Here is a 112,590-nt window from a genome sequence, read left to right on the forward strand (position 1 = left end):
CTGCTGCCACATGCCCATAAGCTTGACACCTGTAACAACGTAATGTATTCGGCACAAAAGCGCCTACAGGATAACTTATATTCTAACATCACTATGTCGGGCAAAGACTCAACATCAAAACTCAAAAGAACAAACTCTTCTGTTTCACCACTCTCGCCACCTTGTCTGCATCGCACCAAAAAAACGAGCATTACAAACACCGGGAATCTTCCCATTCCGTGGGTCAACTTTTACATTTACAGCTACCCCAGTAATCACTCCTTTCAATGGCGCACTTTTCTTGGGAAAAAAGCGAAATAATTCAAATTTCTTGCCCCCAGTGGGGCATTGTGTGTAGATGGATAAAACTTTTTTTTCTTCTCAATTTTAGAATAAGGTTGTACAGTTTAGTATTTGGTACCATATTCCTTGTACACAATGATTACATCAAGATTGTGAACATAAAACTTTGTTAGATTTATTTGCTGTTTGTTTTGGTTGTGTTTTAGATTATTTTGTGGCCAATAGAAATGAATGGTAAATAATGTGTCATTTTGGAGTCACTTTTATTGTAAATAAGAATACAATATGTTTCTAAACACTAATACATTAATGTAGATAATCCTGAAGGAATCGTGAATAACGATGTGTGAAAGTTAGACGCACATATATAGTTAGACGCACATATATCGTACCCCCCCCCAGGTGACTAGTTTTGATCTCGTCACTATTCTTTCTACAATGTAGAAAATAGTAAAAAATAAAGAAAAACGCTGGAATGAGTAGGTGTGTCCAAACTTTTGACTGGTACAGAGACGTGGTTAAGGTAAAGTGTTTGAATACTGATGTTAACCTTTCTGGTTATAACCTTTTGCGGCAAGACTGATCTTCCAAAGGTGGGGGAGTGGCAATCTTTACCAAGGATCACCTTCAAAGCTCGGTTCTCTCCACCAAGTCTGTCCCCAAACAATTTGATTTGCTGGTTTTAAGCATTCAACTTTCAAATAGCTCTTGGTTTACTGTTGCTGGGTGCTATTGTCCTCCATCAGCACTGGCCTGTACCCTACCTGTCCTAATCTCTCTCCTGGCCCCTTACACTAAGTCTGCATTTTTCTGCTAGGTGACCTAAACTGGGACATGCTTAAATCACCTGACCAAGTCCTAAAGCAATGGGACTCCCTAAATCTTTCTCAGATTATTACCAATCCCACAAGGTATGACTCCAAACACCCAGAAAAGGCTACGCTCCTCAATGTTATCCTCACAAATAATCCTGATAGGCATTAGTGTGGTGTTTTCTGTAATTAGTGATCACTGTTTTGCAGCCTGTGTTTGAAATGGCTATTCAGTGAAACGACCTGTCCTGATTCGTCATAGACACTTGCTAAAAAACTTTAATGTGCAAGCCTTCCTTCATGAACTGGCCTCTGTAAAATGGTATAGAATCAGCTTGATCCCCTCTGTTGGAGATGCATCAACCTTTTTTTTTGTATATTTTCAGTGGTATTGTTAACAAACACACCCCATAAAGAAAATTAATATTAAAAACAGGTTCAGCCCCTAGTTCGACCGTGATTTTGCAGAGTTACTCCACCTCAAGAATTGCATTTGGCGAAAGGCTTGGCACACGCATACTCAGGCTGACTGGCTATCGTTCAGGCAAATTTAAAATAAATGCACTCAGGCTTTTCGGAGGCCAAAGTTCATTACTTTAAGGAGCAGTTCTCTCTCTGTGGGTCTAATCCCAAGAAGTTCTGGAAAACGGTTAAAGACCTGGAGAATAAACCCTCCTCCTCACAGCTGCCTATGTCCCTTAATGTTGATGATGTGGTTGTTACTGACAAGAAGCACATGGCTGAGCTTTTAATCACCACATCATTAAGTCAGGATTCCTATTTGACTCGGCCATGCCTCCTTCCCGTCCAACATTTCCTCATCTCCCATCCCTTCTAATGCAAATATCCCCGATGCTTCTCCCTCTTTTTCCCATGTCCCACAGGCAATCACTGAGTCCGAGGTGCTAAAAGAGCTCCCCTTTCTTTTTTAAGGTTTCTGCCCCTATCATCGACAAGCCTCCAACCTTTTTAACCGGTCTCTCCTTTCTGGGGAGGTTCCCATTGCTTGGAAGGCAGCCACGGGTTGTCCTTTATTTAAAGGGGGAGATCAAGCTGATACTAACTGTTATAGGCCTATTTCTATTTTGCCCTGTTTATCAAAATGTTAGAAAAACTTGTCAATAATCAACTGACTGGCTTTTGTGATGTCTACAGTATTCTCTCGGGTATGCAATCAGGTTTCCGCTCAGGTTATGGATGTGTCACTGCAACCTTAACTTGTTAGGGCTAGCGGAACCCCTCAACAACATCCGCTCCTGTCGAGCAAAATTCAAAAATATTTGACTTTCATACATTCACAAGTGCAAAACACCAAATGAAAGCTTAACTTCTTGTTAATCTACCCATCGTGTCCGATTTCAAAAAAGGCTTTACAGCGAAAGCACAACATATGATTGTTAGGTCAGAGCCTAGTTACAAAAACACATACATCCATTTTCCAGCCAAAGAGAGGAGTCACAAAAAGCAGAAAGAGATTAAAATGAATCACTAACCTTTGATGATCTTCATCACATGGCACTCATAGGACTTCATGTTACACAATACATGTATGTTTTGTTCGATAAAGTTTATATTTATATCCAAAAATCTCAGTTTACATTGGCGCATTATTGTTCAGTATTGTTGTGCTTCGAAAACATCCGGGGAATTTACATAGAGCCACATCAATTTACAGAAATACTCATCATAAATGTTGATAAATACAAGTGTTATAAATGGAATTAAAGATAAACTTCTCCTTAATGCAACCGCTGTGTCAGAGTTCAAAAAAACTTTACGGAAAAAGCAAACCATGCAATAATCTGAGTACAGCGCTCGGACAACAAAAACAAGCCATACAGTTACCCGCCATGTTGTGCAGTCAGTAAAAGTCAGAAATAGCATTATAAATATTCACTAACCTTTGATGATCTTCATCTGATGACACTCATAATACTTCATGTTACACAATACATGTATGTTTTGTTCGATAAAGTTAATATTTATATCCAAAAATCTCTGTTTACATTGGTGTGTTATGTTCAATAATGTGCCTCAAACATCCAGCGAATTTGCAGAGAGCCACATCAATTTACAGAAATACCCATCATAACGTTAATATAAGATGCAAGTGTTATGCACAGAATTAGAGATATACTTCTCCTTAATGCAACCGCTGTGTCAGATTTATTTTGTCTTGGCATTTAATTTGTCTTGGCACCTAAAACCCTCACAAACTTTTACAGATGCACAATTGAGAGCATCCTGTCGAGCTGTATCACCGCCTGGTAAGGCAACTGCACCGTCCGCACCGCAGGATGGTACGGTCTGGGACCGAGACTGAAAAACAGGTTCTATCTCAAGGTCATCAGACTGTTAAACAGCCATCACTAGTACTAGTACATTAGAGGCTGCTGTCTATTTATATAGACTTGAAATCACTGGCCAGTTTAACAATGTTTGCATATTTTGCATTACTCATCTCACATAGTTGAAGTCGGAAGTTTACATACACTTAGGTTGGAGTCATTAAACTCTTTTCAACCACTCCACAAATTTCTTGTTAACAAACTATAGTTTTAGCAAGTCGGTTAGGACATCTACTTTGTGCATGACACAATTAATTTTTCCAACAATTGTTTACAGACAGATTATTTCACTTATAATTCACTGTATCACAATTCCAGTGGGTAAGAAGTTTATGTACACTAAGTTGACTGTGCCTTTAAACAGCTTGGAAAATTCCAGAAAATGATGTCATGGCTTTAGAAGTTTCTTATAGGCTAATTGACATAATTTGAGTCAATTGGAGGTGTACCTGTGGATATATTTCAAGGCCTACCTTCAAACTCAGTGCCTCTTTGCTTGACATCATGGGAAAATCAAAAGAAATCAGCCAAGACCTCAGAAAAAAATTGTAGACCTCCACACGTCTGGTTCATCCTTAGGAGCAATTTCCAAATGCCTGAAGGTCCATGTTCATCTGTACAAACAATAGTATGCAAGTATAAACACCATGGGACCAGGCAGCCGTCATACCACCCAAGAAGGAGACGTGTTCTGTCTCCTAGAGATGAACGTACTTTGGTGCGAAAAGTGCAAATCAATCCCAGAACAACAGCAAAGGACCTTGTGAAGATGCTGGAGGAAACGGATACAAAAGTATCTATATCCACAGTAAAACAAGTCCTTTATCGACATAACATGAAAGGCCGCTCAGCAAGGAAGAAGCCACTGCTCCAAAACCACCATAAAAAAGCCAGACTACGGTTTGCAACTGCAGATGGGGACAAATATTGTACTTTTTGGAGAAATGTCCTCTGGTCTGATGAAACAAAAATAGAACTGTTTGGCCATAATGACCATCGTAACAATGGAGGAAATATTGGGAGACTTTCAAGCCGAAGAATACCATCCCATCCGTGAAGCACGGGGGTGGCAGCATCACGTTGTGGGGGTGCTTTGCTGCAGGAGGGACTGGTGCACTTCACAAAATAGATGGCATCATGAGGTAGGAAAATTATGTGGATATATTGAAGCAACATCTCAAGACATCAGTCAAGAAGTTAAAGCTTGGTTCCAAATGGACAATGACCCCAAGCATACTTCCAAAGTTGTGGCAAAATGGCTGAAGGACAAAGTCAAGGTATTGGAGTGGCCATCACAAGGCCCTGACCTCAATCCTATAGACAATTTGTGGGCAGAACTGAAAAAGCGTGTACGAGCAAGGAGGCCTACAAACCTGACTCCGTTATATCAGCTCTGTCAGGAAGAATGGGCCAAAATTCACCCTACTTATTGTGGAAGGCTACTCGAAACATTTGACCCCAAGTTAAACAATTTAAAGGCAATGCTACCAAATACCAATTGAGTGTATGTAAACTTCTGACCCACTGGGAATGTGATGAAAGAAATAAAAGCTGAAATAAATCACTCTCTACTATTATTCTGACATTTCACATTCTTAAAATAAAGTGGTGATCCTAACTGACCTAAGACAGGAAATGTTTACTACGATTAAATGTCAGGAATTGTGAAAAACTGAGTTTAAATGTATTTGGCTAAGGTGTATGTAAACTTCAGACTTCAACTGTATATACTGTATTCTATTCTACTGTATCTTAGTCTATGCCCCTCTGACATTGCTCATCCATAGATGTATATATTCTTAATTCCATTCCTTTACTTAGACTTGTGTGTATTGTGTATATGTAACACTTCTCATCACTTCTTGATATACTATTTATTGATCGATGTATTACATTATTTTCAATTAGTAAATAATAGGAAATGCAGTAAATCAAGAATCTGGTTAGAAAATTATAGTGTCTTTGTGCAAGATATCTAGTTAAGTAATCTGGTGAATTATTACATACTATCCAACTGCCCAAGACCCTTATGTGGTTAACAAATCTAAAGTCACACATGCACAGAGGGGAACGGTGCGACAGGTCCCGCAGCCTCGGTCTTCTGCAAAAATGTACCTTTTGCCATTCCTCTGTATCGGTCGAGGATCTTGACAGTACTGGGACAACTGGCGGGGATGTGCCATCGTGCCACCTTCAGTTCCAGTAGCTGTAGTTTCCTCCGCAATGCCCTGTTTTTCCACATTTTGTTACATTACAGCCTTATTCTAAAATGTGTTAGATCGTTTTTTTTCCATTCATCAATCCACACACACAATACCCCATATTAACAAAGCAAAAACAGGTTTTTAGAAACTATTGCTAATTTATTAAAAATATAAAACTGAAATATCACATTTACACAAGTATTCAGAGCCTTTACTCAGTACTTTGTTAAAGCACCTTTGGAAGCGATTACAGCCTTGAGTCTTCTTGGGTATAACGCTACAAGCTTGGCACACCTGTATTTGGGGAGTTTCTCCCATTCATCTCTGCAGATCCTCTCAAGCTCTGTCAGGTTGGATGGGGAGTGTAGCTGCACAGCTATTTCCAGGTCTCTCCAGAAATGTTTGATTGGGTTCAAGTCCGGGCTCTGGCTGGATACTCAAGAACATTCAGACTTGTCCCGAAGCCACTCCTGCGTTATCTTGGCTGTGTGCTTAGGGTCCTGTTGGAAGATGAACCTTCACCCCAGTCTGGGGTCCTGAGTGCTCTGGAGCAGGTTTTCATCAAGGATCGCTCTGCACTTTGCTCTGTTCATCTTTGCCTCGATCCTGACTAGTCTCCCAGTCCCTGCCAGGTGTCCTCCAGACTTGGCATTCAGGCCAAAGAGTTCAATCTTGGTTTCAACAGACAGAGAATATTAAACTATACTTGTTCTAGCTTAGGTTTACTATCTCTCTAAAAACAGGTATTAACGCAAGCCTGTTTCAAATTAAAAGTTAAAGGGGTTAATGAGGGGTATGTGGTTAATTACCCTCTTATCCCTAGACACTTCACAAGATAACTATAATATGTCAGATAAAGACATCCCCTGTATACATCTTAAGCCACACTGCTACGATTTCTCCCCATTGTGGACACTCCTATGTCTGATAAGGCTACTCAGGAAGGAGAAGCTCTTGTGACATAATTTGCACTTGAAGCTGTCTTTGGTGTGAACAGTCTGGTGCTGCTTCACATACCTTGCCTCAGCAAAGCGCTTCCCACACGTGGGGCAGGCATATGGCTTGTCGGCGTCCATCCTAATGCTCGGCCTCCCACATTGTAACCCAATGACACCAGAGGTAGAAGCAAGAGTTTTTGAGCTCCCTCCTTGACCTCTAGCCATTGTTTGGGTGTTGTTGTGATTATGTGCTGTGTTATAGGCTAGGTACCTCTTATGGTGAACGCCCATCCTGACCCTGTCTGTATTGGTGGGGTAACCATGAGGTAGCTGAGGAAGGCTAGACCCAGGTCCAGACCTTCTATGAACCCATTCACCAGGAATTGGACGAGGCCCTGAAGGAGAAGACCGACTGGCTGATAGTCCCCCCTGGAGGTAGTCTCCCGTCACTCTCTGTGAAGGCTGAAGCCCAGGGTGACCTGATCTGTCCATCATGGATATTGTGGTGTTTGTATCATAGGAACAGGAGGGTCTATCTTTATCAGCCCCAGACTGCAGACTGGATCCCTGACTGGAGCATCTGTCTCTCTGATGACCACCAGGACTGAGGTTGTTCAGTCCACCTGTCCACTGGTTGTGTTTTGTGTGGTGGTGGAGTCTCTGTCCCTCACGGTTGGGTCCTAGTTCCGACTCGGGAAGGAAGAGTGATGGCTCCAGATCCAGGGTTTTGATCCGGGGCCAGGGTTTGTGACCACCCACCTCAGAGGTCCAGTCTCTCCTGTCAGCAACACCAGATATCAGCAGGTCCTCATGGACTGCAGACTGTGAACACAAATTTAATAGAAAAGCATACACGTTTATATAAGAAACTGCTGTACACACAGAAACATTACATGATATTATAAAATGATAACCACAGTCAAGTACCTAACAATATGGAGCCATTGGAGTTTATTGTGAAACAATGTCCATATGTGTTGATTCAAGAATGAAATATGTTTTGGTTCAACTGAGTTAAGGGAAACTCGGTCTCTGCAATAATACAAAAAGAACCAAGTCAGTCAGCACAGCTACACGTTCTCTCCCCCCCGCACACGGACACCTCCCTGTCCCTGCAGACAAAATCTACACCTCACCCTGCTGTCAGCCATTCTGCTGTCATGGAGACTAGGTTCGGTTGTTGTTTTGTGTTCGACTGTCTTTTTCTGTTGTTCCCCAGCCCAGAGTTGAGGACTCTGTTCCATCCACTGACCTCCACTATGTCACCTCTGGTCCTCGCCTGCTCAGTAATGTTGTCCCCTGGGCCCTTGGCTGCCCCCGTCTGGGTCTGGAAATCCAAGATGGCCACCCAGTCTCTTCTGTTAGCCTCCAGCCAACCACCTGCAGAAGGAGGTTAGAAAATAGACTTTACAAACGTGTCAGAGAAAACGCTACATATGGATTTTTTTGGTCAATTACCTGGTCAAGTTAAGATGTGTGTTTTTGTATGCAAACATAAGTTGCTCTATGCTGTAATTATTTCCCCCTTACCTTGCTCCCCCATCTTTAGTCCACTCAGCAGGTCAATGCTCTCTGGTCCGTCTTCTATTGTCTCCTCTTTGACCAGCAGCAGATCAGGCTTCCAATCCTCCATGTCTACTGACTGTAAGAGATACAGAGTGAGAGGATGTTGGATCAAGAAATCTGATATGAGCACCCTGCTGTGGAGTATTATCTGATTGGGCAATGAGGGATTGCTATGAATACTATGCAAACATGTTAGTTTTTGATTACTTTACACACTTTCATGGTTTAATAAGACAACAGCACTCCGACTCTGAGAGGCTTTGTGGATACGAGCTCTGACCTAATACCATTCAGACAGTAGTTCAGTGGGCTCACCTCAGTGAGACTGTGTGTGGTCCTATGCTGCTCAGCTGGTTCCTCTGTGGGTTCAGGAGGAGGTGTAGTCTGGTTGTCCTCCATGACCATGGTTCCCTCAGGGTTCCCCAGACCCTCCTCACACCCCTCCTCCTTCACCAGCAGCACCTCTGGACCCTCCTCCTCCTGGAAGAGACCAGTGATACAGATTACACAGACATACACTCCCTCAGGTACGTACACACAGATAATAAACACACTTTCAACATGGAGTGTTTACCCATCCCCACTATGTTTAAGTCCTATACTGTAGTTACAGAATGACTTCATTGTTGTTAAACCCATCATGGTGGATATAAATATGAGTCAGATAAGTCAAGTCATCATCAGACAAACTAACCTATTCTGAATTGTACAGTAAGTGTAAATACTTTAAGTATATTTATTTATATTTAAGTGTATATTGGTTATAAAGCGCTGTTGGGTGTATGCAGAATAGGGTTATATCAGATGTGATATATACTAAAGGGAGTCTCAATGAAAGTCTCAGAATAAAAAAGTCCCATTTTGTGTTTATTAAACAAATAAGTTTTAAGTACACCATATGAAAACCACATGTACACGTCTCAACAACAAAATTGATAACTTGCATACATGTTCTCATTAAATGTATTGGAAAAACATTTTGTAGTTTAATTAGAAGTAATGAAATAGACATTTGTGAACATATAGCCTACACAGTACAAACACAATATGTAACATACTTTTTAGGCCTATATATGCCACAGTACAAACACAATATGTAACATACTGTTTAGGCCTATATATATATATATATATTTATTTATATATATATATATATATCACACAATGTCTGGATGCAATATTCTACCCTGAAATCTGTTACTCTTGTTATTCCAAATGTATCTGTGGATTTCTGCTGACAATCGTGAGAATGTACATTTGTCTTTAATGCAGGGTTTGATGTAAACGTCAGAAGCTATTGAGTGGAATGTTTTTTCTGCTGGTGTATCCTGAGGTAGCTCCTCTCTGAAAACCTCTTCCCGCAGTGCGTACAGGCAAACGGCCTCTCTCGCGTATGGACCATATGGTGCCTCTTCAGCTGGTCCTGGCGGGAGAACCGCTTCTCACACTGGGGGCAGCTGTAAGGTTTTTCCCCTGAGTGGACCCTCTGGTGCCTTTTCAGGTCACCAGCCTGAGCGAAGCACACATGACACTGGGTACAGCTGTAGGGTTTCTCTCCAGTGTGGACCCTCTTGTGGATCTCCACCTTCTGGGGGCAGCTGAAGCCTTTGTTACAGAACATGCAGAGGAACCGTTTCTCTTTACTATTGCCTGATGTGGCTCCCCCTCCCTGAGCCTGGACTCTAGCCCTGTCGTTTGAGTTCAATACCTGATCGAAAAGGATGTGGCTGTGAGAATCGGAAAGGGCCATTGAAGTGGACACTGGGTCGTGATCCTTGAACGTGTGTACAAGGGAGTGGGTGGCGACATTTGGATTTGTCTCTAAGCTTTCCCTGTAATCTAAGAAATTTCTGCCCTGCGAGTGTCTGTCTCCTAGGTGACCTTTCCATGTGGGAGGAACGTCGCCCTCCAATTTCACAGTCACCTCATCTACGACTGAACCCTCACCTTTCTTATCTAGGCACCCTTCAGAGTATACACTACTACTGTACCGGTTCCATTCCCCTCTAAGCAGATCAGTCTGTGTCTCTAAACCCAAGGATAAGTTGCCAGGGTCCATCTCTGTAGTGTAAGAACAAGACCGATCATCACCACCAGTGTCTAACGTGTCACCATCACCATCTCCACAGGAATGACCCATCCTCTGGTTCTGGTGAAATACTGGTAGGTACTCTGAGCCAGGAGCAGGAGGACAGTCCAGTCTCCACAGCCCCAGTCTCTCTGGGTCTGATCTGTGGTCAGATCCTGTGTGTAAAAGCCTGTGTGTTACAGTTAAAGTCTCGGTGTCTGTCTCTGACTTGAGGACGGCGTTCGGCGTTCCACTGACCTCCATGATGCTGCGTATGGTCCTGGCCTGGGGCACAGCGGAGAGGACCTCCGTGGCCACAGGGGGCGCCACTCCAGCCACTGCCTCGGTCTGGATGTCTCTGCTGTGCTGTGGGTCCTTCTTTCCTTTAGTCATCTGCTGCTTGACCCCAGGAACTGCAGCCTCTGCATCTACAGACTGACAAGAAGAGAGAAGGTTATTATCGGTACATGAGTTGAATTGGATAACAATGTGGTACTGAAGTCTCAATGTCCCCTAAGGCAAATAAATGAATAGCTGAGGGCAGCCTTTCTGAAATTAAAATGAGCCACATTTGATTAACTGTAATTTTGATGTAATACTATTACACAAACCTCTATCACGATAACATGCTGGGTTGAGGTTCCACTCCCCTCATCAACAGTGATTGGTTGGTCATCTCTCCATGTGTTGTGTCCCGCTGGCTTCACAAAGCTCCTGTGACCTCCAGTGAGATGTCCTTCACCTGAGAGAGTGATTGGGGGATAAGAGGTGGTTAGGTTAGCTACTGTCAATGCTCAATGCTATATTGTACACATGACACTGTCTACAAGTGGCAAGGATGTCCCTTCTTATAACTTCTTGATATACTATTTATTTATTGATTGATTGATTGTGTTCCATGCATCACATAATTTTTATTGAGTATGACAATAGTAAATTCAGTAACTCAAGAATCTGGTTAGAATATGATTTTGTGTCTTTGTGTTAGAATAATGTATTCTTAATTGACCTGCCTGGTAAATAAACTTTTTTTGCAAGATAGCTAAGTAATCAGGGGAACTATTACATCAGGCCTGGCCCAGGGCATAAGTGACATAAGTAGTTGCTTAGGAGGCCATCCACTAGTGCCGCCCCCCCCCCCCAAAAAAATGTATAGAGTGCCTTGAGAAAGTATACACAACCCTGGACTTTTTCCACATTTTGTTGTGTTACAGCCTGAATTTAAAATTGACTAAATGTGGATCTTTGGGGGTCACTGGCCTACAAACAATACCCCATAATGTCAAAGTGGAATTATGTTATATATATACACACACACACAAATTCAATAAAAAGTTAAGTAATAAGTATTCAAGCATAAATAAGTTCAGGAGTAAACATTTTCTTAACAAATCACAATAAGTTGCATGGACTCACTCTGTGTGCAATAATAGTGTTTAAAATGATTTTTGAATGACTACCTCATCTCTGTACCCCACACATACAGATAAGTGTAAGGACTCAGTCGAGCAGTAAATTTAAAACAGATTCAACCACAAAGACCAGGGAGGTTTTCCAATAGCAATATACAAAAAAGGGCATTGAATATCCCTTTGAGCATGGCAAAGTTATTAATTACACTTTGAATGGTGTATCAATAGACCCAGTCACTACAAAGATACAGGTGTCCTTACTAACTCAGTTGCCAGAGAGGAAGGAAACCGCTTATGGATGTCACCATGACTCCAACTGTGACTTTAAAACAGTTAAAGTTTAATGGCTTTGATAGGAGAAAACTGAGAATGGATCAACAACATTGTAGTTACCCCACAATACTAATATAAATGACAAGAGTGAAAAGAAGGAAGATTGTACAGAAACAAAAGAAAATTCTAAAAATATGTTTTCATTTTGTCATTATGTGGTAGTGTGTAGATTGGTGAGAAACAATTACAATTAAATCCATTTTAAATTCATGCTGTAACACAACAAAATGTGGAATAAGCCAAGGGGTATGAATACATTCTGAAGGCACTCACCAGCCAGGTTATGAGGTATACCACAAAATGTGACAACGGAAAGGCAGGATTCATCAGCGCTGCACACACCACTTTGCAATCTGGAGGCATTTTGTATGTATGCAGTATGCATCTTGAAAACATTTTATATATCCCCCCCTGGCAAAATGTGTAGAATTGCAGGAAATTAACTCTAAAATGTCCTCTGCCTTAACTTTTGTGTAGGGCCCCCAAAAGGCTAGGGCCAGCCCGACCCGCCGGAAAACGTGTGGCGAGACAGCATTTGCTCCAATACTTTTCAACACCTTCCAAGCAGCAGCAACAAATGCGTTTACCAGACATATTCATTAGTTTATGTCATAGAAAAAACAATTCAACTTAAAAGCAGCCGTTTCTTATTGGACAAGCTTACATAGTACCTCCCCCAATTTCAACATATTTTCCCCCGTTTGTCTAGTGAGGAGGTAGCCCCCACACTTGCTGTGACGGGTGGATTCACTTGTCAGTCACAGTGGTCGCCTAGCTACAGCCTACAGAGCCTCATCAACCACGCCTCTCAACAACTAGTCTGGTTGCACCAGCACCTCGTCAAAGACAGTACAGTATGAAGATAGGCAGAAACTGTTTCTCCAATAGAAATCCCTGATCACGCTTGTAGGCGATGTCATTGCAACGTTGGCTAGCTTTACTCATGCACAGAAACATGTCATCGGTTCTAACGGTGGTCTCGCGCTGTCAAATCAAAGACACTACTTTGATCTAAAGTTGTTTTTGTTCTCTAATCGACTTCTCAAACCCCGGCCTGGTCTGTTTGGTCTGCTTCGCAAGGGTTCCCGGAAGTCTCGCAATGTAGCGTCTCGGTTTAGAAACTCTGTGACCTCGTTGTTTGGCTGTCCTTGCTATCATGGATCATTGGGACGGCCCTACCCCCATTAAAGTTGAAAGTTAAAATGGTTAGGACTTGAGGCTAGGGATGTCCCAATGATTTCGGATAGCACTAACCATTGTTTGACTCGCAATTTGCCCCTGTCTTCGCGCACGTTCTGTGGGACCTGACTTTGTGGCTGTGTTATCTAGTGTAAACAGTCTTCTCCTGCCTGCCTCAAGAGAGAGCGAACACATATTTTCATGGAAAACAAGAGTATGTGTTAATAAAAGCAGTTTAGTCGTTGTCCAAAACTAGGTACAACGATCCAATCTATAGCTATAGTAGACTAGCTAGATAACATTAGCTAGATATGTTTATGCAGCCAGCAGCTAACGTTAATATTGATTTTTAGAAGTGGGGGAGCCCTTTTTTAAAAATCCAGTCCGATACACTCCAAATCAAATTGCGCCGAATACAACAGGTGTAGACCTTACAGTGAAATGCTTACTTCCAAGCCCTTAACCAACAATAAAAATAAGTGTTAAGTAAAAACTTTTTAAATTTTTTTTTAAATACAGTTAAATAACAGTAGCGAGGCTATATACGGGGGTACCGGTACAGAGTCAATGTGCGGGGCACAGGTTAGTCGAGGTAACATGTACATGTAGGTAGAGTTAAAGTGACTATGCATAGTCAATAAACAGCGAGAAGCAGCAGCATAACAAAGGGGAGGAGGGGGGGGATGACGACAATGCAAATAGTCTGGGTAGCCATTTGATTAGCTGTTCAGGAGTCTTATGGCAGTTGCCATACCAGGCAGTGAAGCAACCATGCTCTCGATGGTGCAGCTGCAGAACTTTTTGAGGATCTGAGGACCCATGCCAAATCTTTTCAGTCTCCTGAGGGGGAATAGGCTTTGTTCCAGAAACATCCTACTCGACCGCTCAGAGGCATCCGCATGGTCCTAAAGTACACAGTTGCCTCGTTTTGTATCACATTCCAATGATAAAAAAATGCAATTTCAGAATGTGGAGGGGACGTGTCTCCCCCGTCCCCAGTGAAAGTTGCGTCCCCTGATTTAGACTCACCGAATAAATGTGTTTGGCACAGGTAAAGAAGATGGAACGATCTGCTGCTGCTACCCAAGGCGTAGGGATACTCAAGTTCCTGAAAGGGTTAGTCAGCCAGTTTATTAGTCCAGTAAACTTCATTGGCATATTATTTTATTTATTATGTTTCTGGAGCAAATTCCCCTGTCTTAAAAGTAAAAAACCTACAAATTCCACCACAGAGCATTCTACACAGACAATATGAACACATTTGTCCAACCATAACAGATGGATAGCTAATGCAGAAAGAGAGAATTTATGGATTCTAGCACCACAATAACTTTCTCAAATACAGAGACAGGCAGCCATCAGTCTTTTTCAACGAGCTAGTCACGTGCATCGTGACCAAGGGTTGAACCCGAAGTCATTTAGAACCATTTTTGTTGATGTTCCGTTCCACTGTTCCGACCAGCAAAATAAATTACTGAACCGGTTCGACCCTAAGAAAAGTACCCGATTATATAGTTCCTTTTTGTTCATTTTTAAACCTATGAAATATAATTTCGTTATTTTCCGGTTTTCTGTTCTGTTCCCTGAACCGGTTCCAACTTACTGATATGAATTGGTAATGCAGGTTTGGTTAGAATAGAGTGCAATAGAATGAGTGATATTCAATGAAATATACTTAATGAGGGGGGATATTATTTTCAATTAAACTTTAGCAAATAGTTGATTTAATGATTGAATATGGATTTTACAGGCAATCAATTCCTACAGTGAGCGCCAGGAAACCAACTTCTGGTGGGATGGATGGAGACCAGGACAACACAAAGTTAGTGGTTTTATGACTTATAAAAACTGTTACAAAGTCTGTGTATAGTGTTAAATGTAACCCTGCCTTACATAAAGATAACATAATTAGTCATTTCTGAAGAGCACTGTAATCAGACGAAGAAATAGGTTAAATAGGAATACATTAAATGAAGACTTTCAAACCTGTCCTGAGTGTTTCCAATTCACATGACCTGACAAAAAAATCCAAGCCCTATAGTCATAACATAGATGAAAAGGGAATCTATAAATCTTTTGTCATGGCCTACGAATAGGACACAGAGTTTTACCTAACCAGGAAAAACTCTAAAACAACCAAAGCGTATATTGGATACTATCCAAAAACTGACCAAGTCACAATTCTGGGTAACATCTGAACACATGCGCAGAGGGGAACGGGACAACTTATGCAAAATGTACCTCTTGCCATTCCTCTGTATCGGTCGAGGATCTTGACACTACTGGGACGAATGGCGAGGACCCGCTCTCTAATGGTCCTCTCTGCGCGCTCCCGTGACACCTTCAGTTCCAGTTGCTGTAGTTTCCTCCGCAATCCCCTGTTTTCTTTCTGGCTTTGAGACATTTCCAAACGAAACACTGCATAGTCGTCGTCTACGAGTTTACAGATCTCTGCCACGGCTGCATTCGCTAGCACCTCCATGACGGAGGCTATTTGAGTGTGAAAAACCATACAGTTAGCCATTAGCGGCTCCCTAGCTAGCATTACCTAGCATCAACCAGGTCCTGTTTCCAACGCGAGTTAAAGACTACCTGGGGTAAGTATGTAATGCTGTGCAGTTAACTTAGTCATATGTTGAGTTCCAGGATATTAAAACGTCTAAATAACAATAAAACCGCTAACGTGGAAATGGTTACTGGTCACTGTTTACTTCCGTTTACTACTACTTCTTCGATGACGTTTAACGGCAGTTGGCATCCAATCAATGTTGCATTACCGCCACCTACAAGATTGGAGTATAACTAACTCCCTTATACTTCGCTTGAAAAAAATGTTTAATAATAATACAACAAATACACTACCATCTAACACGACAATAAAAAAAACTCCACTATTTAAATCTATTTAGTCCTACCTTAGGCCAACAACCTGAAAGGATGGGACACCACCACTTAACACACCCTGTAACTCTTCTGATGTCAAGTCTCGCACTCACAAATACCTCTGCAGCTGCCACCACAACCTCAATTTTCTGCGACTTACGTTCCATCCCTGCAGTACTGTTGATAACCATTACTATAAATGCCAAAAATCCAATCTTACTGAATGAAACATATCACTTATTGGTTTATTCCTCTGTACTGGTACAGATCTACTACTCACACCACTCCTCAGGATCCCTTTACCCATCTTCCTCTACTTTCTTCACTGCCTCAGCATATGTGACTCACCACCTGGATTCAGTCTTATGTAGAAAATTTGAATTTTTATGTTTTACATTGGATAAAAGTAGAGACACAGAGCTAACAATGGGAAAGTATTTCTACTTTGAAAGTTGATACACTTGTAAATTCACTTTTGAGAAAACAGCCTTTGAATGTTTTGGTACCTACTAGAGCTCTCCTTTGTCTACACCCATTCAGCATTGTTCACACCCTCTTAAGCCAGCCCCACCCACCTCTTTAAGGATTCACATGAGGTCATGTGCTGAAGACTAAAAGTGGTAGGTGCCTACAATAAGGCAAAATTCCAGGTAAACAGAAAGTGTCCAGATCAAAATATGTTTGAAATATTAGATGACGCTTAACCAGACACACTTGTCTAAATTGATGGGTCATGTGAAAGAAATGCTATAACCCCCAGCCACATCCAGCGGTGGAAAAAGTACTAAATGGTCATACTTGAGTAAAAGTATAAATCATTTCAAATTCCTTATATTAAACCTGATGGCACAATTGTATAAAAAAAATGTAATTATTGCCAGATAGCCAGGGGCACAATGTACTTAAGTATGGGATATGCTTAACACCCCGGCAGTCCTACAATCTAAGCTAGATGCCCTCAATCTCACTCAAATCATCAAGGAACCCACCAGGTACAACCCTAACTCTGTAAACAAGGGCACCCTCATTGACGTCATCCTGACCAACTGGCCCTCCAAATACACCTCCGCTGTCTTCAACCAGGATCTCAGCGATCACTGCCTCATTGCCTGTATCCGCTATGGAGCCGCAGTCAAACGACCACCCCTCATCACTGTCAAACGCTCCCTAAAACACTTCTGTGAGCAGGCCTTTCTAATCGACCTGGCCCGGGTATCCTGGAAGGACATTGACCTCATCCCGTCAGTTGAGGATGCCTGGTCTTTCTTTAAAAGTAACTTCCTCACCATTTTAGATAAGCATGCTCCGTTCAAAAAATGCAGAACTAAGAACAGATATAGCCCCTGGTTCACTCCAGACCTGACTGCCCTCGACCAGCACAAAAACATCCTGTGGCGGACTGCACTAACATCGAACAGTCCCCGCGATATGCAACTGTTCAGGGAAGTCAGGAACCAATACACACAGTCAGTCAGGAAAGCTAAAGCCAACTTCTTCAGGCAGAAGTTTGCATCCTGTAGCTCCAACTCCAAAAAGTTCTGGGACACTGAAGTCCATGGAGAACAAGAGCACCTCCTCCCAGCTGCCCACTGCACTGAGGCTAGGTAACACGGTCACCACCGATAAATCCATGATTATCGAAAACTTCAACAAGCATTTCTCAACGGCTGGCCATGCCTTCCGCCTGGCTACTCCAACCTCGTCCAACAGCCCCCCCCCCCCCCGCAGCTACTCGCCCAAGCCTCTCCAGGTTCTCCTTTACCCAAATCCAGATAGCAGATGTTCTGAAAGAGCTGCAAAACCTGGACCCGTACAAATCAGCTGGGCTTGACAATCTGGACCCTCTATTCCTGAAACTATCCGCCGCCATTGTCGCAACCCCTATTACCAGCCTGTTCAACCTCTCTTTCATATCGTCTGAGATCCCCAAGGATTGGAAAGCTGCCGCAGTCATCCCCCTCTTCAAAGGGGGCGACACCCTGGACCCAAACTGTTACAGACCAATATCCATCCTGCCCTGCCTATCTAAGGTCTTCGAAAGCCAAGTCAACAAACAGATCACTGACCATCTTGAATCCCACCGTACCTTCTCCGCTGTGCAATCTGGTTTCCGAGCCGGTCACGGGTGTACCTCAGCCACGCTCAAGGTACTAAACGATATCATAACCGCCATCGATAAAAGACAGTACTGTGCAGCCGTCTTCATAGACCTTGCCAAGGCTTTCGACTCTGTCAATCACCGTATTCTTATCGGCAGACTCAGTAGCCTCGGTTTTTCGGATGACTGCCTTGCCTGGTTCACCAATTACTTTGCAGACAGAGTTCAGTGTGTCAAATCGGAGGGCATGCTGTCCGGTCCTCTGGCAGTCTCTATGGGGGTGCCACAGGGTTCAATTCTCGGGCCGACTCTTTTCTCTGTATATATCAATGATGTTTCTCATGCTGCGGGCGATTCCCTGATCCACCTCTACGCAGACGACACCATTCTATATACTTCCGGCCCGTCCTTGGACACTGTGCTATCTAACCTCCAAACGAGCTTCAATGCCATACAGCACTCCTTCCGTGGCCTCCAACTGCTCTTAAACGCTAGTAAAACCAAATGCATGCTTTTCAACCGTTCGCTGCCTGCACCCGCACGCCTGACCAGCATCACCACCCTGGATGGTTCCGACCTTGAATATGTGGACATCTATAAGTACCTAGGTGTCTGGCTAGACTCTAAACTCTCCTTCCAGACCCATATCAAACATCTCCAATCGAAAATCAAATCAAGAGTCGGCTTTCTATTCCGCAACAAAGCCTCCTTCACTCACGCCGCCAAACTTACCCTAGTAAAACTGACTATCCTACCGATCCTCGACTTCGGCGATGTCATCTACAAAATTGCTTCCAACACTCTACTCAGCAAACTGGATGCAGTTTATCACAGTGCCATCCGTTTTGTCACTAAAGCACCTTATACCACCCACCACTGCGACTTGTATGCTCTAGTCGGCTGGCCCTCGCTACATATTCGTCACCAGACCCACTGGCTCCAGGTCATCTACAAGTCCATGCTAGGTAAAGCTCCGCCTTATCTCAGTTCACTGGTTACGATGGCAACACCCATCCGTAGCACGCGCTCCAGCAGGTGTATCTCACTGATCATCCCTAAAGCCAACACCTCATTTGGCCGCCTTTCGTTCCAGTTCTCTGCTGCCTGTGATTGGAACGAATTGCAAAAATCGCTGAAGTTGGAGACTTTTATCTCCCTCACCAACTTCAAACATCTGCTATCTGAGCAGCTAACCGATCGCTGCAGCTGTACATAGTCTATTGGTAAATAGCCCACCCATTTTCACCTACCTCATCCCCATACTGTTTTTATTTATTTATTTTTCTGCTCTTTTGCACACCAATATCTCTATCTCTACCTTTACATAACCATCTGATCATTTATCACTCCAGTGTTAATCTGCATAATTGTAATTATTTGCCTACCTTCTCATGCCTTTTGCACACAATGTATATATAGACTCCCCTTTTTTCTACTGTGTTATTGACTTGTTAATTGTTTACTCCATGTGTAACTCTGTGTTGTCTGTTCACACTGCTATGCCTTATCTTGGCCAGGTCGCAGTTGCAAATGAGAACTTGTTCTCAACTAGCCTACCTGGTTAAATAAAGGTGAAATAAATAAAAAAAAAAAAAAAAAATCAAAAGTAAATGTAAAAATATAAACCATTTCAACTTCCTTATATTAAGCAAACCAGAAGGTACAATTTATATTTTTTTTATTGATGTATAGCCAGGGGCACACTCCAACACTCAGACATTATTTTCAAACAATGAAAATCAAATGTTATTGGTCACATACACATGGTTAGCAGATGTTAATGTGAGTGTAGCGAAATGCTTGTGCTTCTAGTTCTGACAATGCAGTAATATCTAACAAGTAATCTAACAAATTCACAACTACCTTATACACACAAATGTAAAGGGATGAAGTTACACATTCCTTTGTCTCATGCCCGTCTGCACACTTCTCACACCTTGGACCCTCTCGCCTACACACTGCTGCCACATGCCCATGAGCTTGACATCTGTAATAACTGAATGTATTCGTCACAAAAGCTCGTACAGGATAACTTATTTATCCTAACATCACTTTGTTGGGCAAAGACTCAAAATCAACTCAAAAGAATAGACAACGACTCTTCTATTTAACCACTCTCGCCACCCTGTCTGCGTCGCACTAAACAACGAGCATCACAAACACCGGGAATCTTCCCCTTCAGTTGGTCAACTTTCACATTTACCGCTACCCCAGTAATCACTCCTTTCAATGGTGCCCTTTTCTTGAGAGCAAAACAATTCACATCTCTTGCCCCAATTTGTTTAACACAAAGTACCTGATCCGTCTGACCAGCAGAAACACAAACAATTATCAAAATACCATTTCTGGTTATCCTCACTGATTCCACAGGAACAAACTGTTTTCACCCACCCTGAAATCACAAATGGATCAGCCAAAAGGCAAGGGTCCACTTTTTCCAAAAACTTCACTCCTACCGTCACAGACTCATCTTTATCCTGACCCTCGGTGCAAGCTTCAGGCTCCGAGAACTTCATCACACCTACCACCTCCGATACTTCGCCCTCATTCACTTCCATTTCTCCTCCTGTTTTCAGCTCCCTCTGCTTACACGTTCTACCATTCTTCTTTAATAAACCATCTCCCCTTTTGTCATCAATTCTTTAACCAACTCAAGCTCACCCTCTTCCTCCCTCTCTCTCTTAGACCACATCTGACTCTCTTTTCCCCTCCATTCCTCTTCCATATTCCAAGTATGTCTCCTTATGATACTACTGCACTTCTCCTGACATACATCTTGTTCTTACCTTCTCAAGGGACGCAATTTAACCGGCTGTCACAATCTCCGTACAATCAGCACAAACCCTTCGGGATGTAGCACTCAACAGTGCATCCTCACTTGCAAAGCAGCTGCTTGGTCTTGATATTTTTCTTTATCAAAATCTCCGCGACACTTTTCCATTTAAAAAAAAACGCGCCCCTCTGTCCCGGATTCATCGACTCGCTCAGACCCTGTGCCTTCCATGGTGACATCACCATGCTGTAAATTAATTAATAGATTGTTTAATAGAGCCGTTACTACAGACCCGCAGTTTAACACCTTAAAGTTTGTTTGTTAACTAGCCATATTGACGTGATGTTATTAGCTAGCTCTCCAATTTGATGTGACCCATCAATCAATGTAGCGTATATCATGTCTGTCAGCAGCAATCGTGATTAAACACTCCTATAAACAATGTTGAAAAGGGAATGAAATTAAATGTTAGCTAACTTCCCTAGGTAAGCCTACATTGCTTGGGTCTACTTACCACTATATGTTTAGCCAACTGTACAAAGTTTTAAATGGAATAATCAGAAATGTGTAGGTCTGACTATTCTCTTCAAGAGGTGATGGATGATATTATGACCAAATAGTTGACATTTATTTAACAATCCCTTAAAAAGGCACGTAGTTGTAAATGCTTTTAGCAGAGAGGTCTATCCTTGCCTTTTTTTTAAATTGAAAACGACCTATAGACCAAGAAAGATTTCCAAAGAAAGAGTTCCAAACCTCTGCCGATAACAGCTCATTTTCAGTTTTCCTCTACCCACTCAGACCACTGACAGTCCTAGCAAAATTATTGAGAAATTGTTCTTTGCTAAGAAGTTCTTTGCCTCTTTTTGACAGTTTTAATTTAAAAACAAGCACAGTAAGGTACCTAATTGTTACCCAGAAATGATTTGATATTTAGATAAAAATGGCAGCATTGGACCTTTAAAAGAATGTGACAAGTCATTTTGGAATATCAAGTAGAGGTGCAAATGCATTCATGTTTAATATTTTACCCCAGTTATCACAAGCCCTGAAGCCTTCATGCCATTTACTGCAAACAGCTTGAGGTCAAGGACTGTTTGTAAAGATCTCAAACCACAAATTAAAGATTTAGATAACTGAGTTCACAAGCTTTTCTTTTTTAAATAATAAAACAGTTAAGAGGGACTTGACTTGAGCATGTTTTGGTCGTTGTTCCAGGTAGCCTAGCGGTTAAGAGCGTTGGACCAGTAACCAAAAAGAATCTCAGAGCAGACTAGGAGAAAAGATCTGTCGATGTGCCCTTGAGCAAGGCACTTGACTCTAATTTATCCTGTAAGTCGCTCTTCTTCTGCTGAATCAGTGGTTCCTAAACTGTAGGGCTCAGTCAGTCTGGCTTTCAACATACTTTTGAAAGTTGTAATAGTAGAATGCACAAGGTGAAATTTCCAAATTGTGTAGTGCATCATCAGTATTCCTCTTGTCATGTTAGTCATTGCATACCTTAGACAGCTATTTAGAACTTGTCAGAAATGTCCAGATCAAGTAAGCCATGTCAGCTAACAATTTTTAGCCCATAGATTTTGTAGTAATGTTTGAGTCACTCAAATTTCACAAATACATATTAGACATGGCAAAATATATAGAATTGCAAGAAAATTAGCTTTAAAGAGGCAACATGTTCTCTCCGCCAACAAGAGGGGTGTGAACAGTCTGTCATGAACAGTGCTTGTACCCATAGAAATAGATGTGGTAGGCGCGGGATGTTCCCCAATGCTGGGAAGTGGGGGTTGGGGCGGAGTGAAAAAGTTTGGGAACCCCTGTGCTAAATTACTTAAATATAAAAATGTGATGAACACAGTGACATGGTGACATATTTCAGTATAAATACAGCCAACTTTGAGTGTGTGGCTGAGTAAGTCAATTGTTGAGTGGCAATGTTTGCTACAATTGGCATAGTTTGCCTTAGCAAAGCGCTTCCCACACGTGGGGCAGGTGTACGTCATAACGCTCAGCCTCCCACATTGTGACCCAATGACACTCGAGGAAGTAGAAGCAGGAACCACCATCTGAGTCTTTGAGCTCCCTCCTCAAGCCATTGTTTGGGTGTTGTTGGGATTGTGTTATGGGCTAGGTTCTCCTTATATGTTCTCATGGTGAATGCCAATCCTGATCCTGTCTGTATTTGTGGGGTAACCTCTCGTGGACAGAGTCATGTCTAAACGGCGAGAATTTGTCAATACTTGTGTAGAATTATGTGATTACGAGTAGCAGTAGTTCCTGGTTTGTGGTCTTCATTGATTTAAAAAATAAAATAAAAAGGAAAGGAAATTTGTGAAAATCGATGCTGCTGTAACCATTAGGGTTTGATCCTAGAAGAAGACAGAGACGGGAGTGGCAAGAAGAATGTCATGTTGTCCTGCAAAGCATGTTAAGCATCCAGATAGCTAAAATACAGACAATTGCTATCTAGCTAACTAGCTGTGTTTTACCTACAGTAGCTACAGTTGCAAGAAAAAGTATGTGAACCCTTTGGAATTACCTGGATTTCTGCATAAATTGGTAAAAAAAATGTTCTGATCATCCTCTAAGTCACAACAATAAACAGTGTGCCTAAACTAATAACACAGAAAATATTGTATTTTTCTTGACTATATTGAATACAACATTTAAACATTATTAGGTTGGAAAAAGTATGTGAACCCCTAGGTTAATGACTTCTCATAAAGATAACTGGAGTCAGGAGTCAGCTAACATGGAGTCCAATCAATGAGATGAGATTGGAGATGTTGGTTAGAGCTGCCCTGCAATATAAAACACTCACAAAATGTGAGTTTGCTATTCACATGAAGCATTGCCTGATGTGAGCCATACCTTGAACAAAAGAGATCTCAGAAGACCTAAGATAAAGAATTGTTGACTTGAATAAAGCTGGAAAGGGTTACAAAAATATCTCTAAAATCCTTGATGTTCATCAGTAAGACAAAATGTCTATAAATGGAGAAAGTTCAGCACTGTTGCTACTCTCCCTAGGAGTGGCTTTCCTGCAAAGATGACTGCAAGAGCACATCGCATATGCTCAATGAGGTTAAGAAGAATCCCAGAGTGTTAGCTAAAAGACTTACAGAAATCCCTGGAACATGCTAACATCTCTGTTGACGAGTCTACAATACGTAAAACTCTTAACAAGAATGGTGTTCATGGGAGGACACCACAGAAGAAGCCACTGCTGTCCAAAAAAACATTGCTGCACATCTGAAGTTCGCAAAAGAGCACCTGGATGTTCCACAATGCTACTGGAAAAATATTCTGTGGACAGATTAAACTACATTTGAGTTGTTTGGATGGAACACACAACACTATGTGTTGAGAAAAAAAGGCACAGCACACCAACATCAAAACCTCATCGCAACTAAAGTATGATGGAGGGAGCATCATGGTTTGGGCTGCTTTGCTGCCTCGGGGCCTGGACAGCTTGCTATCATCAACGGAAAAATGAATTGTTTATCAATACATTTTGCAGGAGAATGTAAGGCTATCTGTCCGCCAATTGAAGCTCAACAGAAGTTGGGTGATGCAACAGGACAATGACACAAAACACAGTAGTAAATCAACAACAGAATGGCTTCTGAAGTGGCCCAGTCAGAGTCCTGACCTCAACCCGATTGAGATGCGGTGGCATGATCTCGAGAGCGGTTCACACCCAACATCCCAAGAATATTGCTGAACTGAAACAGTTTTGTAAAGAGGAATGGTCCAAAATTCCTCCTAACCGTTGTGCAGGTCTGATCCGCAACTACAGAAAACGTTTGGTTGAGGTTATTGCTGCCAAAGGAGGGTCAACCAGTTATTAAATCCAAGGGTTCACATACTTTTTCCACCCTGCACTGTGAATGTTTACATGGTGTGTTCAATAAAGACATGAAAACGTATAATAGTTTGTGTGTTGTTAGACTAAGCAGACTGTTTGTCTATTGTTGTGACTTAGATAAAGATCAGGTCAAATTATGACCAATTTATGCAGAAATTCAAGTTCTGTGAGGAGCCTTGGACCAGATGACGGCAGGCCTTGACTGCTGTGTCAACTCAGATGGCCAGGTTCAAATTATAGGCAAAGCACCTAAGCCACAGATCTGGGAACTCTTCAAAAGCCTTGATCATGTTTGTTGCTTTGTCTGTGGTTATGCAGACCAGGTCTTTCTTGTTGATCCCCCACTCTTCCAGCATATTCTCAAAAAACTCCCTGATGTTGTGAGCTGAGTGATCTTCTGGGAAGAACTGTGTTTCCAGGCAGTTTGATTCCAGTTGCCAGTCTGGGGTGAGGTAATGGATAGTGAAGCTGATGTAGGGTTGAGACAACCCCTGCTTTCACTGGTCTGGGTCAGTGGTTGCAGCAAACCATGTGCCTTGAGCCAAAGTTTTTCCAACATCAGCTTTAACCTGGTTGTACAGGCTTAGGATTCAGTCTTGGAATTGATCAGTAGAAAACCCTTTTGCAATTACGTTAGCACAGCTGAAAACGGTTTTGATTAAAGAAGCAATAAAATTTGCCATCTTTAGACTAGTTGAGTATCTGGAGCATCAGCATTTGTGGGTTCGATTACAGGCTCAAAATGGCCAGAAACAAAGAAAATTCTTCTGAAACTCATCAGTCTATTCTTGTACTGGGAAATGATGGCTATTCCATGCGTGAAATTGCCAAGAAACTGAAGATCTCATACAACGCTGTGTACTACCCCCTTCACAGAACAGCGCAAACTGGCTCTAACCAGAATAGAAAGAGGAGAAGGAGGCCCCGGTGCACAACTGAGCAAGAGGACAAGCACATTAGAGTGTCTGAAACGGATTTTGTTTTGATATGTTTTTGGGGAAGACATTTTTTTGCTTCCATGAGCTAGCTAGATTTGTTTTGACCAGCACTGTAGGCGCGCGGGACAACTTTACCAGCATCATAGCATACGTATCGATGAATCGTTGTGACTTATGAAATACAAGTGATAGTGTAATCAATGTGTAATAACTACATAAATTAATTAAAGCGTTAAATTATTATGTGACATGCAGTCATGTTCAGGTCCTGATTGGTCAACAAGCTTATTTGACGTGTATCTTTTTTGACATGCCAAGACCCCAACGGCGTTCCATAGAAATCCTGGTTGAGAATGAAATGACTGAGCAAATGACAAACGAAACAGCACAGCAAGGAAGTGAAAGAAATAGGTTTTGATTATGTTTTACTGTTAATGGGGACATACGTAAATGCCAACAAAATAACTTTTTGGTCAGTGTGGTGTGTGTGTAACCTTTAACTGGGCAAGTCAGTTAAAAACAAATTCTTATTTACAATGACGGCCTACCCCGGCCAAACCCGGACGACGCTGGGCCAATTGTGCGGCGTACTATGGGACTCCCAATCACGGTCGGATGTGATACAGGCTGGATTCGAACCAAGGACTGTAGTGACACCTCTTGCACTGAGATGCAGTGCCTTGGACCGCTGCGTCCATGTGTGTGTAATTATTTAACTGTAATAGAATGCTTAAAAAGGCTGCAAATTTTTTTAAATACCGGTTATCGTGCTGTTTTTTTGGGGCAAGGAAAATATCGGTATCGCCAAAAAATGTAATATTGGTGCATCACTAGTTGTTACATTATAATTATTATTCACTCACACAGTCTATCATCTTCTGTGTTGCATGAGTATATGCAATGACCCCCATGCACAATTTACATAAATACAAATGAGTCTTAAGAAGACAGTGACAGTAATTGCAATGAGCTCAACAATTGACAAATACAGGAGCCTTGTATAGGAGTCTATAGTCTCTCTCGTTGGAACACTTTTACAACCAAGTCGACGACTGCCGGATTTTAACTTCACAAAATATGTTGGTTGGGTAACTAAACTACATAACGTGTTATCGTGTGCAATGGGCGAATAGAGTCTGCAGACACACGACACATACAGCAGCAGAACAACGTGAAGTGTTTTTAAAAGAGTAGGTAACACTGAAAGCTTCAGTTTTCATTATTGACAAGCTATTAGCAAGTTAGACAGACAAACCATGACATTTTCCCCCATTCCGAAGTCACCACATCATGCATTGAGCTAAAAGTTAACTTAGCTTGCATTTGCTATAAAGTAGCGGGTGGTGGTCACGAAGATGACTCAAGAGATTTGAAGTTGTTTTTTGCATGTTCTGCAGATTGGGTGACCATCTTCGATTAAGTTTCCCTCAGCATTCTTGTTAAACCCAAAATACGACCACACTTCAGATTGTCCTCTTAGAAGGCTGAAAAATCTCTCGAGCGCTGTCACTGACTCCCGCCATGTTTTCACACAAATCAAAACCCACGTTGCATGCTGCGCCTATGTCAGACTGTGTCTAACTTTGGTTGATGCTGGTTGATGCTGGACAGTATTTACTGATTTAATGATAATTATAATTTGAAACGGTAATACCAACCGTTGGGAATTTTACCATTTACCAGTTTTACCATGGTTTATCGTGAAACGGTAACCATTTCATCCCTAGAAGGTAGCATATTAATGAGATCAGACGTGGTACCATAATATATACTGTTAGGTTCTAAATCAGGCCTGGACAATTCCAGTCCTCGTGGGCCTGATTGGTGTCACACTTTTCCCCTATCCCTAGCAAACACACCTGATTTTAAACTAATTGCATTTTTATTAACTGAATGTCATGATTAGTTGATTATTGGAGTCAGGTGTGTTAGCTGCAGCTGGGGCAAAAGTGTGACACCAATCAGGCCCCCGAGGACTGGAGTTGCCCAGGCCTGTTCTAAATGAACCGAGTAAAAACTCACAGATGATTATTAAAGCTAAAACCAAGTTTATTCACCCAATGGGTCAGACAGCTGAACAGACAGACATGTTCCCACCAGCACAAATATATATACCCCAATTTAGGTGAAGTCTCCTCCTTTCCTCTAGACATGACATCTTTATTACTAGGCAGGAAGTTCAGTGATGTGGATAATAAACTGTTCCTTCTCCCTTAATGTGACCCGACCTGTCCCAGCCCCATTCCTCACTAAACCACATCTCTCCCCCCCCAAAAAAAATCTTTGGAGGGAGTTGAAAGTCCGTGTTGCCCAGCAACAGCCCCAAAACATCACTGCTCTAGAGGAGATCTGCATGGAGGAATGTCAAAATACCAGCAACAGTGTGTGAAAACCTTGTGAAGACTTACAGAAAACGTTTGACCTCTGTTATTGCCAACAAAGGGTATATAACAAAGTATTGAGATAAACTTTTGTCATTGACCAAATACTTATTTTCCACCATAATTTGCAAATAAATTCATTAAAAATCCTACTTTTTTTTCTCATTTTGTCTGTCATAGTTGAAGTGTACCTATGATGACAATTACAGGCCTCTCATATTTTTAAGTCAGAACTTGCATAATTGGTGGCTGACTAAATACTTTTTTGCCCCACTGTAGATTACTGGAACCATGTCCTGTGGTCTGATGAGACTAAGATAAACTTATTTGGTTCAGATGGTGTCAAGCATGTGTGGCGGCAACCAGGTGATGAGTACAACGACAAGTGCGTCTTGCCTACAGTCAAGCATGGTGGTGGGAGTGTCATGGTCTGGGGCTGCATGAGTGCTGCCGGCACTGGGGAGCTACAGTTCATTGAGGGAACCATGAATGCCAACATGTACTGTGACATTCTGAAGCAGAGCATGATCCCTTCCCTTCGGAGACTGGGCCGCTGGGCAGTATTCCAACATGATAACGACCCCAAACACACCTCCAAGACGACCACTGCCTTGCTAAAGAAGCTGAGGGTAAAGGTGATGGACTGGCCAAGCATGTCTCCAGACCTAAACCCTATTGAGCATCTGTGGGGCATCCTCAAACAGAAGGTGGAGGAGTGCGATGTCTCTAACATCCACCAGCTCCATGATGTCGTCATGGAGGAGTGGAAGAGGACTCCAGTGGCAACCTGTGAAGCTCTGGTGAACTCCATGCCCGAGAGGGTTAAGGCAGTGCTGGAAAATGATGGTGTCCACACAAAATATTGACACTTTGGGCCCACTTTTGTTGCCAGCGGTTTAGACATTAATGGCTGTGTGTTGCGTTATTTTGAGGGGACAGCAAATTTACACTACTTTACATTGTAGCAAAGTGTCATTTCTTCAGTGTTGTCACATGAAAAGATATACTCAAATATTTACAAAAATGTGAGGGGTGTACATATCATATCAAACAATGTCTGTATGCAATATTCTACCCAGGAATATTCAACACAGATCTGTTACTTTCATTATTCCAAATGCATCTGGGGATCTTTTCTGCAGACAATGAAAATGAATCTGTCTTTAATGCAAGGTTTGATCAAAAAGTCAGAAGCTATCGAGTGGAATGGGTACTTTCTATGTTATAAAGTGGAATGTTTTTTCTGCTGGTGTATCCGGAGGTAGCTCCTCTCTGAGAACCTCTTCCCGCAGTGCGTACAGGCAAACGGCCTTTCTCCCATGTGGACTTTCAGGTGCATCTTCAGCTGGTTCTGGTGGGTGAAGCTCTTCTCACACTGGGGGCAGCTGTATGATTTGTCACCTGTGTGGACCCTTTGGTGCCTTTTCAGGCTGAAAGAGTGGGAGAAGCACATATGACACTGGGTACAGCTGAAGGGTTTCTCTCCTGTGTGGACCCTCTGGTGCCTCTTCAGGCTGCCAGCCTCAGCAAAGCGCATGTGACACTGGGTACAGCTGAATGGTTTCACCCCTGTGTGGACCCTCTGGTGGATCTCTACCTTCTGGGGGCAGCTGAAGCCTTTGTTACAGAACATGCAGAGGAACCGCTTCTCTTTGATATTGCCTGATGTGGCTCCCCCTCCCTGAGTCTGGGCTATAGCCCTGTCGTTTGAGTTCAATACTTGATCGAAAAGGACCCGGCTGTGTGAATCGGAAGGCCCCATTGACGTGGACACTGGGTTGCGATCCCTGAAAGCATGTGGAGGGGAGTGGGTCGTCTCTAAGTTATCCGTGTAATCTAAGAAATCTCTGCCTTGTGAGTGTCCTTCTAAGTGAGTCTCATCTGCATTCCATGTCAGAGGAGCGTTGCCCTCCACTTTCACCTCATCTACCACTATAACCTCCCCTTTCTTATCTAGGCACCCTTCAGAGTATACACCACTACTGTACCGGTTCCAGTCCCCTCTAGACAGATCAGTCTGTCTCTCTAAACCCAAGGATATGTTGACAGGGTCCATCTCTGTAGCATAAGAACAAGATGAAGCACCACCAGTGTCTAACGTGTCACCATCATCATCTCCATGGGAATTAACCGTCCTCTCGCTCTGGTGAAATACTGGTAAATACTCTGAGCCAGGAGCAGGAGGACAGCCCAGTCGCTCAAGCCCCACTGGGTCTGATCTGTGGTCAGATCCTGTGTGTAAGAGCCTGTATGGTACAGTTAAAGTCTCTGTGTTTGTCTCTGACTTGAGGACGGCGTTCGGCATTCCACTGACCTCCGTGATGCTGCTTTGGATCCTGGGCGGCGCTGGAGCGATGGTAGGGTCTCCAGTCTGGATGTCTCTGCTGTGCCGTTGGTCCTCTTCTCCTTCAGACGTCTCCTGCTTGACCCCAGGACCTGCAGCCTCTGCATCTGCAGACTGACATAAGAAGAGAGGAGGTTATTACCGGTACATGAGTTGAATTGGATAACAATGTCATAGGGAAGTCTCACAAGCTCCCCTATGGCAGACAAATTAGTCCATGTAAGCAAGTGAATAGCTGAGGCGAGCCCTTCTGAAATAAATGTTGCACATTTGATTTACAAACTCTCCTTTTTAATGCAACACAATTACACTAACCTTTATCATGATAACATGCCTGGTTGAGGTTCCACTCCCCTCATCTATAGATATGGGTTGGTCATCTCTCCACGCGTGTCCCGCTGGCTTCACAAAGCGCCTATGGCCTCCAGTGAGATGTCCTTCACCTGAGAATGATTGGGGGAAGAGGTGGTTAGGTTAGGTACTGCTCAACAGTATATATTGTACACTATTGACACTGTATAGAATTGGAAAGGATGTTAGGTAACACTTCGTATAACTTCTTTATATACTATTTGTTTTCAATAAGTAAATAATAGAAAAGGTAGTAAATCAAAAATCTGGTTAAAATATGAAAGTGTCTGTGCTAGATCGACAGTTAGTAATCGGGGCAATTAATGTATAATGTCCAAAAACTGACCAAGACCCAATTCTGGTTAACCATATGTGTGTAACAAATCTAGTGACACATGCACAAAGTGGAACGGGGCGACACGCCCCTCAGCCTTCTGCAAAATGTACCTCTTGCCAATCCTCTGTATCGGTCGAGAATATTGACACTTCTGGGAGGACTGGCGAGGACGCGCTCTCGCCTTGTCCTCTCTGCGCGCTCCCGTGCCATCTTCAGTTCCAGTAGCTGGAGTTTCCTCCGTAATGCCCCGTTTTCCTTCTGGCTTTGAGAAATTTCCAAACGAAACACTGCATAGTCGTCGTCTACGAGTTTACATATCTCTGCCACGGCTGCATTCGCTAGAACCTCCATGACGGAGGCTATTTGAGTGTGAAAAACCATACAGTTAGCCATTGTTAGCTAACATTAACTGCTATATAGCTTAGTTACCTAGATAACATCTATCAAACAAGTCCTGTCTCCAACACGAATTAATGACTACCCGGAGCAGATATGTGATGCTGTGCAGTTAAATTAGTCATTTTGAGTTCTGTGGAGTTAATATCTAAATAAAAACGCTATCGTGGAAATTGTTCTTGGTCATGTTCACTTCCAATTACTTCTTCTTTACATTTCCATTGGCGAATCGCAACCAACTGAAATTGTGTATATACCGCCACCTACCGTAGTGGAGTGTGAGGACGGTCACGGTCTCCCTATTCCTATTCTATAACTCTGAATTTCTAATAAAATAAAATTCCCTACAAACCTCACTACCCCCCCCCCCCCCTCTAAAAAAAATACCACCCAATCCCCATCTCAGGCCTACCTCTCTAACCCTATCAAATAAACTCTCCCTTTCTACATCATAATAAATGTTCAACCCTTCTCTACCATACACCCATCACACATTCCAGTACCATGTTTCCCGATTAATTTCAAAGAAGGATTCAATCCCGTATGCCCCAATCTCATTCTGCACAACATAACTTCCTCCCTTATATTCCAATTACAAGACACTATCTTCTTGTCTCAGACCAACTCTTGTCATCGCCCTCTGAACAATCTTCTTGACCCTAACCTTCTAGACAGGTCACTCAACCGAGACTGCTCTCCTCTGTGTCACGGAGGCTCTCCGCACTGCTGTCCTCTGTTCTCATCCTCCTATATCTATCCTCTGCATTCGACACTGCGAGCCATCAGATCCTCCTCTTCACCCTCTAAGGGCTGGGCGTCTCAGTCTCTGTATACTCTTGGAATGCATCTTACCTGGCAGGCCACTCTTGCCAGGTGACATGGAGAGGATCTGTGTCTGCACCGCATACTCTCACCGCATACTCACCGCATACTCTCACTACTGGTGTACCCCCCGGTTCTAGGCCCTCTTCTCTGTATACACCAAATCACTCGCCTCCTTCATATTCTCACATGGTCTCCCCTATCATTGCTATGCAGATAACACTAAACTACTTTCCCCCCAGACACACCTGGGATAATAACTTTGAGGAACAGTTCCTTTTTAGTGCTGATTTGCCCACCATCACTACTGTCTTTACCACAATGGATATGTACCTGGGCTCTGTGGGACTGGCCTGGGATGGGTGCGTCAGTGTGACCACTGATGGGGAAGCTGCCATGAAGGGAAAGCACTCCGGAGAAGTAAAGCGGATACTGGAGAGAGCACTGAGTATGACGTGGAACTACTGTTTCCTACACAGGGAGGCATTGGCAGCGAAGGACATGGTGCATGAGCTCCACGCCACTCTCCAGGATGTGATCAAGTGTGTCAATTATATCAAAAAGAATTCCACAAAAAGCTGGTGTTTCCAGGCCTTCTGTAGGGATGAGGGGCGAGCACCAGCAGGTGCTTTATCATGCAGAGGTCCGCTGGCTTTCCAAGGGTAAAGTGTTGGGTCGCTTTTATGAGCTTCAAGCAGAGATTGCTGTTAAACTGCTAAACATCTTGTTAAGCTGCAGGGAAAGTTGAGACTACTTCCCGGAGGAGAACAGGAGACAATACGACTGGGTACAGGACCCCGAGTGGAGATGGGAAGAATCACGCTGCCAAGCAACAAAGAGGATCAGCTGGTGGAGATGTCATTTGACCGCGGACTGAGCATGCACGTCCCGGGAAATGACACTGCCAAAGTTCTGGTGCAGCGTAGTGGGAGAGCATTCTGCTCTGGCCTGTCATGCAATTAGAATCATGCTACCGTTCAGCAGTACCTATCTGTGTGAAAGTGTCTTCTCTGCTATGGCCGTGCTGAAAACTAAAAGCAGAAACAAACTGGACAAGCCAGCATGACCTCTGAATTGCCCTGTCAACCATCATCTCAGAGTTCGATAAACGTATAAAACTGAAAAAAACATCCCCAGTTTTCCCACTGATAGGCCACGCACACACACACACAATAAATAAACAGGTTAATGAGTTATTGTTCAGTAAGTTAATTATTATTGTTAATTAATTCTGACATTTTATTAAACTGGTTATAAACAGACACCTTCAAAAACATTTTTCAAGGTTGTGAAACTATTCACATGGTAATTGGTGATTATGAAATCCTAATGATTGTTATTTTTTCTATTTTAAAAACTGGTATGTGTTACTGTTCATTAACATCATTGGACTGGTTTTAATGTCATGTTCTGAGTCTGATAATGTATTACACCCCACTCCTATTACACCCCACTCCTATTACACCCCACTCCTATTACACCCCACTCCTATTACACCCCACTCCTATTACACCCCACTCCTATTACACCCCACTCCTATTACACCCCACTCCTATTACACCCCACTCCTGATGGGTCACCACTGAGTAGTTATACTTTTTTAAACATAATTTTTAACATTATACAAAGCTGCAAAAATGATTGAGGGGACAAAATGAATCTCTTTAATTGTCACTAGAGTCAAATACGTGGTCTCCTAATTAAAAGGGCGTATTCACTTTAATTTATAATAAATGTTTTCTCAGTTAATATGGCTGTGTAATGTCTTTCTTTAATATCCTAATAGTAGCCCATTGAGACAGACTCTATTTTGCAAGTGAAGCCTGCCCAAGAAGGCAGCTGCAATACAACATCACAAAATGTAATCATCAACAGTCCATAATATTAGTTGTCAATTTTGGGTCCCCAGGCAAAACCAGTTGAGAACGACTTGTCTAGAATGTCATATGGTATGCTGTAGCGTTATACAGTATATAATGAGGTGGGGCTCAAAACAGCTCTGCCTCACCTGCCATGAACAACGGGTCACCACTGTGTAGTTATACTTTTTTTAACATTATACAAAGCTGCAAAAATGATTGAGGGGACAAAATTAATCTCCTTAATTTTGTCACTAGAGTCAAATACTTTCTGTGGCCCACATCAGAGTCAAATAGTTTCTATAGAACAAACTTCCGAAATAAATATATGTGTGTTATATTAGACAGAGGGAGTAAAATGTAGGCAAGCAATAAACATTTCAGAACAACTACTAGTCGAATAAGACATGGGACAGATGACGAATTATGGCAAAGAGATGTATTTATAGACTAATACACTTGAAACAAATAGCCAAACCGAAAACTGCAGACATTACTAGTGCCTACCCCGCGATCAAACCTCCATACAAAATCAAATCAAATCAAATGCAGTCTAACGTGATCACTGACAGCTGCATTGAAGGACACAAATAAAAATGCTTTCTGCTACTAAGATAAGTGAAATGTAGGCTAAACTGACAACGGAGTGAAGTGCAGAAATGTCAAATAGCAACCAAGTCGCAGCAATGAAGAATTGAGTGTGGAGTGTGGGGTGGGGGGGTTCTGTCAGGGAAAGATTTTCGGCACAACACCGGGACGCTAATCTAAATAATGACAACAGACTTGTTAATTGTCTGATTTCATTAGGCTGTAATACACCATGCAATTGGTAGATACAGCCTGAAACGAATGTAACATTGTGCAAATGTTCCTTACAAGCAAGAATATTGAATACAATTACATTTGAACTTACTCTACACCGGTGATCTGTGCGGTTTGTCCTTCAATTGCTCGAAATTCGAGACAAATTATCCACAGGAAAGTATTGTTTACCCGAATTTTTAGAGCACCATTACTGCCGTTTTAAATTATGATCACCTGGCACGTGCACAAAACCATGTAAACACATGCAAACTTCAGTTTCATGAAAACGTCCGGTGTGCACGTACTTCCGTATTGTCCACGGGCAAAAAAAAACATCTTGATTGCCACACACAAAGATCCGTGTTTTGAAGTCGGGTTAATAACACTGCCCTGTTGATATTTTGTCTAAAATGTATACCAACAGAAGGACGAACACCACGGAGTAAGTTCAAATTAAGTTTATTAAACATTCTGACTTGCAAAGGGACGGTTTGTCATTATTGAATGTATATGTGCGCGGCGTTTACATAATTTGAAGGCCTCGCCAAGTTTTGTGACAAACGTGTTTACAAAGGGAAAGGGGGATACCGACTCAGTTGTACAACTGAATGCCTTTAACTTAAATGTGTCTGAATCCGAGAGGTGCTGGGGGCTGTCTTAATCGACATCCACATCTTTCGTGCTCAGGGAACAGTGGGTTAACGACCTTGCTCAGGGGCAGAAGAACAGATTTTTTTTTTACCTTGTCAGTTCGGGGATTCGATCCAACAAACTTTCGGTTACTGGCCCAACGCTCTAAAGAACAGTGTGTTCGCAAGAATAGAGCAGAAGAGAAAATAATGATAATCAGCTTCTTGATATTCCCCACTAGACAGGTGGATTGGATGTTCTTGGCAAAGTAGAAATGCTCACTTACAGGGATGTAAACGAATTTGTGGACAACATGTTAGAGAAATAAGCTTTTTGTGCATATGGAACATCTTTTTCAGCTCATGAAAAATGATATCAACACTTAACATGTTGCATTCATATTTTTGTTCAGTGTACATTACACAAAATCTCCTATTATTGCTATCTTTTGAGCTGAGTGCAGACTCTTTTAGAAATAACAGTGTGTTAGCAAGAATAGAGAAGAGAAAATAATTACTTTATTCCATCTACATCACCTCAGTAAGGTAAATATTCAACTATCCTTATTATAGCTTAGGTTTACTGTCTCTCTAAAAACAGATTTACTCAAGCCTATTTCAAATGACAAGTTAACAAAGGGTTAATGAGGGGTATGTGGTTAATTACCCTTTTTACCCCAAGACACTTCACATGATAACTATAATATGTCAGATAAAGAATGGTTCTCATATCCCCTGTGTACATCTAAAGCCACACTGCTACGATTTCTCCTCATTGTGGACACTCCTATGTCTGATAAGGTTACTCAGGAAGGAGAAGCTCTTGTAACATAGTTTGCACTTGAAGGGCCTCTCCTTGGTGTGAACGGTCTGGTGCTTCTTCACATAGCTCGCCTCTGCGAAGCGCTTCCCACACGTGGGGCAGGCATACGGCTTGTCGGCGTCCGTCCTAATCCGTCCCATCCTGACCCTGTCTGTATTCATGGGGTAACCATGAGGTAGCTGAGGAAGGCTGGACCCAGGCTTCCTATGAACCCATTCAACAGGCATTAGACAAGATCCTGAATGAGAAGACAGACTTGCTGATAGACTACCACCAGGGGGGTCTCCCTCCACTCTCTGTGAAGGCTGAAGCCCAGGGTGACCTGCTCTGTTCATCATGGATACTGTGGTGTTTGTATCGTAGGAACAGGAGGGTCTATCTCTATCAGCCCCAGGTCCTGCTTCATCACTGCACTGAGACTGTGAAGAGAAGGGTCTGGGCTGCAGACTGGATTCCTGACTGGAGCCTCTGTCTCTCTGATGACCACCAGGACTGAGGTTGTTCAGTCCACCTGGCCACTGGTTGTGTTCGGTGTGGTGGAGTCTCGGCCCTTCGTGGTTTGGTCCTGACTTGGGAAGGAAGAGCAACGGCTCCTGATCCAGGCTTCCGATCCGGGGCCAGGGTTTGTGACCAGGTGCTTCAGAGGTCCAGTCTCTCCCGTCAGCAACACTGGGCATCAGCAGGTCCTCATGGACCGCAGACTGTAAACACAAATTGTACAGAAGAGCATATAAAATGTTTATATAAGAAACTCTTGCTGAATACACAGAAACATAAAAAAAAATCTGTAACATGCCCCTTCATGCCTTATTGCTATTATCAACTGGTTACAACTTAATTAGAACAGTAAAAATAAGTGATGTCATCCTCGTGTTATACTGTCTGATATACCATGGTGTTCAGACAATCAGCATTCAGGGCTCGAACCACCCAGTTTTATTATAAAACCTAAACCACAGTCAAGCCTATCTCTAACACTGTGATTCAAGTATCAATATGGAGCCACTGGAGTTTTTTTTTCAGCAGATCACGTGTAACCACACCAGCCCAGGACCTACACATCTGGCTTCTTCAGCTGTGGTTTCATCTGAGACCAGCCACCCGGACAGCTGATGAAACTGTGGGTTTGCACAAACAAAGAATTTCTGCACAAACTGTCAGAAGCCGTCTGAGGGAAGCTCATCTGCGTGCTCGTCGTCCTCACCAGGGTCTCAACCTAACTTCAGTGGGCAAATGCTCACCTTCAATGCCACTGGCATGCTGGAGAAGTATGCTCTTCACGAATGAATCCCTGTTTCAATTGTACTGGGCAGATGGCACACCAGATAGTGACTGGTTTTCTGATCCACGTCCCTTCTTTTTTAAGGTATCTGTGACCAACAGATGCATATCTGTATTCTTAGCAGTGTTGTAGTACTCGAGACCGGTCTCGAGACCACATCTTGAGTGGTTTTCTTGTCTCGGTGTCGGATACATTTGTACTCAGTCTTGACTCTGTCTCAGACAGTGAAGCCTTGTAATTTCTTCGAGACCAGCAGAGTACAAAATTCATAATTATCAGCTTCCATTGTGCATAAAACAGGTTTGTTTCTGTATGATATGTTAGATTAAAGACAGACACAAATGTCAAGTTCAAGCATTGTACAAGTCCCTACATACGGGGTCCGGGGAACAGCCCAGCTAGTTGATTACCTATCAACTAGACTAACATTATTGTTTCAATAGAAAGTGCAAACATAACAGCACAACATTAAGTTCTTAACAGTCAAGTCATAACAAATGAAAATGCATTGCATTTCTTTTTACTTCAGTTGTCCTCTTCCTGTTTTTTTATTTATATATATATATATATATATATATATATATATAACAGAGCACGAGTTAACACAGTCCCTTGCCTGTTCGGTGGCTTACACAGCCGACCAACCCGGAAGTAAGTATGGGCTCTGACAGGGGTAGAGTTAGGGTCACAAGCTGGGGAGCTTGGTGGAGTAGAAGCCTCACCCTCAGTTGACTCATGTCTCAAATCTGCTCCCCTTTCCCTTAGGCCTGGACTGTGATCCAGTTCATCTAGGTGAGTGTATGGTGTGTTCTGGTTTGTTGTCTGCTTTCCTACGTGCAGATCGACCCGATTTACGACGATGGAGGGACTCACCGACATCCACCAGGTTTGAATGTGGTGCAACTCTCTGTAGACACGCAACTCTGTAGACTTGCCCAGCCTTAAAAGTCCTATGTGGTCTCCCGGCAGCGGTTTCATCCTTATCGTTTCACCCATCTCCAGCTCTGGTAGGTCTCAAGCAGCCTGGTCGTAGAAGCAGTTAGCGAGCTGCTTTCTGTGTTGCAGTTTGTCTGTGATGCCAACCATAAAACAGGGCTCAAGTAGCTTGTTAGCTACAGGGATGGTAGTCTTCAGACAACTGGACAGAAGGCGTTGCGCTGCTGTCCATGTTTTCAGTGGGCGTGTTCCTCCACTTTCAGATGTCTTTTCCTTGCTATCACGCAAGGCCTTGCGTAACAGGTTTTTTGCAATCTTGACAGCTGACCCTGCCTTGCCATTTGCCTTTGGGTGCCTTGGAGTGGTCATGTGTGGTCAAACTCCCATTCTGAGGCGAAACGCTTGAACTGTGCAGTGAATTGTAGGCCATTTTCCGTGATGCCTTTGTCAGGCTGGCCTTGCAGCGCTTTATGGCCGTCTCTGCAGACAAGTCAGGGAGCAGTTACATTTCCCAAAAGTCAGAGTAGGGATCAACGATGATAGTCTATTTGTCTGTGGCTGAATAAATCCATGCTGACGATTTGCCAGGCCCTTGAGGGCAGTTTGTGCGACATCCTGGTTTCCTTTTGCTGTTCATGAGCATACTCGTTGCATATGGTACAGCTGCAGAGTCTTTCATTTCTACTTGCATGTTTGGCCAGTATAATGTTTTGCGTGCCTGGCGGTAGCATGCGTCAACTCCAACATAACTGGAGTGTATGCGGGTCAGCATCTCTGGATGTGGTGATTTGGGGATAATGGCCTTCTGACCTCCAAACAAGATGCCATTTTGCACACTGATCTCAACTTGAAATGTGTCTCCTCTTTTCAAGTACAGCCAACCTGTGAGAACAACGGACTTCAGTGACTGTAGGTGTTCGTCCTTGTCAGTGTGTTGCCTGATCTGAGCTAGGAGGTGATCTGTGACGTTTAAGTAGTCTGCCTGATTGATCTGTTGAACATCTTGTTGTTCCTGCTGTAGAGAACAGATGGCATGCCGCTGATAGGCAGTGCCTCTGCCTGTACATTGTGCTGTTGCCCTGCTCAGGGTGTTACTGATGTACATCTCTGGTCCTGGCTTGTAGACAACCTTTAGGCTGTAGTTTTGCAGAGTCAGGAGCATGCTGTGAAGCCTATTAGGCACATTGAGAGGTTTAATGAGTGGTTTGTGGTCAGTTTCAGAGGTGACCAGCTCTTGACCATATGAGTAGTGATGGATGCGCTGGCAGGAGAAGACGATGCTGTGGCACTCTCTCAATTTGTGCATAGTTTTGTTTGTGGAGTGAGCGCTCGAGGCAAATGCAACAGGATGGCCTGCATAAGGCAGCATCCAAGTCCACTTTGGCTGGAGTCACTCTGGATTGTGACAGGCGTCGTAACGTCGTAGTAGCGCAACACTGACATGGATGAAGCCAGAAATGATATCCTGCACCGCAGCCTTGTTTTTGGGTAGCCAGTGCCATGGTGTGTCTTTGTCCAGCAGCGGGTGAAGATGCTCACAGACTGCTGATAGGTATGATATGAACTTTGCAAAACCGATGAGACGCTGCACTCCTTTTGCATCAGACGGGTTTGGCATGTCGAGGATCGCTCTGACTGTTGGCCAAAACTTCAGGGCTTTGGCCAACAGAATTTGGCCATGGAAATGGACATCTTTCACCTTGAACCGAGGCTTCTTAAGGCCAAGGCGCAGCTTGACTGATCGGCAGCACTCCATCAGTGCCAGGAACTTCACATTGTGATTGCGTTCTGCTTCTTCGTCTGTGTCACCACAGCTTACAACCAAGACATCATCAGCGATGGGTTCAATGCCCTTGAGCACAGCCAGTAACCCGTGCTGCTTGCATTGATATACCTCAGGCGCCATGGAGACACCAAACGGGAGCTTGAGTCAGCGTTTCTGACCCTAAGGGGGTCCAGAAGGTTGTCATGACGCTGCCATCTTGGTCCAGCTTGCATTGCAAGAATGCATCTCGGGTGTCCACAAAGGTGACCATTCTGGCCTTGGGAAGCTTATAGAGGCCATCCTCCAGTGTCGGCATGATGTAGTGGGGGCGTTTCAGTGCTTGGGTCGATGCAGACCCTCAGCTTCTCAGGCTTTTTCACTATGATGACCATATTGCTGATCCAGTCAGTTGGTTCAGTCACAGATGTCATGTGGCCATCGACCTCATACTTGTCCAGCTGTGCCTTCACATCCAGTTTCATTTCAATGTGCACATTGCAAGGAGCACACTGGACTAGAGTGACACTCTCATCCAATTCAAAGTGTACTTCCCCAGGTACTGATTCAACAAGCCCGTTGAATACATTGTCATATCTGCTGAGTAGTTGAGGCGTCCTTGCTGGACAAGCTCCGTGATGTGCAGGTCATTTGGTATGGTGAACTGCATCCATCCCGGGCGTTCGCATGTAGAGCATGAGAGGAGAGGATGTTGACTGGTTTTCACGATCTCAAACTACAGCTATGGGTCTCAAAGATGCCCATAGAGCTCATTAGCTCAGCTTTAGTCTAATATCGCTGGGCAAGAGATGTGTGTCAGGTGCCAGGATGATTTTTGTCTTTGTCGCTCATTACGTTGCATGTAGCACCGGAATCCAGTTGACATTGTTGCAACTTGTTGTGTAATCGTAGTGCCACAAACCATTTCTTCCCTCTTGAGTATACAGCCCCAATGGATTCATGCATGTAAATGTCACTTTCTCTGTTCTGAACACTAAGTGACATCAACACAGTGAATCTTGCCCTAACTCACCCTTCTTTTGCATTTGAGACACACTTTTGCAAAGTGATTATTAGTTCCACAAGCTCTGCATGGTTTTCCATAGGCAGGGCAGTGCTCTGTCTCTTGCGTGTGCATTTCCACAGTATTTGCATACTATGGGCTGTCTGTATTCACCGTTTGTGGTGAATTACTCTGCCTCGATTGGTTTTTGTCAATGTTTGCCTGGCAACAGTGTGAACAGTATCAACGTCAGTGCGTTGGGTTTCGATTTCCATTGCTCTCATTCTCATGTCAGTGACATCGGCGGTGCGGCACATTTCAATGGCAGTTACTAATGTTAAGCCTATCTCTCTTAGTAGACGCCGGCGCATGTCCTCATTTGCAATTCCCAGTACTATTTTTGTCACAAATCAGTTAATCTTTCAATTCCCCGTATTCACAAGTAGCGGCTCTCTCTCTCAAACGGGTTACAAAGTTGTTTACTGACTCACCCTCTTCCTGTTTTGCAGCTTCCAAAAAACGAACCGCTCCTAAATGACGTTCCTGGCGGGTTTGAAGTAGTTATCCAATGCATCCAGTATGGCCTTTCCATCACCCTGTTGTTGTGCTGTGTGGGGGAGATTGTGCAGGTAGATGTGCCTGGAATCGCTGCCCATTAAACTCCTCAGAGTTGCCGCTTGGACCTCGTTGGGTTTTTCATGTAGACCGGTCGCCATCGCATAGTCCTCGAATTCATCCCTGAAGTTGTCCCAATTAGTATTCCAGTCCCCTGTGAGAACCATGGGTTTTGGTGGCAGAATGTTCACTGCCATAGCGACGGAATAGATCTCTTTGCCTTCAGCCATCGCGGTAGGTAGTGATGCTAACTAGCCAGCTAACGACGAGTTGATCAGTGGTGTGACAGTGGTGTGACGAACATTAGTAGTAGGAAACGGCGTGTGTTCGCATATGGTGTAAAATAACAAACGTGTGGTTTTTCGTGACACTTCTGATATCATACAGAAACATGGTATGTTAGATTAAAGAATAAAGACAGACACAAATGTCAAGTTCAATAGCCATGTTCAAGCATTGTACAAGTCCCTACATACGGGGTTCGGGGAACAGCCCAGCTAGTTGATTACCTATCAACTAGACTCCGTAACACGCTTTGCCAGGCCAAATATATACCCTCCTTTCTTGAAACATTAATACCTGCAGTCTTTATATCTATTATAGACATGTTTGCGCAGTGGCGAACCTAGTGGACCTAGGCCTTCAGTGGCGAACCTATTGGACCTTCAGTGTGTGAGAGGTTCGTGATGCTGAAAGGACAGCAATGGTAATACCAGCGCACTCATGTAGGAGTGCACTTTTGGGCATTTCGTATACTCACTTCTTAATCCCCATTGATGCCTATTAAAGTAGTGGAGTGGAGGTATACGACTTATCAGTTATGTAGTACAATAGAGAGATCATGCACAAAGTAGCCTACACAATCGCAAAGCATGTGAAATATATTCACAAGTGCGCCGCACAGCCTAGTTTCAACAGGATATCGTCTGCAGGCAGCAAGAGGGTACAGCTCTCAACTGGTTTTGGCATGGAGCAGGTCGCATAAGAATGACATCGGTAGCCGGTAGGTAGGAAAGACGTCTAAACTTATGATCTACAAGTAAATGGGTATGCAAACCAGGTATTGGAAAAAGTCTTGGTTATTAGGCTATTTCTGACGCACAATTCAGTCATAATGCCCACCCAATCAGATAAAATAATACATTATTACTATTATTAAAAATACTCCTCACCTCAAATACTTTTTTCCCAGACCTACAAAATGGTCTCAGGATGTGGTTTAAGCATCGTTGTGGACTAAGAAAATAACATTTTTGTTGTTTTTCTGTTTTAAAAAAAACGGTGTGATTGAGAGTGCAAATCTGAAAAATATTAAGGAATACTAATTAAAAACCACAGGAAAACATAGTGTGCCTTGCCTCCCCTGGGCAGGCCGTTTGGTAAAATTTGAGGATACCCACTTCACCAGGCATCACTACATAGGGCCGATGGAAAGACAGCAGTCACACACAGCATGATGTTAAAGATAAGCAGTCCATTCACACTGACATAATAAGCTAGTAGTTCCCAATCATAAGAGTACAAAAACACAACCATTAGGCAAAGCATTTCCTAATCGAAATGTACAACTACTACTTCCCATTGCAAAAAACATTTCACATTTAACACACAAAGTAGTCGGTGAAGTAAAGTTTAAATGCAACAATGTTTCACACACAAGTTATTTTCAAAGAAATGGCTAAGAAAAGCAAGTGAGCTCCAATAAAAAACTGTCCCACTCACCAGTTGATGATCATTTGAAACTTAACTTTTTGTTGAAAGTTATTCTTGATAAGTGAGAAGATAACAAATTAGCAACAACATCTTCAATAACAATGCTGCAGCCACTGCAAACTAGCCTACAACAAAAGATAGCTGGCTAGACTGAGAACTACTGCTCCCTATTCCGCAGTGACCTGCTGGCCTTTGAGAAGGCAGACGTTTCCATATGTTTTTTTGTCAAAACAGTCCCACCCATTACAATTCAAAATGTGATTGGTTGATTCCACTGTCACGCCAAAATGTAGTTGAATGGCAGATCCTTTCTGTCTAGCTTCTGGTGGCCTAGCCAATGGCATACTTAGTAATAGATTAAATCAATATCATTGAAAATAATGTAATTAGAATTATTATTATCATTATAAGTATGTTGTAAATACTCTGGGGCTCCCGAGTGGCGCTGCATCTCAGTGCTTGAGATCCTTAGGCGTAGAAGATCTTCATTGTTTGGGTTAGTAATAATTTGTAGAGTGGCTCTATTTTCCCTCTGCATGCATTTTTTCACCTTTTCTGAATGTCTAAAGAATCCACATGTTCTTCTGAAATATGAACACAGAAATACTGGACATTTTAAACTCTTACAATGGTGGAGATTTGACAAAATTACAATCATGGTGTTGAATTGGACTCAATTTTTCTCCGGTCTTGGTCTTAAATCGGTCTCGCTTTAGGTGGTCTAGAACACAACACTGATTCCTAGTCATGTGTGAAATCCTTAGATTTGGGACTAACAAATGTATTTATATTAACTGATTTTAAAATCTTGTTGCGTTTATTTTTATTCAGTGTAGAATAACTTCTGTAAATCTGGTAACCTCGCTTTGATAAAATATATGTTGGAAAAGGTTCAACATTACACATTACTATTTTATTTAATGTAAACATTAATTAAGGCACTATCATTTCCTTATTATAAAACACCAGCATCAACCTGAAAGGGACAAAGTTTGTCACTCTTCATCAGTGAAGCATTTGTACAGACACCATCACCATATCATCTACTCTGCCTCATCATACTCATTCTACCTCATCCAGTTCCCTGCTACATCCTAAACCAACAGAATGAACTACTAACTAACTAGTACTACATTACATGGGCTGTGTGCATTTTCTGCTGGTGTATCCTGAGAGAGCTCCTCTCTGAGAACCTCTTCCCACAGTGCGTACAGGCGAACGGCCTTTCTCCCGTGTGGACCTTCAGGTGCCTCTTCAGCTGGGGCTGGCGGGAGAACCTCTTCTCGCACTGGGGGCAGCTGTAGGGTTTCTCCCCTGTGTGGACTCTCTGGTGCCTCTTCAGGTGGCCAGCCTGGGCAAAGCGCATGTGACACTGGCTACAGCTGAATGGTTTCTCCCCTGTGTGCATCCTCTGGTGGATCTCCATGTGTTTGGGGAAACTGAAGGCTTTCCCACAGAATGAACACGGGAAGCGCTTCTCTTTGCCACCGGATCTACTGATGGCATTACTACTACTACTACTACTGTCATTTGTCAATGGGCTTGTGTAGCTATTAAGTGTTGAGACACTGGTATCGTCTAAGGTCTGGTTTAACATTAGGAGAGTGTGAGGAGGATGAAGGCCAGGGAGTGTCTGTGTTGTCACAGGGTCCATGTTCCAGTTGATAGATCCTATATAAGGCAGGCTGAAGGTAGCACCTGTTAGAGGGTTAACCTGAGGCGCCATCAGTCTCTGTGAATCACAACTATAGGAGCAGGACGGAGCATTGCTAGTAGAGTCTGTGTCTGTTCTCTTTTGATGCATACGGACACCTCCCTGTCCCCGCAGACCAAATCTACACCTCGCCCTGGTCTCAGCCAGTCTGTTGTCATGGAGACTAAATTCAGTTGGTGTTGTGTGTTCGACTGTCTGTTTCTGGTTGTAGTTAACAGTGTTGTTCCCCAGCCCAGAGTTGAGGACGCTGTCCCATCCACTGACCTCGCCTCTGGTCCTGGCCTGCTCAGTGATGTCATCCCCTCGGCCCTTGGCTGCACCAGTCTGGGTCTGGGAATCGAAGATGGCCGCACAGTCTCCTCTTTTAGACTCCATCCAATCACCTGCAGGAAGAGGTTCGAAAATAGACTTTACAAATATGGAAGAGAACGCTACATATGGATTTGTTTGTTGTCAAGTTCATACATTATAATATGTGTTTTTGAATGTAAACAGAAGTTGTATTGATTTCATTTTTTTAATTAAGAAAAATAATAGCCGGGCGCATCACTATTCCCATTGAAGATCTATTACTGTATGTAGGCTATATGTATTTCTCCCTTACCTTGCTCCCCCATATTTAGTCCACTCAGAAGATCAATGCTCTCTGGTCCGTCCTCTATTGTCTCCTCTTTGACTAACAGCAGATCAGGCTTCCCATCCTCCATGTCTATTGACTGTAACAGATAGTGTGAGAGGATGTTGGATCAAGAAATCTGGGTAACACTTTACTTGACACCTAGCATAACACGGCCATAACCGTGTCATGTAATAACAGCTGACATGACAAGTTATGGTCATAACACATACTTAGACCTCTTGTGACATATTGCATTATTTTATGGCTGGTTAAGGCACCTACATACGAGTGTCAAAACGCACAAATCCTACCTAGAACATTTTCTGAAATTGGCCAAATTAAATTATTATTGTAATTGCGCACACATTGATGTCAGACATGCACCTTCCCCAATGTGCTGTTGCTGATGACTGGGATGAATACAGGAGCAGATTTTAGGAGCAGGACAAGACACCCTCTTTTTGACTGATGACTGACATAAGGGCATGTACGTGATAGGCCTATCTGATGGTCATAAAGCTTCTTGTCAGTGTTTTTTCTTAGTCCAAGTAAAGTGACACACGATGGTCATAATGCCTCATGACAGTGTCAGTGTATTTTCTACAAGTTACTTAAAACAAAAACATGACAAAGGATGTTTAAAAAGAAACTTGGCAAAACACAGTTGAATAAATGTGCGTTTTGACATTTATGTGCCATACAATAATGTAATATGTCAGGTGTAAATATGTGTCATAACTTGTCATATGGTCAACACTGTCATGTCAGCTGTTATGACATATTACATAGATATGACCGTGTCATAACGTTACGATGCTTGGTGTCAAGTAAAGTGTTACCAAAATATTATATATTTGCTCCCTGCTATGGAGTATCTTCTGATTTGGCAATGAGGGATTGCTGTGCAAACATGTTAGTTGATTGGTTTACTTGACACTCTTTAATGGTTTGATAATAGACAGAATTAATCAAGACCTGAGCCCGCATCTACAAAGCATCTCAAAGTGGAAGTGCTGAATGACTTGTCGACAGAATGAATAAAACTATGATCTAAAAGGCAAAACTGATCCTAGATCAGCACTCCTACTCAGAGGCTTTGTGGATACGAGCCCTGACCTAAAACCATTCAGACAGTAGTTCAGTGGGCTCACCTCAGTGAGACTGTGTGTCGTCCTGTGCTGCTCAGCTGGTTCTTCTGTGAGTTCAGGAGGAGGTGTAGTCTGGTTGTCCTCCATGACCATGGTCCCCTCAGGGTTCCCCAGACCCTCCTCACACCCCTCCTCCTTCACCAGCACCCCCTCTGGACCCTCCTCCTCCTGGAAGAGAGAGGTGATACAGATTACACTCCCTCCGGTACATACACACAGATAATAAACATGGAGTGTTTACCCATACCCACTACGTTTGAGTCCTATATGGTAGTTACAGAATTACTTTGTTGTTAAATACATCATGGTGGACATAAATGTGGGTAAAAATAAGTCCGCTGTGATAAGTCAAGTCAACATCAGACAAATTGGACAACTGTTTTGACATGTACAGTCGGTGTTTCGTGTGTAGGTATATTTAGTAAGTGTATATTGGTTATAAAGCGCTGTCTGGTGTATGCAGAATAGGGTGAGATCAGATATGATGTGGACACCAAGGAACTTGAAGCTCTCAACCTGCTCCACTACAGTCCTGTCAATGATAATGGAGGCATGCTTGGCCCTCCTTTTCCTGTAGTCCACGATCATCTCCTTTGTCTTGAACACGTTGAGGGAGATGTTGTCATCATTGTCAGTGATCAGACTGTTGTCGTCAGCAAACTTAATGATGGTGTTGGAGTGGTGCTTGACCATGCAGTCATGGGTGAACAGGGAGTACAGCACGCACCCCTGAGGGGCCCCCGTGTTGAGGATCAGTGTGGCAGAGGGATGTGTTTAGTCCCAAGGTCCTTAGCTTAGAGATGAGCTTTGAGGGCTCTAAGGTGTTGAATGCTAAGCTGTAGTCAATGAAAGCATTCTCATGTAGGTGTTCCTTTTGTCCAGGTGGGAAAGGCCAGTGTGGAGTGCAATGGAGATTGCGTCATCTGTGGATCTGTTGGTGCGGTATGCAAATTGGAGTGGGGTCTAGGGTCTCTGGGATGGTGTGACCAGAGACCAGCCTTTTAAAGCACTTCATGGCTACAGATGTGAGTGCTACAGGTCGGTAGTCATTTAGGCAGGTTACCTTGGTGTTCTTGGGCACAGGGACTATGGTGATCTGCTTGAAACATGTTGGTATTACAGAATCGGTCAGGGACAGGTTGAAAATGTCAGTGAAGACTTGCCAGTTGGTCAGCGCATGCTCGGAGTACATGTCTTGGTAATCCGTCTGGCTGTGTGGCCTTGTGACTGTTGACCCGTTTAAAGGTCTTACTCATATTGGCTACGGAGTGTGTGATCACACAGTCGTCCGGAACAGCGGGTGCTCTCATGCTTACCTCCAAGCGTGCATAGAAGTAATTTAGCTCGTCTGGTAGGCTCGTGTCACTGGGTGGCTCGTGGCTGTGCTTCCCTTTGTTGTCCGTAATAGTTTGCAAGCTCTGACGAGCATCGGAGCCGGTATAGTAGGATTCAATCTTAGTCCTTCCTGTATTGACGCTTTGCCGTTTTTGATGGTTCGTCGGAGGGCATAGCAGAATTTCTTAAGTGTCCGGGTTAGGGTCCCAATCCTTGAAAGCGGCAGATCTACCACTTAGCGGATGCGGATGTTGCCTGTAATCCATGGCTTCTGGTTGGGGTATGTACGTACGGTCACTGTAGGGATGGCGTCAGAGGTACTTATTGATGAAGCCAGTGACTGATGTGGTGTACTCCTCAATGCCGGAAGAATCCCTGAACATATTCAAGTCTGAGCTAGCAAAACAGTCCTGTAGCTTAACTTCTTATGGCTGGGGGGCAGTATTGAGTAGCATGGATGAATAAGTTGCCCAAAGTAAACGGCCTGCTCCTCAGTCTCAGTTGCTAATATATGCATATTATTATTAGTATTGGATAGAAAACTCTAAAGTTTCTAAAACTGTTTGAATGATGTCTGAGTATAACAGAACTCATATGGCAGGCAAAATCCTGAGGAGAAATCAAAACAGGAAGTGAGAAATCTGAGCTTTGTATGCATTCACCATACAAAGTCCCCAATGAAAATCCCCTTGAGATATGAATGATGTTGCACTGCCTAGGGGCTCCACTAGATGTCAACCATCAATATAAATTTGAATGAGACTTCCACGTTGTTGTGGGAGTGAATGCGAGCAGAATGTATCAGGTGTCTGAGAAGCAGCCATTTTCTGATCACGGTTATTCCTCATGGTACCCACTTGTGTTCCATTGCTCATGAAGACACGAAGGAATACTCCAGTTGGAACTTTATTGAAGCTATATGTTAACATCCTAATGATTGATTCTGTACTTAGTTTGAAATGTTTCTTCGACCTGTAATATAACTTTTTGAAGTTTTTGTCCGATGTAACGCTGACCAGAATGAGCGTTTGGATATGTATACCAAACGCGTAACAAAAGAAGGTATTTGGACATAAATAACGGATATTATCGAACAAAACAAACATTTATTGTGGACCTGGGATTCCTGGAGTGCTTTCTGATGTAGATCAAAGGTAAGGGAATATTTATGTAATTTCTTGTTTATGTTGACGCCATCGTGATTTTTACTTCTGAGCGCCGTCTCAGATTATGATGAGTATTTCTGTTTAACATCTTTGGGATAGGGGGCAGCATTTTCACTTTTGGATAAATAGCGTTCCCAATTTCAACTTCCTGCTACTCATGCCAAGAATATAAGATATGCATATTATTAGTAGATTTGGATAGAAAACACTCTGAAGTTTATAAAACTGTTTGAATCATGTCTGAGTATAACAGAACTTATGTAGCAGGCAAAACCCCGAGGACTAACCGTTCAGAATTTTCTTTTTTTTAGGTCCCTGTCTGTTCAGTGAGTTCTCGTTGGCAAACGATATTTCTTAGGAACTGGTTTTCAGTTCCTACCGCTTCCACTGGATTTCACCAGTCTTTGCATTTGGTTGAGGTTATTCATTTGTGCAATGAAGAAGTACGGCCATCTAGGAACTGGGTAACACTGTTGAGAGTGTGCAAGATGTAGCATGGTTTGTTGCCTTCCTGTATTGAACACAGATAGACCCGTCTACAATTTGATCGATTATTAACGTTTAAAAATACCTAAAGTTGTATTACAAAAGTAGTTTGAAATATTTTGGCAAAGTTTATAGGCAACTTTTGAAATATTTTGTAGTCACGTTGCGCATTTTGGAAGCTGTTTTTTTCTGGATCAAACGCGCTTTATAAATTGACATTTGGATATATATGAACGGAATTAATCAAACAAAAGGACCAATTGTGATGTTTATGGGACATATTGGAGTGCCAACAAAAGAAGCTCGCCAAAGGTAATGCATATTTTATTTCTGCGTTTTGTGTAGCGCCTGCAGGGTTGAAATATGCTACCCTCTTTGTTGACTGTTGTGCTATCATCAGATAATAGCTTCTTATGCTTTCGCCGAAAAGCCTTTTTAAAATCTGACATGTCTATTGTGTAACATAAAGTCCTATGAGTGTCATCTGAAGAAGATTATCAAAGGTAAGTGATTAATATTATCTCTATTTGTGGTTTTTGTGATTCTGTCTGGAAAATCTTTTGCTGGAAAAACTGCTGTGTTTCTGTGGTTATGTGGTGACCTAACAATCGTTTGTGGTGCTTTTGCTGTAAAGCACATTTGAAAATCAGACACTGGTGGGATTAACAACGAGATTAGCTTTAAAATGTTATGAGATACATGTATGTTTGAGGAATTTTAATTATGAGATTTTTTATGTTTTGAAATTTGCGCCCTGCACTTTGACTGGCTGTTGTCATATCGCTCCTGTTAACGGGATTGCAGCCATATGAAGTTACGCATCTGCGTCGTCTGACCACTTCCATATTGAACGAATCACTGGTACTTCCTTTTTTAGTTTTTGCTTGTAAACAGCAATCGCGAGTATAGAATTATGTTCAAATTTTAGAGTTTTTTTTTTTTTTTTTTTCCTCTCTCTGTTTGCACATGTAACACGCTGTTAGAAATGAGGTAAAACAGATTTAAGGTTCCCTGCATTAAAGTCCCCGGCCACAAGGAGTGCTCCCTCTAGATGAGCATTTTCTTGTTTACTTATGGCCATATACAACTTGTTGAGTGTGGTCTTGGTGCCAGCATCGGTTTGTGGTGGTAAGTATACGAAAAATATAGATACTCTCTTGGGAAATAGTGCTTATCATGATACTCTACCTCAGGCGAGCAAAACCTCAAGACTTCCTTAATATTATATTTTGTGCACCAGCAGTTATTGACAAATAGACCGACACCCCTTGTCTTATCGGAGGCAGCTGTTCTATCTTGCCAATGCCCGGAAAACCCAGTCGTTCAACCATGACTTGGTGAAACATAAGATATATTAGTTATTGTCCCTTGGGTAGAATAGTTTTGATCAGAGCTCATCTAGTTAATTATCCAATGATTGCACGTTGGTTAATAGGACTGATGGTAGGCGGGGGATTACTCACTCGCTGTCAGATTCTTACAAGGAACCCTGACCTATGTCCCCTATACCTCCATCTCTTCTTCATGCGAATGATGGGGATTTGGGCCATGTTCGGTGTCTTAAGTAAATCCTTTGCATCTGACATGTTAAAGAAAAAATATTTGTCCAGTACCAGGTGAGTAATCGCTGTTATGATATCCAGAAGCTCCTTTCAGTCATAAGAGACGGTGGCAGAAACATTATGTACAAAATAACTTGCAAAAAACACACACAATCGCACAATTGGTTAGGAGCCCGTAAAACTGCTGCCATCTCTTTTGGCACGATGTGTGCTGAGGTTTTTAGGATTTAAAAAAAATCTATTTTAGAATAAGGCTATAACGAAACAAAATGTGGCAAAAGTCAATTGGAGGTGTAACTGTGGATGTATTTCAAGGCCTACCTTCAAACTCAGTGTCTCTTTGCTTGACATCATGGGAAAATCAAAAGAAAATCAGCCAAGAAATTATAGACCTCCACAAGTCTGGTTCATCCTTGGGAGCTATTTCCAAACGCCTGAAGGTACCACGTTCATCTGTACAAACAATAGTACGCAAGTATAAACACCATGGGACAACGTAGCCGTCATACCGCTCAGGAAGGAGACACGTTCTGTCTCCTAGAGATTAACGTACTTTGGTGCGAAAAGTGCAAATCAATCCCAGAACAGCAAAGGACCTTGTGAAGATGCTGGAGGAAACAGGTACAAAAGTATCTATATCCACAGTAAAATGAGTCCAATATCGGCATAACCTGAAAGGCCGCTCAGCAAGGAAGAAGCCACGGCTCTAAAACCGCCATAAAGAAGCCAGACTACAGTTTGCAACTGCACAACTGGACAAAGATCATACTTTTTGGAGAAATGTCCTCTGGTCTGATGTAACAAAAATAGAACTGTTTGGCCATAATGACCATCGTTATGCTTGGAGGAAAAAGGGGGAGGCTTGCAAGCCGAAGAACCCTATCCCAACCGTGAAGCACAGGGGTTTTAGCATCATGTTGTTGGGGTGCTTTTCTGCAGGAGGGACTGGTGCACTTCACAAAATAGATGGCATCATAAGGTAGGAAAATTATGTGGATATATTGAAGCAAATTTGTCTTCCAAATGGACAATGACCCCAAGCACACTTTCAAAGTTGTGGCAAAATGGCCATCACAAGGCCCTGACCTCAATCCGATAGAAAATTTGTGGGCAGAACTGAAAAAGCATGTGCGAGCAAGGAGGCCTACCAACCTGACTCAGCTCTGTCAGGAGGAATGGGCTAAAATTCACCCAACTTATTGTGGGAAGCTTGTGGAAGGCTGGCTACCTGAAATGTTTGACCCAAGGTAAACAATTTAAAGGAAATGCTACCAAATACTAATTGAGTGTATGTAAACTTCTGACCCACTGGGAATGTGATGAAAGAAAAACACTGTGCTATTATTCTGACATTTCACATTCTTAAAATAAAGTGGTGATCCTAAGACAGACTTTTTACGAGGATTAATTGTCAGGAATTGTGAAACTGTTTAAATGTATTTGGCAAAGGTGTATGTAAACTTCCGACTTCAACTGTATGTGCATAATAGCTCAATTAACCAGCATATTGGTGTTGAGAACAATGTGGCGGAGGCAGCGGCAGAGATAGGAGATGAGAAAAAAGCCCTTGACTTAATCGTCTAAGAAATGTGAGGAGAGAGGAAACTAAATTAATTAGGTCTATAATCAACAGCCTAACTGTTAAATGTGCCTGGCTTTATGAATCATCCATATACAGTACCAGTCATAAGTTTGAACACGCCTACTCATTCAAGGGTTTTTCTTTGGTTTGACTATTTTCTACAATGTAGAATAATAGTGAATGCATCAAAACTATGAAATAACACACATGGAATCACCAAAAAAGTGTTAAACAAATCAAAATATTTTGTATTTTATATTCTTCAAAGTAGCTACCCTTCGCCTTGACAGCTTTGCACATTCTTGGCATTCTCTCAAACAGCTTAACCTGGAATGCTTCCACATATGCTGAGCACTTGTTGGCTGCTTTTCCTTCACTCTGCGGTTCCAACTCATTCCAAACCATCTCAATTGGGTTGGATGATTGTGGAGGCCAGGTCATCTGATGCAGCACTCCATCACTCTCCGTCTTGGTCAAATAGCCCTTACACAGGTTGAAGGTGTGTTGGGTCATTGTCCTGTTGAAAAAGAAATGATAGTCCCACTAAGTGCAAACCAGCTGGGATGGCGTATTGCTGCAGAATGCTGTGGTATCCATGCTGGTTAAGTGTGCCTTGAATTCTAAATAAATCACTGACAGTGTCACCAGCAAAGCACCATCACACCACCTCCATGCTTCACGGTGGGAACTCATGCGGATATCATCCATTCACCTACTCTGCGTCTCACAAAGACACGGCGTTTGGAATCAAAAATCCGATTTCCACCGGTCTAATGTCCATTGCTCGTGTTTCTTGGCCCAAGCAAGTCTCTTCTTATCGGTGTCCTTTAGTAGTGGTTTCTTTGCAGCAATTCGACCACAAAGGCCTGATTCTCTCCTCTGAACGGTTGATGTTGATCTCTGAAGAATTTATTTGGGCTGCAATTTCTGAGGCTGGTACCTCCAATGAACTTATCCTCTGCAGCAGAGGTGACTCTGTGTCTTCCTTGCCTGTGGCGGTCCTCATGAGAGCCAGTTTCTTCATAGCGCTTGATGGTTTTTGCGACTGCACTTGAAGAAACTTTCAAAGTTCTTCTAACTTTCCAGATTGACTGTTGTTTCTCTTTGCTTATTTGAGCTGTTCTTGCCATAATATGCACTTGGTCTTTTACTAAATAGGGCTATCACCCCTACCTTGTCACAACACAACTGATTGGCTCAAATGCATTAAGAAGGAAAGAAATGTACTTTTCTGCTCTTTTGCACACCAGTATCTCTACTTGCACCTCATCATCTGCTCATGTATCACTCCAGTGTTAATTTTGATAAATTGTAATCATTCGCTCCTATGACCTATTTATTGCCTTACCTCCTCATACCTTTTGCACACACTGTATATAGACTTTCTTTTTTTTCTACTGTGTCATTGACTTGTTTATTGTGTTATTGGCTTGTTTATTGTTTACTCCATGTGTAACTCTGTGTTGTTGTCTGTGTCACACTGCTTTGCTTTATCTTGGCCAGGTCGCAATTGTAAATGAGAACTTGTTCTCAACTGGCCTACCTGGTTAAATAAAGGTGAAAAAATACAAAATAAATACAAAATGTACTGACATGTATGTGTAACTGATAGATGCACACATGCTAACACAAATTAGCTTAGGAAGGCACAACTGTTAATTGAAACGCATTCCAGGTGACTACCTCATGAAGCTGGTTGAGAGACTGCCAATAGTGTGCAAAGATGTCAAGGCAAAGGGTGGCTATTTGAAGAATCTCATATGATGATTTGTTTAACACTTTTTTTGGTTACTACATGATTCCATATGTGTTATTTCATAGTTTTGATGTCTTCAGTATTATTCTACAATGTAGAAAATAGTACAAATAATGAAAAAACCTTGTAGGTGTGTCCAAACTTGACTGGTCCTGTCTTTCTACAGAAATAATACAGATCCTGCTTTGAGTGTTTGTTTAATTAATAGCCTAATCATTCCGTGAGCACCAAGTCTCAAGCAACAATTTTACAATCTTTGCCATGCTGTAATAAAAGCTTTACACTGTTTTGTTTGTTATAACAGTCTCTCTGGTATATTATAATACCAATTTTTTACACCGTTTTAAATTGTCAGAAATTATGCATAATAATAATAGCCCTCCTTTGTCCTTGATCTCTTTTGTTAGGCGGCCCAATCAAATCAATATCGGTCGGACACCCACGGGCACTGCGGGTTATGAGTCAACCCGCACATCACTAGCCTACATTATATTCACTGTGTTTATGCTCGTTCTTTGGGTAATACAATTCTATATGATGCAAACTAGTAAAAAGATCACATTTGGGATCTAGCTAATGATTGGCTCAATTGGGTAAATGCAGATAGTATTTTATTAGGATCCTCATTAGCTGTTGCTAAAGCAGCAGCTACTCTTCATGGGGACCACACAAAACACAGAACTTCAATAGATAAGAACAGCTCAAGGACTGAACTACACACATGTGAAATAAAAACAACACAACCAAAAAAATCTAGACATACAGTGCCTTTAAAAATATCTAATTTACATAAGTATTCACACCACTGAGTCAATATATGTTAGAATCTCCTTTGGCAGTGTTTACAGCTGTGAGTCTTTCTAGGTAAGTCTAAGAGCCTTGCACATCTGGAATGTACACTATTTGCACATTTATTACTTTTAAAAGCTCTGTCAAGTTGGTTATTGATCATTGCTAGACAACATTTAAGTCTTACCATAGATTTACTAGCAGATTTAAGTAAAAACTAACTCTGCCACTCAGGAACATTCAGTCTTCTTGGTAAGCAACTCCAGTGTAGATTTGTCCTTGTGTTTTAGGTTATTGTCCTGCTGAAAGGTGAATTCATCTCCCAGTGTCTGGTGGAAAGCACACTGAATCAGGTTTTCCTCTAGGACTTTGACTGTGCTTAGCTCCATTCCATTTTTTTTTTTTATCCTAAAAAATTCCCCAGTCCTTAACAATTACAAGCGTACCTATAACTGAGGATTTGTGGGCCCATACCAAACCTTTTCAACTTCCTGAGGAGAAAGAGGCAACTACTTTAAGTCTTTAGTGATTTGGCACCGAGGAACTTGATGCTCTCGGCCCCGTTGACATGTATGGGGGCGTGTTCAGGGAGTACAGGAGGGGACTAAGCACACACACCCCTATGGGGCCCCTGTGTTGAGGGTCAGCGTGGCGGAGGTGTTGCCTCGACTATGACAATTTACATTCTAAGGCAGGGCTCTCCAACCCTGTTCCTGGACAGCTACCATCCTGTATGTGTTTGTACAACAGTACTATAGCACACCTGATTCTAATAATTAGCTGGTTGATAAGCTGAATGAGGTTAATTACAATTAGGTTTGGAGCGAAAACCTACAGGAGGGTAGCTCTCCAGGAACAGGGTTGGAAAGCCCTGGTATACAGAAGGTAGCCCTAATTAGTAAAATATCAAGTCCATACGTGGAGAGGCACACAGCAGAGAACCAAAAAACAGAATTAACTACCATCGTTGCTGAGTGGGTGGGGGACAGCAGTGAGGTGAGCGCTGTCTGGTAGCCATGACTGCGGTATACTGAACTGCATTGCCCCCTAGTGGTCATTTGCAGGACCATATCTGCATTGTACATTTACAGGATTTTTTTCTTATTGTGTAAATTAGTTTTTAAAACATGGCTGTATAAACATTAACAAATGTTTTACATTTGTCACAAACCTATTACCTGTACATGAGTGGAATTGGATTACAATGTCGTTGGGAAGTCTCCAAGCTCCCCTATGGCAGATAAATAAGGATGTACGTGTAAGCAAGTGAATAGCTGCGGTGAGCCTTTCTGAAATAAACTGGCCACATTTGATATACTGTAATTTTGATGTAATACTATTACACTAACCTCTATCATAATAACGTGCTGGGTTGAGGTTCCACTCCCCTCCTCAACAGTGATTGGTTGGTCATCTCTCCATGTATTGTGTCCCGCTGGCTTCACAAAGCTCCTGTGGCCTCCAGTGAGATGTCCTTCACCTGAGAGAGTGATTGGGAATTAAAGGTGGTTGGGTTAACTACTATCAATGCTCAACGGTATATTGTACACTATTGACACTGTCTAGAAATGGCCAGGATATAAGGTAACAATTCCTATAACTTCTTGATATACTATGTATTGATCAATGTATTATGTTCCATGCATCACATTATTTTCATTGAGTAAATAATAGGAAATGCATTAAATGAAGAATCTGGTTAGAATATGATATTTGTTAGTTTAGTAATCAAGGGAATTATTGCATACTATCCCAAAACTGACCAAGACCCAATTCTGGTTAACCATATCTGTGGTAAACACATCTGAAGTCAAACATGCGCTGAGGGGAACGGGCCTACCTCTAGCCATTCCTCTGTGTCTGTCAAGGATCTTGACATTTCTGGGACGACTAGAGAGGAAGCGCTCCCGTGATACCTTCAGTTCCTGAAGCTGTAGTTTCCTCCGCAATGCCCTGTTTTCTTTCTGGCTTTGAGTTATTTCCAAACGAAACACTGCATAATCGTCGTCTACGAGTTTGCAGATATCTTCCACGGCTGCATTCGCTAGCACCTCCATGATAGAGGCTATTTGAGTGTGAAAAACCATAAATTTAACATTAGCCATTGTTCGCTAGCTAGCGTTACCTAGATAACATCTATCAACCAAGTCCTGTCTCCAACGTGAATTAAACACTACCTGGGGGTAAGTATGTGAAGTTGTGCAGCTAAATTAGTCATATTTTAAGTTACAGGGTGATAATAAACGTCTAAATAACAACAATAAAAACGCTAATGTGGAAATTGTTCTAAGTCACTGTTCACTTTTGTTTACACAGAAGAGAAAGGATATTATTGGTTGGCGTCGTTGCTGAAAGGGTGTGGTTAAATGAAAAATATATGCGGGCTGTTCTTTGAATTACGGTACTGCTAATTACATTACAAATCAAATGTACTATGATCAGTATATTTCAAGCTCACCACAGACTTCTTTAAAAATAACTGTATTGACAAGAATAGTGTAGAAAGTAATATGACTTATTCCATTTACATCACCTCAGTACGGTAAATATTAAACTATCCTAGTTCTAGCCTCGGTTTACGGTCTCTCTAAAAACAAGTATTTACACAAGCCTGTTTCAAGTAACAAGCTAATGAGGGGTGTGAATTTAATTACCCTCTCACCCCAAGACACTTCGCATGATAACTATAATATGTCAGCCAAAAATTGGTTCCCAGATATAAAACTCAACTTTGAGCTCCCTCCTTGACCTCTTGCCATTGTTTGGGTTTTGTTGGGATTATGTGCTGTGTTATAGGCTAGGTACCACTTGTGGTAAACACCCATGCTGACCCTGTCTGTATTGGTGGGGTAACCATGAGGTAACTGAGGAAGACTAGACTCTGGTCCAGACCCCTGCCTTCTATTAACCCTTCTATTAACCAGGCATTAGATGAGATCCTGAAGGACAAGACAGACTTGCTGATAGACTACCACCAGGGGGTTCTCCCACAACTCTCTGTGAAGGCTGAACCCCAGGGTGACCTGCTCTGTTCATCATGGATACTGTAGTGTTTGTATCATAGGAACAGGAGGGTCTATCTCTATCAGCCCCAAGCCCTGCTTCATCCCTGCACTGAGACTGTGAAGAGAAGGGTCTGGGCTACAGACTGGAGCCTCTGTCTCTCTGATGACCTCCAGGACTGAGGTTGTTCAGTCCACCTGTCCACTGCGTGTGTTCTGTGTGTTGGTGGAGTCTCTGTCCCTCGTGGTTGGGTCCTGGTTCCAACTCGGGAAAGAAGAGCGACGGTTCCTGTTCCAGGGTTCTGATCCGGGGCCATGTTTTGTGACCATCCGCTTCAGAGGTCCAGTCTCTCCCACCAGCAACACTGGATATCAGCAGGTCTTCATTGACTGCAGACTGTAAAGGTTTATATAAGAAAATCTTTGCTGTACACACAGAAACATGACATTATAAAATCTTAACCACAATCTAATCTCTAACACAAGCACCTAACGATAAGGAGCCATTGGAGGTCATTATAAAACATTTTAAAAAGTATATATTTGTTGATTCAAGAATTAAGTATGATGTTTTGGTTCTACTGAGATCAGAAACTCTGCAAAAACAAAATGGTCATACACTCACATAACGTGAAGTACAGTACTTTTTTCACGATACGTGACAAGTAGAATAACTTTTCTCACTATGGTAACACTTTACATTTTCTATAAATCTGGTACCATCGCTTTGATAAAATGAATTGTAGAATACTTTGGAAAAGGTTTGTCATTACATTACACACATTTTCACTATTTCATGTCAAGTAAACATGAGGTAGGCAGGTAGCCTAGCGGTTAAGAGTGTTTGGCAACTAAGCGAAAGGTCGTTAGGTAAAAAAAATATATATATTTCGATGTGCCCTTGAGCACCGAACCCTAATTGCTCCAGTGTCACCGTCAATAATGGCTGATCCCTGGCCTTGACCCCAGCCTCAGGGGGAGTTGGGAAATGCACAAAACACATTTCATACTATTACAGGTTACCTACTTGTACATGCAGTGAAACAGGACAACTATAAGACCCCCACCCAAGCATTAATTAAGGCACTATCGACTCCTCATTATATTATATAAAACACAAGCATCAAACAACAGGACAAGGTTGTCACTTTTCATTATCAACATTTTTACCGACATCATCACACCAACTATCACCATATCATCTACTCTGCCTCATCATACTCATTATTTTCCTCAGTTCACCTCATCCAGTTCTCTACTACATCCAAAACCAACTGAATTCATTACAAACTAACTAGAACTGCATTACTATACACAACTGTTGTGTGCATTTTCTGCTGGTGTATCCTGGGGTAGCTCCTCTCTGAGACCCTCTTCCCACAGTGCGTACAGGCAAACAAACTCTCTCCTGTGTGGACCTTCAGGTGCATCTTCAGCTGGTGCTGGCAGGGGAACCTCTTCTCACACTTGGGTCAGCTGAAGGGTTTCTCCCCTGTGTGGACCCTCTGGCATCTCTTTAGGTTAAACTAGTTGGAGAAACTGGCCCGGCACAGGAGGCAGCCAAACTATTTCTCCCCCGTGTGCATTCTCTGGTGGATCTCCAGCTGAAAAACGGAAGGCTTTTCCACAGAACGAACACGGGAAGCGCTTCTCTTTGGCGTTGCCACCTATACTCATTCTGTCTCTACTACTGTCATTTGTCAATAGGCTTATGTAGCCACTCAGTGTTGAGGGACTGGCATTGTCTGAGGTCTGGTTTAACATTAGGAGAGTGTGAGGAGGATGAAGGCCAGGTAGTGTCTGTGATGTCACAGGGTCCATGTTCAAGTTGATCGATCCTATAGAAGGCAGGCTGAAGGCAGCACCTGTTGGAGGGTTAACCTGAGGCACCATCAGTCTCTCTGAATCACAACTATAGGAGCAGAACGGAGCATTGCTAGCCGAGTTTGTGTCTGTTTTCTTACGGACACCTCCAACAAGTCACATAATCGGTTACATGGACTCACTCTGTGTGCAATAATAGTGTTAAACAGGATTTTTGACTAACTACCTCATCTCTGTACCCCACAAATACATTTATCTGTAAGGTCCCTCAGTCGAGCAGTGAATTTCAAACACAGATTCAACCACAAAGACCAGGGAGGTTATACAATGCCTTGCAAAAAAGGGAACCTACTGGTAGATGGGCAAAATATTCCTTTGAGCATGGTGGAGTTATTTATTACACTTCGGATGGTCTATCAATATACCCAGTCACTACAAAGATACAGTTACAGAGTTTAATGGCTGTGATAGAAGACTGACGATGGATGAATAACATTGTAGTTACTCCACATTAATAACCTAAATGACAAGAAGAAGGAAGCCTGTACAGAATAAAATGTGGCAAATAAATACATTTTATGTCCTGAATACAAACATTATGTTTGGGGCAAATCCAACACATGACTGAGTACCATTCTTCATATTTTCAAGCATTGTGGTGGCTGCATCATGTTATAGATACAGTTGAAGTCGTAAGTTTACATACACTTAGGTTGGAGTCATTAAAACTCGTTTTTCAACCACTCCACAAATTTCTTGTTAACAAACTAGAGTTTTAGCAAGTCGGTTGGGACATCTACTTTGTGCATGACACAAGTAATTTTTCCAACAATTGTTTACAGACAAATTATTTTACTTCCAAGCTTCCAGAAAATTGGAACAGAAATGGCGCCACACCAAACTGGAAGTCTTCCGACTAGCTTGGAAAGACGGTACCGTGCAGTATCGAAGAGCCTTTACTGCTGCTCAATCATCCTATTTTTCCAAATTAATTGAGGAAAATAGGAACAATCGGAAATTTATTTTTTATACTGTCGCAAAGCTAACTAAAAAACAGCATTCCCCAAGTGAGGATGGCTTTCGCTTCATCAGTAATAAATTAATGAACTTCTTTAAAGAAAAGATCATGATTATTAGAAAGCAAATTGCGGACTCCTCTTTAAATATGCGTATTCCTTCAAAGCTCAGTTGTCCTGAGTCTGCACAACTCTGCCAGGACCTAGAATCAAGAGAGACACTCAAGTGTTTTAGTACTATATCTCTTGACACAATGATGAAAATAATCATGGCCTCTAAACCTTCAAGCTGCAGACTGGACCCTATTCCAACTAAACTACTGAAAGAGCTGCTTCCTGTGCTTGGCCCTCCTATGTTGAACATAATAAACGGCTCTCTATCCACCGGATGTGTACCAAACTCACTAAAAGTGGCAGTAATAAAGCCTCTCTTGAAAAAGCCAAACATTGACCCAGAAAATATAAAAAACTATCGGCCTATATCGAATCTTCCATTCCTCTCAAAGTTTTTTGAAAAGGCTGTTGCGCAGCAACTCACAGCCTTCCTGAAGACAAACAATGTATACGAAATGCTTCAGTCTGGTATTAGACCCAAACATAGCACTGAGACTGCACTTGTGAAGGTGGTAAATTACCTTTTAATGGCATCAGACCGAGGCTCTGCATCTGTCCTCGTGCTCCTAGACCTTTGTGCTGCTTTTGATACCATCGAATCACCATAAATCATTTTGGAGAGATTGGAAACCCAAATTGGTCTACACGGACAAGTTCTGGCCTGGTTTAGATCTTATCTGTCGGAAAATATATCAGTTTGTCTCTGTGAATGGTTTGTCCTCTGACAAATCAACTGTAAATTTCGGTGTTCCTCAAGGTTCCATTTTAGGACCACTATTATTTTCACTATATACTTTACCTCTTGGGGATGTCATTCGAAAACATAATGTTAACCTTCACTGCTATGCGGATGACACACAGCTGTACATTTCAATGAAACATGGTGAAGCCCCAAAATTGCCCTCGCTAGAAGCCTGTGTTTCAGACATAAGGAAGTGGATGGCTGCAAACTTTCTACTGTTAAACCCGGACACCCGAACAGAGATGCTTGTTCTAGGTCCCAAGAAACAAAGACATCTTCTGTTGAATCTGACAATAAATCTTGATGGTTGTACAGTCGTCTCAAATAAAACTGTGAAGGGCCTCGGCGTTACTCTGGACCCTGATCTCTCTTTTGACGAACATATCAAGACTGTTTCAAGGACAGCTTTTTTCCATCTACGTAACATTGCAAAAATTAGGAGCTTTCTGTCCAAAAATGATGCAGAAAAATGTATCCATGCTTTTGTTACTTCTAGGTTAGACTACTGCAATGCTCTACTTTCCGGTTACCCGGATAAAGCACTAAATAAACTTCAGTTAGTGCTAAATACGGCTGCTATAATCCTGACGAGAACCAAAAAATGTGATTATATTACTCCAGTGCTAGCCTCCCTACACTGGCTTCCTGTCAAGGCAAGGGCTGATTTCAAGGTTTTACTGCTAACCTACAAAGCATTACATGGGCTTGCTTCTACCTATCTCTCTGATTTGGTCCTGCCTTACATACCTACACGTACGCTACGGTCACAAAACGCAGGCCTCCTAATTGTCCCTAGAATTTCTAAGCAAACAGCTGGAGGCAGTGCTTTCTTCTATAGAGCGCAATTTTTATGGAATGGTCTGCCTACCCATGTGAGAGACGCAAACTCGGTCTCAACCTTTAAGTCTTTACTGAAGACTCATCTCTTCAGTGGGTCATATGATTGAGTGTAGTCTGGCCCAGGAGTGTGAAAGTGAACGGAAAGGCTCTGGAGCAACGAACCGCCCTTGCTCTCTCTGCCTGGCCGGTTCCCCTCTTTCCACTGGGACTCTCTGCCTCTAACCCTATTACAGGGGCTGAGTCACTGGCTTACTGGTGCTCATTCATGCCGTCCCTAGGAGGGGTGCGTCACTTGAGTGGGTTGAGTCACTGATGTGATCTTCCTGTCTGGGTTGTGCCGTGGCGGAGATCTTTGTGGGTTATACTCGGCCTTGTCTCAGGATGGTAAGTTGGTGGTTGAAGATATCCCTCTAGTGGTGTGGGGGCTGTGCTTTGGCAAAGTGGGTGGAGTTACCCCCGGACAGGGCCAAACAGGAAGGATGTATCATTGAATGGGGCCACAGTGTCTCCTGACCGCGCCTGTCTCAGCCTCCAGTATTTATGCTGCAGTAGTTTGTGTAGTATATCTGGAGTACTTCTCCTGTCTTATCCGGTGTCCTGTGTGAATTTAAGTATGCTCTCTCTAATTCTCTCTTTCTCTCTTTCTTTCTCTCTCTCGGAGGACCTGAGCCCTAGAACCATGCCTCAGGACTACCTGGCATGATGACTCCTTGCTGTCCCCAGTCCACCTGGCCGTGCTGCTGCTACAGTTTCATCTGTTCTGCCTGGGGCTATGGAATCCTGACCTGTTCACCGCATGTGCTACCTGTCCCAGACCTATTATTTGACCATGCTGGTCATTTATGAACATTTGAACATCTTGGCCATGTTCTGTTATAATCTCCACCCGACACAGCCAGAAGAGGACTGGCCACCCCTCATAGCCTGGTTCCTCTCTAGGTTTCTTCCTAGGTTTTGGCCTTTCTAGGGAGTTTTTCCTAGCCAACGTGCTTCAACACCTGCATTGCTTGCTGTTTGGGGTTTTAGGCTGGGTTTCTGTACAGCACTTTGAGATATCAGCTGATGTACAAAGTGCTATATAAATACATTTGATTTGATTCACTTATAATTCACTGTATAACAATTCCAGTGGGCCAGAAGTTTACATACACTAAGTTGACTGTGCCTTTTATCAGCTTGGAAAATTCCAGAAAATGATGTCATGGCTTTAGAAGCTTCTGATAGGCTAATTGACATCATTTGAGTCAATTGGAGGTGTACCTGTGTATGTATTCAAGGCCTACCTTCAAACTCAGCGTCTCTTTGCTTGACATCATGGAAAAATAAAAAAAAATCAGCCAAGACCTCAGAAAAACAATTATAGACCTCCACACGTCTGGTTCATCCTTGGGAGCAATTTCCAAATGCCTGAAGGTACCACGTTCATCTGTATAAACAATAGTACACAATAATAAACACCATGGGACCACGCAGCCGTCATACCGCTCAGGAAGGAGACGCGTTATGTCTCCTAGAGATGAACGTACTTTTGTGCAAAAAGTGCAAATAAATCCCTGAACAACAGCAAAGGACATTGTGAAGATGCTGGAAGAAACAGGTGCAAAAGTATCTATATCCACAGTAAAACGAGTCCTATATCGACATAACCTGAAAGGCCGCTCAGCAAGGAAGAAGCCACTGCTCCAAAACCACCATAAAAAAAGCCAGACTACAGCTAGCAACTGCACTTGGGGACAAACATCGTACTTTTTGGAGAAATGTCCTCTGGTCTGATGAAACAAAAATAGAACTGTTTTGCCATAATGACTATTGTTATGTTTGGAGGAAAAAGGGGATGCTTGCAAGCCAAAGAACACCATCCCAACCGTGAAGCACGGGGATGGCAGCATCATGTTGTGGGGGTGCTTTGCTGCAGGAGGGACTGGTGCATTTCACAAAATAGATGGCATCATAAGGTAGGAAAATGATGTGGATATATTGAAGCAACATCTCAAGACATCAGTCAGGAAGTTAAAGCTTGGTCGCAAATGGGTCTTCCAAATGGACAATGACCCCAAGCATACTTCCAAAGTTGTGGCAAAATGGCTTAAGGACAACAAAGTCAAGGTATTGGAGTGGCCATCATAAAGCCCTGACCTCAATCCCATAGAACATTTGTGGGCAGAACTGAAAAAGCGTGTGTGAGCAAGGAGGCCTACAAACCTGACTCAGTTACACCAGCTCTATCAGGAGGAACTGGCCAAAATTCACCCAATTTATTGTGGGAAGCTTGTGGAAGGCTTGACCCAAGTTAAACAATTTAAAGACAATAACACTCAATTAGTATTTGGCATATGTAAACTTCTGACCCACTGGGAATGTGATGAAAGAAAGAAAAGCTGAAATAAATAATTCTCCCTACTATTATTTCTAACATTTCACATTCTTAAAATAAAGTGGTGATCCTAACTGACCTAAGACAGGGAATTTTTACTAGGATTAAATGTCAGGAATTGTGAAAAACTGAGTTTAAATGTATTTGGCTAAGGTGTATGTAAATGTCCGACTTCTACTTGTCATGCTTGTCATCGGCAAGGACTAGGGAGTATAAAAAATGTAAAAAATGAAATATCATGTTTACTCAATACTTTGTTGAAGCACCTTTGGCATCGATTACAGCCTCGAGTCTACATGGGTATGACGCTACAAACGTGGCACACCTGTATTTGGGAAGTTTCTCCCATTCTTCTCTTCAGATCCTCTCAAAGTCTGTCAGGTTGGATGGGGAGCGTTGCTGTACAGCTATTTTCAGGTCTCTCCAGCGATGTTCGATCGGGTTCAAGTCCGGGCTCTGGCTGGGCCCCTCAAGGACATTCAGAAACTTGTCCCAAAGCCACTCCTGCATTGTCTTGGCTGTGTGCTTAGGGTCGTTGTCCTGTTGGAAGGTGAACCTTCACCCCAGTCTGAGGTCCTGAGCGCTCTGGAGCACATTTTCATCAAGGATCTCTCTGTACTTTTCATCATTCCCTCGATCCTGACTAGTCTCCCAGTCCCTGCTGCTGAAAAACATACCCACAGCATGGTGCTACCACCACCATGCATCACTGTAGGGATGGTGCCAGGTTTCCTCCAGACGTGACGCTTGGCTTTTAGGCCAAAGAGTTCAATCTTGGTTTCATCAGACCAAAGAATCTTGTTTCTCTTGGTCTGTGAGTCCTTTAGGTGCCTTGTGGCAAACTCCAAGCAGGCTGTCATGTGCCTTTTACTGAGGAGTGGCTTCTGTCTGGCCACTACCATAAAGGCCTGATTGGTGGAGTGCTACTGAGATGGTTGTCCTTCTGGAAGGTTCTCCCATCTCCACAGAGAAACTCTGGAGCTCTTTCAGAGTTACCACCTCCCTGACCAAAGCCCTTCTCCCCCGATTGCTCAGTTTGACCGGGCAGCCAGCTCTAGAAAGAGTCTTGATGCTTACAAATTTCTTCCATATAAGAATGATGGAGGCCACTGTGTTATTTGGGACCTTCAATGCTGCAGACATTTTGTGGTACCCTTCCCCAGATCTGTGCCTCGACACAATCCTGATAAATGGAAACAGGGTGCTCCTGCGCTCAATTTCTATTCTCAGAGCAAAGGTTCTGAATACTTATGTAAATGTGATATAAGTTTTTTATTTGTAATAAATTTGATAACATCTCTAAAATGTTTTTGCTTTGTCATTATGGGGTATTGTGTGTAAATTGATGAGGGAATTTAAAAATAGTACATTTTAGAATCAGGCTGTAAAGTAACAAAATATGGGAAAAAAGGGTCTGAATACTTCCCGAAGGCACTGTGTATATGTACACAGTACCATTCAAAAGTTTGAAAACACCTACTCATTCAAGGGTTTTTCTTTACTTTTACTATGTTCTACATTGTAGAATAATAGTGAAGACATCAAAACTATGAAATAACACGTATGGAATAATGTGGTAAACAGACAATTGTTAAACAAATCAAAATATATTTTATATGTGAGATTCTTCAAAGTAGCCACCCTTTGCCTTGAAAGCTTTGCACACTCTTGGCATTCTCTCAACCAGCTTCACCTGGAATGCTTTTCTAACAGTCTTGAAGGAGTTCCCACATATGCTGAGCACTTGTTGGCTGCTTTTTCTTCACTCTGTGGTACAACTCATCCCAAACCATCTCTATTGGTTAGAGGTCGGGTGATTGTGGAGGCTAGGTAATCTGATGCAGCACTCCATCACTCTCCGTCCTGGTCAAATAGCCCTTACACGGTGTGGAGGTGTGTTGGGTCATTGTCCTGTTGAAAAACAAATGATAGTCCCACTAAGCGCAAAACCGATTGGATGGAGTATCGCTGCAGAATGCTGTGGTAGCCATGCTGGTTAAGTGTGCCTTGAATTCTAAATTAATCACAGACAGTGTCACCAGCAAAGCACCCCCACACCATCACACCTCCTCCTCCATGCTTCACGGTGGGAACCACACAGGCAGAGATCATCTGTTCACCTACTCTGCGTTTTACAAAGACATGGCGGTTGGAACCAAAAATCTCAAATTTGGACTCATCAGACAGAATTCCACTGGTCTGAAGTCCATTGCTTGTGTTTCTTGGCCCAAGCAAGTCTCTTCTTATTATTGGTGTCCTTTAGTAGTGGTTTCTTAGCCGCAATTCCACCATGAAGGCCTGATTTCATGCAGTCTCCTCTGAACAGTTGATATTGAGATGTGTCTGTTACTTGAACTCTGAAGCATTTATTTGGGCTGCAATTTCTGAACCTGGTAACTGTAATGAACTTATCCTCTGCAGCAGAGGTGACTGCGTCTTCTTTTCCTCTAGCGCTCCTCATGAGAGCCAGTTTCATCATAGCGCTTGATGATTTTTGCGACTGCACTTAAAGAAACTTTCAAAGTTCTTGAAATGTTCCTGTTTGACTGACCTTCATGTCTTAAAGTATTGATGGACTGTCATTTCTCTTTGCTTATTTGAGCTATTCTTGCCATAATATGGACTTGGTCTTTTACCAAATGCATTAAGAAGGAAAGAAAGTCCACAAATTAACTTTTAACAAGGCACACCTGTTATTTGAAATGCATTCCAGGTGGCTACCTCATGAAGCTGTTTGCGAGAATGCCAAGAGTGTGCAAAGATGTCATCAAGACAAAGGGTGGCTACTTTGAAGAATCTAAAATGTATTTGTTTAACACTTTTTTGGTTACTACAGGATTCCATATGTGTTATTTCATAGTTTTGATGCCTTCAATATAATTCTAGAATGTAGAAAATAATACAAATAAAGTTGGTAGTAGGTGCTTGTTAGTGTGTGTGTGTATGCAGAATAGGGTGAGATCAGATGTGATGTGTATTAAAGAGAGTCTCAATGAAAGTCTTGGAATGAAAAGTCCCATTGTGTGTTTATTAAACAAACAAGTTTTAAATACACCATATGAAAACCACACATGTCTTAACAAAAAAATCTGCATAAACTTGATAAACTGCATTTTCTCATTAAAAGTGTCTAGGGGAAAAATTAAGTAGTTGAATGGAAGTAATGACATTTTCTGAACATCATATACAGTGCCTTCAGAAAGTATTCATACCCCTTGACTAATTCCACATTTTGTGGTGTTACAGCCTGAATTCAAAATTTATTAAATCTATATTTTTTCTACACATAATAACCCATAAAGACAAAGTGAAAACATGTCTAGATATTTTAACAAATGTATTGTAAATTAAATACAGAAATATCTCATTTACAAAAGTATTCACACCCTTTTGCTATGACACTAAACATTTAGCTCAGGTGCATCCAATTTCCTTTGATCATCCTTGAGACGTCACTACAATTGGAGTCCACGTCCAATTCAATTGTTGGGCATGATTTAGAAAGAATCACACCTGTCTATATCATTGTCCCACAATTGACAGTGCATGTCAGGATAATCGGTTTTATTTGTTTTTCAGGATATATACAGATGGTTCAAAGGAAAAGGATCCAGTCAGCGGTAAGGTGGGGGCAGGGGTGTACAGTGCATTTGGAAAGTATTCAGACCCCTTCAATTTTTTTTCACATTTTGTTACATTACAGCCTTATTCTAAAATTGATTAAATTAATTATTTTATTCATCAATCAACACACAATACCTCATAATGACAAAGCAAACATTTTTGCAAATGAAACATGACATTTACATAAGTATTCAGACCCTTTACTCTGTAGTTTGTTGAAGCACCTTAGGCAGCGATTACAGCCTTGAGTCTCTCCATATTTTAAAATAAGGCTGTAACGTAACAAAATGTGGAAAAAGTGAAGGGGTATGAAGGGTCTGAATACTTTCCGACTGTACTGTATATCCCACATTTCAATGTTAGAGTATGTAAGCAGTTAACTGAATGTGTCAGTGTATGCGGCCGAGTTGATGGCCATGATTATAGGTTTGAGATGGGTGAAGGAGTTGAAACCACTCAGTAGTGATCTGCTCTGATTGGGCTGCAGTGTTGAGTAGTCGGATAGATTAGTCCAGGTCAGATAGGGGAGACTTGTTTGTGGAGATGATGGTGCTGTTATTGGGATTGGAGTGGTGGTAAGCTTTTACTGGGTTCCCGCCCATGTGGATGTGGAGGGTAATGAAAAGGCTGATGTGGTGGCTAAGAGGGTAGTGATGAGAGAGGGGGTATTCAGAGAGAGAGGGGGTATTCAGGTCCTGCTGGGCCGCAGGGAAGTCAAGTCCTTGATCCGGGCAAAAGGGCTCGGTCTTTGGCAAAGGAAGTGGGATGCTAGTAGTAAGTGGAGGCAATTGTATTGCATGCATCAGTCAGTAAAGGAAGAGGTGGGTTGTACACGATGTAGGACAGAGTTATTTGTGTGGCGTAGACTACAGTTTGGGCACACAGGTTTGAATGTCACGTTGTGGATGATAGGGAGACATGAAACAGGTCTGTGTGATGAGTGTTTAGTGGAGGAAACGGTGGGGCATGTGTTGATATTTTGTGAACGGTATGACGTAGATAGCGAGAGATTGTGTGAAAGGGTTAGAGGCTGGACGGGGTTGGGGTTTGGGTTGTGTAGTGGGGGATTGAAAGGGGAGGTGAGTGGTGTCTATGGCTCTTTCACTTTCTTAGAGGAAAAGGACTAATGAAGATAATTTAATGTAGGTAGGCCATGACTGACCTCATACTCCAGTACAGTAGGTGGCGGAGTATGCACCTTTAAAAGTTGGATGCAATCCACCAACCCAATTTCAAAGAAGAAGAAGTGCATGTCAGAGCAGAAACTATAGCATGAAGTGCAATGAACTGTCCGTAGAGCTCAGAGTTAGAATTGTGATGAGGCATGTATCTGGGGAAGGGTATAAAATAATTTCTAGAATGTTGAAAGTTTCCAAGAGCATGATTTCCATCATTGGGAAATAAAAAAATTACAAAACAATCCAGACTCTGCCTAGAGCTGGCCGTCCGACCAAACTGGCAAGAAGGACCTTGGTCAACGAGGTCCTTGGCTGAGATGGGAGAACCTGACAAAAGGACAACAATCTCTACAGCACTTAACCAATCTGGGCTTTTTTGGGAGAGTGAACAGACAGAAGCCACTCCTGAGAAAAAGGCACATGACAAACAGCATGCCTGGAGCTACCGGTCTACGTGCAAGTTATGATTTTCACATGAACATTTTCATGGATAATAACATATTAAAATCATTGTCATGTGGTTAAGCTAAATTCTATTGAAATTAAAATTATACAGATCTAAGTTAAAATGTATCTAATGCAAGAGCGCCTGTCTCTGTGTAATGGACACATTGTATGATACACCTTGAGCCATTGGCAGCTAAAGAACATATACCAATGCAAGTAACTATTAATGACAACTAGGTAAAAATAGCCTAAATAAAGCCAACAAATAAAAACATTGCAGGTAGAAAATATCCTGATAAAAATAAGTATTATATAAATCACATTGGCTACGCATAGCAGTTTGTTCATGTTCTTTCAATTGCATTTAACTCTCTACTCTGCCTGTCTGCAAAGAACTTGAAACATTGTATCAACTATCAACTGGGTCCGGCCTGAAGCTCCAGCTTGCAAACTTGCAGCATTGTATCAACTATTCTGGGTCCTCAGAGTTTCTTGCGCCAGTGAGTTCTGGACAGAGCCAGCTTTTTCTCTGGGATAAGGGATAAGGAGTAATCAGGTATTTGCAATTTTCACTGGATCAGAGCATTACATTTTTCCCTTTCACGCCTAGGCTCCGTTGTTTTCGAAAGGGAGAGAGCTGAAAAGATTTTAAATACATTCGCTAGGTTTCCATCCAATTGGCAACAGATTTTAATGTGAATATTCTAAAAATGTGCATAAAAACCATATGCACATTTTCCCATCAGAGGGGTGTGTCCAGTTTTACGTACACACAGTAAGCCTTTCTTGTTGCAGATAACAAGCTGTATGTGATGAGCTAGTGCACATAAAAATGACTTTTGCAGTTAAATTCCCATGTGCCGATAAAGTGGTTTCCATCTTATTTTCAACTCTACTGATGGCACATGCGCTCTATCCAACACCACGCAGATACAGTGAGGGTATATAGTCTACGTGATAAGATTATTATGGACAAAAGAGCAAGATTATTTTTATCAGTTAAACGGCAGCCAAACATCAATCATTATGTCACCAGAATAAGACCCTCAATATTTATTGGAAAGGAGCATCAAGCTCATCACCGTGAACTTTCCCCACCCTGTTCATCATAACTTATTTAATCTCTAGTCTAATAAACTGCATGCTTTCCCGAGTCGTAGTGGGAGGACCACACAACATATCATTGCGTGCCTCCAAGTTTACTTCGATATGATGAATATTATATCAATATTTGCGGATAAAAGCGTTTCCACCGCCATTTCTCGCATTATTAATTTTACCGACACAAAGATCCAACCTTGTTTAGTGTATTTTGATTTGTCGACATCTGGAAAGTTGACCGAAAAAACTTGCTGTTTCCATCAGGCCTGTAGTGAATATTTTGATCCGACATGTATTTTACTTATATAAAAAGAGTTGGATGGAAACCTGGTTATTGAGGAACTACTGTCATTCTCAATGGATGTAAAAACAGACATTGTTTAGGTTACTTGCTGTTTGAGGAGAAGAAAAAAATTACAATGAGAAGCACCCCAGATCATTAGTGGTGGTGAGTTAAGACAATCAGAAATACTATCAGACATCCCCAAATAGGCACATTTATACATTTGTGTGCAGGCCAGGTAGCCTAGGCCTTCTTCTATGTGTAATCAGGTGAGCGTCCATACTCAACATTGACAGGAGCTCTCCAAACAAAACACAATGAATAAATAGCCATTTATGGAAAACCAATGCAATTTCAAAACAAATGCAAGTTCACTGATTTACTCCATTTTATCAAATTGCTTGGCGTGCCTTATGTTACTAATGTCTGGTCTATGTTATAGAGTGGAATGGTTTTTCTGCTGGTGTATCCTGAGGAAGCTCCTCTCTGAGATCCTCTTGCGCACAGACAAACTGCTTTTCTCCCATGTGGACCTTCAGGTGCATCTTCAGCTGGTGCTGGTGGGAAAACCTCTTCTCACACTGGGGGCAACTGTAGGATTTCTCCCCTGTGTGGACCGTCTGGTGCCTCTTCAGGCTTGATGAGTGGGAGAAGCGCATGTGACACTGGGTACAGCTGAAGGGTTTCACCCCTGTGTGGACCCTCTGGTGCCTCTTCAGGTTGCAAGCCTGGGCAAAGCGCATGTGACACTGGGTACAGCTGAAGGGTTTTACCCCTGTGTGGACCCTCTGGTGGATCTCCACCTTCTGGGGGCAGCTGAAGCCTTTGCTACAGAACATGCAGAGGAACCGTTTATCTTTACTACTGCCTGATGTGGCTCCCCCTCCCTGAGGCTGGGCTCTAGCCTGGTCGTTTGAGTTAAATACCTGATGGAAAAGGATGCGGCCGTGTGAATCGGATGGACCCATCGACGTGGACACTGGCTCACGATCCCTGAGCGCGTGCAAAGGGGAGTGGGTCGTGATAGTTGTATTTGTCTCTAAGCTTTCCCTGTAATCTAAAAAATCTCTGCCTTGTGAGTGTCCTTCTCCTAAGTGAGTCTCGTCTACATTCCATGTGGGAGGAGCGTCGCCCTCCACTTTCACTTTATCTACGACTATAACCTCCCCTTGCTTATCTTGGCACCCTCCAGAGTATACACTACTACTGTACCGGTTCCAGTCCCCTCTAGATAGATCAGTCTGTGTCTCTAAACCCAAGGGCATGTTGTCAGGGTCCATCTCTGTAGTGTAAGAACATGACGGATCATTACCAGTTTCTAACACATCACCAGAGTCCCGATGGGAATGAACCGTCCTCGGGCTTGGGTTACCGTCTAGTAAATATTCTGAGTCGAGAGCAGGACAGCCCAGTGGCCCCAGCTCCAGTCTCTCTGGGTCTGATCTGTGGTCAGATCCTGTCTGTAAGAGCCTTTGTGTTTCTGTGACTGTCTCGGACTTGAGGATGGCGTTGGGCGTTCTACTGGCCTCCCTAATGCTGCATCGGGTCCTGGACTGGAGCGTGGAAGCAGTTGAGAGTTCTTCCGTGGCTACAGGGGGCGCCACTCCAGCCGCTGCTCCAGTCTGGATGTCTGTGCTGTGTCGTTGGTCCTCCTCTCCTTCAGTCCTCTCCTGCTTGACCCCAGGACCTGCAGCCTCTGCATCTGCAGACTGACACAAGGGGACGTTATTACCGGGACATGAGATGAATTGGATAACAATGTTGTAAGTCTCACAATGTCCGCTGTGGCAGATAATGTAAGCAAGTGAATAGCTGATTGGAGTCTTTCTGAAATAAACTGGCCACATTTGATGTACTGTAATTTTGATATAATACTATTACACTAACCTCTATCACAATAACGTGCTGGGTTGAGGTTCCACTCCCCTCATCAACAGTGATTGGTTGGTCATCTCTCCATGTATTGTGGCCCGCTAGCTTCACAAAGCTCCTGTGGCCTCCAGTGAGATGTCCTTCACCTGAGAGTGATTGGGGGAAAGATGTGGTTAGGTACTGTCAATGCTCAAAGGTATATTGTACACTAGTAACAGTTTTTTGACACTGTCTAGAATTGGCAAGGATATAAGGTAACACTTCTCATAACTTCGTGTTATACTATTTATAGATCGTGCTCCATGGTGGTGCTCCATGCATCACATTGTTTTCGATTATTAAATAATTGGAAATGCAGTAAATCAATCTGGTTAGAATATGATGCGTCTTTGTGCAAGATAGCTAAGTAATCTGGGTAATAGCATACTATCCAAAAATGCTGGGTAACACATCTGAACACGTGAGGAGGGAACGGAAATGTACCTCTTGCCATTCCTCTGTATCGGTCAGGGATCTTGACACTACTGGGACGACTGGCGCAGACGCGCTCCCGTGCCACCTTCAGCTCCAGTAGCTGTAATTTCCTTCGCAATGCCCTGTTTTCTTTCTGGCTTTGAGTTATTTCCAACCGAAACACTGCATAGTCGTCGTCAACGAGTTTACAGATCTCTGCCACGGCTGCATTTGCTAGCACCTCCATGATGGAGGCTATTTGAGCGTTAAAAACCATACAGTTAACGTTAGCCATTGTTCGCTAGCTAGCGTTACCTAGATAACATCTATCAACCAAGTCCTGTCTCCAACGCGAATTAAAGACTACATGGAGTATGTATGTGATGCTGTGCAGTTAAATGAGTCATATTTTGAATTCCATGGTGTTAATAATAAACGTCTAAATATAAAACGCTAACGTAAAAATTGTTCCTTGTCATTGTTTACTTCCGTTTCTACAGAAGAGAAAGGGTGTTTATTGGGAGCGTCATTGGTCAAAGGGTGTGGCTAAATGGAAAAGGGTATGCGCGCCGTTCTTTGAAATACGGTACTGCTTTACATGACACATCAAAACTTTTATTCATGATCATTATCTTCAAGCGGTCGTCACTAACTCCCACAGACAGAATTATTGCAAATCCCCGCCTTAAAAAAAAGTATCTTAAAGGAAAGGTTCACCCATTTTGAATGTTATATTGCTTTTGTGCACCTCTGGGTGATGTTCTAGCGATTCCAAGGGCCATTTCATGTTTTCATGTGCATCTGATGGAAAAGGATGCGGCAGGCAGAAATCCGACCGGTATGACGTAGGCACCGTGTTAAGTCTCTCGCTGCACTGGAAGTTAATAGGAATACGACTTTTAGATCGCGAAAACGTCTATCATACATGTCAGATTTCAATACTAGCCGATGTCATAACTCGGGGAGTGTTATGTTCTGTTAATTTACTGATGTCCCCTTTAAGGATGGAGCACCCTTGGTCATGCGCAGTGTTGTTCAATGTTATTCTGGTACTCGTACTTCGTTTTTAACTCGTTTGAGTAAATGTGAAGCTCCAGTTCAATTGCTTGTATTCAGAGTCTTTCTTATTACATAAATAAGTACTAAGTGTTAAGACACTACAAGGAGGATGTCTTCTCTCGAATGAGCTATTGGTCATATTTTGCGATATTCCTACCTCGGGAAATGTTGGGACGATTATGTCCAATTTCAAGTAACCACCTGCTGCCTTAAAGAAACGTTCAGTCATATAGAATGGTGGTTTAAAACCCACCGCTGTATATACATATTAGCCAATACCTTGCAATACAATCTTCTCTAAAAAACGCTGGGCAAAATATATACAATGTGCTCTAGAATAAGATGACCATAGATTGATTTCTAAACCAGATGAGTCCTCATGTCAGCAGATTGCCCAATGCCATGGTGTTGGATTTATTGGAATATACGGTATGGAGAACGATAGTCTGCAGGGTTACAGAAAAGGGAGTTGGGAAATTCAAGTTTGAGCTTCATCTATTAAATGTTCAGTTAATGGGAATATATTTAGGTGGTTTAACTGATTAGCCTCGTTCCCAGTAACCTTTAAAAAGTTGACGGTGCCAAATTCTTGCCAATCTATTGTTCTACTACTAACTATGATTGAGTGTGAGGAATCTTTTCCACAATGTCCGTTTCATGCATATACATTCGAATAAAGAACATTGTCACGTTTAGTGTTTCACCGTTTATTAAGTACAAAGACAAATAGAAAAAGGTCTCTCAGGAAGTATTTGAAGTATCTAAATATAGTGTAACCTACCAATCAATGTATATTGGTAGTGCTTAAGAATGTGTGGTCCAGCGACGAGAACTCTACCATCTACGGCAAAGGCCTGGGCTCCTGACAGGGACAATAGAATTATCATCACTGCATGTTACAATAGTAAAACAATCTGTTTGTCACCTTGTCAAACTGATTCTACATTGAATTTAGTCTTCGAGATGCTCTAACAAGAATGTGTATCTGTAGCTGGGGATTCGGTGCTCTTCAATTCTAAAAGGCACTACACTGTGTAGACTGTTGTGGTGGTTCATTTCTTTACTATCAAATGAGGAGAGACAAACTTATCACACAAGCCCCATTCATGGGCAACGTTAGCTAGTTAACACTATTCTTTTACATTAGGTACTTATTGAACTTCCATCCTCTCAGGCCAGGGACACAACAATGTATTAATTCATGGTTGGATCAAAATCACCAATCTGGCCAATTCTTGGCCAGTACGGAGAAAGAAGTAAAATCACAAGTCCAAACCCTTATCTCCATCCATGGATAATTTAGAAAAGTGACCATTTTAGCTAGCTAGCTACCGTAGGACAACACAACGAGATGCAACAATTCAAGTTTCTGTCAATGAAATGTGCTCTCAATGCGATTTGATAGGATGGACATCTAAATCCAAGCTGGTTTCCCTTGACACTTTTATTTGGTGCGCTAGGATCATTCAGTTGAACTCGGCTAGTTTAGCACCAATGTTGATTGGCAAATTTGTATAAATTTTTTTTTCTCAAGGGAGGCCAAATGCTCGCTGGCTTCCCTTGCCTTCAATGCTACCGGTGGCAACAATGTCATACTCGTTTGGACCAGACAGCATCAGATAGATGGCCTACACCTGGAGAGACAGAGGGGTGCTGTTTCCCTCACTCGAATGCTTTCTCCTTGTTCAAACAAGTTTTATTGAACACACACACGAATGGTGTGTAGGTATTTTGTAGAAAAGACAAGTATGCAATTATTATCTAAACATAAAAGAGCAGACAGAAACTACAAGACCCCACGAGTTATAGGTACAAAGTAAATTATATAAAATAAGACATACAGAACAAGGACAGGTAAACAGAAAGGGGGCAGATGTCACCCCCCCTTATCCCCCATTCCTCCCCCTGCTCGGGTGCCGAGGCAAGCACTTGCCGCCCAAGGGTAGATTAAAATACTACAGTGAGAGTGGATTAAAACGTACAAATTCACAGCGCCGAATGGTCGAAGCAATATTTGATGGATTTTATCAAATGTTGATAAGTTATTGTTCAGAATAATCAAATTATTTCTAAGTGTACAGTGTGTACTAATTCACTTGAGCCATAGTTTGGTAAAGGGAGCTTCCTTCCTTTTCCAAAACAACAATGAGACTGTAAGAGATTAGTTGTTTTTGGGGGTTGGTTAATCTGTTTCGGGTTTCAGACACTCCCAGTATAAGGGCACAGGGTAAGACCCAGATGCAGACATGGGAGGCAGATGGTTCGAGTCTCTGATATTTATTATAATCCAAGGGGCAGGCAAGAGATGTTTGTGGACAGGCAAAAGATCATACGGTCAGAGTCCAGGAAATACTGAGTGGCTGGCAGAAGGGTCAGGCAGGCGGGTTCAGAGTCAAGGCAGGCAAGGGTCAAAACCAGGAGGACTAGCAAAAACAGAGAAAAGGAAAAAGCAGGTTGACTTTACAAAACAAGACGAACTGGCAACAGACAAATAGGAAACACAGGAATAAGTACCAGGGGACTAATGGGAAAACAGGTGACACCTGGAGACAGGTGGAAACAATCACAAAGACAGATGAAACAGATCAGGGCCTGACACCCAGGATGATCAGAAACGGGACTGGGTCAATAGAAAGTCTCCAGAACTTCAGAGAAGATCCTAAAAATTCCACACTAATAACCATACAAGTTAGAGCATAGGGCAAAGCGGTGGAGTAGTGTACGCTGCACAGCATGACATTTATCACACATAGGGGATGAATCAGGAAATATCAAATACAGCTTCGTTTTGGAATAGTGTAATACCTTGAATTGTATGAGACGATGTCTGGAGTTAGCTTGGAGTATAGCCACTATCTTCCCAGTCTGCCACAGAAATGTAAGTCCCTAGCTCTTCCTCCCATTTTGCCATAATGGCATCTGTAGAAGGTGTGCTGACAGATTGAAAAGCGTCATATAGACCAAGATATCAGTTTGTCTGAGGTGGGGCATATTTTTATGCATCCGTCAAATATGGAAGGTTTAGCATTCCCAAATGTCGGAAGATGCTTTCTAACATAGTCTCTAATCTGTAGGTATCTGAAAAAGTGAGTTCTGGGAAGATAATATGTTTCCCTCAGCAAATGAAACGAGGCAAAGGTCTCTTCTACATATAGATCCCCTATGGTATTGATCCCAAGCTCTCCCCATCGCTTTAAGGTGTTGTCAAGGTTAGAGGGGGCAAAGGAGGGATTCCTGGCAACAAGAAGCATGAATGATATTGGTATAAGGTCAAAGTAGACTTTAATTTGCTTCCAGATTCAGACTGTGCTATGTATAATAGGATTGTTACTATAAAGTGACATCTCCAACTTGACAGGCGACAAAATCACAGCACCAATAGAGAAAGGGTGGCAGTCCTCACGCTCCATACTAAGTGAACTGGGAGTGCGTCATCCAGCCAAAACGTAACAGCATGGAGGTTAGCGGCCCAATAGTAAAATATAACATTTGGGAGAGACAATCCTCCTTCCAGCTTAGATTTACCATAATGTTTTTTTTACCTATCCTGTGTGTTTTAGAATCCCAGATGAATGGATTGATAATTGAGTCCAGTTGTTTATGAAAGGACTTAGGTATGAATACTGGGATGTTCTGGAATAGGTAAAGCAGTTGTTGGAGGAAGAACTTTAAAAAATATTTTAAAAAAATTTCTCCCCAATTTCGTGGTGTCCAATTGGTAGTAGTTCCTGTCTTGTCTCGTCGCTGCAACTCCCGTACGGACTCGGGAGAGACGAAGGTCGAGAGCCGTGCGTGCTCCGAAACACAACCCAACCTAGCCGCACTGCTTCTTAACACAACGCACAACAGTGCCTTAGAGAACTGCGCCACCCGGGAGGCCTTTAAGAAGGTATTTAACCACTAGTTGTGATTTTAAAAAAACGTCGCAACATATAGGTAGGTATATGGGCTAGACTACATGAGGTGTGTGACTCATTTGAAAAAGTTGCAAAAAAAAAAAGCCAATTTTAATGGCATTAATTCTTCCGAGCAAAGGAGAGTTCTCCAAAATGTTATGTTTGCCTTGAGTTTTTGCATCAGAGAGGGGAAATTCTATTTGAATAGTGAGTATTGTTTGGTATCTACAATTCCTAGATAACTTAAATGGAAGAAGTTCTAGCAAAGAGGTGTTTTGAAAACGTACGGGCATTTTGGAATGCCGTCGTTGTAAATAACTGACTTGCCTAGCTAAATAAAGGTTAAATATTCACTCTTGTTCCAATTTATTCTGTATCCTGAGAAGGTACCAAACAAATTAATAAAATCAAGAATATCTGGGATACTAGATTGGGGTTCTGTTACATAGAGGAGAATGTCATCTGCGTATAGGGTAATCTTATTTGGAGTATCTTTAGTATCATAGCCGTGTATTGCTGCATGAGATCTGATCGCCTGAGCGAGAGGTTCAATGATTAGAGAAAAGCAGAGGTGACAGCGCACAACCTTGCCTTGTGGATGCTTTCTCCTGTCAGGTACATTCAGCCTCTTGCAAATTGAAGGAACATTTATGAAACAGAGAGACGAAAAAAGAAAAAAAATTGGTAAAAGAAAAAAACCTCCGTAAATTTTTTGGGGGAAGCCTGGCTTCCCTTGGCATACATGAATACATGCCACTGTTTGTCAGTATGAATGCAATTAGTGAGTACTGCCTTGATGACTATTAGCTTAACAATACTTGTCATATGGAACGACATGCTAGTAATAAACCTATCTGCTCCGGTATACTTGTTGGAACTAGCTAGCTACATTTCTAAGGTTGCTGTTCTCTAAGTAAAGTGGAAAGAGTGGAAATGCATGTCCTCGATGAGTGAAGTCAAGTGAGGTCAGGTGAGACCATTCTAGCCAATGAGAGGGTAAATACATGTGTGATCAACAGGCACAACTAAGTTGTTTTTCTCAAAGTTGCCAGAATGCCACTTACATCATTACATTTGTTGCAGCCTACACATTAGGAATCTTATATTCAATCAAATAAGAATAGCGTAATTCAACACTCCCTCATAGACCTCCATACAAAAAAGGGCTTGTCTCATACGGACAGACTTTGGACGGAGTAAATCCTCTGGCTTCCCCTCTTCCTCTCTCTTCCTCTCTGACTTTACCCATAGCAGTTTGTCGGACAGGGATCTCTCGAGCTGTCACCAGCTGTGTTTACTACCTTTCCATATGGAGAACGTGATTGGCAGACGTGATCAGGAGAGATGGTAAATGGATAGTACACCAGTTTTGACTGGTTTGCTGTTTAGTACTTGGCAGCATTTGCCTGTCCAGCAACAGAACATAAAAGTAAGTATTTTGAAAAAATGTGCACGAGTTGACATGGCCAATAAATGGAAATGTGTTCAGAATAAATAAATATACACAATATGGAAAAACCAGCACCTCCCTCACCAAGGACCGATCGTCTCGAAAATTCAAGCAGATATGATGCTTCGGCCCACTACCTAGGTTCGAAGGAAGCCAAGGAAACAAAGGCGAATTTGAATTCCAAGCAATAAGCAAGCAAATAAAAAGTAAACACATCGAAAGGACAACATGATTTCTCATTAATTAACACATTTGATCACCTGTTTTTAGTACATAAAGGACCAGGTGCCACCTGATTATGCAAAATAATGTTGGGGGGTAGGGGGTGTTATAAAAAAGAGGGACATTATATTTGTTATGAATAGAACAAAATAAAACCTAATTCAGATGGGAAATAGTGTTACACTTTCATAAGTGTTTTGGATATGCCAGCACACCAAACAACATGTCTGTATCATGTGAGTGTATCCAGATACTCAACTGATGGATTTAATAATCCCAAAAACACACATTCTTACCCAAGGACACTTCACATAACTATAGTATTTCAGCTAAAGAATGGTTCACAGATATCCCCTGTGTACATCTCAATCTACACTGCTACGATTTCTCCCCATTGTGGACACTCCTAGGTCTGATGAGGTTACTCGGGAAGGAGAAGCTCTTGTAACATCAGCTCCGTTTATACCTGGTTCTAACTTGCGTCCTTTGTCCTGATCTTGTCCACATTCTGATTGTGCCCACATTTGTAAGACCGGTGTAGACAATCAAAAGGTGGCAGGTGGCGCCATTGACTGATTACATCAATATGTGATAGCCTATAGTTCATACTCCCAATGGCACAAATGAATGAAACTCATGCAAGTTGGTGGCCCTTGATTATGTCCCCAATGTCAATGTCATGGGGATTATCTGATTTGCCCAATCAGACAATCTCTCACCTGAGCCGCCACAGCCATCCTTTACTGTCCATGCTTTGTCCATTTGATCTGTGCAGCAGCAACATGTTCTCTCTGCTATTGCACGGCAGCTGGGAACCGGAGCACCAAGTCTAGGTCCAAAAGGCTTCTTAACAGATTCACAGCTTCTACCAAGCAATAAGACTCCTGAACAGCTAATCAAATGGCTACCCAGACTATTTGTATTGTCCCCCCACCCCCTCTTATGCTGTTGCTACTCTGTTTATTATCATACACTTTAACTCCCGGTACCCCTGTATATAGCCTCGCTATTGTTATTTTACTGCTGCTGTTTAATTATTTGTTACTATTATTTTCTATATTTATAACGACTTTACTTTGTATAAATCAGCATAAATCTTCATAGGCTTAATGCCATAGAAACGTAGGGAGGTACAGTTTATTTTATTTTATTTCACCATTATATAACCAGGTAGGCCAGTTGAGAACAAGTTCTCATTTACATCTGCGACCTGGCCAAGATAAAGTAAAGCAGTGCTGCAAAAAACAACTACACAGAGTTACACATGGGAGAAAACAAAAGTATAGTCAATAACATCCAATGGAGAAATCTATATACATTGTGTGCAAATGGAGTAAGGAGGTAAGGCAATAAATAGGCCATAGTAGCAAAGTTATTACAATTGAGCAAATTAACACTGGAGTGATAGAATAGCAAAAAAAGTAAATAAAAACAATATGGGGATGAGGTAGAAGGTTGGATGGGCTATTTACAGATGGGCTGTGTACAGCTGCAGCGATCGGTAAGCTGCTCTGATAGCTGATGTTTAAAGTTAGTGAGGGAGATATAAGTGTCCAACTTCAGCGATTTTTGCAATTCGTTCCAGTCATTGGCAACCGAGAACTGGAAGGAAAGGTGGCCAAAGGAGGTGTTGGCTTTGGGGATGACCTGTGAAATATACCTGCTGGAGTGCATGCTACAGGTGGGTGTTGCTATGGTGACCGGTGAGCTGAGATAAGGCTTCACCTAGCAAAGACTTATAGATGACCTGGAGCCAGTGGGTTTGGCGACAAATATGTAGCGAGGGCCATCCGACGAGAGCATACAGGTCGCAGTGGTGGGTGGTACATGGGGCTTTGGTGACAAAACGGATGGCACTGTGATAGACTGCATCCAGTTTGCTGAGTAGAGTGCTGGAGGCTATTTTGTAGATGACATCGCCGAAGATCGGTAGGATAGTCAGTTTTACGAGGGTATGTTTGGCAGAGTGGGTGAATGAGGCTTTGTTGCGAAATAGGAAGCCAATTCTAGATTTAATTTTGGATTGGAGATGCTTAATGTCAGTCTGGAAGGAGAGTTTACAGTCTAGCCAGACACCTAAGTATTTGTAGTTGTCCACAAATTCTAAGTCAGAACCGTCCAGTGTATTGATGCTAGTTCGGGCGGACGGTTGTGGGCAGCGATCGGTTGAAGAGCATGCATTTGGTTTTACTAGCACTTAGGAGCAGTTGGAGGCCACGGAAGGAGTGTTGTATGGCATTGAAGCTCGTTTGGAGGTTTGTTAACACAGTGTCCAAAGAAGGGCCAGATGTATACAGAATGGTGTCATCTGCGTAGAGGTGGATCAAGGAAGCACCCGCAGCAAGAGCGACATCGTTGATATATACAGAGAAAAGAGTCGGCCCGAGAATTGAACCCTGTGGTACCCCCATAGAGACTGCCAGAGGTCCGGACAACAGCCCCTCCAATTTGACACACTGAATTCTGAGAAGTAGTTGGTGAACCAGGTGAAGAAGTCATTTGAGAAACCAAGGCTATTGAGTCTGCCGATAAGAATACGGTGATTGACAAAAGCCTTGGCCAGGTTGATGAAGACGTCTGCACAGTACTGGTCTTTTATCGATGGCGGTTATGATATCATTTAGTACCTTGAGCGTGGCTGAGGTGCACCCGTGTCCTTCTCAGAAACCGGATTGCACAGCGGAGAAGGTATGGTGGGATTCGAAATGGTCAGTGATCTGTTTGATAACCTCTGGGATAGGGGGCAGTATTTTCACGTCCGGATGAAAAGCGTGCCCAAAGTAACTCCCTGCTACTCAGGCCCAGAAGCTAGGATATGCATATAATTAGTAGATCTGGATAGAAAACACTCTGAAGTTTCTAAAACTGTTTGAATAATGTCTGTGAGTATAACAGAACTGATTTGGCAGGCAAAACCCCGAGCATAATCCATCCAGGGAATTTTTGTTTTGAGGTCAATCTGTTTTCCATTAGGTTTCTATGGCAAGCCCGTTTCAATAGAAATATGCTTGCAGTTCTTATGGCTTCCACTAGATGTCAACAGTCTTTAGAAATTGGTTGATGTTTTTCCTTTGAGTAATGAAGAAGTAGCCCTTTCCTTTCTGGGAGTCGAGCGAAGTGGACTCTTTTGTTTGGGGAGCGCGACCTGAAGCTCGCTCCACTTTGATTTTATCCGCTATTGAAAACAGTTTATCCCGTCTTAAATTTTAGCATATTTTTACTTTTTAAAATACCTAAAGTTGGATTAGGAAAGTTGTTTGAAATGTTTGGACTAAGATTACAGGTAATTTATTAGATCATTTGTAGTCATGTTGCGCGAGTTGGAATCTGTGTTTTTCTGAATCAAACGCACCAAATAAATTGACATTTTGGGGATATAACGACGGAATTAATCGAAACAAAAGGACCATTTGTGATGTTTATGGGACATATTGGAGTGCACATAGAAGATCTTCAAAGGTTCAGGCATGAATTATATTGTTATTTCTTAGTTTTGTGTTGCGCCTGGCGGGTTGAAATATGATTGTCATGTGTTTGTATGATGGGGTGCTGTCCTCAGATAATGGCATGGTTTGCTTTCGCCGTAAAGCCTTTTTGAAATCTGACACGGTGGCTGGATTAACAAGAAGTTAAGCTTTATTTTGGTGTATTGCTCTTGTGATTGTATGAAAGTTAAATATTTCTAATAATTTAATTTGAATTTGGCACTCTGCCATTTCACCGGATGTTGTCAAATTGATCCTGCTAACGGGATTTGATTCGAAATGGTCAGTGATCTGTTTGACTTGGCTTTCGAAGACTTTAGAAAGGCAGGGCAGGATGGATATAGGTCTAACCGTTTGTAACAGTTCTTTCTCTTTATATCAATATAATCATAATCCTATAAAGAGATATTAACGTCCTTCTCATGTAAATAATTATAAGGTCTAATACCGGTAACATTGTTATATTCGACATAAATCAGTCTGATGAATGCAAAGAAGTGTTGCGAATTTATATCTTGATAAATCCAAAGCATCAAAGGAACATTGTCCATAAATCAAAACCAACATTTTAGGGAATTTTATGAAACAAAATATACATATTAAAGCCACTAAATACAGGTTTTTAAATCACAACAAGCTCGACTTGAAATATGAAAATGTAAATACCCTGCGCATTAAACTGTTGACCACAAATGCAAACTGTCAGATCAATCCTAAACATAATGCATTGAAATATATGGCATGCAATCAAAGGAATTACTTACAATCATCAAAGAAGCATACATTTTTATTTAGTTCTTTCGGGGTGACAGGTTTAGCCTAACAGAAATCTAGATTTTGCTGTTTTGAAGCAAGCACGGTCATCCTCAGCATCAACGACAATTGGCTGGTGTGGGTCTTTCTCAAACACTCTTGTGGAGCTGTGCTTGGCCTGAAGGTGCTTTTTGATATTTTAAGTTGGCAGTTTTTATTATGTGAAAAAACCTTTTATTCTACCAATTCAAAATAAATGTGAACACTTCCACGATGTTCCACAGCAATTGTCTCTGCACCTTGCTAGCTTCCCACCACAACGTTCTTGAAGAAACAGGAAGTGTGTGAACTTAGGGAAAGGATTTAAAAAAAATTGGGCCCAAAAAAGAAAACAACAAAGAAAAAAGTAATTAGTTGAAAAAAGTAACTAATTGAAAAAAGTAACTAATTAACAGATGACTTCAGTTGAAAAACTACTGCGTTAAGTTACTCTTTACAACAAAAAAGTAATTTGAGTACTCTACACCCAACACTGCTGAGGAATCACTTTAACATTAGGCTGCAGCACCCATCTCTCGCAACATGCACTGTTGCCTTCACCATAAATCATATGCACACAGTCAATCACACATTGTCTGCACATGCATACCCATGTTTATCCTGCTTATATGAAATAATCAGGACAGTGCATCATCATATGCAGTGTCACCAAAAGGTCCTTCCCTCCTGTTCATAAAAAGGAAAAGTGCCATTTGGAGTTTCATCCTGCTAGACAATTTAATCCTTCACCTCAGCCATATGTCAGACGGAGCTTCAATTTAGTCCTTCACTCTAGCTACCATGATTGTACAGCAATACACAACACCCCAAAAGTTGCGAAAAGAGCTCTCTTATGACATAAACATAGATAGTCATGCAGCACTCACAACCCAGGAATATATGAAGGAAACACACTTATCAATGCTTTCCACACCAAACAGTTATCCGATTCACTTCAGTTCTTTGCCAAATTGGTGGGGTCACACAGAGACAAGTGTGGTCACTACTTTTAACATTAACTTTACAAGTGAGGTGCGACAATATCAAATCCATCTAATTCTAAATTAAAAGGATAGAGCACTCACCTCTTTTGTCACGTGTCCTCCGGTGATGAGAAGCCCACCCTGCTCGCAGCGCCAATGTTATGAATTGAAAACTGGTCAGTTTGGAGAAATGCTAGATGTAAAATATAAGGTGAACAACTTCTACATTTTAAAGGTCTAATAAACAAAAACAGACATATGGGGAAGACAGACACTTTCTTCTAAGAGGTTAGCAGAAAATCTCCTCCCCCTCCAGTGGGGAGGAAGGACCTAAATATTCTTGCCGTTTGCTGTTCCACCCTCTGTGCCTGGTGCCAAAGCATTAAATCAAGGCAGATACCTTGGGGTTGAATATACTATACATTTGAAACATCTTAAATCGCTTAATAACGACACCCATGGCCGGTTTTAAAGCTCAGGGGCCCAGATACCAGTTACTGAGACCTGCTTTACGGTGACATCTGGCCTTACAGAGGGTACCTGGAGGCCAAATTCCAATAGGGAATACTCATCATAAAATAGCATTCTAACACACAGAAATATGATATTATAAAATGTTAACCACAGTCAAGCCCATCTCTAACACAGTGAGTTTTTCCTAGCCACCGTGCTTCTACATCTGCATTGCTTGCTGTTTGGGTTTTAGGCTGCGTTTCTGTAGAGCACTTTATGACATCTGCTGATGTAAAAAGGGCTTTATAAAAACATGTCTTGATTCAAGTACCTACGAATATGGAGCCATTGGAGTTTATTATTTAAATGTCATGATTCAAGAATTAAGTTCAATGTTTTGGTTCCACTGAGATAGGGGAAGCTCAGTCCCTGCAATGATACAAACATAACCTAGTCAGTCAGCACAGAGTCAATTTTGTATTTAATTTAAACAAAATGGTCATACACTCACATTAAATTTAGCACAATAACTTTTCTCACTATGGTAACAAACTTTTCTGTAAATCTGGTACCCTCGCATTTATCAAATTCATTTTAGAATACTTTGGAAAATATTCAACATGACAATACACACATCTTCACTACTTTGTCACTCATACTCTATACATGGGCGGTGTGCATTTTCTGCTGGTGTATCCTGAGGTAGCCCCTCTCTGAGAACCTCTTCCCGCACTGAATACAGGCGAACGGCTTCTCTCCAGTGTGGATCTTCAGGTGCCTCTTCAGATGGGGCTGGTGGGAGAACTTCTTCTCACACTGGGGGCAGCTGTAGGGTTTCTCCCCTGTGTGGACCCTCTGGTGCCTCTTCAGGTTGGACGAGTCTGAGAAACTGGCCCGGCACAGGTGGCAGCCGAACGGTTTCTCCCCCGTATGCATCCTCTGGTGGATCGCCACCTGTTTGGGGAAACTGAATACTTTCCCACAGAACGAACACGAGAAGCGCTTCTCTTTGGCGCTGAAACCTTTACTGATTCCGTCACTACTAATGTCATTTGTCAATGGTCTTGTGTAGCCATTTAGTGTTGAGGCACTGGCATTGTCTGAGGTCTGGTTTAACATTAGGGGAGTGTGAGGAGGACAAAGACCAGGGAGTGTCTGTGTTGTCGCAGGGTCCATGTTCCAGTTGATAGATCCTAAAGAAGGCAGGCTGAAGGCAGCACCTGTTAGGGGGTTAACCTGAGGCGTCATCATTCTCTCTGGATCACAACTATAGGAGCAGGATGGAGCATCGCTAACCAAGTCTATGTCTGTTCTCTCCAGCTGCATATGGACACCTCCCCGCCCCCCCAGACCAAATCTATGTCTCATCCTGGTTTCAGACAATCTGTTGTCATGGAGAATACGTTTGGTTGTTGTTTTGTGTTCGATTGTCTTTTTCTGGTTGTGGTTAACAGTGTTGTCCCGCAGCCTAGAGTTGAGGACACTGTCCCATCCACTGTCCTCCACTATGTCGCCTCTGGTCCTGGCCTGGTCAGTGATGTTGGCTGCACCCGTCTGGGAATCCAAGATGGCCGCCCAGTCTTCCCTGTCATCCTCCAGCCAACCACCTGCAGGAAGAGGTTACAAACATGACACAGAAAACTGTACATATAGAGTTTTTTTTCTTCTCAATTATCTGGTCAAGTTTATACATTGTGTTTTTGTATTTAAACACAAGTTGTATTGATTACATTTTATAAATGAAGAAAAAGTAATAGCCAGGTGCATCACTATTCCCATTGAAGATCTATTACTGTATGTAGGCTATATGTATTTCTCCCTTACCTTGCTCCCCCATCTTTAGTCCACTTAGCAGGTCAATGCTCTCTGGTCGGTCCTCTATGGTCTCCTCTTTGATGAGCAGCAGATCAGGCTTCCAATCCTCCATGTCTACTGACTGAAAGAGATACAGAGCAGGTTGGGCAATGAAGGATTGCTATGAGTATTATGCAAAAATTTTAGTTGATTTGATACTATGCAAACGTTATTACATTGTGTTACTAGACACTCTATAATGGTTTGATAATGTAAAGGCATTTTCCTACATTTTAATTGTAACCTGGACCATATCCACCTAGCGTCTCAGAGTAGAAGTGCTGATTGAGGATCAGGTCCCCACTTGCCTACATATTGTAGTCTTATTCATTATGATCTTAAAGGCTAAACTGATCAGCAGATCAGATCAGTAGTCCTACTCTGACAGGCTTTGCTTTCTAATACCATTCAGACCTCAGGTGGAGGTGTAGTCTGATTGTCCTCCATGACCATGGTTCCCTCAGGATTCCCCAGACCCTCCTCACACCCCTCCTCCTTCATCAGCAGCACCTCTGGACCCGCCTCCTCCTGGAAGTGACAGGTGAAACAGATTACACAGACATACCTGAGGGAGTGTACGTACACACACACACAGAGAGATAAAACACACTTTAAACATTAATTGGCCATACTTGCAAACATAAGCAACTATTTACATTTAAAACAGTTTATCCGGCTCAAAATGCGTACCAGCCATTTAAAAACTGATTTATTTGCACGTGACAGAACGCTAAATTGTCGTACACGTTGGCCCTATGCTAACATCACAAGGTGGCAGTGATTATATCCAGGAACAAGTTCACTTAAAGTTAGTCTGCTATCGCTTTAGCAGTGTGTGCTGCCTAGAAGTGATGGTGATAATGGTTGCCTACATGACTGCTACTAGACAAATCCATAAGGATCTGTTTTCTTCTTACGATGTAAGATCAACTGACCTTATTTCTATTTGATCCATAAAAGCACATGGATGTGTGTGAAACAGATAAACAAAAATGTGGGATTTTGTCCTATACACAAAAATGTGAAAATGTTATCTAACGGTAATAGCTAGTAGCCTTGTCAAGGATGCATCAATGCAATATTGGCATACAACGTTTTGCTACAGAACAACGGAAGAAAAGCACATTTTGAACTATTGAATTTGACCGATTTTAAGAAATGCCATTGGTTGGGGCAGAGGCATCATGTCCATAGAGCCCCAAGGTGGAGGTGTCATAAAACCCATAAAACCTAGCGGTCAAACTGCGAAATGGTTCTAATCATTTTTCCACCATAGGGGTTTTTAGAAACACTTAAAATAAGGGCTGTGTTTTGATAACCATGTAAATGTCTCTCGGACAATATATTCCTCACTATTTACTCTCAATTTCGAAAATGCTAATTAGCATCAAAGTAGACATTATGCAAGACTACAAATCCCTGCAAACTCCTGCACGTCATCTCTAGCTGACACCTTTGCTAACCGGTATTGTGTCAATTTACTTGTACAAGACGGATCAAAATTGTCCATTTAAAGAAATGTAGCCAATTTATTCATGACTAAATATAGCTAACATTAATCCAGAGAATCTTACCTTTGCCTCGATTTGGTAGTCTGGTCCAGATCATCATGGCATTTGCAGTAATTTATGATAGCCACATTAACAGCTAATTAGCATTTCATTTTTGGGGGGGTAAATACAGGCGAATATAAATTGATAAAGTTACCTTGTCCTAGAGAGATTTACACGGTTATCAAAAGGTCACACCAGGGTAAACCTACACGAATACATCCCTTATTTTAAGTTTCAAAAATCCCCTTTGGGAAAAATGAATGGTGGAAAAAACGATTGGAACCATTTCCTTGTTGGACCTCCAGGTTTTATGGGTATTATGACTCATATTGTGGTCTATAGGGGGCACAGTCAGGAGGATTCAGAAGACTCAAGAGTTAAGCTTAGATATTAGGGCCGGGATGATAACAGTATCGCAACATTGTTTTTCATGGCAAAAATGAAAACACGAAGCGGACAAAACTCTTTGGCCCTTTAAAAACCTGCTGTATGTAAAACAGTGTGTGTTATGGAAAATAAATCAATGTGAGTCTGGATGAAAACACAATGATGTTTGTTTTCAATATTAGGACTGTTTTCCTCAAAGTTAAATCTGCTTCGTGTTTTGTTTCCTTGCCACGACACAAACGAATATCGCGATTAGATATACAGAAAAAGACATAAATATGATGTTGGGGGTGAAAATAAGTCCGCAATGATAAGTAAAAATCAGACAAACCTGACTAAACTATGTTGATGTGTACAGTAGGTGTTAGTGTGTGGGTATGTGTAGGTATATTTAGTAAGTGTATAATGGTTATAAAGCGCTGTCTGGTGTATGCAGAATAGGGTGAGATCAGATGTGATGTATACTAAAGAGAGACTCAATGAAAGTCTTGGAATGAAAAGTCCCATTTTGTGTTTATTAAACAAGTTTTAAATACGACATATGAAAACCACACATACACGTCTCAACTAAAAAGCAGAATGAACTTGACAAACTACATTCATTTTCTCATTAAAAGGTGTCATGGGAAAACAATTAAGTAGTTGAATGGAAGTAATGAAACAGGCATTTGTGATCATCATATAGGCTACGCAGTACAAACACAATTTGAAACAGACTTCAGGCTTATACTGTACACTAAGTATACAAAACATTAAGAACACCTGCTCTTTCTATGACAGACTGATCAGGTGGGGGGGGTTCCTAATGTTTGGTATACTCATGCCTTACACAGTGCTTTCAGAAAGTATTTATAGCCCTGGACTTATTCCACATGTCGATGCCAAGCATACCATGATGCAGCCACCACCATGCTTTAAAAAAATATGAAGAGTGGTACTCAGTGATGTGTTGTGTTTGCCCCAAACATAAGGCTTTGTATTCAGGACATAGAGTTCATTTCTTTGGCATATTTTTTTCAGTTTTACTTTAGTGCCTTATTGTAAACAGGATGCATGTTTTGGAATATTTTTTATTCTGTACAGGCTTCCTTCTTTTCACTCTGTCATTTAGGTTAGTACTGTGGAGTAATTACAATGGTGCTGATCCATCCTCGGTTTTCTCCTATCACAGCTATTAAACTCTAACTGTTTTAAAGTCACCATTGGCATGGTGAAATCCCTGAGCAGGTTTCCTTCCTCTCCGGCAACAGAGTTAGGAAGGACGTCTGTATCTTTGTAGTGACTGGGTATATTGATACACCATCCAAAGTGTAATTAATAGTCACCATGCTCAAAGGGATATTCAATGCCTGCTTTTTTTTTTTACCCATCTACTTATAGGTGCCCTTCTTTGTGAGGCATTGGAAAACCTCCCTGGTCTTATATATACAGTGCATTCGGAAAGTATTCAGACCTTAAAAAGTTTTTTTCGCTCATCAATCTGACAAAGCATACGCAGGGTAAAATTTTTTGCCAAAGTATTACAAATAAAAAACTGAAATATCACATTTACATAAGTATTCAGACCATTTACTCAGTACTTTGTTGAAGCACCTTTGGCAGCGATTACAGCCTTGAGTCTTCTTGGGTATGATGCTACAAGCCTGGCATACCTGTATTTGGGGAGTTTCTCCTATTCTTCTCTGCAGATCATCTCAAGCTCTGTCAGATTGGATGGGGAGCGTTGCTGTACAGCTATTTTCAGGTCTCTCCAGAGATGTCAGATTGGGTTCAAGTCCGGGCTCTGACTGGGCCACACAATGACATTGAGATTTGTCCTGAAGCCACTCCTGCGTTGTCTTGGCTGTGTACTTAGAGTCATTGTCCTGTTGGAAGGTAAACTTTTGCCCCAGTCTGTCGTCCTGAGCACTCTGGAGCAGGTTTTCACCAAGGATCTCTCTGTACCTTGCTCTGTTCATCTTTCCCTCAATCCTGACTAGTCTCCCAGTCCCTGCTTCTGAAAACCATCCCCACAGCATGATGATGCCACCACCATGCATAACCGTAGGGATGGTGCCAGGTTTCCTCCAGACACGATGCTTGACATTCAGGCCAGAGAGTTCAATCTTGGTTTCATCAGACCAGAAAATCTTGTTCCTCATGGTGTGAGAGTCCTTTAGCTGCCTTTTGGCAAACTCCAAGCGGGCTGTCATGTGCCTACCATAAAGGTGTAATTGGTGGAGTGCTGCAGAGATGTTTGTCCTTCTGGAAGGTTCTCCCATCTCCACAGAAGAACTCTGGAGCTCTGTCAGTGACCATCGGGTCCTTGGTCACCTCCCTAACGAAGGCCCTTCTCCCCTGATTGCTCAGTTTGGCTGGGCGGCCAGCTCTTGGAAGAGTCTTGATGGTTCCAAGCTTCTCCCATTTAAGATTGATCGTAACACTGTGTTCTTGGGGACCTTCAATGCTGCAGAAATGTTTTGGTACCCACCTTCCCCAGATCTGTACCTCGACACAATCCTGTCTCGGATCTCTACGGACAATTCCTTGGACCTCATGGCTTGGTTTTTGCTCTGACATGCACTGCATCTCAAGGATGATCAATGGAAACAGGATGGACCTGGGCTCAATTTCAAGTCTCGTAGCAAAGGGTTGGAATACCAATGTAAATAAGGTATTTGTTTTTTATTTTGAATAAATTTACAACAATTTCTAAAAACCTGTTTTCGCTTTGGGGTCTGAATACTTTCCCGAATGCACTGTGTGTGAATGTATATATGTGACCTGTTTCAGGAAACTAGGCGTATGTCGCAAGTCACGACTTCAAAGGAGATCCATTAAGTACATTTTTTTTTTTAAATACGTTTTTTTTGCAGAAATGCCTTCTGGAACATGTGAACTTTAATTTGCCTTAATAACAAACTTGTATGGCATCTGTAAATACGAATAAAATTGTTAAATTACAAGCCTTGTTGGTTAAGCCACAGAAAGACAGCAACCTTCAAACAAGCCATGATTGGCTGAGATAATGAGTGGGATGGACATGCCGAGAGAGGAGTTCGGATTAGTCTGCCATATAGAGGGCTTCTGTCTATTTGAGCTGGTCAGTCTGTGTTGGTAATCCTGTCGAACGCGGCTTTTATAAAAATGTGTAGTGGAGCTGCATAAGTCTTGCTCTCCACTTTCTGAAGGATTGAGTTTTTATACTACACTGCTCTAAAAAATAAAGGGAACACTAAAATAGCACATCCTAAATCTGAATGAATGAAATATTCTTATTAAATACTTTTTTCTTTACATAGTTGAATGTGCTGACAACAAAATCACACAAACATTATCAATGGAAATCAAATTTATCAACCCATGGAGGTCTGGATTTGGAGTCACACTCAAAATTAAAGTGGAAAACCACATTACAGGCTGATCCAACTTTGATGTAATGTCCTTAAAATAAGTCAAAATGAGGCTCCTCTTGTAGGAACTGCTGACACACTCAAGCCACATGAGGTCTAGCATTGTCTTGCATTAGGAGGAACCCAGGAGGAACCCAGGGCCAACGGGACCAGCATATGGTCTCACAGGGGGTCTGAGGATCTCATCTCGGTACCTAATGGCAGTCAGGCTACCTCTGGCGAGCACATGGAGGGCTGTGCGGCCCCCCAAAGAAATGCCACCCCACACCATGACTGACCCACCGCCAAACCGGTCATGCTGGAGGATGTTGCAGGCAGCAGAACGTTCTCCACGGCGCCTCCAGACTCTGTCACGTCTGTCACATGTGCTCAGTGTGAACCTGCTTTCATCTGTGAAGAGCACAGGGCGCCAGTGGCGAATTTGCCAATCTTGGTGTTCTCTGGCAAATGCTGTTGGGCTGGTGTTGGGCTGTAAGCACAACCCCCACCTGTGGACGTCGGGCCCTCATACCACCCTCACGGAGTCTGTTTCTGACCGTTTGAGCAGACACATGCACATTTGTGGCCTGCTGGAGGTCATTTTGCAGGGCTCTGGCAGTGCTCCTCCTGCTCCTCCTTGCACAAAGGCGGAGGTAGCGGTCCTGCTGCTGGGTTGTTGCCCTCCTACGGCCTCCTCCACGTCTCCTGATGTACTGGCCTGTCTCCTGGTAGCGCCTCCATGCTCTGGACACTACGCTGACAGACACAGCAAACCTTGCCACAGCTCGCATTGACATTTATTGTCAATCAGTGTTGCTTCCTAAGTGGACAGTTTGATTTCACAGAAGTGTGATTGACTTGGAGTTACATTGTGTTGTTTAAGTGTTCCCTTTATTTTTTTGAGCAGTGTATATATACACGTTTTCCTTTTTGTATTTAAAACAATAGAATACAGACAACACAAATTGCCGCTCCCAGAGGGTGGTTTCGCACTCACCGGCCCGAGATGCTGGCAAGGCAAAACATACAGTAATCCCATCCCCATCCCTGATTGCAGGACCTCAAACATTTACACTGTCAATTTGTGTATATACTTATTCCAACAACACTCAAATCGGTTCTTTAAATTCACTGCTCATATGAGGGACCTTGCAGACAGTTGTGTATGTGTGGGGTACAGAGATGAGATTGTCGTTAAAAAAAATAGTGTTAAACACTATTATTGCACACGGAGTGACTCCATGCAATTTATGTGATTTGTTAAGCAGATTTTTACTCCTGAACTTATTAGGCTTGTCATAACAAAGGGGTGGAATACTTATTAACTCAAGAACTTCCAGCTTTTCATTTATTAATTTGTAAAAAATTCTAAAAACATAATTCCACTTTGACATTATGGTGTATTGTGTGTAGGCCAGTGCCACAAAATCTCAATTTAATCCATTTTAAATTCAGGCTGTAACACAACAAAACGTGGAAAAAGTCAAAGGGTGTGAATACTGAATGCACTGTATCCCACAATGTCTGGGCTTTGCACTACAGCGATCTTAGTTGTAGAAATTGGCCCACTTACTTTGTGCATTCGCTGAGTCTACCTTTAACGCAGGGTTTAATTTATAAAAATAATCTCAATGTAATCCATTTTAAATTCAGGCTGTAACACAACAAAATTTGGAGAAAGTCAAGGGATGTGAAAACTTTCTGAAGGCATTGTATATCACACAATGTCTGGATGCAATATTCTACCCAGGAATATTCAACACTGAAATATATTACTCTCGTTATTCCAAATGAATCTGTGGATTTTTTCAGCTGACAAAAATGAATCTGACTTTATTATAAACGTCAGAAGCTATCGAGTGGAATGGTGACTTTCTATGTTATAGAGTGAAATGTTTTTTCTGCTGGTGTATCTTGAGGTATCTCCTCTCTGAGAACCTCTTCCCGCAGTGATTACAGGCAAATGGCCTTTCTCCTGTGTGGACCCTCTGGTGCCTCTTCAGGTCACCAGCCTGAGCAAAGCGCATTTGACACTGGGTACAGCTGAAGGGTTTCACCCCTGTGTGGACCCTCTGGTGCCTCTTCAGGGTGCTAGCCTGGGCGAAGCGCATGTTACACTGGGTACAGCTGTAGGGTTTCACCCCTGTGTGGATCCTCTGGTGGATCTCAACCTTCTGGAGGCAGCTAAAGCCTTTGTTACAGAACATGCAGAGGAACCGTTTCTCTTTACTATTGCCTGATGTTGCTCCCCCTCCCTGAGTCTGGGCTCTAGCCCTGTCATTTGAGTTCAATACCTGATCGAAAACGACATAGCCGTGTGAATCGGAAGGCCCCATCGACGTGGACACTGGGTCGCGATCCTTGAACGTGTGTAAAGAGGAGTGGGTCGGGACATTTAGATTTGTCTCTAAGCTTTCCCTGTAGTCTAAGAAGTCACTGGTGTTGCCCTGCAAGTGTCCTTTTCCTAAGTGAGTCTCGTCTGCATTCCATGTCAGAGGAGAGTCACCCTCCACTTTCACAGTGACCTCATCTACGACCAGACCCTCCCCTTTCTTATTTCTTTCTATGGACCCTTCAGAGTAAACACTAGTACTGTACCGGTTCCAGTCCCCTCTAGACAGATCAGTCTGTGTCTCTAAACCCAAGGGCATGTTGCCAGGGTCCATCTCTGTAGCGTAAGAACAAGACGGATCATTACCGCCAGAGTGTAATGTGTCACCATCACCACGGGAATAAACCATCCACGGGCTCTGGTGAAATACCGGTAAATACTCTGAGCCAGGAGAAGGAGGACACCCCAGTTTCCCCAGTCTCTCTGGGTCTGATCTGTGGTCAGATCCTGTGTGTAAGAGGCTGTGTGTTACAGCTAAAGTCTCAGTGTCTGTCTCTGACTTGAGGACGGCGTTCGGCGTTCCACTGACCTCCATGATGCTGCGTCGGGTCCTGGGCTGGGGCGTGGCGGCGAGGTCCTCCGTGGCTTCAGGGGAAGCTCCAGGCACTGCAATCTGGATGTCTCTGCTGTGCTGTGGGTCCTCCTCTCCTTCAGACCTCTCCTGCTTGACCCCAGGACCTGCAACCTCTGCATCCTGACACAAGAAGGAGGTTGTTACTAGTATCCAGTTCAATTGGATAACAATGTCATAGGGATGTCTCACAAGCTCCCTTATGGCAGATAAATAAGGATGTAAATGTAAGCAAGTGAATAGCTGAGGGGAGCCTTTCTGAAATAAACTGATCACAGTTGATATACTGTAATTTTAATGTAACACGTTTACACTAACCTCTATCACGATAACGTGCTGGGTTGAGGTTCGACTCCCCTCATCAACAGTGATTGGTTGGTCATCTCTCCATGTATTGTGTCCCGCTGGCTTCACAAAGCTCTTGTGGCCTCCAGTGAGATCTCCTTCAGCTGAGAGAGTGATTGGGGGAAAAGAGGTGGTTAGGTTAGCTACTGTAAATGCTCAAAAGCTATTGTACATGATTGACACTGTCTAGAATTGGCAAGAATGTAAGGTAACACTTCTCATAACTTCTTGACATACTATTTATTAATTGATCAATGTATTGTGTTCCATATATCACATTGTTTTTGAGTAAATAATAGGAAATGCAGTAAATCAAGAATCTGGTTAAATTATATTGCTTCTTTGCGCAAGATAACTAAGTAATCAGCTGAATTATTGCATACTAACTACCCAAAAACGGACCAAGACCCAATTCTGGTTAACCATATATGTGCTTAACACATCTAAAATCACACATGCGCAGAGGGGAACCGTCGACATGCCCGGCATCCTTGGCCTTCTTCAAAATGTACCTCTTGCCATTCCTCTGTATCGGTCGAGGATCTTGACACTTCTGGGACGACTGGCGAGGACGCGTTCCCGTGACAATTTCAGTTCAAGTAGCTGTAGTTTCCTCCGCAATGCACTGGTTTCTTTTTGGCTTTGAGTTATTTCTAAACGAAAGACTGCATAGTCATCGTCTACGAGTTTACAGACCTCTGCCACTGCGGCATTCGCTAGCACCTCCATTATGGAGGCTATTTGAGTGTGAAAAACCATACAGTTAACAGCCATTATTAACTAACACAGTAGCTAGGTAGCGTTCCCTCTAGCTAACCTCTATTGACCATCCAAGTCCTGTCTCCAACGAGGATTAAAGACTACATGGGGTAAGTATGTGGTGCTGTGCAGTTAAATTAGACATAGGTTGAGTTCCAGGGTGTTAATAAACGTCTAAATAAATTTTAAAAAACGCTAACAGTATTCTTAGTTACTGTTTACTTCCGTTTATACCGATGAGAAGGGATGTTGTCGCTCAAAGGGTGTGGCTAAATGAAAAGCGTATGCGCACTGTTCTTTGAAACACGGTACTGCTTATCTCCTATTCAAGATCAGTCTTAAAAGCTTAGATCACTTAGAACAGTGTTAGCAAGATGAGTAGAATAAAATACAATATAATTACTTTTCCATCTACATCACCTCAGTACTGTAAATATGTAACTTTCCTTTGATCTAGCCTAGGTTTACTGTCTCTCTAAAAACAAGCCTGTTTCAAATGACAAGTTAATGAGGGGTATGTGTTCAAATAACCTACAAAACAGAAGGGTCGTTCCATTTGATTTCAACCACAACCCTTTTTTGATTTGAATGAAATTTTCCATACATATTTGCCCATGGTAGAAGTGGTCAGAAAGTTACTTTTTGGAACTTAATGCCAAAACAGGCGCTCAAGGTTGAACCATTTTGAACCATCCTGTGTGGAAGCATCTGCTTTTAATATACTTTTCATCCCTCATTTACTCAATTCTTTGCATTATTTTGGTAGTTAGAGTGTAAATCTCAGAAAATACAGCTATCAGTGCAGGACAGTTAATAACCATAGCAATAAACACAAGAAACCATACTTTACTAAAACTCATCCTCTCTGGATCTCTCTCTTCAGGCCTACTCACTCACCCTTGGGCTGTCCTCTACTCTCTTCACTGCCTCGGCATAGAACACTTTCTGCACAACTCAAATTCTGTCAATCTCAACCTGTCTCTCTCTCAAAGGGCACACAGTTGACACAGTGCTTTCTCTATCCCAACTCCCAACACTCTCCCTTCTAGACACTGCTGCAACATGTCAATCCTTTACACCTAAAGCACCATAGCAGGGTTCGGAACATGGGCCCTCACAGAATAGCAAATATAAGCTAACCATATCAGGTAGAAACTCTGTCATAGTTCAACAAAACAGATAGGGTATTCTCAGTCTTGCCATTGCCACCAGATCTACGTCTCACAAACACCAGAAATATTCATTTTCATTTGATCCACCTCAACGCTACCCCATTCATCACTCTGTTGAGCGACGGCCTGCTCCAGAGAGCAAAGCACGACACAGGTCGATCCCGAGTCGCGTGACACGGAGCGCCCGCTGCCTCTGGGCAGAGGATGCACAAAAAAAATCTTAAATTGAATTCTCGAAACTTACAATTCAACTTTAATAATCCCAGAGAGGCAATTCGTTCAGGCTTGACAGGGTGCTTCAGACAGGACAAACACAGTATATAAAAAGAAAAAAATGTAAGAGACAAAAAAAAACGCATTACGGCATCAGTTAAAAGTGCATGGTGCATTTACGTCCGTGGTAGCCACAGTTCTTAGTTTAGCCATGCCATTAATTATCTCTAGAATAGTCTTCATGAATGGTCCTGTTAACCAGGCGATTTGCCTCAGCTACGAACAAGGCCCTGCGTCTATTGGTGGAACACTTGAGAAAGCACAGGCGACATCCCAAAGGGGAGCAGATGGAACTGCGGGTTGAGGATATGGTGCTGTTCCCCATGATGTCGTAGGCTTTCCTCCTGGCCTGCTGCTCAAAGAATGAGGCCAGACTTCTGAGGCAGCCTGGTGATCTTTGAGCAGGTGTTCACAATGGCTTGAAGGCAGTATCTGTTCTTGACAGAGAGGGATGTAAACCAGCATACTTAATTTTTTTTTTTTTTACCTTTAACTAGGCAAGTCAGTTAAGAACAAATTCTTATTTACAATGATGGCCTCACAGGGGGACAGTGGGTTAACTGCCTTGTTCAGGAGCAGAACAACTGATTTTTTTCCTTGTCAGCTCATGGATTCGATCTAGCAACCTTTCAGTTAAAGGCCCAATGCTCTAACCACTATGCTACCTGCCGCGCCTGAAGGACAACACAGAATGCTCTCGATGAAAGAACTGTAAAAGGATTGCAATATTGATGTGGACACTTAGAGTTCAGTTTCCTGAGGAAGTATTGTGTCTGCTATTTTGATGATGGCGTCTGTGTCTTGCTCAAACTTCTGGGTGTTATCAAAGATGGTACCAAGATATTTATACTGGTCCACATTGTCCACCTCCTCTCCATGAATGATCATCGTACCTGTGGGCTGCCTCCAGAAGTCGACAATAATTGCATTTCGTCTTAAAGACATTCAACTCCAGCAGCGTACCGTCACACCAGTCAATGAAGTCCTGGATGGCTGGGCCATGGTCCAGCTCCTGGGAGTGACAGAAGGACATTGGCAAACTTCAAAAAATGGCGGTTGGCGTGGGCAATCAGTCATTGGTGTAGAGAATAAAGGGAGGGGTGACACCCTTGTGGTGAACCTGTTCAAGTGAGTAGTTTTTTTTGGACGTGGCACCATTAGCATAGACTCTACATAATTCACAAGTTAAAACCTCTTTGGGCTAGGGGGCAGTATTTTCACGTTCGGATGAAAAGCGTGCCCAGAGTAAACTACCTGCTACTCAGGCCCAGAAGCTAGGATATGCATATTATTGGTAGATTTGGATATAAAACCCTCTGATGTTTCTAAAACAGTTTGAATGATGTCTGTGAGTATAACATAACTGTGGCAGGCAAAAACCTGAGAAAAATCCAACCAGGCAGAGGTTTGTAGAGACTCAAATCTCCCTCACTAGCTTTAAGCACCAGTTGTCAGACCAGCTCACAGATCACTGCACCTGTACATAGCCCATCTATCTACTTACCTCATCCCCATACAGTATTTATTTATTTATCTTGTTCCCCAGTATCTCTACTTGCATATTCATCTTCTGCACATCTACCAATCCAGTAGTTAATTGCTATATTGTCATTACTTCGCCACCATGGCCTATTTATTGCTTTAACTCCCTTAACTTTCCTCATTTGCACTCTGTATATAGACTTTTTGCCTTATTATGTTCTACTGTATTATTGACTATGTTTTGTTTATTCCATGTGTAACTCTGTGTTGTTGTATGTGTCGAATTGCTATGCTTTATCTTGGCCAGGTCGCAGTTGCAAATGAGAACTTGTTCTCAACTAGCCTACCTGGTTAAATAAAAAATAAAATAAAGGTTTGTAGGCCTCCTTGCTCACACATGCTTTTTCAGTTCTGCCCACAAATTGTCTATGGGATTGAGGTCAGGGCTTTGTGATGGCAACTCCAATACATTGACTTTGTTGTCCTTAAGCCATTTTGACCCAACTTTGGAAGTATGCTTCCAAAGTGGTCATTGTCCATTTGTGACCAAGCTTTAACTTCCTGACTGATGTCTTGAGTTGTTGCTTCAATATATCCACATAATGTTCCTACCTTGTGATGCCGTCTATTTTGTGAAGTGCACCAGTCCCTCCTGCAGCAAAACACCCCCACAACATGATGCTGCCACGGTTGGGATGGTGTTCTTCGGCTTGCAAGCCTCCCCCTTTTTCCTCCAAACATAACGAAGGTCATTATGGCCAAACAGTCCTATTTTTGTTTCATCAGACAGAGGACATTTCTCCAAAAAGTACGATCTTTGTCCCTATGTGCAGTTGCAAACCGTAGTCTGGATTTTTATGGCGGTTTTGGACCACTGGCTTCTTCCTTGCTGAGCGGACTTTCAGGTTATGACGACATAGGGCTCATTTTACTGTGGATATAGATACTCTTGTACCTGTTTCCTCCAGCATCTTCACAAGGTCCTTTGCTGTTGTTCTGGGATTGATTTGCACTTTTCACACCAAAGTACGTTCATCTCTAGGAGACAGAACGCGTCTCCTTCCTGAGCAGTATGACGGCTGCGTGGTCCCATGGTGTTTATATTATATTGCGAACTATCGTTTGTACAGATGAACATCATACCTTCAGGCTTTTGGAAATTGCTCCCAAGGATGAACCGGTCTTGGCAGATTCCTTTTGATTTTCCCATGATGTCAAGCAAAGAGGCACAGAGTTATTTTATTTTTTTACCTTTATTTAACTAGGCAAGTCAGTTAAGAACAAATTCTTATTTTCAATGACAGTCTAGGAACAGTGGGTAATCTGCCTTGTGTTCAGGGGCAGAACAACAGATTTTTACCTTGTCAGCTCAGGGATTCAATCTTACAACCTTTCGGTTACTAGTCCAACGCTCTAACCACTAGGCTACCACTGCCTCACCCAGTTTGAAGGTAGGCCTTGAAATACATCCACAGGTACACCTCCAATTGACTCAAATTATGTCAATTAGCCTATCAGAAGCTTCTAAAGCCATGACATCATTTTCTGGAATTTTCTAAGCTGATTAAAGGCAGTCAATTTAGTGGATATAAACTTCTGACCCACTGGACTTGTGATACAGTGAATTATAAGTTAAATAATCTGTCTGTAAACAATTGTTGGAAAAATGACTTGTGTCATGCACAAAGTAGATGTTCTAACCGACTTGCCAAAACTCTAGTTTGTTAACAATACATTTGTGGAATGGTTGAAAAACAAGGGGTGGCGCAGTGGTTAAGGGCGCTGTACTGCAGCGCCAGCTGTGCCATCAGAGTCCCTGGGTTCGCGCCCAGGCTCTGTCGTAACCGGCCGCGACCGGGAGGTCCGTGGGGCGACGCACAATTGGCCTAGCGTCGTCCGGGTTAGGGAGGGATTGGTCGGTAGGGATCTCCTTGTCTCATCGCACACCAGCGACTCCTGTGGCGGGCCGGGCGCAGTGTGCGCTAACCAAGGTTGCCAGGTGCACGGTGTAGCCTCCGACACATTGGTGCTGCTGGCTTCCGGGTTGGATGCGCGCTGTGTTAAGAAGCAGTACGGCTGGTTGGGTTGTGTATCGGAGGACGCATGACATTCAGCCTTCGTCTCTCCCGAGCCCGTACGGGAGTTGTAGCAATGAGACAAGATAGTAGCTACTACAACAATTGGATACCACGAAATTGGGGAGAAAAAAGGGAGGAAAAAAAAGAAAACAAGTTGTTTTAATGACTCCAACCTAAGCGTATGTAAACTTCCGACTTCAACTGTATATTCATTCAGTTAGCTCACATTTGCTTGCAACTCCTCCAGCGTGTAATTTATTTGAATCTGGCTCTCTGCATTATCACTGGATGTTGGCCAGGTGGGATGCTAACGTCCCACCTATCCCAGAGAAGCTAAACTAATAACACAAACAATTATGCGTTTTCATGTTTTTATTGAACACATTGTGTAAACATTCACAGTGCAGGGTGGAAAAAGTACGTGAACCCTTGCATTTAGTAACTGGTTGAACCTCAACCAAATGTTTCCTGTAGTTGCGGATCAGATCTGCACAACGGTCAGCAGGAATTTTGGACCATTCCTCTTTACAAAACTGTTTCAGTTCAGCAATATTCTTGGGATGTCTGGTGTGAACTGCTCGAGGTCATGCCACAGCATCTCAATCGGGTTGAGGTCAGTACTCTGACTGGGCCACTCTGGAAGGCATTCTGTTGATTTACTTCTGTGTTTTGGGTTGTTGTCTTGTTGCATCACCCAACTTCTGTTGTGCTTCAATTGGCGGACAGACATTCTCCTGACATTCTCCTGCAAAATGTCACGATAAACTTTAATTCATTTTTACGTCGATGATAGAAAGCTGTCCAGGCCATGAGGCAGCAAAGCAGCCCATAACCATGATGCTCCCTCCATCATACTTTAGTTGAGGTTTTGATGTTGGTGTGCTGTGCCTTTTCTTTCTCCACAGTGTTGTGTGTTGTTTCCAAACAACTCAAATGTAGTTTCATCTGTCCAAAGAATATTTTGCCAGTAGCGCATCCAGGTGCACTTTTGCAAACTTCAGACGTGCAGCAATGGGGTTTTTTGGACAGCAGTGGATGTCCTACCATAAACACCATTCTTGTTTAGTGTTTTACGTATCATAGACTCATCAACAGACGTTAGCATGTTCCAGAGATTTCTGTATGTCTTTAGCTGACACTCTAGGATTCTTCTTAACCTCATTGAGCATTCTGCACTGCAGTCACCTTTGCATGACAGCCACTCCTAGGGAGAGTAGCAACAGTGCTGAACTTTCCCCATTTATAGACAATTTGTCTTACCGTGGACTGATGAACATCAAGGCTTTTAGAGATACTTTTGTAACCCTTTCCAGCTTTATGCAAGTCAACAATTCTTAATCTTAGGTCTTCTGAGATCTCTTTTGTTCGAGGCTTGGTTCACATCAGGCAATGTTTGTGTATAGCAAACTCAAATTTTGTGAGTGTTTTTTATAGGGCAAGGCAGCTCTAACGAACATCTCCAATCTCATCTCATTGATTGGAGAAGTCATTAGCCTATGGGCTCACATACTTTCCCCAACCTACATTGTGAATGTTTAAATTATGTATTGAATATAGACAAGAAAAATACCATTTGTGTGTTATTAGTCTAAGCACACTGTTTGTCTATTGTTGTGACTTAGATGATCAGATCAAATTTGATGACTAATTTATGCAGAAGACAGGATCTCACATTCAGTAGTTGATATGTATTCTTTAACACCATTACTAGGTATATATTCAGAAGACGTTTGAACCTTGCACCTTTCTTCCCACTCAGAGATCTCGACAAATCAAGACACCGGTCTACACTGAAGAGGAAGGATCGTATTGGTTGGCGTAATAGTTCAAAGGGTGTGGTTAAATGAAAAGAGTATGTGCACTGTTCTTTGAAATACGCTACTGGTTATTACCTTACACTTCAAATCTCATACGATCAGTATCTTTCAAGCTGAGAGCAGACTTGTTTAGAAAGAACAGAATAGAATGACTTTATTCCATCTACATCACCTCAATAAGGTAAATATTCAACTGTCCTTGTTCTAGCCTAGGTTTACTGTCTCTTAAAAACAAGTTAAATAGAGGAATAATGAGGGGTATGGTTAATTACCCTCTTACCCCAAGACACTTCACACGATAACAACAATCTGTCAGCTAAAGAATGATTCCCTGACATCCCCTGCGTACAGCTGAAGACGCACTGCTACGATTTCTCCTCGTTGTGGACACTCCTATGTCTGATAAGCTCTTGTAGTTTAGTTTGCACTTGAAGGGTGTGAACGGTCTGGTGCGTCTTCACATAATTTGCCTCAGCAAAGCGCTTCCCACACGTGGGGCAGGCGTACGGCATGTCTGTGTCCGTCCTAACGCTCGGCCTCCCATGTTGTGACCCAATGACATCAGAGGAGGTAAAAGCAGGAGCCACCCTCAGTTGATTAGTCTTTGAGCTCCCTCCTTGACCTCTAGCCATTGTTTGGGTGTTGTTGGGATTGTGTGCGGTGTTATAGGCTAGGTGAACGCCCATCCTGACCCTGTCTGTATTCATGGGGTAACCATGAGGTAACTGAGGAAGGCTAAACCCAGGTCCAGGCTTTCTATGAACCCAGTCACCAGGCATTAGATGAGACCCTGAAGGAGAAGACAGACTTGCTGATAGACTACCATCAGGGGGGTCTCCCACCACTCTCTGTGAAGGCTGAAGCCCAGGGTTACCTGCTCTGTTCATCATGGATACTGTGGTGTTTGTATCATAGGAACAGGAGGGTCTATCTTTATCAGCCCCAGGCCCTGCTACATCCCTGCTCTGAGACTGTGAAGAGAAGGGTCTGGTCTGCGGACTGGAGCCTCTGTCTCTCAGATGACCACCAGGACCGAGGTGGTTCAGTCCACCTGTGCACTGGTTTTGTTCTATGTAGTTGTTGTGGTGGAGTCTCTGTCCCCCGTGGTTGGTTCCGGGTTCTGACTGGGGAAGGAAGAGTGACGGCTCCTGATCCAGGGTCCTGATCCGGGGCCAGGGTTTGTGGCCAGCCTCTTCAGAAGTCCAGTCTCTCCCGCCAGTAACACCGGATATCAGCAGGTCTTCATGGACTGCAGACTGCAAACAAAGATGGTACAGAAAAGCATAAATGTTTATCTAAAGAAACTCTAAAATGTTAACCACAGTCAAGCTCATCTCTAACACTGATTCAAGTACCAAACATTAGTCAGTCAGCACAGAGTCAATTTACTATTTAATTTAAACAAAATGGCATTACATTCACATTTATTGCACGAAACGATACACGACAGGACTAACTTTCACTATGGTAACACTTTTCTGTAAATCTGGTACCCTAGCTTTGATAAAATTAATTTTAGAATACTTTGGAAAAGGTTCAACATAACATTACACACAGCTTCACTACTTCAGGTCAAGTAAACATGAATTACGGCACTATCATTATTTCACTATAAAACATCAGCATCAACCTAAAGGGCCATGTCCAACAGCAGCTTGACCGCAGGGATGACAAACACCCCTTTCCCCTTCACAATATAAATCTAAAGTATAAAATGTTTCCATCTGCCATGAATTTGCCTTGATCAGCCCGAGCTCTTATCGCCGTAACACAAACCCTTGCGACACCATCAGTCGACATGGTGTTGGTCCAGTTGACACCCGAAGCTGACTCTCAGCCGAGTTCGGCCCGAAAGGTGAACAATGGCTGACAGAGGTAAGTTCAATCCTTTTTCAGTAGAGAAACTAACCAACCAATTAGCTACCTAATCAACTAATATTAAAATTGTAGATCGTTTTTTGGTCTTCTGTTATGAAAGCAGGCTATTGATTAGGCAAACTAGGTTAAATGTCATTTAACCAAATATAAGCATTGCATCTGGGAAAAATCCCTCACTAAACCCTAAACCTTAACTACGTCTCGTAATGAATGTGGAAATTGAGCAAATTGTGGTGACTAAGCTGCTTGGAGTAACCCTGGATTGTAAACTGTCATGGCCTAAACATATTGATGCAACAGTAGATAAGATGGGGAGATGTCTCTCCATAATAAAGCGCTGCTCTACCTTCTTTTAACAACACTATCAACAAGGCAGGTACTACAGGCCCTAGTTTTGTCGCACCTAGACTACTGTTCAGTAGTGTGGTCACAGAGGGACTTGTAGCTGGCTCAGAACAGGGCAGCACGGCTGGCCCTTAAAAGTACACAGAGAGCGAACAATGACATGCACGTCAATCTCTCATGGCTCAAAGTGGGAGAGAGATTGACTTCCTTATTACTTGTTTTTGTAAGAGGTGTTGACAAGCTGAATGTCCGGAGCTGTCTGTTTAAACTACTAGCACACAGCTCGGACACCCATGCATACCCCACACAAGACATGCCACCAGAGGTCTCTTCACAGTCCGCAAGTCCAGAACAGACTATGGGAGACGCACAGTACTAAATAGAGCCATGACTACATGGAACTCTATTCCACATCAGGTAACTGATGCAAGCAGAATAATCAGATGTAAAAAGCAGGTAGAAATACACCTCATGGAACAACAGGGACTGTGAAGAGACACACACAAAAGGTACAACAGACACATACATTGTGATATTGTTATATGGTGTTATTGAACATTTGTGTTGTGGATATGTGGTGGTGTAGGGATGTTATATGATGTACTGTTTTATCTTTAGCTCATTCAGTACAAACATAGTTCACTGTTTTATCTGTTGTTTTAGAAGTAATGTGGGTGCTTTGGTGTGTTTGGACCCCAGGAAGGGTAGCTGCTGCCTTGGCAGCAGCTAATGGGCATCCCTAATTTTTTTAATTTTTATTTTTTAGCCGTTATTTTACCAGGTAAGTTGACTGAGAACACGTTCTCATTTACAGCAACGGCCTGGGGAATAGTTACAGGGGAGAGGAGGGGGATGAATGAGCCAATTGTAAACTGGGGATTATTAGGTGACCGTGATGGTTTGAGGGCCAGATTGGGAATTTGGCCAGGACACCGGGGTTAACACCCCTACACTTATGATAAGTGCCATGGGATCTTTAATGACTTCAGAGTCAGGACACCCGTTTAATGTCCCATCCGAAAGATCACTGCCCTGGGGTATTGGGATATTTTTAGACCAGAGGAAAGAGTGCCTCCTACTGGCCCTCCAACACCACTTCCAGCAGCACCTGGTCTCCCATCCATGGACTGTCCAGGACCAACCCTGTTTAGCTTCAGAAGCAAGCCAGCAGTGGTATGCAGGGTGGTATGCTGCTGGCAAATAATAAATACAAATTTCATATTTAGCCTAGCTAGCCAGTTATATTTGCGTAGCAGAGTAGTGCGCAACAGCCATGGAATACTGCATACATTTTAAAAGGCATTACATCATAAATAGTATGAAAATGAGTACATACTACGCAGTTTAAGTACAGTATGTCGGATGTTATTATGGGTATTCGGACATGGAGAGTGTCTGTGTTGTCGCAGGATCCATGTTCCAGTTGATAGATCCTATAGAAGGCAGACTGATGGCAGCACCTGGTAGGGGATTAACCTGAGGCGCCATCTGTCTCTCTGAATCTCAACTATAGGAGCAGGACGGAGCATCGCTAGCAGAGTGTCTGTTCTCTCCCGCCACAAACCGACACCTCCCAGTCTCCACAGACTAAATCTACGCTTCATCCTGGTCTCAGTCAGTCTGTTGTGATGAAGACTAAGTTTGGTTGTTTTGTGTTCGACTGTTTGTTTCTGGTTGTGGTTAAGAGTGTTGTTCCCCAGCCCAGAGTTGAGGACACTGTCCCATCCACTGACCTCCACTATGTCGCCTCTGGTCCTGGCCTGCTCAGTGATATCGTCCTGCGAGCCCTTAGCCGCACCAGTCAGGGTCAGAGAATCCAAGACAGCCACCCAGTATTTGTTAGCCTCCAGCCAACCGCCTGCAGGAAAAGGTTACAAAATAGACTTTACAAATATGGTATGAGTTAGTTACCTGGTCAAGTTCATACATTCTAATGTGTGTTTTTGTACGTGCACATACATTGTATTGATTTAATTTGATAAATTAAGAGAAAATAATAGCCAGGTGCATCACTATTCCCATTGAATATCTATTACTGTATGTATATATATATATATTCATTTCTCTCTGACCTTGCTCCCCCATCTTTAGTCCACTCAGCAGATCAATGCTCTCTGGTCCATCCTCTACTGTCTCCTCTTTGACTAGCAGCAGATCAGGCTTCCCATCCTCCATGTCTACTGACTGTAAGAGAGAGTGAGAGGATGTTGGATAAACAAATCTGATATGAGCACCCTGCTATAGAGCATCTTCTGATTGGGCAATGAGGGATTGCTATAGTAGTAAACAGTAGTTTACAGTGGGCTCACCTCAGTGAGACTGTGTGTGGTCCTGTGCTGCTCAGCTGGTTCCTCTGTGGGTTCAGGAGGTGTAGTCCGGCTGTCCTCCATGACCATGGTCCCCAGACCCTCCTCACACATCAACAGCACCTCTGGACCCTCCTCCTCCTGGAAGAGACAGGTGATACAGATTACACAGAATACACTCCCTCAGGTATGTACACACAGATAAAACACACTTTCAACATGGAGTGCTTACCCATCCCCACTATGTTTGAGTTCTATACTGTAGTTACAGAATGACTTCATTGTTGTTCAACCCATCATGGTGGACATACATATGATGTTGTGGGTAAATATGTGTCAGCTATGATAAGACAAAAGTCAACAAAAGACAAACTATTTTGACGTGTACAGTAGATGTTTGTTAGTGTGTGGGTCTAGAGTCAAAGAAAATCTTAGAATGAAAAGTCCTATTTTGTGTTTAGTAAACATAAACAAGTGTTAAATGCACCATATGTATAAATCAGCATTCATTTCCTCATTAAAAGTATTTTGTGAAAATTTGTGAACATTAAAAAGCCTACACAGCACAAACAATATGAAACAGACATTTTAGGCTCATACCACACTATCTGTGGGATCTTCTCTGCTCTCAACAATGAAAATTAATCTTTGTCATGTTTGATCTAAACGTCAGAAGCTATTCCTGTGGAATGGTAACTTTATATTTTATAGAGTGGAATGTTTTTTTCTGCTGGTGTATCCTGAGGTAGCTCCTCTATTAGAACCTCTTCCTGCAGTGTGAACGACCTCTCTCCTGTGTGGACCCACTTGTGCCTCTTCTTGTTTCAAGTTGTAATGTCAACTGCACAAGTATAGTGAAATGCCTCTCTTGCGAGCTCTAAACCCAGCAATGCAGTAATCAATAACAATGTAATATAAAAAATAAAAATCTAAAAAAGTAAATATGCATATTATATACATAGTCAGTTCTAGTACCATACTACAATTTGCAGTGATACTGGAGCGATATGTATAGGGGTAAGGTGACAAGGAATCAGGATATATGATAAACAGAGTAGCAGCAGCATATATGATGATTGTATGTAAGTGGGTGTGCGTGTGAGGAAATTATGAATTGAGTGTTTGTGTGTGTGTTGGAGTGTGCATGAGTGTGTAAGGCCCTGTGAGTGTGCATAGAGACAGTGCAAAAATAAAATACAAGGGTGAACTCAGTCCATGTAGCAATTTTGTAAGCCATTTAGCAGACTTATGCCTTGGGGAATGAAGCTGTTCAGGAGCCTATTGGTGTCAGACTTGATGCACCGGTACCACTTGCCATGCTGAAGCAGAGAGAACAGTCTATGGCTTGGCGGCTGGAGTATTGGCGACTGACCTCCGTGATGCTGCGTCGGGCTCTTGGCTGCGCTGGGGTGGTAGTGGGGTCCTCCGTGGCTACAGGGGGCGCTCCAGACTCTCCAGTCTGGATGTCTCTGCTGTGCCGTAGGTCCTCCTCTCCTTCAGACCTCTCCTGCTTGACCCCAGGACCTGCAGCCTCTGCAGACTGATACAAGAAGATAACAAGGACAACAATGCTGTAGGGAAGTCTCACTAGGTCCCCTAAGGCAGATAAATGAGGATGTACATTTAAGCAAGTGAATAGATGAGGGGAGCTAACTATTTTTTATGCAGCACTATTACACTAACCTCTATCATGATAATGTGCTGGGTTGAGGTTCCATTCCCCTCATCAACAGTGATTTGTTGACCATCTCTCCATGTATTGTGTGCCGCTGGCTTCACAAAGCTCCTGTGGCTTCCAGTTAGACGTCCTTCACCTGAGAGAGTGATTGGGGGAAAAAGAGGTGGTTAGGTTAGGTACTGCCAGTGCTCAGTGGTATATTGCACACTTTTGTCACTGTCTACAATTGGCAAGGATGTAAGGTGACACTTCTCATAACTTATTGATACACTATTTATTGATCAATGTATTATGTTCCATGAATCACATTTATTTTGTCAATAAAAACATAGAAAATGCAGAAAATCTCAAATCTGGTTAGAATATGATAGTGTATTTGCGCAAGATAGCTAAATAAATAATAATGCATACAATCCAAAAACTGAGCAAAACCTAATTATTGGTAACACATCACATGTATAGAGGAACGGGGCGACAGGCCGCGCAACCTCAGCATAATGTACCTCTTGCCATTCCTCTGTATCGGTCGAAGATCTTGAAACTATTGGGACGACTGACAGGGACGCGCTCCCGTGCCACCTTCATTTCCAGTAGTTTCCTCCGCAATCCTCTGTTTTCTTTCTGGCTTTGAGTTATTTGCAAACGAAACACTGCATAATCGTCGTCTACGACTTTACATATTTCTGCCACGGCTGCATTCGCTAGCACCTCCATGATGGAGGCTATTTGAGCGTGATAAACCATACAGTTATATATGTTTAGCAAGCTGGCGTTAAAGAGATAACATCTATCAACTAAGTCCTGTCTGCAACGCGAATTAAACACTATGTGGGGGTAAGTATGTGATAATGTGCAGTTAAAGACTCATATTTTGAGTTTCAGGTTGTTAAATAAATGTTTAATAACAAAAACGCTAATGTGGTCACAGTTCACTTCCGTTTACGTGTTTTTCTTAGTGTGAGTTTCCGGCAGACTTGACGCTATGTTGCGTATTGCTTGCTGCCATTCACAGGTCGGAGGAGTCATGGGCTAGGAAAAAAAAAAATATATATATATATATATATATACTGCTCAAAAAAAATAAAGGGAACACTAAAATAACACATCCTAGATCTGAATGAATGAAATATTATTTTTTCTTTACATAGTTGAATGTGCTGACAACAAAATCACACAAAAATGATCAATGGAAATCAAATTTAT

General features: G+C 42.4%; 5 protein-coding genes across 8 annotated transcripts; all 5 read right to left on the reverse strand.

The window, feature by feature from the left end:
* Positions 1-5,301: 5,301 nt before the first annotated feature.
* Positions 5,302-15,872, reverse strand: LOC139418938 (uncharacterized). Its single transcript, XM_071168727.1, has 7 exons — positions 15,384-15,872; positions 10,830-10,960; positions 10,477-10,653; positions 8,466-8,630; positions 8,115-8,226; positions 7,837-7,964; positions 5,302-7,406 (listed from the first exon to the last, which is right to left on the reverse strand). Exons 1-7 carry the CDS (start codon positions 15,685-15,687, stop codon positions 6,537-6,539), a joined length of 1,887 nt encoding a protein of 628 aa, XP_071024828.1. The 5' UTR covers positions 15,688-15,872; the 3' UTR covers positions 5,302-6,536.
* An 11,861-nt stretch (positions 15,873-27,733) lies between these two features.
* On the reverse strand, positions 27,734-31,737 carry LOC139418951 (uncharacterized). The gene is made up of 3 exons (XM_071168744.1): positions 31,226-31,737; positions 30,743-30,870; positions 27,734-30,541 (listed from the first exon to the last, which is right to left on the reverse strand). The coding sequence occupies exons 1-3, from the start codon at positions 31,506-31,508 to the stop codon at positions 29,306-29,308; spliced, it is 1,647 nt and encodes a 548-aa protein (XP_071024845.1). The 5' UTR covers positions 31,509-31,737; the 3' UTR covers positions 27,734-29,305.
* Positions 31,738-35,441: 3,704 nt separating this feature from the next.
* Positions 35,442-75,316, reverse strand: LOC139418952 (uncharacterized). 3 transcript variants are annotated; one of them, XM_071168746.1, is made up of 6 exons: positions 57,757-58,228; positions 57,266-57,396; positions 47,244-47,408; positions 46,078-46,189; positions 45,738-45,856; positions 35,442-37,149 (listed from the first exon to the last, which is right to left on the reverse strand). In XM_071168746.1, exons 1-6 carry the CDS (start codon positions 58,019-58,021, stop codon positions 36,385-36,387), a joined length of 1,557 nt encoding a protein of 518 aa, XP_071024847.1. In that variant the 5' UTR covers positions 58,022-58,228; the 3' UTR covers positions 35,442-36,384. The 3 variants fall into 3 exon arrangements, with proteins under 3 accessions (XP_071024847.1, XP_071024846.1, XP_071024848.1); XM_071168747.1 differs by lacking the exons at positions 35,442-37,149; positions 57,266-57,396; positions 57,757-58,228 and adding exons at positions 73,988-74,170; positions 74,349-74,479; positions 74,817-75,316 and having other exon boundaries at positions 44,654-45,856; positions 47,244-47,402; XM_071168745.1 differs by lacking the exon at positions 35,442-37,149 and having other exon boundaries at positions 44,558-45,856; positions 57,757-58,244.
* Positions 75,317-85,461: 10,145 nt separating this feature from the next.
* On the reverse strand, positions 85,462-98,596 carry LOC139418945 (uncharacterized). The gene is made up of 6 exons (XM_071168737.1): positions 98,112-98,596; positions 97,573-97,703; positions 97,213-97,377; positions 89,395-89,508; positions 88,951-89,062; positions 85,462-88,733 (listed from the first exon to the last, which is right to left on the reverse strand). The coding sequence occupies exons 1-6, from the start codon at positions 98,371-98,373 to the stop codon at positions 87,787-87,789; spliced, it is 1,731 nt and encodes a 576-aa protein (XP_071024838.1). The 5' UTR covers positions 98,374-98,596; the 3' UTR covers positions 85,462-87,786.
* A 4,912-nt stretch (positions 98,597-103,508) lies between these two features.
* On the reverse strand, positions 103,509-112,341 carry LOC139418934 (uncharacterized). 2 transcript variants are annotated; one of them, XM_071168721.1, is made up of 8 exons: positions 111,891-112,328; positions 111,393-111,523; positions 111,082-111,249; positions 109,713-109,850; positions 109,476-109,587; positions 109,137-109,261; positions 108,435-108,593; positions 103,721-106,436 (listed from the first exon to the last, which is right to left on the reverse strand). In XM_071168721.1, exons 1-8 carry the CDS (start codon positions 112,129-112,131, stop codon positions 105,546-105,548), a joined length of 1,965 nt encoding a protein of 654 aa, XP_071024822.1. In that variant the 5' UTR covers positions 112,132-112,328; the 3' UTR covers positions 103,721-105,545. The 2 variants fall into 2 exon arrangements, with proteins under 2 accessions (XP_071024823.1, XP_071024822.1); XM_071168722.1 differs by lacking the exon at positions 108,435-108,593 and having other exon boundaries at positions 103,509-106,436; positions 111,891-112,341.
* Between the last annotated feature and the right edge of the window lie 249 nt (positions 112,342-112,590).

This window comes from Oncorhynchus clarkii, chromosome 10 (genome assembly GCF_045791955.1).
Source record: "Oncorhynchus clarkii lewisi isolate Uvic-CL-2024 chromosome 10, UVic_Ocla_1.0, whole genome shotgun sequence".
Classification (NCBI taxonomy): Eukaryota; Metazoa; Chordata; class Actinopteri; order Salmoniformes; family Salmonidae; genus Oncorhynchus; species Oncorhynchus clarkii.

Excerpts from the sequence above, each read along its gene's own strand:
- LOC139418952 (XM_071168747.1), bottom strand. The coding sequence starts at position 75,081 with ATGGCTAACGTTAACTGTATGGTTTTTAACGCTCAAATAGCCTCCATC. Across the intron at positions 74,171-74,348 it reads AGCACGTTATTGTGATAGAG|TCTGCAGATGCAGAGGCTGC; the intron begins GTTAGTGTAATA and ends CCCTTGTGTCAG. Across the intron at positions 46,190-47,243 it reads CGACACACAGTCTCACTGAG|TCAATAGACATGGAGGATGG; the intron begins GTGAGCCCACTG and ends TATCTGTTACAG.
- LOC139418934 (XM_071168721.1), bottom strand. The coding sequence starts at position 112,131 with ATGGTTTATCACGCTCAAATAGCCTCCATCATGGAGGTGCTAGCGAAT. Across the intron at positions 111,524-111,890 it reads ATACAGAGGAATGGCAAGAG|GTGAAGGACGTCTAACTGGA; the intron begins GTACATTATGCT and ends TCACTCTCTCAG. Across the intron at positions 109,262-109,475 it reads ACTAAAGATGGGGGAGCAAG|GCGGTTGGCTGGAGGCTAAC; the intron begins GTCAGAGAGAAA and ends CTTTTCCTGCAG.
- LOC139418951 (XM_071168744.1), bottom strand. The coding sequence starts at position 31,508 with ATGGCTAACTGTATGGTTTTTCACACTCAAATAGCCTCCGTCATGGAG. Across the intron at positions 30,871-31,225 it reads ATACAGAGGATTGGCAAGAG|GTGAAGGACATCTCACTGGA; the intron begins GTACATTTTGCA and ends AATCATTCTCAG. Across the intron at positions 30,542-30,742 it reads GGCATGTTATCATGATAAAG|TCTGCAGATGCAGAGGCTGC; the intron begins GTTAGTGTAATT and ends TTCTTATGTCAG.
- LOC139418938 (XM_071168727.1), bottom strand. The coding sequence starts at position 15,687 with ATGCTAGCTAGGGAGCCGCTAATGGCTAACTGTATGGTTTTTCACACT. Across the intron at positions 10,654-10,829 it reads AGCATGTTATCGTGATAGAG|TCTGTAGATGCAGAGGCTGC; the intron begins GTTTGTGTAATA and ends TCTTCTTGTCAG. Across the intron at positions 7,407-7,836 it reads CCAGAGGTGACATAGTGGAG|TCTGCAGTCCATGAGGACCT; the intron begins GTCAGTGGATGG and ends TTGTGTTCACAG.
- LOC139418945 (XM_071168737.1), bottom strand. The coding sequence starts at position 98,373 with ATGGCTGTTAACTGTATGGTTTTTCACACTCAAATAGCCTCCATAATG. Across the intron at positions 97,704-98,111 it reads ATACAGAGGAATGGCAAGAG|CTGAAGGAGATCTCACTGGA; the intron begins GTACATTTTGAA and ends TCACTCTCTCAG. Across the intron at positions 88,734-88,950 it reads ACTAAAGATGGGGGAGCAAG|GTGGTTGGCTGGAGGATGAC; the intron begins GTAAGGGAGAAA and ends CTCTTCCTGCAG.